General features: G+C 36.8%; 4 protein-coding genes across 7 annotated transcripts in view; 2 read left to right on the top strand and 2 right to left on the bottom strand.

Moving 5' to 3' along the window:
• Nucleotides 1–733: 733 nt before the first annotated feature.
• LOC125240987 lies at nucleotides 734–11,990 on the bottom strand. Its single transcript, XM_048149231.1, has 5 exons — nucleotides 8,774–11,990; nucleotides 4,213–4,348; nucleotides 3,532–3,678; nucleotides 2,857–3,003; nucleotides 734–2,583 (listed from the first exon to the last, which is right to left on the bottom strand). The coding sequence occupies exons 2-5, from the start codon at nucleotides 4,304–4,306 to the stop codon at nucleotides 2,522–2,524; spliced, it is 450 nt and encodes a 149-aa protein (XP_048005188.1). The 5' UTR covers nucleotides 4,307–4,348; nucleotides 8,774–11,990; the 3' UTR covers nucleotides 734–2,521.
• Nucleotides 11,991–16,601: 4,611 nt separating this feature from the next.
• On the top strand, nucleotides 16,602–47,790 carry LOC125240492 (sodium channel protein Nach-like). The gene is made up of 12 exons (XM_048148386.1): nucleotides 16,602–16,783; nucleotides 19,740–19,836; nucleotides 22,013–22,122; nucleotides 22,518–22,683; nucleotides 25,417–25,577; nucleotides 26,101–26,233; nucleotides 36,848–37,012; nucleotides 38,295–38,406; nucleotides 42,053–42,103; nucleotides 44,410–44,545; nucleotides 45,755–45,861; nucleotides 47,470–47,790. The coding sequence occupies exons 1-12, from the start codon at nucleotides 16,602–16,604 to the stop codon at nucleotides 47,709–47,711; spliced, it is 1,662 nt and encodes a 553-aa protein (XP_048004343.1). The 3' UTR covers nucleotides 47,712–47,790.
• Nucleotides 47,791–62,080: 14,290 nt separating this feature from the next.
• Nucleotides 62,081–83,619, top strand: LOC125240974 (sodium/potassium/calcium exchanger 3-like). 4 transcript variants are annotated; one of them, XM_048149203.1, is made up of 10 exons: nucleotides 62,081–62,187; nucleotides 66,786–66,898; nucleotides 68,523–68,741; nucleotides 69,065–69,201; nucleotides 70,564–70,734; nucleotides 71,553–71,778; nucleotides 72,806–72,925; nucleotides 78,071–78,292; nucleotides 81,397–81,498; nucleotides 82,678–83,619. In XM_048149203.1, the coding sequence occupies exons 2-10, from the start codon at nucleotides 66,826–66,828 to the stop codon at nucleotides 83,007–83,009; spliced, it is 1,602 nt and encodes a 533-aa protein (XP_048005160.1). In that variant the 5' UTR covers nucleotides 62,081–62,187; nucleotides 66,786–66,825; the 3' UTR covers nucleotides 83,010–83,619. The 4 variants fall into 4 exon arrangements, with proteins under 4 accessions (XP_048005160.1, XP_048005162.1, XP_048005161.1 ...); XM_048149205.1 differs by having other exon boundaries at nucleotides 62,084–62,187; nucleotides 66,792–66,898; XM_048149204.1 differs by having other exon boundaries at nucleotides 62,090–62,187; nucleotides 66,774–66,898.
• Nucleotides 83,620–94,215: 10,596 nt separating this feature from the next.
• LOC125240491 (calcitonin gene-related peptide type 1 receptor) overlaps nucleotides 94,216–117,603 on the bottom strand; it is a 152,560-nt gene continuing 129,172 nt past the window's right edge. The window contains exon 12 of the mRNA XM_048148385.1: nucleotides 94,216–94,265. Within this exon, the coding sequence (XP_048004342.1) occupies nucleotides 94,216–94,265 (50 nt within the window). The remainder of the gene's footprint in view (nucleotides 94,266–117,603) is intronic.

Raw genomic sequence — 117,603 nt, 5'->3', positions numbered from 1 at the left:
TCATAAAGTGTATTACCTCATCGCCGTCCACTTTGCATATTTGACTTTCATTTTGGGCATTTTCTTTGGGTCGACATGCAGTTCCGTTAACTTGGGCATTAATCTTATGACTTTGTACGCTGGATTTTCCTCGTACAATTTTGTTATATGTTCCCACTTTGCAGCTTTATTTTCGTTATCAATTATACATGTAAAATTTTTAGGGTTCCGTAGTCAACTAGGAACCCTTATAGTTTCGCCATGTCTGTCTGTCCGTCCGTCCGTCCGTCCGTCCGTCCGTCCGTCCGTCCGTCCGTCCGCGGATAATCTCAGTAACCGTTAGCACTAGAAAGTTGAAATTTGGTACCAATATGTATATCAATCACGCCGACAAAGTGCAAAAATAAAAAATGGAAAAAAATGTTTTATTAGGGTACCCCCCCTACATGTAAAGTGAGGCCTGATTTTTTTTTTCATTCCAACCCTAACGTGTGATATATTGTTGGATAGGTATTTAAAAATGAATAAGGGTTTGCTAAGATCGTTTTTTGATAATATTTATATTTTCGGAAATAATCGCTCATAAAGGAAAAAAAAGTGCGTCCCCCCCCCTCTAACTTTTGAACCATATGTTTAAAAAATATGAAAAAAATCACAAAAGTAGAATTTTATAAAGACTTTCTAGGAAAATTGTTTTGAACTTGATAGGTTCAGTAGTTTTTGAGAAAAATACGGAAAACTACGGAACCCTACACTGAGCGTGGCCCGACACGCTCTTGGCCGGTTTTTTTGTTATTAAATTGTTTCGAATATTTTTTATAACATGTGGAGTCCGTCCACTTCAAACACGTATCCTTTCGAATGTATATTTTGTTGTTTCGTTTCCGCAATAAGAGAATTAATTGCACTCATATTGGACGCTCCTTGGTCACACACAGTTGCGATCACCTGAAATCCGCTGGTTTTTAATTTGCGTATATGATCTTGTATTGCTTGCGCTAACTCGTGCTTATCGGTGGCTCCACAACAAAATGTATAGCTGATGGGTTGTTTATAGTTTTTGGTAATACCTTTTATCATAAACACGAGCGCGTGGTCAGCAATTTTTTTAACTCTATTTTTGCCATTATCAACAAAACCAACGATCATATCTTTTTTTGAGTTATATTCAAAATGAGGTTTTAATGCCATCTCATCAAAGAGTAAAATGCAGAGTCTATCTGATTTTGACATTGTTCTTGCTTTTTTTTTGAGGTTTTCAAAATTTTTTTCATTAATACCAGTTTTGAAGGCGGCAGCGGATATCATTCTAGACAATGTCAATGGCGATGGTAGAACAAAGATATGTCGTAACCATCTGTAGGCCTTTGGCCCTTGCTTATAAAGCGACAATGCCATCACTTTTTCGTTCTTTGTAAATCTTCTTCCCATTTTCTTTTTACTTCCCTCCCTAAACTGCATCATTACAAAAAGTAATGCCATCGTTGTGAAACTCCAAATAGCTTTTTGAAAAGATGGGTTTGTGGAGAGACACATAGCTTTTTTTAATCTTACAACATATTTTTCTTTGGTCTCTGTAAGTTTTTTTTATTTGTTTGGCCAAACTAAAGGGTGTTTTTTTTAGAGGTATAGAACTTTGAAATGGAATAAAACAAAGATGATATTTTTCAACTGACATGAAATTAACTTTATTCGATAGACAATTTTCTGGCATTATAATTTGAATATAACTTCTGGCATATGACCGCCACGGCTGGCTCGGACGTAGTCTAATCTGGAGGTCCAGTTTTCGATTACTTTTTCCGACATTTGTGGCCGTATATCGGCAAGAACGCGGCAAATGTTGTCCTTCAAGTGGTCAACGCGGTTTCGGGTTTATCGTCGTAGACTAGAGACTTCAACTATCCCCACAGAATATAGTCGAGTGGCGTTAAATCGCACGATCTTGGAGGCTAATTCACGGGGCCGAAACGCCCGAAACGTGAAATTATGCGATCACCAAATGTTTCCTTCAATAAGTTAACTGTGGCACGAGCTGTGTGGCATGTTGCCCCGTCTTGTTGGAACCACAGTTCCTGCACATCATGATCGTTCAATGGTTGAACGAAAAAATCAGTAATCATGGCCCTATAGCGGTCACCATTGACTGTAACGTTCTGGCCAGCATCGTTTTTAAAGAAGTACGGACCAATTATTCCACCAGGCCATAAAGCACACCAAACGGTTAGTTTTTCTGGAAGTAACGGTGTCTCAACATAGGCTTGAGGATTATCATCACACGAAATGTGGCAGTTTTGTTTTTTGACGAATCCATTGAAGCAAAAGTGAGCTTCATCGCTAAACAAAATTCGCTTATGAAAATCGACGAAGTCTTTGGAACAGATCCATGATTTTCAAAATAAATTTTCACAATCTGGAAGCGTTGTCGAAGCGCCTATTTATTCAATCTTGAAATGCCAAACAAAACTAAACACAAATCACTTTACAGTTTACAAAATTACCGCCAATTAAAAAAGTGTTGCCAAATTAAAGTTCTATACCTCTAAAAAAAACACCCTTTACTAGCTTCTGTGCAAAATCGGGGTGTGTGTCGTGGCGCGCGTCCTGAAATTATATCTGAGCGGTTAGGTATCACTAGACAGTTGTGTGGAGTAATACATTGTATTTTTTACTTAAAAATATAAAAAACTTAAATACGGTACTAGATAATTAATAGATATTCCCTTATTCTGATGTAGGAATTATTTTTCCTAATCCATAACTCTCTTGGGAATAAAATGGTATGTAGTAGTCGTTCAGTACACGTAGATGCAAGAAGACCTTTTAGCAGCAAATATTATTGATATTACTATATAGAATCAACTAGTATCAACTGACCTGAAGTTGACGGCTGAGAACTGACATTAGTAGCCGCTCTGTACTGATTGGTGATGTTCCTCAAAGGGCCTCTGGGTACTTGATCTTCTTGCACCGGTTCTCGAATATTGCTTGCAAATTGCAGCGATGTGGTTCGCTTGTCAATTCCTGAAATACATATATTTAACTAATTTAATTCTGAAATATTTGTACTTAAATAGTAATGTTATAAGAATTGAATATAACAGGTAAGTAATGTAAGAGGCAATGGTTATAGTACATTACGATACAAGGGCGTAAAAAAGGAAGTTCGAAACGAGTGGCGATAAATTAAAACACGACCGAAGGGAGTGTTTTAAATCGACACGAGTTACGAATTTCCTTTTCGCACGTGTATCGTACGACGTTTTTCAGTACAGATGAGCCTCGGAAGTTTCGACCTGGCATATAATGAACCACTTCTCGAACTAGTGCGTAAAAAAAACACCATCTGTACTGAAAAATATTATAATGTACCCTAATAAAAACATTTTTTCCACTTTTTATTTTCCCACTTTGTCAGCGTGATGGCTGGAATTGCAATAGCACTGACCAAGTCGAGTCTAGTCTTCCAGTTGAAGTATTCTATTTTTTGACAAAGTGAATACATAATATATTATTGATACTACTATACAGAATCAACTAGTATCAACTGACCTGAAGTTGACGGCTGAGAACTGACATTAGTAGCCGCTCTGTACTGATTGGTGATGTTCCTCAAAGGGCCTCTGGGTACTTGATCTTCTTGCACCGGTTCTCGAATATTGCTTGCAAATTGCAGCGATGTGGTTCGCTTGTCAATTCCTAAAATACATATATTTAACTAATTTAATTCTGAAATATTTGTACTTAAATAGTAATGTTATAAGAATTGAATATAACAGGTAAGTAATGTAAGAGGCAATGGTTATAGTACATTACGATACAAGGGCGTAAAAAAGGAAGTTCGAAACGAGTGGCGATAAATTAAAACACGACCGAAGGGAGTGTTTTAAATCGACACGAGTTACGAATTTCCTTTTTGCACGTGTATCGTACGACGTTTTTCAGTACAGATGAGCCTCGGAAGTTTCGACCTGGCATATAATGAACCACTTCTCGAACTAGTGCGTAAAAAAAACACCATCTGTACTGAAAAATATTATAATGTACCCTAATAAAAACATTTTTTCCACTTTTTATTTTCCCACTTTGTCAGCGTGATGGCTGGAATTGCAATAGCACTGACCAAGTCGAGTCTAGTCTTCCAGTTGAAGTATTCTATTTTTTGACAAAGTGAATACATAATATATTATTGATACTACTATACAGATACAGAATCAACTAGTATCAACTGACCTGAAGTTGACGGCTGAGAACTGACATTAGTAGCCGCTCTGTACTGATTGGTGATGTTCCTCAAAGGGGCTCTGGGTACTTGATTATCTTGCATCGGTTCTTGAACATTGCTTGGAAATTGCAGCGATGTGGTTTGCTGATCAATGCATGAAAAACATATACTATACATATTTATCCAATTTAATTCTGAAATATTATACAATGCCATATATATGATATAATAAAGTATAATTATTCAACTAAAGCTACAAATTAAAAAATAAATGAATGTTCCACAACTCTTCTCTTTCCCGACAGACTAGACATAAGAACGAAAATCTGTGCTCACACAAAAAAATCCCCATACCGGGATTTGAACCCAGGACCGCGGCTTTGCAGGCAAGGTTAACACGTGATAGGCCAGACCAGTCATCAAATTTTAAATTATTATAGATTGGTAACATCTTAAAAATGTAAAAGCTAAAAATTACCATACCCCAAGAACAGTGAAATAGGCAAAACTAAATATCTAATAAGATGTCATATCTTTGACTAGTAACTTGGGTGTACACCAACTGATATACCTAATTATGTAGACCAAACATAGCAAAAATTGTATAGATATCAGGAATCATTTTTATTTCAAGATTTTTTGTTTAATGGTAACACTATATGTCTAATGTAATATGAACCCTAAATGGCAGTTAAATCATACAAAATGTGTAGTTAAAACAATGTGTACATCATACCATTTAAATGAAGTGTTGGAATTGCAAGAGCACTGAGTCTTCCGCTTGAAGTATTATATTTTTCCTCAAAGTGAATATGACACACTTTTCGATATTTATGAATAAATTCGTTATCCATTTTATTTATTTTTTATTTATTTATTTATTTCCCATATAGGTATGCAAGATACACTTATGTCCGTCAGGTTTTTCCATACAACTAAAACAACTGTTATTACTTACTAATAACTAATAACTACCACACTTATTACTAGTACACTAATGCCTATTTATTCTAAAGTTACAATTTTGCAATTCACCCAAACAAGTTTGTCCTTCAAATAGTCTGACACACATCACCGCCAATAGAGTAAATCCAGGTACGAAACCGGTCAGGCTCAATAATTGGATTGGGAAATTGGGTGAGCGTGTGGATTGAGTGAGCACCTTCTGAAAATAAAAAAAAATATGCTGATCATTTAGTAAAAGTTCTAAAACAATTGTAAAACGAATCTCTGAATTTTTAAAAAGATAAATCAAAAGATACAGTCATTAACATGTGCTCACTCAGTTCTCACAAACTACCAACGAAAACAGTGAATGTATTCATTTAACATATAATATTTATATACTAACATTTAGTAAAAAATATGCCAACTTACCTCTATAAATTTTAGATCACCTAGTGACGTATTTAATTTTTTACAAATAGTTTCTTATGCTCACTCAATCCTCACACTTTTGAAAAGCCGAATTTTGATGAAAAACATGAGATTTAGACCGCTATTATATGTGTATAGTTTAGTAAAAGTGAAATGGGAATTTGTAAAATACAAAACGAACCACTAACGTGTCAGGTTTTTTTTATAATAAATTTTTGTAAGTGCTCACTCAGTCCACACGTTTTGAGAAAGTTAAAAATGTAAATATCTTAAGATTTGTAGCACCACAGACACTCGAAAGTACTTCAACATTTAGTAAAATTTTTTACTAAATATCCACCATCTAATATTTTATATTCGTTGTCTGGTTTTAAAGATATTCAGACATAACTTTTCTCATACAAATGTATCATGTAGGGTGACCACACTACGAGTATGTCGGCTCCTGATTTTCCCCGCCTTCCCATTGTCATATTGAGATTGGGGAGTTTCGTTCAATTTTGATAATAGTTTATATTAAACTAATACCATATTAATTCTCCATCTGCAAACTGTTTTTAGGTTATGTTCTTGGCCTAGTGATGATGTGTATTGTGTAATTTTTATCGACGTTAGGATAATAACCATATCAACATTCATGCATTAAAAAGGACATGAATGATAATTGGTAAGAAACAAAGAATATAATACTTCACTAGTAAGAAACCAGAAATCAGGAGCCGACATAGTGTGGTCACCCTACATGATACATTTGTATGAGAAAAGTTATGTCTGAATATCTTTAAAACCAGATAACGAATATAAAATATTAGATGGTGGATATTTAGTAAACATTTTTACTAAATGTTGAAGTACTTTCGAGTGTCTGTGGTGCTACAAATCTTAAGATATTTACATTTTTAACTTTCTCAAAACGTGTGGACTGAGTGAGCACTTACAAAAATTTATTATAAAAAAACTTGACACGTTAGTGGTTCGTTTTGTATTTTACAAATTCCCATTTCACTTTTACTAAACTATACACATATAATAGCGGTCTAAATCTTATGTTTTTCATCAAAATTCGGCTTTTCAAAAGTGTGAGGATTGAGTGAGCATAAGAAACTATTTGTAAAAAATTAAATACGTCACTAGGTGATCTAAAATTTATAGAGGTAAGTTGGCATATTTTTTACTAAATGTTAGTATATAAGTATTATATGTTAAATGAATATGTTCACTGTTTTCGTTGGTAGTTTGTGAGAACTGAGTGAGCACATGTTAATGACCGTATCTTTTGATTTATCTTTTTACAAATTCAGAGATTCGTTTTACAATTGTTTTAGAACTTTTACTAAATGATCAGAATATTTATTTTTATTTTCGGAAGGTGCTCACTCAATCCACACGCACACGAAATTGGTGAAGAATCATATTATCTAATCCTGAAAAAAAAAGAATATACAGATTGTATTTTGATAGTAGGTCAGTGACGGCAGCTGCGAGATGCCGTGCTGCTACAAGAGAACTGTCTTATTAGAATATTAAGAACTTCATAAATTTGCGAAAATACATACTGAATGCGAGCAAATGGTAATTTTTATAAACTTTTGTTTATATGGCAATCGATCTCATTGCTATTCAGGATAAAAAGCTTTTATGATACATAGAAATCTAATTCCGGCCTCAAATCAAAAAACTTTCCCATACTATTTTATATCAGTTTCATCAACGGTGTGCATCAGAATGTCTGACCAAAGTGGCAGATCGATGTTGGAGTACCATCAGCATTTACTACCTATTTGCTACTATTTACTACCTATATTGATATATTTGCTACCTAAGTTAAAAAAAAGATTTTCCAAAAATAATGTGGGCAGTCATTCTGACGTCAGGATGACTGCCCAAACTGAGTATGTCGGGGTTGGACCCCCTAATTTGCAACAATGTATATACTATGATTTACTACCTATTTGCTACCTACACATATATTTTTTTCAGATTTTTTAGGTAAAAAATAACGATTTTATGAGCAAAGTATTATTTTTAGAGATTTCTTCCATAAAGTGGGCAGTCATTCTGACGTCAGGATGACTGCCCAAACTGAGTATGTCGAGGTTGGACCCCCTAATTTGCAACAATGTATGTACTATGATTTACTACCTATTTGCTACCTGCACATATATTTTTTTCGGATTTTTTAGGCAAAGAATAACGATTTTATAAGCAAAATTGTTTTTTTGTAGAAATATGTTTCATAGAGTGGGCAGTCGTTCATACTTCAAGTTGGGCCCCCTAATTTGCAACATTCTATGTCCTATGATTTACTACCTTTGCTACCTACATATAATATCTATATATTCTCATTTTATTTTTTTATAAATAAAATCTGAAAACATACATAATATTATGTAGGTAGGCAAATGGGGCCTTGGGGCCTATATTTATTTCATTTTATTCAATTTTTCATATTTAAAAAAATCTGAAAACATACATTATATTATGTAAGTAGGCAAATGGGTAATAGTAAATCATAGGACATAGAATGTTGCAAATTAGGGGGTCCAACTTGAAGTATGAATTACTGCCCACTTTATGAAACACATTTCTACAAAAAAACTATTTTGCTTATAAAATCGTTAATCTTGGCCTAAAAAATCCGAAAAAAACATATGTGAAGGTAGCAAATAGGTAGTAAATCATAGTACATACATTGTTGCAAATTAGGGGTCCAACCTCGACATACTCAGTTTGGGCAGTCATCCTGACGTCAGAATGACTGCCCACTTTATGGAAGAAATCTCTAAAAATAATACTTTGCTCATAAAATCGTTATTTTTTACCTAAAAAATCTGAAAAAAATATATGTGTAGGTAGCAAATAGGTAGTAAATCATAGTATATACATTGTTGCAAATTAGGGGGTCCAACCCCGACATACTCAATTTGGGCAGTCATCCTGACGTCAGAATGACTGCCCACATTATTTTTGGAAAATCTTTTTTTTAACTTAGGTAGCAAATATATCAATATAGGTAGTAAATAGTAGCAAATAGGTAGTAAATGCTGATGGTACTCCAACATCGATCTGCCACTTTGGTCAGTCATTCTGATGCACACCATCAACGTCATATTCACAGAACATATACCTATAAGTGAAGTGAAATTTAGATTTAGATTTAAGTATTATAGCTTGAAAAGGCGAAATACTTACGCGTTTTACCGCAATTAGGTACACAACACACAGCACTGCTTCTAACCATTATAACGACAAACCAATCTAAAGAGCAAATCAAAATCCGTTGAGCAGAGCCGGCATATTCACAAAAAAGAAGATTTATCGGAGTCCAGGGCAAGCACAGTCGTTGTAAAAAAGCACAAAATAATAGTTTTTAAAGTTCTAGCAGCGAACTTACAAGAAATTGAAGAATGGAAATAATGACGTTATGGCGGCTTTGTAAAAAACATTCCGTTCCATGCCTATTTTTTAGTTTATCTTATAATTTTCGCACCTTCAGATTTTATAACGGACCAATCTAGGAACAAATACTTTAGATAATATTTGTCTTTTTGTTAATAATTATAATTAGTAACATTTTAAAAGGCCAGTTAAAAATAATACAACGTTATTTTTGACATATCTTTTATTTTGTTAATTGCGCGTAACGGAAACATGGAATTGGTATCACAGATTAGACAGGATTTTATAGAATCATTCAATTGTTTTTCACGCCCTCTATTGTCGTGTTTCCCAGGTATATCCAAAGTACATCGGATTTACTATTTCCTTTGACTGAAAACACCATGAACCGATAGATAATTTTACGATTTTAACAACCGCCTAACTTTATCCTCGACTTGAGGATTTGCCGGACCGCTTCTACTCCTAGATTTCGGTAAATCTTCAAGCTTATAACCGCTGATTTAGAAAAATTGCACATATTTGCGATTTTTCGCAGAGAACACTTCCCAGTACACCATTTGTGCAAGCTTGCTTTGCGATCGTTCAAAGCACTACGCTCCATCGTAAAATATAATTAACTATGGAAGAATAACTATGTAGCAATCGACGTTGATAGCTTTTCTAATGTCGTCACCGTCAATTGTTTATCAATTGTTTTTAAATTACAAATTGTAAAGATGTTTTAGTGTGTCCGCTTAGTAAATTGAACACAGTCCTTATTTACATCCACTAAAAACTAGACACCGGCCCATTACACCTAACTCACCATACAGTCCGACACAACCCTTACTGTCGCTGCTATCTAAGCTATTGCGAGTGGACATGATCGCTCGAAATTAACAGTCTGTTACAATCATTTAAAAAGTTATGTTAAAGTTAATAAAATAAGGAAATGTTTAATAAAAAGCGCAGAATTGTTAGGGTAACCCTTTAGAGTCTGTTCGGAAAGAGAAGAGTCGTGGAATGTATTGGACATCATACAATTCACGACTTTTATCTTTCCGAACATACTCTAGAAGGCTAGCTTTATTGTTTGGTAAGTTTTCTGATCAGGGATAGTTAAATGAATGGGCTAAGAGTTTGAACTTTTTTCTGGGTTAGCCGTATTACCTCACCTTTCAATGAATATCATCGAGAAAAGGGTTGTTCCGATAAATATGTCCGATCCCTGCTGAAAACATGTAACCGTGATCAATCTGGTACGATGTACTGAAAGTAAAAAAACTTCGATTGTATATTATTCATTTTCTAGGAATCAGTAATTTTCTTATATAATTATTTATAAAACAATACCAGGGCTGTTCCGAAAGTTTTTTGATCAAGCCGGTTTTTAAAAAGCCGGTTGTATTCATGCGATTTGTTTTTTTTTATACTGTTTTGAGGGATTTTTCATTATTGTCTGAGGTGTTTTTTTAAATTTTATTATGGACTGATCGGCGATTGACCCCAGTCGCACCTGGTGGAAAGTGACAACAGAGACTGATGTAGATTTGGGTTTAGAAAGAGTTTAGTTTATTTTTTATATTTATTTAATTAAGACGTGTCGACGCCTAACCAACGCGAACATTTATGATTAATTCTTCAGACTCTTTTGTACTGTGATTTAACATTCTTTTTTCATTGTAAGTGTTATTGTATTTATGGGTGGTACTAATTGAGAATCTTTACTGTTTATTTACGTATAATTACGCTTGATTACGTAAGTATTAAAGTGACTTAGTGGAGGGTGACAAGTGACCCATGTCCTAAAACCATGAATATCAGGTGTTTACAAGTAAGTACATCGAATAAACCCTACGTGCAGTAATTCATGTAAGTATGGAAAATTGCAGAAAGGCACAATTGATCAATCCCATGGGGATCCAAGCAGTTATACAACTATTTGGATACCAAATTCGAAAAAAAAAAAAGCGATTTTTTTCTAAGACGTTAGAAATTCCACACAAAACAACTTTTGGTAAAAAAAAATATATATATTCGCATTAGTCTCATAATTTCTGTGGAATATGATCTGTATTGAAATTTCCCACAGAATAGTTTAACATAAGTAGAGCCTGAGCAGCTAACAACTTTCGGAACAACCCTCGTAAAGACTGTACACGATGAAATCTGGCCATGCATGGAATATTTTTTTCCCGAATCCACATTTTGTAGTAATTTTTGTGATTTTATTAACCAGTATATCTTAAACTATATAATAATAGCTATTCGTTGTAATGCATGAGTATGTGTGAGTTTTCGCCTAATATAGTCCATAGTACATTTCATTTTTTGTCCAGCGTTTTTTGACAATCTTCACAGGCTTCCTATCCCACTTTTCACAATTGTAGTTATATTTTTAAAAGCCGTTTTACACGCATTAGAATGTCATCTTACTAAAAAATAGTTATTGTAACTCATTTCGACATTTGGGGGTCAGGAAGACTTTCTACTATAAGCACTGAAAGTTGTTTTTGTATGGGAGAACCAAAAAGTGTCAAAAAGTCGAACTCAGCAAAGTTAGAAGGAGTGTGATTGAAATAAAACGTAATAAAATATTTTTGCTTTCATTTTTATTGCTAAATTTAATTACGTTTATATAAAAGTACCTACTCATTTAAGTTTACTCTCTAAATACTTATTACCTAATACGAGTATGTAGTATCTACATAAATTGTGACATTCCACGCATTAATATTTAATAAGTATCTTAATGATCTTATTCGTATTTCATCTCTCATTTTTTGTCTTGTACTTATCAACATTAACTGTAATTTCAACACTGCATTTTTAAATCATAATTAAGTAAGTCGCCTGGATGTATAAGATTCTACTTACATTAATGTGTGCATCCATACGAATATTACTATATTTAATATTATAAATGGGAAAGTGTGTGTGTTTGTTTTGTTTGTCCGTTTTTCACGGCAAAACGGAGCGGCCAATTAACGTGATTTTTTAAGTGGAGATAGTTGAAGGGATGGAGAGTGACATAGGCTACTTTTTGTTTCTTTCTAACCCCCCACTTCCCTAAAATAGGGGGTAAACGTTTGTATGGAGGATTCCGCAATTTTCGAATTTAACGCGAGCGAAGCCGCGGGCAATAGCTAGTATTGCATTAAACAAGTAGTGTTAGTGGATGGGATTTATTTCTTAAAATTTTGTAGCAAAGTGTACTAAACTAACTAAACTAAAACTGATTGTATTTGTGGTTTACTATATTTAAGCTTTAAGCATATTGAAGGTAACGAACCACCCAAATCATTACACGTAACGTAACGTTCGTTACGTTACGTGTAATGATTTGGGTGAATCCACGTAACAGTAACGTGAGTCACGACTTCATGGAGTGTTTATTTGAACTACAGCTGCAAATGAAAGGATCTATACATATATCTGGAAAGTAACACTTTAATTTGCATCGTGAATAAATGGAACTTCCCAAAAATTGTGACTCATGTTACTCTTGCCGCGGATTGACCCATTTTTATTTTTATGATCTTGATTAATTTCCCTAAGGCGACTTTATTCACGATGTTGAATAAGAAATAATATACTGTATAAGAATATGTCTATGGTGACCAACTGAACATTCGTACTAATGCTCCTTTATAAATATGTAATGATTGTTATTTACCTACACACGTTAAATACACACGTTGTGCCTAAATACTGGCGTCTAACAATATCGGCTACAAAATATTAATGTAAAACTTATGTAGCCGAAATTTGAGACGGGTCTCATTTAAAATATAGGTGCGTACCAAATATGTGATACAATACTTTGTGCTCAAGTTTTTTGGCTGTCCGTAGGATTGCAAAGGTATAATTATATTTTATTGTTACTGATTTTGAAAATCATGAATTTTAATATAAATATTGTACAAATCATGGAATTTTCAATTTTCATAATGAATTGTCCCTTGTGCCTGTGCGATGTGTCATAAGGAGAAGTGTGCCCGGCCTTCACATTTGGCCTGTTTAAACAATTCAAATTCAAAAAAAAAATCAAAATTGTTTATTTCAAAAAATACACATAGAATATGATACAGAGGATGGTGCTACCCTGTAAGCAACAAATGCCCGTGTTGGGTAACGCCGCTCTTCCCTATTTAACTATTAACATATTACATATTGTTGAAAATTCTATTCTATTCTATTTAATTTTAACTAACTTAAACTTAAACTAAGTTATATACAATTTTACAATACCAAAAATAATAACAATATAATTTACATATACCAATAAAAAGGAAAACAGAAATAAAAGAACAACTCTGTGTGTGTGTGTGTGTGTGTGTGTGTGTGTGTGTGTGCGTGTGCGTGTGCGTGTGCGTGTGCGTGTGCGAGTGCGAGTGCGAGTGCGAGTGCGAGTGCGTGTGCGTGTGCGTGTGCGTGTGCGTGTGCGTGTGCGTGTGCGTGTGCGTGTGCGTGTGCGTGTGCGTGTGCGTGTGCGTGTGCGTGTGCGTGTGCGTGTGCGTGTGCGTGTGCGTGTGCGTGTGCGTGTGCGTGTGCGTGTGCGTGTGCGTGCGCGTGCGCGTGCGCGTGCGCGTGCGCGTGCGCGTGCGCGTGTGTGTGTGTGTGTGTGTGTGCGTGTGTGTGTGTGTGTGTGTGTGCGTAGAATTACAGTACAATGGTCAGTGTTTATTTAAAATTTATTAAATTTACCACTAATCGTAAGTAGCAATGCAAGTAGCAAAAGTATGGTCTCGCAAAAACACATGTGATAATGAGTAAAAAGGCCAAATGTACGAAGGCCAGACACACTTTTCCTTATGACACACTTACGCGTATTGACCTTACCTATAATTCAATTATATTGTCTACAAGACTGTTCTATCATTATCATTAATTCATTACCTACTATAAAAAGAAAATAATTATTAGTCATTAATCTCTACAGACTATATATTCGATAAAATTTCCCAAATCGTTGGCCAAGATCGGAACTTAGCAAGTTGACTGATAACTATCTCCGCGTAGAACAGGGCAACAAAGTAACCAGCAAAACAAGTGTTTTATTATCCCAGAAAGTTAGTTTATAAGTATCTTTCATTTCTTAGATATCTCAAACAGACTTGCTAAATGTAGATAGGTACTTATGTTCAATACAAATGGGAAGGTTTGAGTCAATAGGAACTGAACTCCCAAGTCCAATCTAAGTTCAATCCAAATAAAGTGCAATCTTGCAGCGTATTTATCGATCGATTTGCAAGTTTCAATCTTGCGATATCTCGGCGGCGATAAATTAAAACGAAATGCGAAGAATTTGAATCCAAAGGGGATTAAATAAATTTTGGAAAAGGAGTGTAGTTTGACACGAGTTGCGAATTACCTATACGCAAGTGTAGGTACGTATACGTATCTATGATTCAGTTACTTATAATTAAGTAGGTAAATAAAGTTTCTACAAAGGTAAATAAAGTAGTGTGCTTACAGGTAAATAGAACAGTAAAAGCGTCATATTCATATACACTAAGGTCAATACGGATAAGTGTGTCATAAGGGGAAGTATGTCTGGCCTTGACATTTGACCTGTTTACTCATTGTCACATGTGTTTTTGCTAATTCATACTTTTGGTACTTGCTACTCACAATTAGTGCGAAACGTATGATCTCTCCATAAACACTGATAATTGGTTTAAGCAGGACAAACGTGAAAGCCAGACACACTGCCCCTTATGACACACTTAGTCGTATTGACCTTACTATAAAATATATGTATACCGCGTGTCGATTCCATACGGGCGAATAATGTATTCAGTTATAGTATCTGATCATACAAATCGTATAGGATAATCATTTTGTTAAAAAATGTTATTAATTAAGAGTAATTATTTTTTTAATCTGACCAAGCAGCAGTGTACGCCGTCCAACTTAATTTGATATGACATACACGTCATGTCGTAATGACAATAAGGTAGGTACGCTAATTAATGTGAACGTAATACATTGCGTGCTGAATTATTATGTATGAAAAAAAAATTCGTCTATTAAAAAAAACGACCAACCACTTAGGCACCTTAGGTCCGATACTAATCGTTATTAAGATATTCACGCGTATGGAATACACACGCTGTATATTAAATAGTGTAATCTCTAAATCACTCGCTTAATACATATTTTATATTTGTGATCCCCAGATTAGAATTTAGTTAAAGCATACGATAGCGTGTCCATGAATGTTTAATTGATTCACCCTTGATCGTTCCAAGTACGTGACCCAATTGTGTTGTCCCAGCTTACGTACTTCTGTGACGAATTTTATATTAGACTTAGAGCGGTTTCGCACTGCGTCCAATCCGAATCCGTAAAAAACAAGATTAGTCGTAGCCGTAGAACTATTTGTAAGTATATTGTGTATGGTACTATGGTACGCACTACATTAACTACGTTTACCTAAGATACCTATGCTGGTTAAGTGGGTACATACGTGGATAAGTAATAAATAAGGTGTAATTATTCCGGTGTGAATTACAGCTAATTTGGAAAATTATATGTATATTTTCGTCTGAATTATTAATGAAGGACCATCAGTACAAAAACATGGAAAAATCGTAATCGCAGTTTAGAACCTCACGTCCACAATGTAATTTCTCTATAAAAGAAACAAAAGAGAAACTACCGGACCACCTGCGATATTAAAACCGAAAACATAAGCCGTAAAAAACCTCTACACGTGCAATATCGAACTCAATTTTTAATAACGATGTTATGTCCATTCCGCTGCCGTCGATTGATGGTTCGTATTTGTTTATCGATATATTCTTTATCGAATTGTTTATTTTGTATTATATCGTCCTGCAGGGCTCTCAGTTCCCATGAACTGCACGCCGACTGCATGCCAACTATAGCGCTGATGTGCAATTCGCCTGCCTGTATGGTTGCAGTCCGTACATGTCGGCCCTGAGGCTTATATACAATTTATACATAACTTACATAGCTAATGTACCTAGTTCTGAATTGCTTACTGGGGCCCATTCCTCGAACGGTATTGTAATAGTCTGTGGCCTGCCAAGTCGATTGGGTTACTAAGTTACTTACCATGCATGTGACAACACCTTTAATAATAGACTAATACTACTGTTCGAGAAATGGGCACCTGATGATTGCCTTCATGATTTTCACGTAAACTAACAAATGTAAAAATATTATAAATATTTTGTCATTTAACCTACAACACCAAATAAACAATCTAATTGATAATATAATTCTGCATAAAGGGGACGCGATTCAGGCTTCGGCGTTTAGCGGGTAATATCCTGCTGCCTAATTCATTGCCGGACGTTTTAGTGTGCCCAGAGCCTAAACAACATTAGTTTGAAACCTGCATATCTAAGTTGGAGATCTACGCTTATAATTACTAGCTCGTGTGTTCAATAGTTGACGTTTCACCACCATTCGTCACTTTAAGCCTGCAATAGACGTGCACGCGACCTGCAATATTTCCGTCTGTATTAGTTACTAAATTTATGGATAATATAACTTATACATGGACTCTGCATAATCTGAATAATCTTTTATCCGGCTTGCCCACTTGGTCACGTGTTGTGTACTAGTAACTGTAGAATAAAAATAAGCACAGCGTTTCGACCTTACCATGGTGAGGTACGGCGTCGGCGACACGGCAGCGAAAGCAAAAGGATCAGTAAACGAAAACCATTGGTTTGAAAAACCACCGAAAAGGGGATTCATAGCCGGAAAATTCGTCGAGTTTTGCAACAGAACAGATTTGCACGGCTACAAGTATATTGTTATGGAGGACATCAATGTGATGGAAAGGTTTGTAAACTTACATTTTTGCAATTGATGAAAACCTAAAATGTTAACGTAGAACCTAAAATGTTACGTAACGTAGAATTATTGCATACGTTGTAATAAAACTCCTCAACTCGTTCAAATAATTTTAGGTATATTTCAAATCTCGTCAGACTCTGCAAGTTTCAAAATATTAGCCATTAATTAACTATTTTCTCTTGCCAACTTGTCCAGATGTCTAATTGTCAGCAGTTCAACACAAATTACCGTTTACGGTCTCACGGCCTATCATCTTCCCGTCAATCGGACTAAGTACCTAACTTTTTTTTAAGTATTCGCTTCACAGACACTCAATAATACAGTTGCGATGGCAGCAAGTATCTGAATAATCTTAACTAGCGACCCGCCCCGGCTTCGCACGGGTACTATACCTACATGTAAACCTTCCTCTACAATCACTCTATCTATTAAAAAAAACCGCATCAAAATCCGTTGCGTAGTTTTAAAGATTTAAGCATACATAGGGACATAGGGACAGAGAAAGCGACTTTGTTTTATACTATGTAGTGATTAAGGAATAGTTATTTGTTATACAAGGGGGCAAAGTTGTATTTTAACGCCGAGTGTGGAATTGGAAAACGAGCAAGTGAAAGGATTCTATAGTTGAACCACGAGCGAAGCGAGTGGTTCGAGAATAGAATCCTGAACTTGCGAGATTTTTAACACACGAGAAGTAAAATACATTTGCACCCGAGTGTAACACAAAACTTTTCCCCTCACTATAGCGAGGAAACTACAACGCAAAAATTGCGTTTATCACTGCTTCCAGTAGTTCCACAGGTGGTAAATCATCTTTATTACTAGATTCACCTACATTTATCAATTTTGAAGCAGTTAATTTGACTTTATTCAAGGTCAAATTACTTTACCCACTAGTGGATAAAATGCGTTTTTACCCGCTGGTATTAAAGGACAAAACACGTGTTTCCGAGCTAGTGAGGGGAAAAATAATATAATTATTTATTAAAAAATTACAACACTACGTTAGTCGCAATATTATTATTTTTCCTTTAATTTTTTTTAAGCTGACAATAGTTATTTGTTATACAAGGGGGCAAAGTTGTATTTTAACGCCGAACGTGTGGAATTGAAAAACGAGCAAGCGAAAGGATTCTATAGTTGAACCACGAGCGAAGCGAGTGGTTCGAGAATAGAATCCTGAACTTGCGAGTTTTTTAACACACGAGAAGTAAAATACATTTGCACCCGAGTGTAACACAAAACTTTTCCCCTCACTGTAGCGAGGAAACTACAACGCAAAAAATGCGTTTATCACTGCTTCCAGTAGTTCCACAGGTGGTAAATCATCTTTATTACTAGATTCACCTACTTTTTATATCAATTTTAAAGCAGTTAATTTGACTTTATTCAAGGTCAAATTACTTTACCCACTAGTGGATAAAATGCGTTTTTGCCCGCTGGTATTAAAGAACAGAACACATGTTTCCGAGCTAGTGAGGGGAAAAATAATATTCATGCTGCAAGATGTCTTCCGCTCTTCTAAACGAGCTCTGAACCTGTAGTCACCTTGTGACTAAATTTAATCGGATGTCCTGCCTCGATAGAGTTATCGGGGCAGAATCTGTAGCCCTAGGATTGTCGGAACTTGTTAGACGAAAATAAAAATCCTAATGGAAACTACGTACCGATTCTAAATATTTTTAACCGCCGCCTCAAATCTCTCAAAAGAAGGTGGTTCTCTATTCGTCTGTATTTTTTTTTTAATGTTTGTTCCTCGATATCTCCGTCGTCACTGGACCGATTTTGAAAAATTTTTTTTTATTGAATGTATATGCATACAGATTGGTCCTATTTTTCTCAGAACCCAGTTCTGATGATGGGATCCTGGAGAAATCGAGGGAACTCCTCAAATCTGAAAGGCATACATATGGCGATTTTTGTGTGTTTAAAAGAACAGCATGCATTTACGTACGGAACAGTGACATTTGGTGCAGTGGAACTGCTGATGATGGTCAGAACGGAACTCCTCAAATCTGAACGGCACGCTTATAGTGACTTTGGTATTTTTATAAGAACAGCATGCACTTACGTCCAGAACAGTGACATTTGGTGTAGTGGAACTCCTGATGATGGTCAGAACGGAACTCCTCAAATCTGAACGGCACGCTTATAGTGACTTTGGTATTTTTATAAGAACAGCATGCACTTACGTCCATAATAGTGACATTTGGTGCAGTGGAACTGCAGATGATGGTCAGAACCGAACTCCTCAAATCTGAACGGCACACTTATAGTGACTTTGGTATTTTTATAAGAACAGCATGCATTTAAGTTCAGAACAGTAACATTTATTTAGTTATATTTGTCAAGCATATTGACTTTTCAAGTCAAATTTTGTCAAGCTTCGATTTCTTATAGTCGGATTCATGAGAAATTGAGGAAACTCCTCAAACCTTAACGGTATACGTATATTGATTTTTGTTGCCATCAAATAATTAAAAAGCATTAAAAGCAGTTTAAAAAAATACCTACACATTTCTACATAATCCAACATTCGCAAGTAGCTTTCACCAGAACCCCAAAGGCGGCGGTTTTTTTTTCTTAAAAATTATTTCCCTCAGTTTGATATTATCTATTGGCTCCAACTGAGTGCTAATTTTTCTCATAATAAATTAGTATATATTTGAAATTCCGAATATCGTTAGTGGTTGAGTCAACCGGGGCAAAAGCTCAAAAAAAGATGTACAGTGTACATACACTATAGGTAGTCAGATTTCTCCGAGACCACGGGGCCTCGCCTAAGCATAGATTATGCGATGGTTAAATAAGGAGTGTCTCTTCAAAAATTTGTCGTTGTCAACGGGGGCTATATTTTCCATGTTTTCATACAGAAATAACACTGTTGCCACAGGGAAATAAGCGCTTTTGAAAAACCATTTCTTAAATAATTGTTTCGCAGAAGTCTGTGGGCGCTGGCGGTGGTTTTGAGCGTCGGCGTTGCGGCGTACTTTGTCGTCACGGCCTACCGCTGGTACGCTCGGAACCCGATAGTCACGGTAATACATTTATCATAAACCATTTATTGCGAACTGGGGTCCGGAAAGTAAAACAGGATTTTATCGTAGCCATTTTAATTTTCACCACCCCAACTGGTATATATAAACTCGAATTCTTTTTATTACTATTTATAAATTACTAGCTTTTGCCCACGGCTTCGCTCGCGTTAGAAAGAGACAAAAAGTAGCTATGGCACTCTCCATCCCTTCAAATATCTCCACTTAAACAATCACGTCAATTCGTCTTTCCGTTTTGACGTGAAAGACGGACAAACAACACACACACTTTCCCATTTATAATATTAGTACGGATAATGAGATAGCTGCATTTTATCCACAAGAGTGCAAAGTAACTTCATGCAAATTTTTAACTTGATGTGTATGTCTTTAGCTAGCTGGTAGAATTTACCTTTAAATGATATTTTAAAATCATAAATGGTTAATAGATTGATATGTTTAATTTAGTTTGGTATTTCAAGGTATACATATAGATCATTGAACTACTATGTACTACGTACTAGAAATGACAACTCGAACATATTCTGTGCGCCGACCGGCAGCGGCGGCAGCGCGAGGCGCATGCGCGTGAAGCGAACCGTGTCATAGAGTAAGACTTGACCACCTAGACGCGACACTTTTAGTGTAGACCTTTGTTTTATACTTTGTGTGTGAAATACTAAGTAGTTTATTTTTAGCACTATTGTACATTGTGTTATATTTAATTTCTACTCAGTGAAATAAAAATAAGTAATTGTTTTTTTCATAAATTTTAATTTCCTTTGAATAAAATTAGTTTTGTAAGTTTCTGTCGCTCAGAATAATAATCGCGCCATTCACCTTGTTTTACCTCCCTTAAACACCGGTTGCATTAAATACTTTAATACTATTTCAGTTTTGGTGTCACTATTTTTCGTCAATGATGAGAATTATAATTCAGAAATAATTCAAAATCATGCTTATTGTATAATATTATCGACTAAAATTCGTATTAGAACCGTGTAATATTCAAAACTATAAATTGAAATAAATATTTTTATATTATATATTGAAAACAGAATATGATCACAATTATTATACCTTATTACCTACATGTCATGTCTGCGCGATTCATCTATGATTCCAGTTGTCAAAATGGCGGCCATAGCATCGCGTGCCCGTCCCTTCATTATAATAATTACTTAAATTAAGTTAGATCAAAATAGCTTGTCTACTAACCGATGAAATGTGACACCGTCACTTTTATTAGATTTTCTCGTATGACTTTAACAGTATCTTATAGCACAGGAAGGCATTTTTCATTTTATTTGTGTGCAGTCAGAGACAACCTCCTCCCACCACGCGCAGAGACTGACTGAGGCAACATAAGTCCACTGGACTTATGTTTGTGGCGCAAACTTTTTGTTCGCCGTGTCCTCTCTAGTACATTATACCTCAATGATATAGATTCGTCGTGTTGGTGTGGTGAAAAATGTTCTGTTTCGCTTGGAGGCAAAATTAGTTTAACCTTCGTGCCTTGAAACCCTCGCAACGCAACGCTCGCGGTTCAATACTGGAATCATTGGCTTGCTCGGGTGTCAATATTGGCACGTGTGGGTTAACAACAACTTTGCCTCCTGGCAAAACAATAACTATTGTTTTAAAGATTATTCTAGAGTTAATAAAAAAAAGCTAATTAGGTATTGACTTGGTACTGACCATCGGTTGGTTTCATAAATGGCATAGGGCAATTAGGACAATTGCAGGTGTGTAGGTAATCCGTTAAAGGATTCCGCGAATATTTGCCCAGAGGGATTAAAACAGCTGCGTTCAAGGCTATTTTGTTAGTCCGCAAATTTGTGAAAAGAAATTGTGTCACATTGTAAAATAAACAGTAAAATAATTTCTACATTGGGTGCATTTAGTGGGTGCCAGTTGAAAGTTGATTCCCCAATTAACTGAGAGACTCAACTATAAAATCCATTGCTTCGCTATCGAGTAACGATTTCTGAGATCATGGTACATGGCTACACAGATACACACACACACATACACACAAGAGAGCGTGGTAAGTGTTTGTAAAAATCGATAATTCGAAATCAATCAATCCGTCATAGAATGTGAGGAATACATCAGATGGATGTTTACTTTGGCATATATGAATGTGCTTCACGCTATATTTGGTATATTGCTTGTGCAGGTGATCGAGAGCACTCACGGCCCCGTCTGGGACGTGCCATTTCCAGCTGTCACTATTTGTGATTTGAATACCATTTCTCGGCGAGCGGCGAAGGAGTTCGCCGCAAATGTGTCGGTATCTGTTATAATGTATTTAGTCTTGGCAATGAAGTGGTATTGTATTATTATACTATAATAATTTGCGTGCATCGCTCGCTAGCTTAACACATTTTATTATAATTATTATGCTGCTTCAGGATTTTTATGTAGTAGGTACCTGTTGCATAGATATGTCGTATTATAGGTACCTTTTCTTTTAACCTAACAACTTACACCTCTGGTTGATTTTTGAAGGATAACAACGCTATTTTTACTACATGACAAATACCTACTTAGTATTAAAAATCTCAAATAATGCATTGATTAGGTGAGATACTTTAGGTGATTAATATTGGCAAAGGGTAAGTAACGAGTTCACGACCCATGACCCTTTCATAGACGATATTAGTTTCTTGGCTTTATTTCAGGACCCTTCCTCCTAACATCACCGCGAATGATATCTTCGAGTACGTCCGCTGGGCTCCCCTACTCCATTCCTCGTTTCAAGCAAATGAAACACAAAAATGGATGCTGAGCAAGCTGCAAGACGTACTAGATCTCAATAAAATTTCAGTGGAGACTTTTTTCACCTACGTAAGTTGTGTTACCAAGGACCTGTCTCTGATTTAATAAAGTAGGTATTAAATAAATACCAATTGAAACAAGGAAGCCTTATTCGGACCGCTTATAAACGTTAATGTCGCATCATTTCAAAATCAACTAGATATTATCGCATTTTTTTAAATCCTGACTGTACTTTTTTGATAGTATTTTTTCACCCATGGAGTCATATAAGACTAAGTATTTGTACAGTCACCTCGGTACAATGATAATTATGTGACACAACAAAGGCTGCAAAAATAGTTCCAGATTACGAGTAAATTGTTATTCGTAAAATTATTTTTCACCACACCAACTGTTAAAGGCTTACTTTGCTATTCGAAAACAGATAGCAAAATTGCATTTTATCCACAAGAGTGCAAAGTAATTTCATACAAATTTTAACTTGATGTCTTAAGCTGGCTGGTAGAATTTACCGATGAATGATGATTTTGAATCTTAAATATTGAATAAATTGACAGATTTGATTTAATTTGATGTTTTATTGTTAGTATTTTGTTCATGTTAGTGTGGTGAAAAATTTTGTGTTTCACTCGGTGGCAAAGTTTGTTTAACCTTCGTGCCTTGAAACCCTCGCAATGCTCAAGTTTCCACTTTTTGAACCACTCGCTACGCTCGCGGTTCAATATTGGAAACTTTCGCTTGCTCGGGTATTAATATTGGCACGTGCGGTTAAACAACTACTTTGCCCCCTTGTAAAACAAATAACTATTTTCCCTCACTACCTCGGAAACACGTGTTTTGTCCTTCAATACCAGCGGGTAAAAACGCATTTTATCCACTAGTGGGTAAAGTAATTTGACCTTGAATAAAGTCAAATTAACTGCTTTAAAATTTATAAAAGTAGGTGAATCTACTAATAAAGATGATTTACCACCTGTGGAACTACTGGAACTACTGGAAGCAATGATAAACGCATTTTTTGCGTTGTAGTTTCCTCGCTATAGTGAGGGGAAAAGTTTTGTGTTACACTCGGGTGCAAATGTATTTTACTTCTCGTGTGTTAAAAAACTCGCAAGTTCAGGATTCAATTCTCGAACCACTCGCTTCGCTCGTGGTTCAACTACTATAGGATTCTTTCACTTGCTCTTTTTTCAATTCCACACTCGGCGTTAAAATACAACTTTGCCCCCTTGTATAACAAATAACTATTCTGTCCTTATATTTTATTCGTTAAATCAAGGTTAAATATAAAATAATAATACAGAAGAGTTATGAATAAAAGTAACACACGATGGCTTTATATACGTTCTAAATGTTCTAATGTAGGTAATCTTATTGAATATACGTTTGCAAACGTCTGTTTGTCAAATTCTGGGTAATTTAAGCGTCTCGCGCTTGAAGAGTTTTGTACACAGACATTATTTATACCTAGTACTTTGTGGTTTGTGGTATTAGAGAAATAAATTGTTTGCTGTTAAAATCTCTCCTAGCAATCAATCATATGTTCTACTTGTACTATTCACAAAGAATGTTCATAAATTATCGTCGGTCCTGGTTGTATAGGAACGAAGACAGTTTGACAAGAAATTATACGGATTGCGTTGAATTATTATGAGTGGTATAATCAGATACACACACGCCACTAAAAATAGTGAGGTACTATATAATAGTTATTTGTTATACAAGGGGGCAAAGTTGTATTTTAACGCCGAGTGTGGAATTGAAAAACGAGGAAGTGAAAGGATTCTATAGTTGAACCACGAGCGAAGCGAGTGAACTTGCGAGTTTTTTAAAACACGAGAAGTAAAATACATTTGCACCCGAGTGTAACACAAAACTTTTCCCCTCACTATAGCGAGGAAACTACAATGCAAAAAATGCGTTTATCACTGCTTCCAGTAGTTCCACAGGTGGTAAATCATCTTTTCCCCTCACTAGCTCAGAAACACGTGTTTTGTCCTTTAATACCAGCGGGTAAAAACGCATTTTATCCACTAGTGGATAAAGTAATTTGACCTTGAATAGAGGCAAATTTTCGGCTTTAAAATTGATAAAAGTTTAATCTAGTGATGAAGATGTTTTACCACCTGTGGAACTACTGGAAGCAGTGATAAACGCGTTTTTTTTGCGTTGTACTTTCCTCGCTATAGTGAGGGGAAAAGTTTTGTGTTACACACGAGTGCAAATGTATTTTACTTCTCGTGTGTTGAAAAACTCGCAAGCTCAGGATTCTATTCTCGAACCACTCGCTTCGCTCGTGGTTCAACTATAGAATCCTTTCACTTGCTCGTTTTTCAATTCCACACTCGGCGTTAAAATACAACTTTGCACCCTTGTATAACAAATAACTATTATTTCTAGATTCACCTACTTTTATCAACTTTAAAGCAGTTAATTTGGCTTTATTCAAGGTCAAATTACTAGTGGATAAAATGCGTTTTTACCCGCTGGTATTAAAGGACAAAACACGTGTTTCCGAGCTAGTGAGGGGAAAAGTATTTTGTTACATATATGTTCATTTATTTTGTACGACAAGTTTTCTTTTAAGTTACATTAGCGTTAGTTCAGCTTGGAAACGCGGCCAGGAACTATGCGGGGTGGGTTATTTGATTAATGTATGATGTTGTTACTTAGTTAAGGTTTTTCGTTTTGTTTTTGTATAAATATAATATATATTTTAATTATTAAAAAAAGTTACCTTATGTTTAAATAATGAAATACGTAAACGTATACAGATCACATCATTTTGTTGCACGCTAACAGATGTCGCCAGTGTCGTCGTGTGGGCAGCTGGTGCAGCGCTGCATGTGGAAGAACACCGTGTACCGCTGCGAGATGCTGTTTCAGCAGGTGTTCACGCAGCTCAACCTGTGCTGCGCGTTCAACTACTTCGCCGTCAACATCTCGCGCAACACGTTTCCCGGGTGGGCGTAAATGATATCGAAATTACTTGAAATTATTTTTTAGGCTAGCGTGGGGCAGAGCCCTCTCATTTGTAAGAGGCTTATGCCTTGCAGTGGGAAGTAAAAAGGCTCAATAATTATCGTAATTTTTGTTTGCCTGAATGGAGCTAATATTGTCGAGCGAAAATTCCACCATTCGTTACCAACTTACCATTGAATTTAATTTATTTAAGGTCACGACAAACTAATTCAATGTTTGGTTCTAAATTTCTAAAGCGTGACCAGAAATATATGACTACGCGCCATTGCGGAATTTAATTAGAACTATTTTCTTCATACTAAACTGAACTGTCACCGCATACAGCAGAATAACAGCGCCCTCTTGACAATCGCCATATATTTCTGGTCAGGATTTAATTAAGTGTTAAGTCCGTTTGGGGGCGCAGTTCACTTTCTCCATATAGTCACTTTCCATTGATATCTATATTTCTGCTTTCGAATAAAACACAGGCTGCCTTCAGTTACTTATATTAATATGTAACAGGAGCAACGAGTTGGGGAAGCAGGTGGCGCCGCGTCGCGTGGCCTCCTGCGGCTACCAGACCGCCCTCACCGTGCTTATCAACACCGCTCCTGACGACTACTACAGCTCTGCGGTGGCCTCGCAGGGCGCATTGGTGCGTGATGGATTCTAACACCACATCTTAGGACATATTATATTAAATAATATAAATAAATATTTTGGGGACACCTTACACAGAACAACCTAGCCCCAAACCACACCTCGGACAATGGCGATGGCGATCAAATATATGAAAGAGCGAGTTCCTATGCACATAGTCTAAGTTCGTGTATGTGCGTACCATGCTTGTATGAGTGAGATATGACAGGTCGACCGGTCTGGTTTCTGACAGGCGGTAACTGTGAGGTAACCGAGAGCGAGTGAGCGGCACTTTAAGCGGGAAGCGGGAGTGGCCATACTCTTTATTATGCTGTGACCAAACTAAGCAAAGATAAATAAATACACATACCTACTTATGTACATAGAAAACAACCAAGACTCAGCAACAAATGTCTGTCCATCACACAAATAGGTAAATGCCCTTGGGTCATTCTCTGAGAGCAAGATTTTTCATGTCCGAGGCAAAATCCATGGGAAAATGAAATAATATTGAGGCGCTGATTTTTCTACAGGCAGTTTGCACCTATACCAATCTGTTGCATATACAGTCATGCCCCTAAGGGTTTTAGTTTGTTTTATATATATTTTTTAAAACCCTGTTCTTATAATTGCCACGACGCGTCCAAACGCTCTCCCAGTTTAGAATTTTGTCCGTGACTTCAAAATTTAGTGATTTTTGCTATTTCGAATCAGGCCGAAAAGTATAATTGCCGCGATTGTTAACAATCGAGCTCGTACAACCCTAACTTGGGTTATCGTGCACATCACTATGGCACGGGCTGTGAGCTGTTAGTCTTGCGCATGTGCTCGGCCGTACGCACGTCCGTAGTGTCAATGAACATAGGGGAAGTCTACGGAAGTATCTAATTGCCTTGACTTTGGTTTTTGATTTTTCTAATTCATATTACCTCGATTATTAATTTGCCTGTTCTAATTAGCTTTATACTCTATATTGTGACGAAAGCATAATGCTAGGCTTTATGGGTTGAGATATATACATATAAGAAATGTATTTATGAAATCGCATTTTTTCTCAAAAAATACCTTCTCTCTAAGAGCCACGACTCTAATTGCAGGGACTGTTCTAATTGCCATTGTATGATACGCTTGTTATGATTCCGTGCTTATCATTTACTTTTTGTCAGTTTGTCTATCTTTAAAAAAGCATAGGTACTGCGAGTGAACATACCTACTAAGTATTATTTAGTAGATTAGAGTCTATTTGATATATATAACATATAAAAAAAACCGGCCAAGTGCGAGTCGGACTCGCCCACCGAGGGTTCCGTACCTACAAAACTTTTACGTTACTCACATAATTCTAAAGACTGGGCTAGGCTAGAAGTATAGGTTCTCTGATGAGCATAATTGTGTTTAGCGCCACCTCTCGACGAATTCGCGAACTAATTAGCACAGCTTGCGTGAGGTCTTTTATAATGTTAACCAAATTCAACATTTTTTATTTTATTTTAAAGTAGGTGTTTTATGTAAAATTTCGTAGCTATAAATTTCAACACCCTTATTCATAAACGTACACTAAAGTATCCAGCCGATAAAGTTCGTTTGTCCCTTTCTATCACACCAATACGTCGGAAAGGGACAAACGAAATTTATCGGCTTGATAACTTTAGTGTACGTTTATGAATAACGGGGTAAGTAAGTATGGTAAACATCAGAAAGGGTGAGTAAAACAATCTGCAAGGTTCTAAGTTTTACTTAAAGGTTTTTTTAATCTAATCCAAATTTGGTTATGGTAGCTGAAAAAGTATACCTACAGAATAACAGAATAGTATAACGCAAGTTTCTAGCGGGAAATTACTAAATAAATATTATTTAGTAAATACATTATCTATTGTTGTATTTAGGATTTACCGAACCAACGTCGGTGTAAGTCCAAAGAGAACAATATTTATTAACATTTCGCTATTACCAATTGGCAGCTGGGATTTTTCAAGAGATTTTGGCGAACTTCGGTCTTTTACAGTAACATAATAAACTTACCCAAAAAAATAATAGTTGATAACTGATGCAACTAGCTACAGTAAAATTATTTTTTATCATGATTAACGGATTATCGATTATAAAGTTTACTATTTGATTAACGGTGCCCAGCTATGAGTATAATTAATACACTTAATTGTAAAAATGTAATGTATACGGATTAATGAATTTAATATAGATAAGTAATTATTGATATATGGCAAAACGAAGGAAATTGTTTACACCTCCGCAAATAAGTATCTAATGATAATTTTTAATTTACCATGTTACTTCACGTACCCTAAAAATGTCTATTGAGTTTCTGCCACAGACCACCATGTGGTTTCTGCATATATTGCAGAGACATTGCAGAGAGCGCACGCGGACACCGGCGCGGCGCCAGTGGACGCGTCTGTGTGCGTGAGCTAGGTATGCATACAACTACAACTGCTGTAGGCACCGCCCCCCTCAGTAGATCGATGCGATAACATCGATTTAAACTTCCCTAGCATCGTGGCGCCCACCATACAAAATTTTTGCTAGGGAATTTTGATTCTTATTGTACTTGAGATTGAATTCAATTTCAGTTATTCGAAAAATTTTAGAAACAAAAGAAATTATAAGGTTGACTGGAAGAGATCCCATTAAGGGATAAGTCCGCCTACATTGTATATTACTGACTCTGTAACTGTGTCTCTTTTGTTTCCTTTATGTAGGTACAATAAAGCTTATACATACATACATACATAAATTATATTTTATTTGTTTACATGAGAGTTAAAATTCCATTGAAACCATTATGTACTTTAGAAAGTACATTCGGCGCCACGAGGTACACTGTCACCTACAGTCCGATCGCTTAGTTGCAAATGTGTGCGTCTAGTTGACAAACGAAAACTTCGCAATGTAGTAAAAACTACTTTCATTTTTTTACAAAAACAACGTTATTTCTTAGTAATTAAAGTTCAATTTCAAATGCAAGCAATTGGCGTGCACACTTACGCCGTGTCTTGCGTGGGCGACGGTCGCGCGACCGTCGCCGTCACGTCTCATCGCATCGTCTACTTCCATATCGATAAGGTTTGATTTCGTATGCGTCGCATCGCCGTCGCGCGACCGTCGCCCACGCAAGCCATCGGCTTATCAGTCGCGGTCGTCAAACGCGTCCCATAATTTGTTTCAAGCTTTATACACAAGTTTTCCTTTCAATAGCGATAGCTAACGTAACGCTTGGCTTGAGTAATAAAAACTGTATAGTTAAATTAATAAAATATGTATAAGTAGGATATTGAAATCTTCTTTCTTCGTTGAGCCATCACAGCTAACTTTAACTTACAAACGGTCTTAAGCACCTGCACTTCTGAAGGCGCTTAAGTCATTTTTGCTAATAAAAAAAAACCACAACGTTCTATGAACATTGGTCAAGTGCGAGTCGGTTTTCGACTTTTCCATACAAAGAACTCATGAGCGCCTGAACGACTATAATGGCAAAGTCAACGTTTCGCACTTTCAAGACTTTACGTATATATCTCGGAAACGATAAGAGATAGAGCAAAATGGACTTCAGATTTGGGCTTTCGGTGGCACAAATTCTATGTTTTCGTCAACAGACACCTTTTTTTGGACCGATTTGAATAAAATTTTGCTCAGTCAATTTATAAACGGTCTTAAGCGCCTCCTTTTTAGTAGGAACTTAAGTCATTTTGTACAAATGAAAAAAAAAATTGAACAAGTTCTAAAAAGAAAAAGACAGAAATGAATTTCTTTATACCTGTCCAACTCGCTTACCGATTTTAAGACGTTTAGTAACTACTTGCAGCGGCAGTGAGTGAAATTCGTAATCTGAGTTTTTTTCTCTTAAGTCCGACTTACGATTGACTGTAGATTTCTAATAGGTTTTCCTGTAATCTACAGGAAGAGGGCTATCTCGTGTATTTTTTTGAAAATTTTACGCTAAGTAGTTTCGGAGATAAGGGGGGGGAATGGTAATTTTTTGCTTATTTTCTTAAATTACTTCTAAATTACCAAAACAAAAAATATAAAAAAAATATATTTCAGATGCTGATAAAATGCTCTTTCATTTGATATGTAACACAATATAGTTTTAATAACTTTGATTTTTAATTTTCAATTTTACCCCCCAAAAGTGACCCCTGTGATTAAATTTCATTTAATTAAATTACATGTCCGTCTTTGGGCCACAGGTTTACGTACGTGTGCCAAATTTCAAGTAAATCGGTGCAGTAGTTTCGGAGAAATCGGCTGTGACAGAGGGACAGACAGACACGCGAGTGATCCTATAAGGGTTCCGTTTTTCCTCTTTGAGGTACGGAACCCTAAAAATACATAAAAAGGATTTATCTTATCGCCGAAACAATGTTCTAATTACGACGACTATAAAGTATGTTTAGTTTAAAAAAGTAGATTTGTGGATGTTCTATCACACTGTCATAACGAATTGTGAATAATAAAAAAAAAAAAAAAAAAAAAACTTGAAAAAAAAAAAAAAAAAAAAAAAAATTAAAAGGGTTGCGGCATTTTTTTCTGATTGCCACAACGAAGAAATAATCTTAGTACAAAAAACCATACTTCCGCTTGTCCTATCATTATGCCAAAGCAATTAAATTATTCAGTGGATTGCACTAAATTCTTTTTCGATATATTTAGACAGAAAATACCAATATTTGAAACAGGTTGTGGCAATTAGTCTGAGAATGCTTAATCTGAGAATGACCCCCTTACCAGGATTCTAATCCAAGACCATCGGCTTAGCAGGGTACGTAGCCGAATGGCACAAACGCTCACAAAACGCTCACGAAACTAAACGCTCGTAGATATCTATCTCTATCGCTCTTGCGTATTAGCGCGACAGACCAGTGTCTACCGACTGGGCCAGACGGTCGTCATTATCTACTTTGGAAAATTACGCGTTCGCTACGCTCGCGTTTTCATTTTCATGAAATAATATACATGTCCTAATCCCGCCTTAGACTTATTATATGTTCGACAAAGTTCACAATAAATACATACACCGTGTTTTTATTGTTTTCCGTTGAATTCGACACGTAGCTAGGTTCATTATCAGGAACCAACCCTGTATATCACTTTTAGTTAAATTCGAAAAAAAAAATCATTATTTTCATACATTATAAATGAATTTATTAGTGTGAGAGACCCTTAAGAATAACATTCAAGTTAGTGTCAAGTGATTGACGGCACATGTCAAAACAAATAACATTAGGAATTGGTAAAGGCTGTCACACACGTGTTCAGCAATTATCACTTTAGATGAGGAAGTTGGACACTTAACAATAATATCAACGTTACAATCCGATTATTAGATCTAATCTCATTATCACCTTCGAATCAGTGTCAATTAGGTGGCGTAAATATTTTACCTACAACAATAAAATTAATATACACTGTGGGCGCCAATATCCCGAGAGATTTGAACCACGTAGGTACATATTTATGACTATACTAGTGAATAATTTGCTGATTCACGCGATAAAGTGTTACTAGCTTGTAAATAAAGATTGACATAATTATTCGACTAAGAAAATTACTTAATTTACTTAAATATTTGCGGTAGAGAAACATTTTGTTGGTCAATACACAATTTAGTTAAGAGAAACCATGTAAGTAGGTTTTTAGATGCATAAAAATAGTACTTAGGTGGTTCCGTACCCCATTAGGGTGTGTTAAACTTACGGATTTATTAACCTGTGATTTGCTTTAAATACTTAATATCGCTTAAATTACGAGTTTTTTACTACATGTTATAAAACATGTATAACGTGTATGTAACCTGCATTAAAATATATTGTAATCGATTCTACTCTTGATTCTGAACAAAGTTCTGTTTTCAGGTTTTCAGTGGATGGTGTAACACGTTGTATAATTTTATTTACTTATTTACTCTAATTAGGCCTCAGAACCTTTCGGGTAATAGGGGCCCCAGGGTGTATATTCACGGTGTATACTATTGCTCGCAAAAATGTAGATTAGTTTCTACATTGATAACTAATTCCACCTCGATGTACCTATTTAATTGGAATATAATGGTGACTAATATAATTAACATTTACTGAGTAAACAAATTTATAAAATTATTACGAGGGTCATGCCAAAAGAAATTAGATACTCAAAATTTACATACTTTATTCTTTATTACAGCTATCTATTTGTTCGAAGTATTCACCGTGAACACGTATACACGTTTTCATCCGTCTAAACCACTTAGAAAATACCGATGACCACTCTTCTTTAGACACCTCAGAAATTTCGTAATTATACGCAGCCAACGCATCTTCTTTGTTCTCAAATCGCCTTCCTTTTAATTTTTCTTTAATTTTAGGAAAAAGATAAAAATCACAGGGGGCTAGGTCAGGGGAATATGGGGGGTGGGGCAGAATAGTCACGTTTTTAGGGTTCCGTAGTCAACTAGGAACCCTTATAGTTTCGCCATGTCTGTCTGTCCGTCCGTCCGTCCGTCCGTCCGCGGATAATCTCAGTAACCGTTAGCACTAGAAAGCTGAAATTTGGTACCAATATGTATATCAATCACGCCGACAAAGTGCAAAAATATAAAATGGAAAAAAATGTTTTATTAGGGTACCCCCCCTACATGTAATGTGGGGGCTGATATTTTTTTTCATTTCAACCCCAACGTGTGATATGTTGTTGGATAGGTATTTAAAAATGAATAAGGGTTTCCTAAGATCGTTTTTTGATAATATTAATATTTTCGGAAATAATCGCTCCTAAAGGAAAAAAAAGTGCGTCCCCCCCCTCTAACTTTTGAACCATGTGTTTAAAAAATATGAAAAAAATCACAAAAGTAGAACTTTATAAATACTTTCTAGGAAAATTGTTTTGAACTTGATAGGTTCAGTAGTTTTTGAGAAAAATACTGAAAACTACGGAACCCTACACTGAGCGTGGCCCGACACGCTCTTGGCCGGTTTTTTGAGCTGAAATAGTCAAGTGTTCTAGCGGAAGTGTGCGGGGCAGCGTTGTCGTGGTGCCAGAGCAGGTGCCGGGTTCCTGACTTCGGCCGCTTGTCACACCAAGCTGACAGTACTCTTGGGGCACAAACTGTCACATACCATTCTGAATTAACTGTCTTTTGATCTTCTAGCACTATTGTAGCAATATGTCCCGTTTTGCAGAAAAATGAGGCAACCATTTGTTTTTGTGTGCTTCGGGTTCGCCGACATTTTGTTGCCGTCGGCTCATCTTCAAAACACCATACTGTGGACTGTCGCTTTGTTTCGGGATCGTAGTTATATAGCCATGTTTCGTCACCTGTAAGTATATCATATACGTTTTTGTTCTCGCCTGCGTCGAATTTATCTATCATAAATTTGCACCAATCCACGCGACGGTCTTTCTGTAAATCGGTGAGCTTGTGCGGCACCCATCTTGAACAACGCTTATGAAGAGACAGTTTACTATGAATTATAGTTTGCAATGCTGCTGATCCAATGCCCAGTTCACGCTCGAGCTCTACATATGTAATTCGTCGGTTCGCACGAATATTTTTTTCCACAGTATTTACATTTTCTTCAGTGACTGCGGTTGGCGGCCGTCCGGTCTTCGCCTCATCTTCAAAGCTCTCCCGTCCTCTTTTAAATTCAGCAAACCAATTGAAAACAGTTGCACGTGAACACGCAGACTCTCCAAAAGTCGAGACTAAAAGTTCAAAACACTATTGAGGTGTTAAACCTTTTTTAAAGTCATAATATATCATAACACGAAAATCACGTCGAGTAAGCTCCATTGTTGCGGAAAATTCCCGCCAAAATTATTTAGAAAAAAAATAATTAAAAAAGGAATCCTAAGAATTTCCAAGTGTTCCATTTTTAAATTTATAAGCAGATAACCTACCTTTACATTGGTGTATAACTGGCCAGTATCAATCAAATGACCATGGAGTATCTAACTTCTTTTGGCATGACCCTCGTAGATGTAGATGTAGATGTAGTGTAGGGACGCCTGGCCGGATACAGGCGGGCTGTCGATCGCTGGTGCGTTCATTCAGCCCAATTCCCTGGAGTTGGAGCTGCAGGTTACTGTCCCGGCTGCCCTCCCACACTTCTCTCCTCAAATCTTCTTGTTTTTCTGCAGAACAGAAGGACATCTTTAAGTTTGACATCCTTGAGTTCATCTTCTCCCAAATTGTCTCTACCGAATGTTTCATGTCGCGGTGCCGCATACATGATACATTCTGCTAGTAGGTGCAAACTAGTCTCCTCCTTACCACAGTGTGGACAGGATTCGTCACTACTGATACCTATTATCTTCATATGTCTGTTAAGAGTGTTGTGTCCCGTTATGATACCGGTCAGCATTCTTAGACTGTTCTTACCTAGTTTCAGAAGATACCTAGTTCTCCTTTGGTCTCTACCTTCTATCATCATCTTCGTTTGTCTACAACTGGTCTCTCTTTCCCAGGCTCTTTGTGCTTCCATCTCTTTTATCCTCTCAATGACTCCTTTCGTGACGTCAGCTGACATAGGCAGAGCCGGTTCCGGACCCAAGAATTCCGTCTCCGCCCCCGCCCTTGCCAGCTCGTCCGCTTTCTCATTACCTGTGACTCCCTGGTGTCCCGGTACCCACGCAACCGTTACACTTCTATGCTTGCCTATCGAGTTGAGCTCTTCCCTGCATTCTCTCACCAGGGACGAGGTCACCGATATTCTCTTCAGAGCCTTTAGTGCCGCTTGACTGTCGGTGTATATTACCACGGCTCCATATTGTTTATCGCTTTCTTTTAATATACGTGCACAGCGCGCTATGGCACATACCTCTGCTTGGAACACGCTAGTGTATCTCCCTAGTGGTATCGACACCTTTTCTCCTAGTTTCGGGATTACTATTCCCGCTCCTGATAGCTTTGTAGAGCTTCTCCTAGAGCCATCTGTGAAGCATATAGTCGTTGGGTGCACGACCTCTACCTTCCAGTTGTCTCTTTCTCCTATATGTACCCTATACTTCTTATCGAAAATCTCCTCCCTCTTTATGAGGTCATTATTGACCATCAGCATTTCTAGCTTCGATAGTGCCTCTCTTTGTATCAGTGCGTGTCTCTTGTCCACGCAACTTCCTCTCCATTCCTTGCATGCTTTTATTCTGTACCACTGTTCCATGGCTCTCTTCTCTGCCTCAATCCAGAGGGGCTTTAAGCCTAACAGCACCTCCATAGCATGTGTCGGGGTGGTTCTCATAGCCCCCGTCATCATGAGGCAGGCTAGTCTTTGTACTTTTGTCAGATTCTTCCGATATTCTCCAATATGGGTCCTGTGCCACCAGATCACCGCCCCATATAGCACCCTGGGTGTGATAATGGCTTTGTAAATCCAGTGGATCATACTCGGCTTCAGTCCCCAGTTCTTCCCTACTGCCCTTTTACATTGGTACAGCGTTCTTATGGCCTTAGCCGTCTGCTCTCTGATATGAGTCTTGTATCTGAGTGAACTGTCAAGAGTAATGCCCAGATATTTGAACTCGTCTACCATTTCTAGTTCTACGCCCTCTATTTTTATGGGTTCCAGCTCTTTTTTCCTCTTATTAGTGAATAACACCAGCTTAGTTTTCGACGGATTGAGATCCAGTCCTCTCCCTCTGCACCATCCCAGTACCTGTCTGAGACCTCTTACCATTATGTTCCTCATGACACTGAGGACCATACCTCTCACCAGTAGTACTCCGTCATCAGAGTAGGCCTGCATGTACAAGCCTCCCCTGTTGAGTTCTCTTACCATAGAGTCCAGAAGTAGACACCACATCAAGGGTGACAAGCAGCCTCCCTGCATATGCATGCTGATTCCCGTGAAGCGGGTCTCCACTGCAGTTGACCTTCTCTCTTATATGCTTGTCTATCACCTTCTCTAGGGTCTTTAGGACAAAAGACGATAGACTTATGCTTCTAAATGATTTTACCTCTTGGTATGATTTCTTGCCTGGTTTAGGTAGGAAAACCGCCCTTACCTCTCTCCACACCTTTGGAATGTGTCTTTGAGCGATACTTGCCCTGTACAGTTCCAGTAGGTCATCTTTTATGTGCTCATACCCTTTCTGCAGTAGTACCGGTAGGACCCCGTCCGGGCCCGCAGACTTGAAGGGTGCAAAGGAGAAGAGCGCCCACTCCATCCTGCTCTCCTCCACCACTTCCGCCGCACCTCCCCAGTCGGCCTCCCCCCGGCTCACCTGCTCATCTATCTCTGTCACCTCCTCACAGCCCGGAAAATGTGTGCTCAGCATAGTACTCAGTACCCTCTCCGGCTCTGTGATTAAGTCACCGTCTACTCTTAGGCTCCCCAGTTGGCACGCCCGGTCACCAGCTAATAGCTTTACCACCCTCGCACCTTCTGAGTAGTTAAGGTCTACTACTGTGAGTCCGGCAAAGAACGCACGCACTCTAGCGATGCGCGGAAGCTAGCACACTAAGTGCGTTTTCACATTATCCGATCCGATATCGGATGTCGGAAGGATTTCAAAGGCAAAAATCAAAAATGGCGGCTTGAATGTATGGGATATCGGTGCTACATCCGATAACGGATCGGATAATGTGAAAACGCACTCACGGTACCTACAAGGACATTCAAAAGTGTCACGTCACTGGCAGGTGCTGATAGACGACTCGTACAACCTGCCGGACCTGGACTCGCAGGCGCGCATGGTGAACCCCTCCACGGAGGTGCTGATCTCGCTGTCGCCGGAACGCACGTACGCCACGCCCGGCATCAAGTCCTTCGAGCCGGAGCGGCGGCAGTGCTACTACAACGATGAGGTAACAAGCAGATGAGCAGATGAGGGGTTAAAGTTAAACAAATATTGTATGTTCCCAAATTCAATAAATACGGTCAAAATTGCAATTGTGGCTTAAAACTAGGTACCACACATACAAGGGCTATATTAAAGGGTGCATTCCTAAGCCATTATGGGCCATTTGTCTGTGATAATAAATAAATTAAATTAAGCATCAATCGGGTATCTTTCTTTTCTGCTAAGTATGAAATTACTTACCTAATATGATTTGCCGTCAAATTAAATGTACTTCTCAGTCATACACCGAAGTTCGCTAACTAAACAGCTAAAAAAACAGTGTACCTATGTGTTGTGAGCCTTTTTTATTCTTCGACGCAGCAAACTCAAACTTTCTTGGTTATTTAAGCTTCTCTTCTAAAGGGAGAGTGAAAGCTTGTGGATGTAAAAAAAACTAATAATAGTAAGTGCGAGTACCTTGCAAATAGACTCTATAAATTATCATGCATACCTACATTATCTTCTTCTTCAGTACATAATGCGGGGGCTTTCAACTTTTTTACTTTAGTAATATCAGATTTGATATCAATAGACGATTATAAACACTATGACGCACTTTACTGACGCAAAACTGAATAAAGATATTGATCTATTTTTAAATCCATTCCACGATCTGAATAAATTATTCGATACTAATTGAATATAATGAAAACATTTTTAATGGAACTTGTAATTGCCTTTTAAAATCTCAAAGTTATAAATGTAGATTGTTGATATTATATTTTATTTGAGTAATTGTTGATATTTATTTTATAAAATATCTATCTTTAATAATTGAAAAAGCATATTGATAATATACTCGTAATATAATAAAACTGGACGATTATATACGAAGTATTTACTTTCCTTACTTACTGAATCTTACTATAAATGCATTCTTTAAATCTCTTAACTACCGCATATTTTAGTAGAAATTCGTTAATTCTACAGCTGGTTTGAACAGGGTTCTACAATGGCCAACTCCGAAATCACGAATATAAATAGACCTCCAATAGCTATACTTACCAGGGTTACCATCATATTGGAAATTCACCGTTCCGATTATGGCTACACATAAAATAAACCCTGTTAAAATGCCACGATACTCAAATTACTCTAAGCGATGGCTTTTATGGAAGCAACGATTGCTAAAAGCTTTCAGTGCTTTTATTCAATTTATTTCGATATGATATCAACATCAATAACTTCGTCTTTGACAATAACATCATAGGAAAATAGGTTATCAATCATTTGACTTTTTGTTGCAGCTCCATATTAGCCAATTCCGCCACTACTCTTACCATAACTGTATGGCTTTCAAGAAGGTGGAATACATAAAGAAAATGTGCGATTGTTTGCCATTCTACTTTCCGACTTCAGGTCAGCTGTTTTTTTTTTATATTTAACTTTAAGAGGGTATATTGCGTAAAATTCTTCGTAGGGGGTGCACGCTAGCACATTTATACCTAGGGCCTACTGCGAAGTACGACAAACCATTATTAAACGTGTTGCACTCTGTTGCATCGAAGCAACGTCGAAGTCGTTGAATGTGGTTCGCGGTAGGTACTTTGAAAACAAATCGCTTACTGAAAACTTCTCATAAATCTGTTTATGGCATATTATATCGTCCTTGAAATTACTTGTACGTAGGTATAAGTTACTGTATGGTTTTTAGATGTGAAATAATGCTTAATCTAGAGGCAAAACCGAAATACTCCCTATTGACCTTTTAAATTTTCCACTGCCTGCTTTAGGCAATTTGTACCTATTTGTTCGTTATGGGAATGTTGAATTGACAACATTTCATATATTTTTGAGTACTACTTTTTATTGTTCGGTTTGAACGTATATTTTTATTTTTCAAAATAACTGCTATTTTAATACGAAAATCCCTTTTTATTACTACATCGAGCAGAAAGAGCGTAAGTTACAAAAGTCAAGACTCAACTTAATGACGTCACACCTAAGAAAACGACAAAATCATTAATAAAAAAAAAGTTTTAACAGTCAGCTTAAGCAGTCCGAGATGTCTGACTGTCAAGTGTCACTGTCAACAAATATTGAATAACCTGGCTCGTAGCAAGGCTCGTAGTTATTCCAGGGAGAATAGAGGTAAGTAGTGAAAGTATCAGAAGTGCACATATAAAAGAAAAGATAGGTGGCGCTGCAATCGCAGGCACATAAGGGTTTGACAATCTTTTAAGCCCCATTTAGATGGTACGAGTTTCTCGCCCGTCTTGGTCGAGAAACTCGTATGACATTATCGTATATCGCATATATCGCATATTTTCTGGCGAGTATCGTACGAAAACGTTTACATTCGTGCGAGAAATAAAAAGTCGCATACGAGTATCGTATGCGATACTCGCCAAGCGATTATCGCCAGGCGAAATAGTTTAGACGAAGAGTAGAATTTTCGGGAGATATTTCCATAACATTTCTCGACTCGTCTATACTGGTTCTCGTATGACATTTTTTCTCGAACGTGCGATTATTGCATGAATCGGAGCGAACCGATTTTTATACGAGTTTTGCCTGTCAATTTTCGTGCTTAGTTGATAATTGTTTAATTATAAACACATAATATTATATGCCGTTTTTATAATATTGTGTATAATTAATTTAGTGAATAAAGAATTAATGTAAAATATAAAGTATATCACTATTACAAAGTAAATTGTATATATATATTTTTTGGACATAATATTTATTTACAAAAAGATAGTTACAAATATTACAAATACGTATCAAAGCATCAACAAAACAAGGAAATTTATGAAGTGGAGGAAGGATTGGGTAGGGCTGCGCCATCATTTAAGCCAAAGAAGTTTTTGAACGTGTTAAATTTGTATCGCGTACCCCGGATACACATGCTTGTAGCACGGATTATTGAAATTTTAATTTTTGATCTTAGCCAACCCATAACCACGCTGAGGGATCTATCCCATCGTTCGGCGATTGCTTCACCCAGATGTTTTACAAAAGCAGACATTTGAGGTGCGAAGGTACCATCAACGGATGTTACGAGGGGGGTAAATGTTGCATGTCGTTTTTCACAAGCGAGCAGATATTTTCGTTTTTTTTCTTTTCGGCGGATTGAAGTATTGTTGCTACCGGACGTGAGATGTAAGAGGGAGCGTCAGTGTCTACGACACGGATATCAAATAACGCCTCCCTCTGTGCATCCCAAACGCCGCGGCAGCAAAGGTCTCCAGGGTCTCCTCGAAGTCCGCAGTCGCCTTCCGTGATGACATAAATTGTATATATTGCAAAAAATTGATAGCTGTTAAGAAAAATTAGTGTAAGATTAAGTAGATTTATATGAAAACTAAATCTGGGAGAGGACACTGACTTCTGTAACACAGATTTTACCTAGCTCAGAAGTCAGGGACCTACACACCTGGCTGTACGGTACATTTGCTCAATAAAAATATTTTATTTTATTTATTTTAATTTACTTTGGATTTATTTGAATTTAGGTTGAAAGTACCCAATAATATTAAAAACTATAAATAGTACAAATTATTTATGACGGTCTAAATGATATACATACATACAAAAGGAAAATCTTGGTTGCAATTAGGTTTAGGATATTATTGAACATAGAATATAGTATTTTTTTTAATGATAGCATTATATTATACCCCATAAGTATATGGCCAAATATGGGGTAAAAAATAGTAAACATTAAAAATGCAATGATTATATGATTTACATGATTTCTGTTTCTAGGTAAAGAGAATTAATTTCGACTGAGTAGCGTATAAACTCGTATACGATTCTCGCATATGTGTTTAGTTTACACGGAGACATATAAACATCAAAGACGAGGCGATTATCGCCTCCTCCCGTGCGATATCGTACGCATAGTTCACATGATACGATATTTTTTCTCGAACTTCGATAATCGTACGTTCGAGGCGAGAAACTCGTACCATCTAAATCGGCCTTTAGCCTTCTCGGTAGTGACCTCGCCTACGGAGCAAGAGATCCCGGGTTCAAATCCTGATGAGAGCTTTTTTATTTTGTTTACTACTTAATATATTTTCCTGAATTATTTTATTTTTTAATATCCAAAAATATTTTGTTTTGTTACAACTTTTCGAAATTTCATTCACAAGACTTACAACATTACCTAAGATTCCTAAGAATTCTAAGATGGGGCAAACAATGTAAAAGGGCTTAAGTTGAAATTTGTATAAATAAAACAATAACTAAACACAATTAAAATACACAAAAAGAAAATTAAAATATAAAAAAAATCAAAAAACAAAAAGATCACTGTCAGGCTCGAACCTGACAATATCTGCATACGAAGCCAGCGCACTACCACGGGACTACGTCTTTACTTACGAAATTAGCCTAGAGAAAATAACGTCTAATGTCATGTCACGTCGCTGATCATTGAGCAAGACATGCCCTTCAAGCGGAGAGATTTGTAACTGCAATTGATAGGCCTTAGCCGGTCATTTTTCGACTGTTCGACAGATTTTCCTCCTTACCTTTATTCTCCCTGAGTGTAAGGAAAGAAATTTGTCAAAGACCTTTGTTTGTTGAAGTCGAAAAATGACGCGTCAAACCCTTATGTACCTGCAATTTCAGCGCCACCTGTCTATGGTTTTATATGTGCACTTACTGATGCTTAAAGCTTTCGCTCCTTACCTCTAATCTCCATATTATGGGCGGTGATAAGTTTCACAATCAAACTGAAGTGACAACCCAACCGGAAGATTTTTTGGTTATAGTGGCAGTGGCAGCTCTTAATAGTCTGAATCAACTACGTAACGTCACTTCCCCTTTAAACTATTTTTAAGAATTTGTTGCTAAAAATTTGGAAAAAAAATATCAAGAAATATATTTTTGTGATCTACAGGCGTATATCTCGAAATGGTTTTCGATTTAGGGACATTGAAAATTTTGAAACGTTCTCAATCCTCCTTTTTTACGGCTTCCTGTACAGTAATATAGATCTCGTACAAGATTAGTTTTACAGACATTGAAGAAGATTGATCTACTTTGTTTTCAGACGATCACCGCAAATGCAACTTTAAAGACATGGACTGTTTAGAGAAAATAGGTAAGAAACAACTTTTGTGCCAAAACTATTTAAGTGTGTAAATCTCAACCTCTGAAAATATTTTTCACCACTCCCGGGGGCCGATTTTTGAGAAATTTTTCGAGAAATTCGTTCAATAATATCTCCATTAGGTACTAGCGATTTAAATTCTACTAACAGAATCGAAAACGAGTAGTCATTACTACTAGTTTTAAAATTACTAGCCTTCAGCAGTTCTCAAAAAGTTTGTACATAGCCACGTCAGCAAATTTTAATTGATCCTATTTTGTTACTAACATTTAGTGATATAAGTCAACTTTCGTAAGATATATACAGGATAATTGTTATAATTAAGAAAATATAGATACTAGAGAACCTTAATGACCAAATAAAACTTACTAAAATAAAATCTCAATTCATGAAATAAATCTTGGTAACAAAAAAGGAATATTAAATTTAAACAAATTTAACTTTTTCCTTAATTTTTCTACAAACTTTTGCCGTTGAACTGCTGCCGTACTTTTTCAAAAATAGCATTACGTCGTTTTCCACAGACTTTCGAACGGCGAATTCGTGCGCTCGAAATTCAAAAATCGATCCCCTGCTGATTGCACTATATCGATGTTTCAAAAATGGAAAGAAAGTTGCATCTTATCCACAAGAGCAATTTTAAACCAATTTTAACTTGTTGCCCGAACCTGCCGGCGTATCATGCTGCCAATTTTATCACTTATCCACGTGGATAAGACATCTGTCACTCTCACACTGACATACTTGCTAAAGCGTGACGGATGCTTTATCCACGTGGATAAGTGATAAAATTGGAAGCATGATACGCCGGCTGGATGGTAATAATTGTTAAATAAATGGATGGATTTGATTTTATTGCTTGTCAATCAATATTGTCAAGGTGTGGTAATTACGGTACAACAACAACTTTAATTACCTCCTTGTAAAACAAATAATCATTTAAAAAAAGAGTAAAATCTACAGTGGCTGTAGGTAATTAGGTATATAACTATAAAACACGATACGCTACGGGTTGTGAATTGTCATACTTTTGGTTACGAACCCGGCTCCGTAGCCGAATGGCATTTCTGCAAAACGAAACGCCACTGAAACGCCGCATCAGAAAGGTAGAGCGCTAGAGCAAGAGCGATAAAAATAGATAGCTACGAAAGAGATATTATCGTGAGCGTTTGTACATTCGGCTACGCACACCGGTGTACAAATAGAATAGTATAGTTCAATCAATCAATCTTTATTGCTTTTACATAAAAGTATAACGTATGACATGAAAATTGGTATATTACATCGCTATTCCTATAGATATAACTACTTATTTCTATGAATGGACGTAGAAAGTATAGCGAAAGCAAGCTACCTTCCGTACTAGTATAATACTGTATTACGGCAAGGTACCTCCTCCCTTTCTGCCCGCGGTCCATTATGTCAGTTTTAGTGACTTCGTGTAAGAAATTGATTTTATACAGTACAGTAGTTAAATTCCCCATGGCTTCAATGGATGGAACGTAAGTAATGTCACATGTCACTATGGAGTAATAGGTATTCTTAAGCTTAGAGAAGCCTCTTAGATACCTACACGTATTTTATAAACTATATATTATTTCGTTCCGAAAAAAAATAGTGTAGGTATGCATTTTTTTAGGATTTATCAGAAAAACTATTATTCGTAAAATTTTATTATTTGCATTGATGTTATATTTATAGTGCTTCAAATATGCTGTTATACTGTAAGTAGTACTTAGTACTGTAGGTACTACCTACTTACTTTAGTACATAAGTCATAGATCGTAATTTATGAAAAGAAAAGAAATCTCGCAATATTAGGTACGTTGTTTATTCCTACTCAAACATTTTATTGTACCCTCAAGGCATGCTATATATTTAGCGTTATTAAACCCCCAGTATCTATATAGGAAATTCAATAATGTAGGTGAGCTTGTTATTGAGTTTCAAGAGTAGGCAATAGCTACTACCCTCATTCGTGTACGACAATAAGTTAATAACGTAATATTATCTCTCTCTATGATCGAAATGTGATTTATCTTAGGTAAAAAGTTGTCTGAGAAACGTACGTTTATATACTAGAAATATTCTTTATACTTATTCCTTAAATTAACATTAACAGTTTAGCTAAACATGCCAATCGTACAAGATAAATATGTGTAATATACGTGGAAATGTTGGTTTACAACAGAATTCGGATTTCCGAGTAAAATACGAGTATATAAACAGTGAGGCAAAAGAGCTGCCTGCGGCAAACAATAGTTCAAAGGAGATTACAATTTTTTGTATTGTTGTAGGATCAACAAATGAAAGCGAACCTGAGCCCGACAACGCTATGAAGTGCCTGCCGGAGTGCGAGCATTACGACTACCCTTTGGAAGTGGCTCTGGGCATGCTGGCAAAGCAAGCCAAACTGAATGGGATCGCATTTTTGTTAGCACCTCTTTCACAAACGCCGCTTGTCTCTCTATTGTTTTCCCTCGTTAAAGGCTTCGATGAACAAAGGACAACTTTGTTGATTGAACGAATAAACTTATTCCATTATTGTCCAGATTTCAACTAAATGTATTTTCTATTGTGTTACAAATGTTACAATTTATCCAGTCTATAAACACGCGAATTTTCTCGTCTCTGTCAATTGTAGTAAAAACAAGACAAACTCTAATTCGTAAATATTAAAACGTGATTAATAGTTATTTTTTATACAAGGGGGCAAAGTTGTATTTTAACGCCGAGTGTGGAATTGAAAAACGAGCAAGTGAAACTGCGAGTTTTTTAACCCACAAGAAGTAAAATACATTTGCACCCGAGTGTAACACAAAACTTTTCCCCTCACTATAGCGAGGAAACTACAACGCAAAAAATGCGTTTATCACTGCTTCCAGTAGTTCCACAGGTGGTAAATCATCTTTATTACTAGATTCACCTAATTTTATCAATTTTAAAGCAGTTAATTTGACTTTATTCAAGGTCAAATTACTTTACCCACTAGTGGATAAAATGCGGTTTTACCCGCTGGTATTATAGGACAAAACACGTGTTTCCGAGCTAGTGAGGGGAAAAATATTTTTACACATCCTTTGAAATTATTTTGTTACGTACTTAAGTAGATAACATCAGTTCGTTTTAGGGATCTGTTGGTAACTAGAAACTTTTACTTTCAGCTTGTGGAGGCTGTTGCACAGGTCATTGTCACTGTATGCACGAATTTCATTCATATTTAATGTGACTATACAATGTGCACAGTGTTCGTCTGGAAAACATAAAAATTGCAATATTTTGTTATTTCTGTCTTTCTTTATTGTCACCTGTAGTTTTCTATGCAATCGATAGACTGGTTAACCTTTAGTATCCTTGGCAAAAGAGAAATCGAGCTATAATTTAATTTCGGTAATTTTATATTGTAATAGACACGATTCTGTAATGAATTTATAAGCACATAAAATAATAGTACAAGTGTATAAGCCTGTTCGTTTTCTAAGATTAAGTTCGCCATAAATTTACAATGGCGTTTGATCTTAAAAAAGCGAACAGGCGATATGTTATAGGCAAGACGCATCAGCATTAATTAGGTGGTCATTTTAGTTGATCGGGTAGAGCGTATCCTCTATTGTTTGGTTCACAGAGTCTGTTATGTTTCAGTAACGACGCCAATTTGGACAACCGCTCGCTCCTGAATGTGTTCTTCAACGACTTGGTCTCGACCAGATACCGACGCGATGTTTATTTGAACTGGCAAAACATTCTCGGTTCGTATGCGTCTGACGATAGATTTATTGTATGCTTCTTAATAAATATCGTACTCGCAATTTCAACACTTTAAAGGTGCTTTTTCACAACAGTTGTACAATATTACTTTGTAAAATGTTGTATAACAACCAAATAACACATATATTAAACCAACCAAGGAATTTTTATAGCTAGATATGGTAAATAATGGTGACACGTTTTTATTATACGCATGTTGACATGCTTTTTATGTAGATAGCTACATAATATGGTGCTACCTTCACTACACTAGGTCAGGAATGAGTGAGTATTTCAGTGTTGAAAGTTTAGAAAGTCATTATTACATAATATGTAATAAGTTATATTATAAGTATTACCTATTATTAATTGGTTGCTACTCGTTTCGAATTTCCTCTTTTCTGGACTTGTATCGTAAATAACTATGGCCCGTCAGGCCCTACACGGTGCAAGAACTCGCATGTGAGTTTCATTAGATTGCGGATTGCGATTGCTACATAGAGTTCGTGTGTCGTGTAAATAAATCTTTATATTTACTCTGAAGGATATAATACCCGGGAAATCAGAAAGTAGGTACACTCAGTAGCAATGCTATCAACGATTTATCACAAAACATACTTTCTTTTCCTCATTGCCCGCGCGCACAGAGAGCATGCCTCGCTCGCCTAATTACTTACAAGTTTTACAACCTTGGTTCTAACTAAAGCTGAGGTAGTCGCAAATGATCCAATAAAGTGCGTTCTTTATTTAGAAGGAACGTATAAATTTAAGTCGAGCCAATTCTGTGAGTAGGTATTTTATGACTAGTTATCTAATTTCTTTAGATACATTATAAAATCATAAGAACAAACCACGCGGAGCAGTACGTAAGCCATATGTTCACGATTTTAGAGAGATCATACAAAAGAATACCCTCTTAGTTATTGATTAAGGATTGTTATTAAATAGGCAAAATAAAAACATATTGACGATAAGCTACGCGGCATAGTATCGCTGTTGAAGCTCTTGAATAATTAATCGTTCAGAACAAAATAAACACCTGCCAGAATTGCCTACATCGATTTACCTAACTACCTACCGTGTTAAACCTATCGTTATTTTCATTAGTCTTTTATACCAAAACATTTTTGAAAAATCATACCTATTTGTAGTTCAAACTTTTGACTGCATTTGTAGTATTCTAATACAGCATTTTATTATTGTTAAATTAAACACTGTCTTTAACATAGAAACGTTGTGTACTAGCATCTTATTAAGATTTTATATCAGGAAAAAATACAACCACTTTACAAGTTAAGGCACTAAACTAAAGAAGCATGCCATAAATTCTAGTTTATTGTTATTTTATTCAGTTTTACATTGTTTATAAGTAGGTATTTCGTCTTACCTCGTTTGTCTGTAAAACGGCGGCTAAATTAAAAAGGATCGAAAAGGTCGATGCTCATAAGAACTTGTATAAACAAGTTAGAATTTCGTGTTTTTCTACTGACGAACTAGGTGTGCCAGAGTATACCAATGTTGTGCTGCGCTGACCGTTCGAGTAGGAGCAACTTGGTATTAAAATGGCTACTGACTAGTAACAACTTTATTAATACCTGACATTTTTTTAGCTTCGTTCGGTGGGCTCCTCTCTTTGATGCTCGGCTTCACACTAACATCTGGATTTGACCTTGTCATATTCTTCACCTTTAGAATAGCTTATGACGCATTGAAAACAATTTCGTCTAATGAAAACCTGAAACAAGACTACACCAGCAAACGCAGAGAGCCCTCTTTCGCTACTAAAGAGTTGTATGTTGGAAAACCATCGGAATGGGAAACAGAAAGGCGCTACGGAAATGTAAAATACTGAATGTACAATACGTAAGCGTTGTGTAAAATGCGTGCTGTATTAAAAGATCACTGTTGTATTGATTGACTAATAAACATATTAAAATAGAACATTTTGTATAATTTTATTAAATGTTTTATTTATTTTAATTAAATAAGACATCAAAAATTATAAACTAATAAGTTATAAACCATGTAAATTAACCTAAATCTAAATATGATGTATAGCCTAAATTAAAACTAAAATAAAAATTCCCCTTCGGCAATGTTCCGTAGATGCTGGCAACATTACCACGCTGCATCAATAATTTTTTTAGACAGCGCCCCATGAAATTATGATTTTGAATTATAATGATTTATTAAATTGATGTAAGTAGGTACCTATTTGATTTAGTTTCATAATTTAATAAGTATTGTCCTTGGCTTGTGCTGAAAAAACTTTGTATATTTTCGTGCTTTGAAACCCTCACAACGTTCAAGATTCCGCTTTTCGAATTATCCAATATTAAAATCTTTCGTTCGCTCGGGTATCAATATTAGCACTTGCGGTTAAACAAAAACTTTGCCTAGGTACTTGGTTATTTCATTGATATCGTTAGTTTAATCTATTTAATAATTCGTGTAATAACAAAGGAAAAAATACATTGCATATTTCTATTGAGAAATCTGAGATCAGAAGACAATTAGAAATAAACCTAAATAATACTTATGTGCCTTAGTCCGTTTTCACATTATCCGATCCGATATCGGATGTCGGAAGGATTTCATACACTAAATCCAAGATGGCGCCTGTAATAAATAAATATTGGGGACACCTTACACAGATCAACTTAGCCCCAAACTAAGCAAAGCTTGTACTATGGGTGCTAAGCGACGATATACATACTTAAATAGATAAATACATACTTATGTACATAGAAAACATCCATGACTCAGGAACAAATATCTGTGCTCATCCATCACACAAATAAATGCCCTTACCGGGATTCGAACCTGGGACCGCGGCTCAGCAGGCAGGGTCACTACCGACTGAGCCAGACCGGTCGTCAAAATAGTAAGAATAGAGGGTACATTTAATGTATGGGATATTGGGCTGACATCCGATATCGGATCGGATAATGTGAAAACGCACTTATGGGTTACCAAATTTTGAATGTCGATGCACCGGACGTTGCTTGCTATATTATACGAACGATAATGGTATAAAATTACGGTACAGATAGTCTCACGTACTTAGGGACACGTTCACTCCTGATACTGCGTCACTGTTCTACATACTTAAGTAATGGGGCTACAAAAAAACAGGGTTTTGAAAAGGAACTAATGAGAGTACATTTAAAGAGATTATCGATGAAATACGTAATAATGGCTTTGTGATTATTAAAATAAAGCTTAATAACTCCATCCAAGAATTTATGGACGACAATTTGAAGTACCTGATAGGTAATCATAAATAGACATTAACTATTTTTAAGAATATTTGCCATACACGGTGCTATGTGTGGTATGCAATAAATGATATAAGGGCTTCATACAAAAATTATAAGAAGAGTAAGCGAAAGATTTCCGCCGTATCTGGCCGTAGTGGCCGTTCTCGAGCGAGGCGAGACTAGCCTATAATGGGTTAAGAATTAAGAATCCCAGGAAACCCTCGAATGTCACCATACCTACGTATGGTGACATTCGAGGGTCTTCCTCGGGAAAACCGCAGAAAAACCTCGGTGGAGCTCAGTCCCCAGGAAGAGAGCGTTTGCGTAATCCCTCTTAAAATGCACATCGACCAATTTACACTCCAGGGTGTGAGGATGAACGCCGACGGCGAGCGATGCGGTGATAGTAAATGGCCTTTTCAGTGACGTTTTCGTAATAAAAAATACCGTCTAAAATCATTAATGACATCATTGGGTACCAGGTCATTGTTGAAACATGTCGAATAAGCTATAAGAATCAAGTTACATGTCGCGGAAAATATTTCTTCATGTCAATAAGGACAAACAGTTTCAAAGCAAATGATAACGAAAACAAACAGGAGTTAATCCCAGTTTCTGTTTCTTTGCCGTAGCATTACCACGGCCGTAAATTAAATTACCTATTTCGTTTACTCTTCAAAAGCGGTAATAGTTTATTACGTCTGGCCAGCTCATTGTACTCTTTCGGCAAAGGTCGTAGTAAACAAAAATGTGGAAAAATCTGCGCTTGCGTTTTTGCTTAGTTTATTTGTTATAAACATGGGCCACATGTGCCTATAACCGGTGAACAAACCTTTTCGTGCGAGAGATTTAACATCAGAATGTATTCGTTAGTTAACTTTCTGGATATGGTAGTTTAGCCGGTTACCCGGCCACCTCTGGTTGTCGGCCACTACGTATTAAAATTGAAATAACTTGTCAAATTTATTATATTTATTGAAAAATGTTAGATAATCAGATAAATTGAGCTGACTTTGATTATACCCTAAATTGATTTGCTTGATGACGATTTTATTGCCTAGCCAGTGGCCCAAAGCAATTTAGACAGTGTGAATATTGCTCAAATTGTAAAAAAAAAGTTGGTTGAACATTTTTTCAATGTGGGTAAAATGTTATTTCCGTGAGTGTGAGGACATTACTAAGCGATAATATGACTTGTAGATAAGTTGAAATAATGTTATTTTAATTTGAATGCACACAATATTTGATATAAGATAATAAAATTGGGTGGCCGGGTAACTAAATACAATGTCACATCGATATTTAGTTGTCGGCCACCCGGCCGAGAACGGACTGGAGACACGTCATTTTTAATAGATTATTTTGCCCATTAAATGAAAGCTAAAAGAAAAAATATTGCAAAACATGACCTATGTCTATCAAAGTCTTTTTTATATTTAGCTGTCGGCCGCATGCATTAACAAATGCTTGATTAAAATGCGCCTTAATCTTTTTTGTATTTGGCGGCCGAGAACGGGACTATAAAATGTTAGTTTTCGGCCTGTGCAACTTCATATGTAAGCCATGTAAAATTTATTAAGATCCTCATTGAAAGAAAATACTTTCTGCCTGGATCCAGATTCAAAATATTGCTTGCGATTAGGGCTTGCATTCCGGAATTCCGGAATCTCGAAATTCCGGAATTTCGGACAATTTTTCCGATATTACAGTTCCGGAATTGAAACACATAATCTCGAAAATTCCGGAATTGAAAAAATATATATTTTTAGATAAAAACGTGTAATATCAGCCTGGTTATTTTACAAAATTACCACAGAATGTATAAGAAATATGTAAATTCATAAGTTAGACACTGCTCGGACTCAGGTAGTACCCTATTTTATGGCTAAAGGGGCTAGTTAGAGCGAGATAGTGTAATTTTAAATTTTAACCCGCTAATGGCGCTAATATTAACCATTGTCACTTTCTGATTTTGCGAACTTAAATTCAGATGCGAAACGTAGTATTTGGTATTACATTCATTCACAAGCATAACGTCGTAGTTACTTATACACTTTTCACAAAGACGTGTGCATATTTTACTAAACTGGTGGACTTTACTGCAATGTATGGAAAATGGTGGATATGAAAACTATGCTTTATTTTTTACAAGAATTCAAGGTCTATATGTACATGTACCTAGGTATAAATCAGGAAATCTGACTTTTTGGGCCTCGAGTCTGATACAGGTAATTCAATATTTATTTTATTACATTTATGTGAATAAGACGTTGTGCTATTGTTGTAAATTATTACTTTTACATTATTTCGGTGGACAATCGACCATTTAATCGATCATTTATGCATTTAAAAGTTTTAAAACCTTTGTTTTTATTAGATTAAATTGATAAAACAATAATGTTGTCCTCGTCCATATTGCTGTAAATCCTCAAATATGAAATAAGTTCAGAAGGAAAACACTGTATTTGGGGTAGTTTTATTTAGTTTTTGTCTAAAATATGTAGTTTTTATTACTGATTGATTTATTTATTTATTTATTTAAACTTTATTGCACAAATAAAACAAAAATGTACAAATGGCGAATTGATGTGTCAAATACTATTAAATAATAATGCTAAATATATTTACTTTAATGTTAACTACTATCACAAAACTGGCACTTTACTAAAATGAAAATTGCAAAACGATAGTTCATTAATTACATTGTTTTTGCTATCCTTCCTGGTTAATATGAAGTTGTGAATTATTTTTCGACCTCCTCCCTCCTCCCGCCTCCCAACCTATGTATACGATGTTACAATTTTTTTTTGTTTATAGTAACCTACATAAGAGTATCCTTTAACTTTCCTTATCATATTGCTTGCAATGCATTATAACATTGAATTTGTATTATTTTATTCAAAAATAAATCTTATGGCTTCTGATATAAGACTCATTTTAAAACATTAATTACAGTGGCCGACAACTAGATTACCAAATGGCCGAGAACCAAAATAAAGTGGCCGACAACCGGCTAAATCGCTACTTTTTCATATTTTTAATTATATAAATAAAACGTTGTTAGTTATATCTAATTTTAATATAAACATAGCAAGTTGTCACACAGAAAATTTGACTATATTCAAGGTCAAATTACTTTATCCACTCGTGGATAAAATGCGTTTTAACCCGCTGGTATTAAAGGACAAAACACGTGTTTCCGAGCTAGTGAGGGGAAAAGGAATATTTCACGTTATAAACTTTTGTTCTACCTACGTAACGAAAATAAATGTGCTTTAATTTATAAATACATTTACTCACCATGGAGTTTAGCGTTTAGTTAAGTTATAATCTAAGAAGACATTTGAATACACGCTCTGTTGCTCTTATTTCGCCTTTATTATTCCATCATAATATTTACTTGGACTTCTCCACAGGGAATGTGTAAGATTTTCATGAAGTGGTCGAAATCAGTTGAAAAGGAGTAGGTATGTCCTCTATAACTAATTTTGCCAGCATCGAGGCCGTACAGATGAAACAGATCGGCCACGTGAGATTTCAGATATCACCCGGCAGCGGCCACTAATCGAGGATTAGCGATTAATATTACAACTAGGGATTTCAATCGGTCCGGGTCATGTTTTGTATAGGGATATCAAATATAATTAAATGTAAAAATCGACTTATTTGCTTGTTACGAGATATTTTTGACCTTAATTTAATATAATAAAAAATCCTAAATGTAAAACTTTTTCATTAGAACAGAACTAAGGTGTTTATCTTTACCTCTCAGCATTCATGGCCTTTACATCAATTTAGATAAAACGCAAGTATTTAGGTGTATTATTTTAGCAGATCCATTTGTTCCTAAAAAGTGCCGGGTCCGGCCGGATTACCGATGTACCGGACCGGATTGCAGTCTCTATCAGCGACCCACATTGCTGAAATAGGTTAATTTAAATTAACTTCGTGAGATCAATCCTCACAACATTTCGGATCACATAATTAAACGGTCCAGTGATCAATTTCGTTGTGGGTGTCCGAATAACTAGAAATGCGATGTTAATTAGATTTTAGGTAATAGATAATACCTGAGAGACTGTTCCGTCGTGGACCGTCTCTGCCTTCCGGAAGCTACGTTATAGTTACGAGTCAAGACTGACAAGTACGTTAAGCGGGCTGAGCGAGCAGCACCAACGCCTGGAGGGTTAGCACATGATTGCCGCGAGAGTATGTCGCCGCGAGATAGACTACCCGTCCTTATGTCATTAGTGCAGTTAGAAGAAGACATCTGATCTATCTCGCGGCAATCACGTGCTAGGCCTACTGATCGTCGAGCTGCCGGACGACAAGCAGAGAGTGCTGTACTAGCGACACCAGGCCCCGTAGCCGAATGGCATTTCTCCGACGCCAAACGAAAGCGATACGCCGCTGGCTCTGTCGCGCCAATACGCAAGCGCGATAGAGATAGATATCTACTAGCGCTTCGTTTCGTGAGCGTTTCGTGAGCGATTGTGCCATTCGGCTAGCCACCCTGATGTATAAGTAGCTACGACACTGCGGACCCCAGGCTCCTTTGAGCCGTGGCAAATGCCGGAATAACGCAAGGAGGATGATGATATCGTAGAAGTTGAATGACAATGATTATTGATTGAGGGATAAAGTTCTCCTTGCTTCAATCCAGAGTTTTATTATTGAATCTTGATGCAATTGTCCAAACTTGAATAATCTTGGCTACAATCTGTGATTTTTCCAGATCAAGCCGCTACAAATAGTCAACGGCAATAACATAACACAAAATTAAGGCCGCAAAAATATCTGACCAATCTTAGTTCTAGAGAGCCATAAGAGCGTGCTAGATATTTATGCAGGCTATGCAGCCTTCTGTTTGTGCGGAGTTATTATTATTTATTTATTGTATGTCTTTCCCATCACGAAACAAAGGTGTTCCGGACCTTTGGGAGGCGTGCGCGGGGCCGAAACCAACGCGTAGAGGCCCTTTTGACACAAATGAAATGTAAGGGGTACACCGAGCGGATGTTGCCCGTGCCGCCCGTATCATGACACACGCAGGGGCAGTACCCGCCAAGGTGTAAGGACTATTTGACAGTTAATGGTATCTAAAATGAACTGGGCTATTGGATGTAAAGTGATGGACTAATACTGGGCAATGGGATAAGAAACCGGCTAATAAAACGGTATCCAATTTTATTTCCGACAGACGGTGATTCGTCCCCACAAGATGAGCCCCCACAAAAAGCGACATCCAAGATGCACCGGTGTGAGAACTCAAGGCTGTCAAGCCACTGTACCAACTCGCGTCTTAAGCAAATTTTCACTTCCACCCCTGGAGTATGTAGCCCTAACGACTCCACTCCGGACGGCCAGTCAAGGCAGTAGAGAGAGTCTTGTTCAATCCACCCGGCTTAGTCCGTTTTTACATTATCCGATGCGATATCGGATGTCGGAAGGATTTCAATGGAAAAAACAGGGATGTAACGGATGTGGTTTTAACGGAACCGGAAGCGGAAGTTTTGAATTTAGTTTAACGGAAGCAGAAGCGGAACCGGAACCAGAAGCGGAAGTTATAGATGTTAAAAACGAAATGAAAAAATACCACATAGGTATAACATAAACCAAAACTAATTAAATTACCTAGAACTTTTAGGTGTTTACTGTTCAGCCTGTAATCAGCAGTTTGTAATCAGCCTTTAGGCCCACTTAGGTTTTAAAAACGAAAAGAAAAGTTACCTGATATTTTATCTTAAGTATATCATTCATTACAATCCAAAAATTTAAATCACCTTGAACTTTAAGATTGTTTGTTGTTTAGGTAATCACTAAAAATCACATAAGAATCCTTTTAAACCTTTATTATGCCGTAAAAGGTTTTAGAAACGAAAAGAAAACTTACTCGTAGGTAGTATAATACAATCCAAAACTAACCAGTAAAAATTATATGTGTAATTGTTAGCACACAATTAAATTTTTAAATTAAATGGAGTGAGTGTAAAAGAAGTAAACTGTATTTAATAAACAAATCTAAGGGGAGCTTCTAAGGGGATCGTAGATAAGCCCTGCACCACTGAATAGTTGTTCACTCGCTACTAACTAGGTGGACAGGACAAATATTGGCGCGCAATGGAATGAAGCGATTAATGTTTAGTATCGCAGCACGTGGCAAGCGGAGAGATGAGCGAATGATAGGTATAGACCTGTTGGTCTTTGATGTACGCCGCTCATGTCCCACCGTCGCGCTAGGTTCCGACATCCGTTATAACTTCTGTTTGAAAAATAACAGAACCGGAACAGAAGCGGATGTGTAAAACAAAACGGAAGTTCCGCAGTAACGGAAGCAGAAGCAGAACTCCGTTACATCCCTGGGAAAAAATCCAAGATGACGCCTGTGATGTATGGGATATCGGTCCGACATCCGATATCGGATCGGATAATGTGAAAACGCACTTACGGGTAACAGAATTCACCAGGAGCACTCGGGTACGTGGGGTCGCTGTTCCCCAAGAGCTCGCCACAAGCCGCCCTACGTTGACTGATTGCACTTGGTAAGACCAGTGGGCGATGGGGTCTTCACATCCCTACGCCTGTTAATACTGTTAATAGTTATTATTAATGCAGTGTGACAGCTAGAGATGCAACGAATAGTCCCAATCATCGGCCGAATATTCGGTATCCGGCCGCCGAATATTCGGACAGCAGAATTTTACGGGTTAGGATCATGGGGTCTAAAACGCAACTCGTCTAAAGAGCGGCTCGTCTAAGTCGCAGGTGGTCTATTTCGCATCTCGTCTAAATAGCAGTTGGTCTAAAACGCAACTCGTCTAAAGAGCTGCTCGTCTAAGTCGTAGGTGGTCTAAATCGCATCTCGTCTAAACAGCGGTTGGTCTAAAACGCAACTCGTCTAAGTTGCTAGAGGTCTATCGCAACTACTGACGACGCGCGCATTGACAATATTTCATAGTAATAACACCTAATTATTTATAGATGACTTGAAAGTGCTAAATTAATTTCGCTAAAACTTACCGAGATTTGGGGTGAGTAGGGTTCGCGGTGGTCTCAAACCCAGAATTTATTTATTCACCTTTTACTTTTATTTTCGGGTTCAATAAGCTCTTTTTTTAAAGGGGCTGTTCCCACGTGGTGGTGGAGGTAAATGCAACTGTTCCATTTTTTTTCATGTTGTACAATGTTTGAATTGTTAATTAGAGTGTATACCGGTTATATATGGCACACGTGTTCTGTGGATACATGTGAAACTCAATTTGATAGTGTAATAATGGAAAAAACGTAGATATGTGCCTAATTCTTGTGGCAATACAAAGTAGAAAAATAACAAACGTACACGCATAAAATTCTCTAAAAAAGTTGACGTTCATAATCAGCGATTATTTACTCAATTTAACTTTGTATTTGTGTGAAATCTAACTATGTAATTGTTTATTATCCTTTTGAATATAATGTGTACACTTCCGGAGTATAAGTATAACAGAAAATCATAAGATATAATTATGTAATTTCATTCTCATAACGGTTTTAACGAAAGGAACAATATAACAGTACTTTCGGGTTTTATGGTGTTTGTAGCCGTGATCTGAGGAATGAATTGACATTTTCTTTAATTATGTCAAGCTGGACGAATGTACCACCATATTTGATTGAACCCGGTTTCGAACATAGTAATTATTTAGGGTTTCAGGATAGTGGCCATAGGATTTGCCAGAAAGACGTCATAAAATGTCGTTGTGTACCTACGTATTTAGGGGTATGATTTTAAAATTGATGCACAATTTTATTTGGAATCCAAAATCATGAATGTCGTTTTATAGGTTTCAGATTTCATATTGATTGGCTATCAATTTTGAAATAAGCACATTTGGAAACCCATAAAACGACACCAATGATGATTTGGTGGCCTATTCTAATTAACACAAGTCAAATTATATTCTATTGAAAATATTTCAACTTGTGCTATCTTAAAGTAGTCACACCGCTATATATATAAATTAAAACCTTGGTGGCCTATACCACACCTCGGACACTGGCGATCAAAAATATGAAAGAGGCGCGTTCCTAGCACACAATCTAAGCTCGTGTAGGTGAACGTTTACTATGCTTGTATGAGTGAAATATGACAGGTGGACTGTTGGCATTTTTGACAGGCGGTAACTGTGAGGTAACCGAGAGGGTGTGGGCGGCACTTGCAGCGGGGAGCGGGAGTGGCCATATTATACGACTAGCTTTTACCCGCGGCTTCGCCCGCGTAATAAAAGTATTCTTATTGAAACGTTTACAAAAAATAAGATTTTCATTTGGATCCGTAGGTTTCTTTGTAGGTACATCTGTCCGCGATTATTTCGATTAAGGTAAAGCGGGGCAATTCTCGACTGGGGGACCACTGTAACTGATCTATTTGCTTTACGGTCAGCCAAGAACCTTACACTGCTTTTTGGCTGACTGTACCTTACACATATTACTATTGTTTTAAAATAAATTCTTGCAATGATTGTAGAATTGTTACACAGCGACCACAGCGTAGGTATAGTCGGTACGAATATGTATGTATTTTACCTATACATAGCCAGTATCTCGGCGCTATGGTCGGTAGGATAAAAAGTACTTCCTTGCATTATCGCTTACAATATCGATTAGTCGGTCGGCAATCGATATCGCCTAGATATCGATTGCCGACCGATTATTCCGACCCCAATCCCTATTCTTATCCCCGTCCCTATCTCTATCCTTGTCCTCGTCCCCGTCCCCGTCCCGTCCCTGTCCCCGTCCCTCCCCTATCCCTATCCCCGTCCCCGTTCCCGTCCCCTATTCCTATCCCTATCCCTATCCCTGTCCCTGTCCCTGTCCCTGTCCCTGTCCCTGTCCCTGTTCCTGTCCCTGTCCCTGTCCCTGTCCCTGTCCCTGTCCCCTATCCCTGTCCCTATCCCTGTCCCTATCCCTGTCCCTATCCCTGTCCCTATCCCTGTCCCTATCCCTGTCCCTATCCCTGTCCCTATCCCTGTCCCTATCCCTGTCCCTGTCCCTGTCCCTATCCCTGTCCCTATCCCTGTCCCTATCCCTATCCCTATCCCTATCCCTATCCCTATCCCTATCCCTATCCCTATCCCTATCCCTATCCCTATCCCTATCCCTATCCCTATCCCTATCCCTATCCCTATCCCTATCCCTATCCCTATCCCTATCCCTATCCCTATCCCTATCCCTATCCCTATCCCTATCCCTATCCCTATCCCTTTCCCTTTCCCTTTCCCTTTCCCTATTCCTATCCCTATCCCTATCCCTATCCCTATCCCTAGCCCTAGCCCTATCCCTATCCCTATCCCTAGCCCTATCCCTATCCCTATCCCTAACCCTATCCCGTCCCTGTCCCTGTCCCTGTCCCTGTCCTAGCCCCTGTCAAATTATCATGCTAGGAGGTGAAAATCCTTTCTTAGTGCTCCTCTTATGGCTATTTTGGATATTTTCACCCTATTGCACTACGACAGGGGAGAAAATTTCTTTTCTACCTCATTAGATTTTAAAATCGTTGTATTTATCGTAATCAGCGACCCGATAAACTATAAAAACGATACCCATATTGTGTTTTTGACTTTACCCCCTTTAGGGGTCAAATTTTCAAAAAACATGAAACATGTATTTAGTCATATTTCTTTAGGAATCCTCCTGTGAAGTTTCGTATAAAATAGTCAAACTAATCTTGTTTCCCCATACAAACTTTGAACCCCCATTTGAGTCCCTTAGGAGGCGAATTTTGAAAAATCCTTTCTTAGTGCTCCTCTACACTATATAAGGAACCAACGTGCCAAATTTGACATCTCTAGGACCAGCGGTTTCGGCTGTGCGTTGATATGTCAGTCAGTCAGTCAATATCTTCTTTTATATATATTTTTGATATTTAAACCCCATTGCACCACAACAGGGTAGAAGGTATTTCACTTCCGCCTCGTTAGATTTTAAAAGCGTTGTTTTTATCGTGATCAGCGACCCGATAAACCATAAAAACGATACCCATATTGATTTTTTGACTTTATCACCCCCTTTTCACCCTTTTAGGGGTTAAATTTTCAAAAAACCTGAAATACGTATTCAGTCATATGTTTTAAGGAATCTTCCTGTGAAGTTTCGAATAAAATAGTCAAACTAATCTTGTTTCCCCATACAAACTTTGAACCCCCATTTGACCCCCTTAGGAGGTGAATTTTGGAAAATCCTCTCTTAGTGCTCCTCTACACTACATAAGGAACCTACGTGCCAAATTTGAAATCTCTAGGACCAGCGGTTTCGGCTGTGCGTTGATATGTCAGTCAGTCAGTCAGTCAGTCAGTCAGTCAGTCAGTCAGTCAGCTTCTTCTTTTATATATTTAGATAATATTCTCTATTATACTGTGCCCATACAACATTGCCAATGATGACTTTTGTGACAAAGTGTTCCAAATTGGTCATTTTGTTTGAAATCAGCACCCCCGACAACATTATAAAACAAAATATATCGAGACTGCCAACATCTTATTAGGTTGGTTTAGGATTTCTGTCAGTTGTGTAAATTTCGATATTATTACTTATATGACTTAGAATTGTTACGCTTTAAAGCCGTTTTTTGTAGGTAAATAAATAAAATATGCTTTTTAAATAAATAAAATATTTTTTCCCATCTCATCCTCTTCCCGGCCCTACTTACCCCAACTTCGGGGTAAGCTGGGATTTTGTAGTATTTTGTGATTATCTTGAAAATTACGCAATGAAACGACAAATATTCAGGAACAAATTAAAAATCATACCGCCGGTAGACTTTATTTGTAAAAAAAAACTTAACGTGCCACATGTAAAAAAAACTTTTATCAACGTTTGGAAATCAGTTTTGACCCATTTCACCCCAAATTACGGTATAAGGGACCACGTGGAAAGAACCCCTTTAAAAAATAATAATAGAGAATAAAGAAATTTTGTGTTTGAGACCCAACTCCCACCGCGAACCCTACTCACCCCAAATCTCGGTAAGTTTTAGCGAAATTAATTTAGCACTTTCAAGTCATATATAAATAATTAGGTGTTATTACTATGAAATATTGTCAATGCGCGCGTCGTCAGTCCACCTGCGACTTAGACGAGCCGCTCTTTAGACGAGTTGCGTTTTAGACCCCATGATCCTAACCCAATTTTACCTACAATACCTACAATTTAAGCAGGGAGCGGGCGCGTCGTGCAGGTCTTGAATTGTTTTGTAGTGAACTTCGCGCGGAGTCCGTTTTTGTTTAAGTAAATGTTTATTTTTTTAATAATAAAGAACTATGATTATAAGTATTATAACCGTCATTGTTTTTTTTTACATTTAATTTGTTTACCCCAAAATCATTCAATTAAAAATTGCACATCCGGATACCCGGCCCGATAGTACGTCACTATCCGGTATCCGGCCGAATATTAAAATAAGGGCCGAATAGGCCGGATACCGAATAGTAACCGAATATTCGGTGCATCTCTAGTGACAGCATATAGTTACAGTTCACAAAACTCTATATCGAGTTTGACTGTGGGATCATTATTAGTCTCTTATTTGTATACATATGTTATACGTATTCTAAGCTATTTATTATATTGCCTTTGATATACCGAGCAAGACATCTATACTTTTCTAACGCCCTCTAATACGTCTATGATTGATGACATGATGACACATTGAACTGATTTTCGTCCCTACTGTAACCCATAAGGCGCATTGTCGCTTATTGATTTCGGTTAAATTCATGTACAATTTGGTATCCCTGGTACAATGCCTCAAGGGTCTAAGACTGAAATTTGTAAAATGTCACCTTCGAAAAGTATCTGAATTCTGAATTTGTCGTCCGAAGAGATTATTCTTCGCTTCAGAATTGCTTAAATCCACTCACTTCCTATCGAAATGCTTTTGGATGACCGTGAAATGCTAAGGATGGGCGGTCGCCTTCAAATATATCTACTATGTATCTACATACTAATAATAACTAGTACAAATATAATTAAATCGACACCCTTGAGAGCTCACACCGGGCGGTGTTGGCTTTGGGCCATCTTAGATGTCGCTTTTTGTGGGGGCTCATCTTGTGGGAGCGAGTCACCGTCTGAGGGAAAAAATTGAACACCGTTTTATTAGGCAGGCGTCCGGTTTTTTATCCCATAGCCCGGCCTTTATTTAGTCCATCACTTTCATCCAACGGGCCAGTTCATTTTAGATTCCATTAACTCTCAAATAGTCCTTACAGCCTGGCGGGTGCTGCCTCTGCGTGCGTCCCATGACAAGGGCAAGGGCAGCATCCGCTCGGTGTACCCCTTACATTTCATTAAAGTGTCAAAAGGGCCTCTACGCGTTGGCCCGTTGGCTCCGCGCACGCCTCCTAAAGATGGGAAAGACTAGTACCTACAATAAGTAATAATTTAAGTAATATGGTCTAAGTATAATTAGGACGAATTTACCATTAAACCATATACATAAAACTCAGCCAATGAGCAGTGGTCAATGACAGAGGAGAATTATCAATACCTATTCTAATTTCTAAAGATATAGATAATTACTAGGTAATTAGTTATTTAACAAGAGAAAATAACACAATAAAGCAACACCGTCATTGAAGGTAATGGTGGTATTCATAACTACAAAAGTTCTCGCTCTAAGTAGATGACGTTTCTGCATCCTCCACGAGGATTCCACATCGATTCTTAGTTCTGAAATGATCACTTCTTAACTTAACCTTACATAATTCGTACCTGTGGCGTACTGCTGAGTAGTGTAGGTAAGCGGGCTGGGGTAGCTGTGAACTATACTCAAACGGGTTGACATTCATTCATTGTTAGCTCGCCCGATCACAAATATCACAATAGTAGAATTATGTGTAATTGGATCTACTAATCATTACGATGGCGTCTTATCAAATCAGATTATCTGTTTAAAAACCCCTCGCGTTCATATCTGTCTTTCAGTGTCGTGCATGTTTTCTAAGAACGGTATAGTGTAAGATCGACAAACAAATAATTTATTGGCTGTTCAGATACAGCTAGCGAGACATATGCACCAGTTCAAATAAGGTAAGTGTATCAAAGTCATTGTTTCACTATCAGATAAGTACACTGTGGTAATATTTAAGAGTGCAAATACCTCATAAAAATTGGGTTAATGACTTGTGAGAGTTGTGAGCTTGTGAGTTTCGGGACATCGAGCATGGCGATTTTAATGTACTGTTTGATTGATTTGAATTTTAGCCGGATTCTTGCTTTCTTAATTATATAGTAGTGGTTTGAAATGCAGTCAAATTATTCATAATCTATGTAAGTATAGTCATATTTATGTTTAGTGGCTCAGCATAGTTATAATAAAATATTGCTAGTATCGTGTACCAAATATATAACATAGCAGATATAATACACGCAGACAACTAAAATAAATATAATATTTTTTGCCCAGCGACTGATAGATCTAAGCTTGGATAAATAAGTAAAGTATTTAATAAATTTGAGACTCAAAACCATGAAATTCAGTAAACTCATAAGATTGTTGAAAATCTAACCACATGGTCCGGTAATATTTTGAAAAACACCTAAACTCTTAGTCGTGAAAATTATATTTACTTCACTTCACAGACTTTTTTAAAAAGTTTGAACACCAACAAAATACTAACGGTAAGTATCGCAGTTGAAACTAGTACTAAGTTCTAAAATTTAAGACTGGTCAGGTGGGTATGGTAAATCCTAAAATTAGGTCTTAAAAGATTTTACGAGTAATATAATTATTTCCCAGCAATTTGGATATATATGAATAAATTAATTTAGACCTACATACATATCCCCATTTCGGGAAAGAGTAAATAATTATGGGATCCTAAAAAAATACATTCACGGTCCTAGCAAGGATTGTTGAATCAGACATTTTTTTTAATTGTTAAATAATTATCATCATTATCATACCAAAAAATAGATATTTCGAAGTAGCGGCCATTAAAAAAAAAACAAATTTCTTCGTGGTTTCGGTAAATTTTCAGTCGGTCGTACCGTTTTAGGAGTAGGTAATGCCGTGTCTTGCGTGGGCGACGGTCGCGCGACCGTCGCCGTCGCGTCTCATACTTCCATATCGATAAGGTTTGATTCCGTATGCGTCGCATCGCCGTCGCGCGACCATCGCGCGACCGTCGCCCACGCAAGCCACGGCGTAAGCACTATCACTAAAACTGAAAAAAAAAAGCAAAACATTTTTAACCGCGGATTAAACATTTCATTATACAAAGGGTTAAAGGTATTAAGGTAGGTATTAAGACGATTTGCAGCTTACTGGGAATGAATTATTCAAAAAAGTCTAATTTCCCTATTAGGATACTTCTTGTCTTGGGCTGTAAGTTATTCGATATTTTAAGTACTGGAGTTGGATGTTTAAGCGAGTTAGTGTAATTAACAATTATATCACTAATTTTGTAAACATATGTAATACAATACAAGTTTTGGTGTCGTGGTTTCACGCGGCTTCGATTCATTTAGTGTATATAGTTTTTACCTAGGCCAAAGTATTTCAATGATTGGGATTTGTATGCTATCGTTGATTTGGGTTGAAAATTTTAGTTTTTTTTCCTCCCGCCCATCTGGGGGAGCATACACCTGCCGTGTGTGCGGACGAGGGATCCTCTCTCGAATTAGGCTTTACAGCCACGAACATAAGTGTCGCAAGGCTGCTTCTTAAATCATCTGTTATAGAGCAAAGGCCTGTTATTATTATTACTTACGAAGAGAAAGCGATTGTGACGTTGGCTAGGTACCCTGTAGCAGTTTAGCCTGCTCGCAATTATGGGTCCGCAGTATGGGCCATGCGGCCGTGACGATCTTTGACAGTGTGTGATGCGGACTTAGATAAAAATAATTATATAGATTTGGATTAACGACATCTAATTATTTATTTTCCCCAATTATAAATAAACGAATGACACGTTACGTAGTTATGTCGGGTAAGATAAGACAGATATGTTGCATTCCAGTGGCATCGACACTCAAGGGTCGTTGCAATACCAATTTATCTATTTACTTACCTAATCGTGTAAGGATTACTACGCAAAATTAATCACTAAAGATAGGTACTTATCTAAATTATTTACATATATTTACTATGTATCTGCGTTATCGCGACGTGGACATAAAAGGTTAACGTTGCTAGATATATTCAAAGTCCTGACACCTCTACCTCGCACTCGTATGAGTATTACTTAGGGTTTCTGATTTCTCGACCTATTAGAAGTCTCGAGTTTCGAGAAATCTCGAGCCCAAAGTCTCGAGTCGTCTCGAGTCTCGAGTATTTTTTTATAAATGGTAAAATTTTGATAAAACAATAAACAACAATATGATTAGTAGTTTTTATTGCACCACACTATCATAAAAAATGCGTAAGAGTAATAAAAATCTTATTTGAAATAAACATAAATCAAATTTTTACAAGAAAACTACAATTATAGTCTTGAAAATAATACCTAATCCTTTAACTTCCCCGCCTGTGCACGGGTTAAGTAAATTAAAATGTCATGTATTAAATCATAATGTCATTGAAATTAAACGTTTAAAATAACTTCTTCTTCTTCCTCGTTTCCTCATTGCCGAGGTTCGCGACCACAAGTAGCGTGTCTCCATTGAACGCGGTCATAAGCCATGTGGACTGCACAGTATACGCTGTCGCCACACGATTTCTTCACACAGTCAGACCATCTCTTACGAGCCCCACCCCAAGAATGTTTACCATTAATTCGCCATATTATGCATTGGTGCTCTCATAATGTGTCCGAAAAATCTGAGGGTCGCTCTTGGCATATTTTAGAGAGCCGTGTGGTGATATTCAGTTCTTGCAAAATAGAGATGTTTGTTAGTTCTTCTAGCTTTTCAAGTTATACTCGTAGCAGTCTTCGCCAGCACCACATCTCAATAGAGTCAATCTTAGCCACATCAAAACTTTTCGGGGTCCAAGTCCATAAGTACATAAATATCGAGATTATTGAAATAATCGCACTTTATTTTGACGTCGGATTCCTCTGTTCTTCCAAATCTTGTCGAAGTTAGCCATAGCACTCTTCGCAGGTTATCAATGACCCAAGATACATAAACGCGCTGACTTTTTTGTGATGACGAATTGCTTTTAAATAACATGAGGCTGTCAAAACTAGCCAAAGTCGCTGCCAGCTTACGTTGGAATGAGAGGTTAGATCGCTTTATCTCGTTATAATTTATGACCGCCGTTCGACACCGTCCCCACCGCCTCGCGATGAGACCGGGCAGAAGGTAAAAAGTTGCATTTCACTTCAGGTCGTACTTTACATTCGGGCCTCGAGACGTCTCGAGTACCTGTCATTTTTTTCTCGTCTCGAATGAAGCCGAAAGTCTCGAGAAGTCTCGAGTTCGAGACTCTCGAGCAGAAACCCTAGTATTGCTCTTGACTCTTGATGAATCATCTTAACTAGATGTGGTTTTTATGGGCGCCCTTGTGCAAGTTACCTTCTAACGAAAAATATTCCATAACATCATTCAGGGTGATAACTAGATTAAGTATTCAGTTTAAGTACAGTCAGAATTTAATAACACAATTTTGTTAGCATAAGTGCGTTTTCACATTATACGATCCGATATCGCATGTAGGAAGGATTACAAAGGCAAAAACGTATGGGATATCGGTCCTACATCCGATATCGGATCGGATAATGTGAAAACGCACTAACAATAAATATGTGTTTCGGTATACATATTTGGCATTTTAGCTATCACATTATATTCGATGCTGACTGTGCTCAAAGTGTTCATATTTCTTCCATCTAAATTTAATAAGTAAGGGAAGGTCCACTTACCTTCGCTGCTCTATAATTTATAGATTTTATGTCAAAAAATAAAACTAGTTTGATAAGTTTTCATTCTTGACATGTATTTTTGAACTACCTTATTCACAATAAAAAAAGTGTAATAAATTTAGAGAGAAAATCATGAATAGATTTTCATAGGCCGTTGCCTTCTTTGGAGAGTACCCTTCATTGGACCACAAAGTCGACCAATGGTCAACCAAGGAAACTAATGGAAATCCACAAAAAAAACATTTTTAATGAAATATTTTTTATTCTTAAATATTATTTTCATGTGTATTACTGGGTTTTTTCTTACATATTGTATATTTGCGCACGGGTGATGTGTTACAAATCCTAAAAAATTGAGTTGCCATGATTGGACTGGTCCGATGATAGAACCCACAGGTATAGCAACTAGGTATCATATCACAAATAAAAAAATAGAGAAAACAAATGGCTGGAAACTGTTGTTTTAAATTTGCTCATTAATAAATGTTTAAGCATTATACGTCAACACACAAATTCAATTGCAAATGTAATTATACTTATGTGATTTTATTCCTTCGCGTAATATAACTTCAACAGCGCTCGAAACACACTTGGACGCGTCACGCTTTTCTGGGAAGCGAGGCGCGACTTAGGTTACGGGGTGGCCCAAGATGAGGCCTAAGGTCACCTTGTACCTTACTGGATTCCGTCTAGCACGATTAGATTTTGAAATATTTAAGTGGTCCAATCAAAGCGCTGGTCCAATGATCGCAACCTTCCCTATAATTATTTCAATAGTTAATAGTAAATATTTTAAATAATCTGTCAAAGCACCTACGACAGACGCAGTGGCGACGCGGCGGGGCCGTGTTCGAGCACCGCGATGCCGGCTCTCAAGCTTTTTGCGACGGTTCTTTGCGTCTTCACCTCGCACGTCGTGGCAACAGAGGATTTCAGTAAGTTGTGACTATCCATCTGAATGCTACCTTTACCTTACGTCCCATCGCAGTATCCCAAATATCCATGAGGCGGGCGTTGCAATATGTGTATAATTTTCATATTTTAGTACCTACCTACAGAGTAAAAACATTTTGTACAACAAAAAAAATTACGTTTCTGTTACCCGCGGATGTTTAGTAAAAGCGGTGTGGCGGTGGGGGTGCGGCAAAAATGGCTCCTTTAAATATGTAAGGTATCGGGCCTTCATCCGATATAATCGGATCGAATACCTACTCGTATATGTGAAATCGCTCTTATTCTGATTTAGCACGATCACGCTGTTCTTATTGGGTCAATAAATCTGTTGAAGTTCTGAAACATTGCATCGCGGTATTCGCGGTGGTGACTTGGCTTTAGGCTTCGTAGACAAAGAGGCCAAGCGTTTATGCTCCGTAGCTTATCGTTCGTTCTCTCTTTGTCGCACTAATAAGGAAGAATGATATTATCTGTCATACTAAGATACGCTACGGAACTTAAATGGTTGGCCTCTTGTCTACGCGCTTTGGAAAGACTCGAACGAGAAACGCATAATTTAAATTGTTGGTGACCCGAAAACCAAGTGAATCATTCAATTAGAGGTATATGTAGTACATGTGATAAGAAGATCTGGATGACAAATGAGTCAGTTTGTCATAAATGATTAGAGTAATAGTGCCTAAATGTAGTGACGTTTAATCTACCACTTACCTAAGCCACTGAGCATGAGTGATTTTCTGATAGTCTCATCGATCTGTTTATATTGAGTGATAATCGGCTCGATTCACTACGACCGAAAACATTTTGGTAAAAAGGTAAATTCCTAGTACAATTTTAACAAGTCCGAACATAAGCCGCCCGTACCCTTAACATTTTGAAATTTTCTTCGGAGGTATCGCTAAAGTTATCAAATTCTTATGTATCGTATACATATGAATACATATGTCTCCACAGGCACAAACGGGGTCGACCGTATCAATTGCGAAGTCGGTTAAAAATTAGACACAGTATTATAAAAGTTTTAGACGTACCGGGGTGACTTTAAAATTAGGTATCTAATTAAACAATCAAGGTCATGCGCCATACGTAAGAAAAACATTTGTATTCAATGAAACCGATCATAATTATTTATTAACCCTTATGTCTACTGTTTCTCTTCCTCACCCTGTCGTTATAGATTTACTATTTATAAACCTTAACCCGTACTGGTACAGGTTAATTAGTTTAGGTCGGGTTAAGCGGTTAACCCATTGACATTTTCGAAAGTCCAAGCTAGACGCTTATGTGCTGTGAGATAAATTAGTGATATTTTCAGAGGTCCTCGTGCTTCAAGGGTTTCTTTCCATCTGAAATTTCCAAAATCTTTATAATACACATTAGGTTGGTGATAAACATCTAGCTTTGTCGTTCCGTACATAATCCTACGCGGAATATGGTAAAATCTGAAAACATAAAACCGGTCACATTCTTATCTAGAGTGAGATTGCGTTGTCGGTGTCAAAATTTAGCTATCGATTCATGTGAAAATATTCTTTCATTCGTATGGTGCCCATTCATGTAAAATCACGCTAGACAAGTAATTTTACAGAAGCGTGATCTTTTCAGATATCACTGACGATTCGGTGTATTTAGCTGTAGCCAGTAAAAATGGGGAGATAATTTATATGAAGGAAGAGTTATCGAGAAAGTTGGGGGAGGAGCGAGAAGTGTGGCACTGGACGCCATGGATGCGCACCAGGACAGAACTCTACGACAATGTCCTTACTGAGTCATCGTGCGTCGATGGAAATTCGATCGAGAGTTTTCCGTACGGATTATTTAATGGCAAGTATTGATTATTTATTTAAGAATAAGTTACATCTTTCAATTTATTCGTCACAACTTAGTAAAATAATTGGGATTATTCAATAAAACTAAACTTGAGACTATTTATCTCAAAGATCTTCCAAAACCCAACCCAATAGAGTGTTCACTATTACAAGGATAATTTTAGATGTGTTCTCTGCTTTATAAGTAGCAAATGTTATGACGTTGAATCGTTGATTTCACCCTTGCACAGGCGGGGCTAACAAAATCACTGCCAACTTAGCTTGATGCACGCATGCTTAGCAGGATGATACCTATCTAACTACTAAATTTTGTTGTAGATGACCAATTGCGAGCAGGAGCGTTCGTCTTATACGCTATTTTCGGCATATATTCGTTCACTCTGCTCGCTATAGTATGCAACGACTTCTTTATACCGTGCGTAGAAAACATATGCGAGGATTTAAAAATTCCACAGGTGAGACAAATACAAACTGTCGCAATTCGTAATACCTATGACGTTAGCTATAAGTTATACGATGGGTTATTTTTCATTTATTTACCTATATTATGGATAATATGGATCACTTAATTAATACTTCTTAAGTAAACATTATAGTACATTCTGCAACAAGGGAGGTAAGCGGGTCATTAAAAACGAGTGTCCTGATATATTCACGACAGCTGCAGGCAGGCAATTTCCTTACCTCCTGAGTTACACACAATGTTTTTCATCACATTTGAGAGAAAAATACAAAAAAAAGTCATAAGGCGAAACCTTCAACGCAACGGCGGCGCAAATACCATCAGTATCTTCACCTATATCAGATTATTCACATTAAATTCCATTGTTTTTGATAACAAACACTTTTTGAACGAAAACAAACACGAAAATCCTGCATATTAATTAAATGCAATGTTCAAAAAAGCATATAAATCATATAATTGAACAAAATTTTTACTTATTTTTCGTTCCATCATTAATTTTGATCTGTTGTACTCTCCGTTGCTAGGCAACGGTGGGCGCCTCGCGCTGGCACGCGGTCAAGCGCGAGTCGAGAACATATTGTCAGATTGTAAATTATAACGATTTATCTGAGTTAAATTTACGAAATAAATGCAAAACACACTGAAATAATTCTAAAACATAAATAAATTGCATTTTTCATACCGTATAATATCTTTTGTAGCTTAATAGTCGAATTTTGGTTGTGCAACAAAAATCCTTGGCTGATTGAAACATCCTTTGCCTGAAGTATTGTACGGATTGTATTAATTTTTAAAACTAAACCCATTATTCCATTGGGAATAAAATAGTACATTATGCTTCAGTACAATCAGTACACGTAGACGCAATGAGACCTTTAAACAGCAAATGTGATGAAAAATTAGTACCTTAACACATTATTCTTAAACTATCAATGCGTTTTAGTTGTTGTAAATCGACACATTTTATCTAAAGGACAGTTAGGCTTCGTACCCTTGCTGTGCTTTATAAAATAATAACTAACACTACTGTGGTCCACTTCTCTATCTATACTAATAACGTATAATAATATTTAATCTGATACATCGTACAATCGTACATTGGCCAAATTAAGTAGGTACGAATGGACCACATTGTATTTATGGTGGCCCCGTACCTGATTTATTTCTTTCCATAGCTGCTTCATCTGTTTCAATTACCTTTAAGACATAATGTTACTGGCCTGATTTTATAATATTGACATAAATTTCATTTTTTTTTCTACACCACCAATTAGTGTATTTCTTTTTTCTACACCATAAACAATGTAGCCCATTCGTACATTACATGAATGAAATGTTCTGTATTTTCCAGAATGTGGCAGCAGCTACGTTCATGTCAGTGGCGACGTCGGCTCCGGAGTTCTTCGTGAACGTCATCTCCACGTTCATGACGGAGTCGGACATGGGCATCGGGACCATCATCGGCTCCGCCATCTTCAACGCCCTCGGCGTGGCCGCGATTGGCGGCATTGCTGCTATCCGAGTGGGTTCGGATATTATTTAAATTTGCCATTTGATTTTCACGACGATAGATCACGAGTAGCCACGAATGTGATAAATTTTAAGGATACGATAGACAATCAATCATTGGTGGTATAAAATAACAAGATAAAGGATGATAAGTCATGCTACCACTGCTGACCTGTTACTGTGGAATTTATTTCAGTTTATTAATTTATAGCATAATACTTATGTAAAAAGTATTGAAGTTTTCCTTGCTTATTTTTCCGACACAACTCGGACAGCTCGGACTTGAAGGGACTTTTGATATGTTTACTAGTTTAGCAAGTAGTCTAAACAAAGTCATGCAGCCAAAATTTTTTTCCAAGCATCTCTCCCTACACCTCTTAACGACCTATTCATTTCCTGATCTTTACTGAAATCATAACTGAAGAAAAAGGTACAGTGGCAGAACGGCACATATGACATACTTAGTATAAAGGACGCCCTCTATCTTGCGTGCTAAAAGTAAAACACAAGTAAAATATTTACCCCATTATTCATAAAGTTATCAAGCCGACAAAGTTCGCTTGTCCCTTTCCGACGTATTGGTGTGATAGAAAGGGACAAACGAACTTTAAAGGGGTTAGAATGTTTAATGTTTTCTGGTTGAGCTCATTTAATGTACCTTTCCACTAAGTATACTATTACTTATCTTATCAGGAATGTTGGTTGGCAAAATTATTGTCTGAAATGTTTGTATAAAATTAGATAAATAAACTAGTGCCTAATTATTGTATTATTAGACAACATCTATAGTGAAGTTAAAGTATGTAAATTAGTAAATTAATTTATTTTCAGGTAATTAAAATTGAGCCTGTGCCCGTCACTAGAGACGTTCTCATTTACATGGTGAACGTTAGCGTCCTCGTAGTCATCGTGTGGGACGGCCAAGTGGACTGGTACGAGGCCCTGGTACTGGCCATACTTTACATTCTGTACTTCATCCTTATGTTCAACAGCATTCGGTTGTTTACGTTTGTGAGCAAGCTATTCAATAAGTGCTTCAAGCGCCAGAGTGAAGACAGTAAGTTTTTAAAAACACAAAAATGATTTTCAAAATCTTTATACGCTGACAACACCCAATGACCTTGACGCTAGCGTACACTGTCTATTCGCATGGGAGTAAGTGAGAGCGCAATGTCACTAAAACAGCGGCTAGGTACGAAAAGTACGGAAAATATCTTATACTTTTAAACGAGCAATTCTTGTATATTTATTTATTTATTTATTTATTTATTTATTTATTTATATATTTATTTACACTGACGATCTCGGAAACCGCTCTAACGATTTCGCTGAAATTTGTTATGTGGGGGTTTTTGGGGGTGAAAAATCGGTCTAACTTATCCTTAGGTCCCGGAAAACGCGAATTTTCGAGTTTTCGTGCGTTTTTCTTCGCGCGCCATCTCGTGTGCAGTAGTTGTACTGTTAAGACAGAATTCTTTCGGTCGATGTAAGTACTATTTATTGCAAACACTAGATGGCGACACAGGTCAAGGCTAAAACGAATAGAAAAATACACTATTTGAGTTTTTGTGGCGAAATGCGCGCCATCTCGTGTGGAGTAGTTGTGTTGTTAAGGCTGAGAATTCTTTCGCTCGATGTAGGTACTATTCATTTTTGAACTAGATGGCGACACATGTCAAGGATACGAAACAGAACCGAGCGAAGCTCGGTCGCCCAGATATTTAAAATAAAATAGAAAGACGCATTACTTGTGGAATATGTTTCGTTAGTGTTTTAGATATGTTTACTTTTGTTATTGTAATTTGAATTAAAGACAACTAACTGAGTGAATAATTGAACGACATAAAACCGTTCAATGACGAACCCGAAACCAATCTTTGCAAATTTTTTCTATCGAGCCGATTTCGTAAATCGTGTATCGAGTACGGTTATGTTCGTTGAAATATAATGAACATATAATTTACTTGTCTTACTAAAACTAATAGTTTGTCTTAAAAAACTGAGCAAGTAACATCAATTTTGCGCAGTTGGGTGTTGTCAGCCCCTTAATTGTTGCAATATTTACATACATTATGTACCTTTAGCAAACGAGCGGGCTAGCATACCGAACACAGAAGTGCTTGAGAAACCTGTGGAAGAAGGGGTGGCAGACAAAGATGTCAAAGGCCAGACTAGCAACGGTGACAGCAAGAATGTAGAGGATGGTAAGTACCTAGTTTCTAGAATCTAGAGCACATCTAGAGACTTTAGACTCTGGAGTCTAGCTGATCATCCTAACAAGTTTCTCCTATGGGCTAATTTTCAAAATCTCTGCTGACAACTGGATTCAGGCTTTATCAGTTACTACAATTGCTTGCCTGCTTTACATATAATAATAATAATAATACCGGGACCCCATGGTCCCGAGATTAGGGCATGCTCCCAGTATTTTCCGGTTCTTGATTTCCCGGGAAATCCCGGTAATTTTATGGTGACGAAAGAACCGGGACAAAAATTTAAGAACCTTTGCCACTTCTTTTCAAAATATCCGATTTATTCATTTTTTTAATTGTATCCGCATATGGATTTGTGCGATGGCTTTTTTAGTATTTGTAAATAATTAGTATAGTTGAATCTGACAAGATAAACATGATATTTATCGCAAATAGTGCAATTTGCAACATTGCTTAAAACCATGGTACTATTGTACATGTACATCCTTATATAACGTAAACAAACCACAGTAAATAATCGTTTAGGGCAAGAATTTATTAATTATTTCCAATCCAGTGTGCTTATTCTCTCAAAACACACAGACGGACGGACAAAGTCGCGACATAAGGGTTCCTTTTGATTTTTTTTGGCATGGAACTCTAAAAATACTAAGAACCGGGAAAGAACTGGGACTCCCGGTTCCAGTCCCACTTAGAACCGGGAAATAAAATTCTTGGAACCGCTCCGATTCTGCATGCCCTACCCGAGATAAACGATGGACATACAAATAATAATCATTTTGTATAGAACTTAACTCGTCATCCTCCTTGCGTTATCCCGGCATTTGCCACGGCTCATGGGAGCCTGGGGTCCGCTTTGACAACTAATCCCAAGATTTGGCGTAGGCACTAGTTTTTACTAAAGCGACTGCCGACCTTCCAACCCGACGGGTAAACTAGACCTCATTGGAATTAGTCCGGTTTCCTCACGATGTTTTCCTTCACCGAAAAGCGACTGGCGAATATCAAATGACATTTCGCACATAAATTCCGAAAAACTCATTGGTGCGAGCCGGGGTTCGAACCCGTGACCTTCGGAACGAAAGTACTTACCGCTAGGCTACCAGCGCTTGTATAGAAATTGACTAAGTAAGTACTTTAATTTATTTTAGAATCTACTAATGTGGTACTGTACGGTTAGCTTGGTCAACGAACGATTCTAGATGGAATGGCCGAAAGCAGAAAGTTTCACTACGGGATGTTGTTAGGGATAGTCAGGAGACATACATACTAAAAGTCCTCGGACTTTGGACCTGAGCTTGAAGAGGGGGGGATGAAAAAGGTCCCATTTTTTGTTTTTTTTGCTCATATTTCAAAAACTATGCGTCATACGAAATTTTGGTTTACTACACTTTGAAAGCTTATAAAATTCTCTATAACTTTGATCTAGAAACATTTTTTCTTTTCTTAACCGTTGTCTAGGTATGAGCTCCTAAAATCTGTCAATTTTTAAAAAATCGTCACCCCCCCACTTTTTACTTCATACATTGTTCCATATCTCGAAATATATTTATCTTAGACAAAAGTTTTCTTCAGAAATCTTGTAGACCATTCGATCACCTTTCATAATATGTGTACATATGCTTATGAGTCACGTACCGTTGAATAATTATACGACTTAAAAAAAAATGTCACTGAGCAATTCAGTGAACAACAAAAAATAAAACCGCCTTCAAAAATAAGCGCGTTACAAAACACGGAGAAACTAAAAAGCCAAAAATAATAAACCTTTCAATTCAGATTTCTTATCGTATTGCAATAAGCTAAACATCCAAGTTTATATCAATTATTTTTGTAGTCGGTACCAGACCTGTTCGTCGCCTTGCTATTGCCTGTTTGCCCCACCCAACCATACACAGGCTGGTACCGACTCCAAAAATAATTGATTTGTTTATAATTTGGATGTTTAGCTTATTGCAATACGATAAGAAATCTGAATTGAAAGGTTTATTATTTTTGGCTTTTTAGTTTCTCCGTGTTTTGTAACGTGCTTATTTTTGAAGGCGGATTTATTTTTTGTTAAAAATGTCATTTATTTGTTGATTTTTAGTGGTTCCTAGTGATATTATATGTATCAGTCCGAATACATGTACAGTAGAGAAAGAATTGTCCTTTAACTCCTAACCATTGAGGAGTTGACCTTCCATCATCAGCTCAGCCACATAACATTATTACCATCAGACGTAAATACTGGTGTACCTTTGAAAAATAGACTAAAAACATTACATGTGCCTATAACATTTGAAGAGTTCCCTCGATTTCTCCAGGATCCCATCATCAGACCCTGACTTGGTGCCAATGGGACCATCTCGGGGTTATACCGGTTCGATCAAAAAAAAATTTTTGAAAATCGGTCCACGATTCTCAGAGATATCGAGTAACATACATACAAAAAAAAACATTCAGTCGAATTGAGAACCTCCTCCTTTTTTGAACTCGGTTAAAAAGAAGAACCAAATATTATGTACAATATGTGATAAACGTGTAAAATATGTAGGCCTAGCACATGATGGCCGCGGGAGTATGTCGCCGCGAGATAGACTACCCGTCCTTATTAATGTCATTAATACAGTTAGAAGAAGACGTGGCATCTATCTCGCGATTCTTATCTCGCGGCGACATACTCCTGCGGCCATCATGTGCTAGGCCTAATGTATTTAATGAACTGGATTGTATTATGATGCTGTATAAAAGCATTTACATAACAGGTAACAATAATTATAAATAGCTAAAACGCATAAAAAAAATTGGCCCAGAAGACAGTTAGTAGTATATCGATCGATACCTCCTAAGTACTTATACTTACTGAGACTGAGACAAGTGACAATTTTCAATTTTACTAGGTACATTTACCTTCCACGGAAAATTCATGCTGAAATTCGCATTAGTTTTGAAAATAAAGTGACGTATACTGATGAAACTAACATATTCTTGAATAAGTCACATGCACGACTGTACCCCGTGCAGTCATAGTGGAGGGAGGTAAAAAAAGTCTGGAATACTGATACTGATACAACTAATAATATGTAATGAACTTGATTGTATTACGATGCTGTATAAATGCATTCACACAACAGGTAACAATAAACTTAGCTATACATAAAGGCCTTCTCACACCCACATCTACCACTACTACAATCTGTGGTGCACCGGCAAAATATTAACTTCAGTATTTCTTCAGAAGCAGCTGCTAAGTACTTTGATTTGCACATGAATCAGTAAGTTGCTTTCGTTCCGTGCCCATCCCCATTGCTCAGCATAAATATCGCATCCAAGCCAAGTCTGCACCTGGTGGTATGTGCGGAATGAGTGCTCCATCGCTGCTCCCTCAGTGTTGGTCCGCATGGGCTCTACCAGACCAAGACATTATGTTAGTTAAATCTATAACAGAGGCAAATTCTCTACCGCCCATTATTCGAGTCAGGAGATGCAACAGATAGGCCTAAAGGACGTACTCTTTCTACATGCCTTCACGGGATGTGACACCAGCTCAGCAGCATTTCGGAGAAGTAAGTTGGTTTCTGCAAACTTTATTTGAAAACCCCTGTATTTTCGAATCCCTCTGCATCATCTGCTGACATCAAAGACAGTGAAACTTTTTTAGGTGGTATATGGAGCAAAGCACGAGACCTCTCTGTATGAGTTTAGATACCAGCGCTTCCTCCAGTCCGTATCTAAAGTAAAACAAGACATTTCATCCCTCCCACCCACCAACTGAAGGAGAAGCGATGGAGCACTCATTCCGCACATACCACCAGGTGCAGACTTGGCTTGGATGCGATATTTATGCTGAGCAATGGGGATGGGCACGGAACGAAAGCAACTTACTGATTCATGTGCAAACTAACGTACTCACCAGCTGCTCCGGAAGAAATACTGAAGTTAATATTGTAGTTTGCCGGTGCACCACAGATTGTAGTAGTGGTAGATGTGGGTGTGAGAAGGCCTTTATGTATAGCTAAGTGTATTGTTACCTGTTGTATAAATGCATTTTTACAGCATCGTAATACAATTAAGTTCATTACATACATATTTTACACGTTTATCACATACATTTGTTGTTTCATTTCGTTCACTGAAAAAATTGCTCAAATTGATTTTTTTTTTAAAGTCGTATAATTATTCAACGGTACATGTCACATAAGCATATGTGCACATATTATGAAAGGTGATTGAATGGTCTACAAGATTTCTGAAGAAAACTTTTGTCTAAGATAAATATTTTTCAAGATATAGAGCAATGTATGAAGTAAAAAGTGGGGGATGACGATTTTTTAAAAATTGACAGTTTTTAGGAGCTCATACCTAGACAACGGTTAAGAATAGAAAAAATGTTTCTAAATCAAAGTTATAGAGAATTTTATAAGCTTTCAAAGTGTAGTAAACCAAAATTTCATGTGACGCATAGTTTTTGAAATATGAGTAAAAAACCAAAAAATGGGACCTTTTTCATCCCCCCCTATTCGAGCTCAGGTCCAAAGTCCGAGGACTTTTAGTATGTATGTCTCCTGACTATCCCTAATAACATCCCGTAGTGAAACTTTCTGCTTTCGGCCATTCCACCTAGACCCCCCTTTTGAGCATTCATTGACTGATCTAGGTAGGTTCTGTCTGTCGACTCTACGACGCTCACGGGAGGAAAGGGTGAGGTGAAATTCTTAACCTGTCACTACACGGGAGAACTAAATCCAGATTAAATGACAACGTCAATTCATAAACGTAGATTGGTATTTATACCTAATCAAAACATAAGCGGATATCAGTATCAATGCAATTATAAGTTAATCGATAAATATTGATAAATGGATTAATAAATTATAAAAAACAAAGTTAAGATGCATGACCCGTGCGTGCGTGTAATTATCTTTTAATACTAAACTTTGTCATCGTTTCCCTTCCCACTCTAAATATTAAAATTAACACAACTTATTTACTTTATTTGCTTATTTATTCAATAAAACTTTTGGTTTTCGCAAAAAAAAAATATTACACAACTTATTGAATATTTACCACATTCTTTACGACATTATATGCATTTCTTATACAATTTTTGATATACAATATAGCATACATACATATGGACGTTTATCTTTCCAGAGGAACCAAATAAACCTAAGAAGAGTTTGTTCAGGTTCCCGAAAGAGAAAGGCTGGCCGTACAAGTGCTGGTGGCTGTACACCTGGCCGCTAAAGCTGCTGCTGGGCATCACGGTGCCCTCGCCCGTCACGAGGCGCAAGTGGTACCCCTTAGCCTTCTTCATGTGCATCATCTGGATCGGAGTCAACTCCTACTGCATCACGTGGAGCATGACAGTTTTAGGTTTGAATCTCTGCTTTTTGCATTTACCGGACACAAACACGGAATCTCCACGCTTGGATAACGCTCCTATTTGTCGAACATCCCTTTGATATAAAAAAAGATATAGGTATTGGGACCGTGCGCGACGACACGCCACGTGACAGGTGACCATTATGGACAATATTGTCGCCGCTGTTAAGCGAGAAGTAAGTAAAAATTGTGAAAAAATTAATGAAATCTTGTGTTATTTTACTATATTAGACAATTTTGGACGACGGTGGTTACAACATTATCGCCAATAACATTAAAATTGTTGTTTTCAGTGAGAAATTAACAAACTGGTGACTAAAACGGAGTTTCGTGCCATCGCTCACGAAATCATTTTCCAACCTAAGACGATGAATAAAGACAAGAAATTGGTGCTAACTGGGCATTTTCTAGAGATTGATGACTTTTTTACACCATTTGTACCTATGTGCAATAAAGTATAAATAAATCATTGGCTTTTGAAATAGTTGATCAGTTCACTGCTATCCTGTCATTTTCATAGGCTAACTATAGGTATTATAAGTATCATTGCAGGGTACAGGGTTTATTGTAAAATAAAAACAAACTAGCTATAATAACGTTTAATTATAATATACATTACATAAACTTGTTTCATTTACTTGAAAATATTGGAGGTTTACCAAATATCACATCAAATACAATCATGAATGCGATGAAATAAGTTCTCAGGAATTTTATTTAAAATGTGATAAGCCTTCAGTGGATGGACTGCTTCTGCTTCTATTGTTCTCGTGCTCCTTCTTCCCATTGAAACCTCGATATTTACGCATTTTCGTCAATCCGTTTCGATTTGTAAACAGGAGCACAGATGAGGAAACAAATAAAATTATTTCCGAACATAACTGGGATTTGCTTCCACTTCGGCTTTTCTACCTCCAATAAAATTTGCACTATAAATTCACCGTAAATTCAATTCAATACTTGTATCAAATGATTACGCACTTTAAGTAAAACTTCAGAGATTGGACGACACTTTTCTTCTTACGGCAACTATTCACTTAAACGGTGGTTTCGTTTCCACCACGGTCTTGGAAATAGCTAGAATTTAGTCGCTACTTTTCTTGGAGTTATTACAATTCGCCATAATAAATTTTACTGGGCCCGTATTAAATTTATCTCAAAAACGACATGAAAATGTTTACTGCAATATGGATTTGACAGCGCAAGTCAGCGACTAAGATGTCAATTTTGGCCGTAGTGAGCGCTGTGATCGTTTTACCTACCCCCTCCACCCGCTTTGCACCCTGCCAATATGCCGATCGTTGACAAACACCAAATAAAACAAGAAAAATCTCTTCCCCGCGTTCGTGTTTGTGTTCGCTGTTTGCCGTTTGTTTGCCAATTAACAGGAGGTAGGGCATAGCGAATGATATTCCGCTTTGTGTGGTAGGGCACAGCACAGCGGATATCGTCTCGCTCGAATCTAGAGCAGAGCCCAACTGGGGAAGTACCTCCGCCTTACAGAAGACCGCAGCCAAATAGCACTAGACCCTACTCATAGTGTTGTGTTCCTGCCGGTGAGTAAGGCTGCCAGAGCTCAACGAGGGTGCGGTGTGCTGATGACGGGAGGACTTACGGAACTAACTTGTTCCGTCTATTGTCCTTTGAGTCGTCGGCAACCCGAACCCTCCTTGGAACTTGTACACTCCTTTTTGCTGTGTACTTAACACAGCAAAAGGGAGTGTACAAGTTTCTAATGGGGTGGCAACGCGCATGTGACACTGTTTGAGTTGCAGGCGTCCATAGGTTACGGTGACCGCTTTACATCAGGCGGACCGTATACTTGTTTGCCACCGACATAGTATAAAAAAAAATAAAATTAATCGTCTAAATGAACCTACAATGAAATGCAAACTTAAAACGGACGGACCTCGTTTTTTTGAACTGGTGTGAGTAATCATTTTGTATGACAATTTATGCATTTAATGAAACAATTTAAATTGATATTATTATTTATTTTAAAATACTTATGCACCCGTAATTTACAAATCTCTCTCTCTCTCTTAGATAACCAAATTAACAATCTTTAGTCGTTCAACAAATCAACAAATAAATAGCTTTAGTGGGTAATAATTTAATAGGGCATGAAGTGTTAACAATATATTTCTTATCATATTTACTTACCTCTAGACTAAAACATAATTACAGAAATCACAGGATTATCCTTCTTTAAGTGATAAATGTGATAATTTTCGATAACGTTTTTATCGTGACATTAACAATAAAACGCATTTTAGATTGCGAATTTCATACGACGTAATCGGGTCTGGACTACGAGGACAATGTCGACTTCGAAACATCGGAATTACTTACCTAGAAATAGAGGAGATGGGATCAAGGTTAAAAAGGCTAATTTACATGATTGAATTTTAAGCACGTGTTGAATAAGAAATAATAACAGTATTAATTCTAAAAGTAACTAATAAAAATTTATGTTTTTGGCCAAACGGATTTTGTATTATTGTTTAGTCTCTTGTATAATACATAAATACGTGGTTTCTTGCACCATCATTAGAATGATAAATAAAACGAAGTTATTCAAATATTTCAGCCAAATATGATAGACACTGATAGCTTTTTTAATGCGGTCATCGATAATTTCAATTTGAATGTATAATGCCTAACCGACCGACCGATATCAGCAACGTATTAATAGTTAATTGAATATTGATCTAAATATTCGAATACAGATTGTAAGCCATAATGTTCAATTAATTACAATATGGTTAATGAACTTGTTTACACGAAATTGACTCAAATTGCTCTAGTATTGAGAATAGTGCATCTATAATTTTGCGTCATTACTTTTTTTTTAAATTATAAATGGGCTTACTCTTGGCCACAGACTTTATAGTACCAACCCGAATTAAGGGACCACTTCGTTCTCGTACTAAGTATGAAACTCCATGAAAACACCTGTTCATTGTGAGTCGGTTACGCACATAAGATAACAGACGGACAAGGAGTTCTTTCTGTGTTTACACTAATTACACTAAATTTGATTCACGATCCCCTGAAAATAGGATTAAGTTATAAATTCATATGGTTTTTTGCAGGTCACACATTCTTTATCCCCGACTCGGTGATGGGGATGACGTTCCTGGCCTTCGGAGGGTGCCTCCCCGAAGCATGCTCTATATTCATCATGTCAAGAAGAGGTAGGTTAACATTCAGTGGGCAACCTTTTCGCCGCCTCAGCTTTGAAGTAATAAAGTGTCATATTCCTATGCATTTGCAAAAAAAAAATACAAATACTTACCCGATACCGAGTCGTCGCGTCGCTGGTTCGAACCTAACTCTTGACACTGGAACTGAAACATTTTTTTAATATTTTAAAATTATCTAAATTTTCTATTCATATGACTCAGATTCCGTTTAAGTTCGGCTGTTGATTCGAGTGTTCGCAAGTTATGATTATTTATATTAATTACAATATAATTGGTCGCCTCCTTGTATTCGATTATACACGTAATTATGTTTGACTATAGTGCTTATAGGGTGCGACGAACCAGCCGAATTTAATCAATATTTGGACAAATGAACAGAAAATTACTCAAGCTGAATAACAGATTCAATAATAGATAGTCAAGTATGAATAATTAAATACCTGTGTTTCCCGTAACGACTGTCTGTAACATGAGCAAATAATTAAAACACATATTGTTGGTACCTAATAATCGTGAAACGACTTTAAAATAGAAAAGTGTAGGCTTCTTTTCTTTTTATGATATTTTTTTCTCTTCTCTTTTTTAGTATAGGTATATTTAACTTTTAGTATATATTTTATATTTTTATTCATTATAAGTTTTTTTTAAGTTAGTTAGTTCAATTAGTTATATTTTAGTTTTGTATAGTTATTTTTAAGTTTTAGTCGAAAATTGTGTAATGTATGTATGTGTAAATTTACTGAAATAAATACTTAGTCAAGTGTAGGCTTCATTTTTATATGTTTTTGCTCAACTTCTACAAACTATGAAGTTTTGAGACTTTTTCGTACAAATAGTTAAAATGTACGCTGTCATAGTTGTCTGTCTGTATAGGTACCCATACTTATATTGTTATTATTATATATACTCTTTAACTTACTCTCGTTGTAGTCGCTAAGTAGTGGCTCAGATTAAATAATTTCCTATCAGAATGTTCTCCTTCTGTGTCCCTCAGGTCCCTCTATATAAAATGTTTGGTGCTAGGACTTGAATAATGAATTGTTTTTTTTTTCGAACGATTGGTCGCGACTAGGCGCCTTCAATTAATGAAAGTTTTATTTCAGAATGCCTTGTATAATTGTAACAAAAAAGATAAATACCAACCTAATTACACTTTAATTTTGATTCCAGGCGAAGGCGGCATGGGAGTCTCGAACGCGCTAGGGGCCAACTCGCTGGCCATCTTGTTCGCCCTGGGTGTGCCCTGGCTGATCCGCACGCTGACTTTGCTCGCGCGCGGCGACGACCCTGTCGTCTACATAAACTCCAGTGGCATCGACTTTGTCGTAGGCTCCTTACTAGTCGCGGTCTTGTGTCTTTGGTTAACTCTATGCATAGGAAAGTTTACTCTTAGGAAATCGGTCGGGTTTGTTCTAGTTGTATTTTATGCAATTTTCATAACGTTTGCCATTCTTGTCGAAATGGGTATAATCTTGGATCGGACAGTTGCATTTTGTGGTTAAGGACCTAGTAAGTTATAATAATAACGCTTATATGAGTTGTAAATAGTAAATATAATTTTGTCTTAGTCATTTAAATAACATTATCCGACTCGAACCCGACATCCTAAATTCCTTCCAGATCATTTATTATAAAATACGTAGCGCGTGGGCCAAAAATGTGCAGTCGTATGTCAACTAGGTCACGCACTACGAAATAACGAATTTTATAAACATTCGTACTTGTGCAGATGTCGGCTTCGAAACTGATGTTGTGTAGGATAATGTTGGGCGAAGTAAAACACGCCGCACCTAGGAGGAAACCGAAGGATTTCAATGTTATGTTTCCGGTCAAATAAAGATACTAAAATAAAATCTCGAAGATGCTTAAATATGCTTATGTTCTTATTTGTAAACATTTTCTGGTTTCGACCTGATGTCAGTAAATAAAATATATTAAAATGACACATATCTACTGCTGAATGTATTTTTGGTTGCTTTGATGTTGCCGCTATGTGATACCTAACTTATTTATTGACAGATCTCAAAGCACTAACATTCTTTATATCCAATAAAAATACATATAGGACAAGTAGCTATTAAAATTGTTGGATGAGTACATTTTTTTAACATACATGATTTTTATTTTTTGTTTAAATACCCAGCTCGCTCACTGTTACGATGAGAAAAGAACCTACTATACTTACAGGGCTTAAGTAATAAGAGTAGATTCTGTCATATCATAAGGGAGCTAATAAAATTTTCACGGCCACTACATTGAATCTTAAATGAAGCCAATTTTGAAAAAGAAGCAGTTATAGTGTGTGTGTGATCCAAGCTGGAGCGTAGTTAAATAAGTACTGCGCTCCATCCAATGTAAAGCCAAGGATACACTAGGGGACAAATGTCCCACGACATGTGTCGGCGACATGTCAAGCGAAGCCGGCCGATTTCGCCTGACATATCTGGCGACATTGCGCGACACCCGATGTCACTGCCCACACGTGTCGCGCGATGTTGCCAGACATATCGAGCGAAGTCCGGCAACGTCGCGTTACATCACCCGATGTCACTGGCGACACGTGTCGCGCGATGTCGCCAGACATGTCGAGCGAAGTCTGACAACGTCGCGTTACTTCACCCGACGTCGCTGGCGACACGTGTCGTGGGACATTTGTCCCCTAGTGTATCCTTGGCTTTAGGTTCTTCCATTCGAAATATTCTTTGCCAAGTAATGGGCAATAATGATATCCTTGATATTTACCTGTAACTTGGTGAACTATAATGCTACCGAAAAACCTGTATATAAATTTGCTTCATTACCGAGCACGAGCGATCAGCCGACGTATGCGTTTGACGTTGACGGCAATGACGGCGTGGCTCAAACCGCAGGCTGGCAGCGTGGCGGCAAAGGGTAAAATATTTACAGATACCTACATGTACATAAATCGAATCATGTGACAATTATTAACTTTTTTGTTTAATCCGGGAAACGATTTATCTACAATGGAGCAGAACGAGTGTAGATTTAGTTTAGTAGGCTTTATGCTCGAATACTGTACCTATATTGTGCTTTCTTTATCTTCGTATTGCATAAGCGAGTGCTGGCACCTATACTGATGGGGTTCGCAACTAAACGTAAAGAAAAACAAAGCTGTTAGCGCAAAACGTAGGAAACGTGGGACAGCATTCAGGTAATTTTGTTGCACAATTTCCGTGAAAATTAGTAAAGTAGGCAGGTCCTGTGCAACTAACCCAATCCTATTTAAGAAATTTAAAAATAGCTTAATTATCTATTGAACTTTTATTTTCTGCGTACCGAATACGAAATAATACGAATTATACAATAAATACCGCTAACTGCTAATTGCCCTTTATGGAGATGGCGGATACTCAGTAAATGGCTTTCACCTGTCGCTGTTAAAATACCGTAGTTTAAACTGAGAAATATTCACTCAAATGCGCATTCACGCAAAAAAGGTAAATAAAAAAAAAACATTGCCTATAATATTATTAAGAAAACAAATATAATGTACTTTATCCTGACGAAAAGGGAATCTGACCAATGCCTTGGATCGTAGAAATATTTACTAGTTAGTGATAATGAATAGGAGACATTACTATCGTTCAATTTCAATGCGCCATTTTACTAATAGGATTTAAATATTAACTTTCAATAGGCGGCAACTGGAGGCACTTAGTTCGAACCCAATAAATCAATTTAGTCAGGCGCAGTTGGCAATTCCTGTTAAGAAGGCTAATTAATTGCATTAGATTGGTAGTTTCATATTTGTGAAAACAAGCAATTTCCCTACTTATTTAGAACAATGTGTTGCAAATTGGAAAGTTTGTTGCGAGTTGTTTTAGGATTCCGTGGTCACTTAGTGTATTGAACCTGCCTGTTCGCTTGGATAAAATTTTTTCTCCGAAAAAATGGCAAGTTTCTTTTAAATTCGAGGAATAATAATAATTAAACATTCGCCTTTTGAAGTAGTTTCGGAGAATTCTAATAATAGGGAATATTTTTTGTTGTATGTACATTCTTACCTACCTTATGGTGTGAAAATGTTATTAAGTTTTGACCCTTTGTGAGTTTGGCACATTTATAGGTAACTAAGCTTTTGCCCACGGCTTACGAAGTAGCCTATGACACTCCATCCGTTCAACTATGTATCTCCACCTAAAAAATCACGTCAATTCGTCGCTTCGTTTTGCCGTGAAAGACGGACAAACAAACGAACACACACTTTCCCATTTATAATATTAAGTATTATAGATTTTACACTAGATTAATATAGTATACGTTTTGGGAACCAATCGCCAGAAAGCTGCATCCCAACCGGTAAAAGTTGTGTCAGTAATTTTCTCTCGGGCTATAGACTGGTATAACACCTTCGCTGCGGTAATTAACGTAACTCGTAATTAACCATAGTTATTCATAGTCTTTAGACTCCTTACTGCAGTGAAGTGTTCAGGAAGAGTATCATGTCTCTAACAATAACTTTTATGTTTTAGAATAACTAGGATACTCGATATCGTAACCGTCACGCCACCTACTCTCTTCATACAATGAATGTAATGCTAATGTACCTATTTAGAGCTCATAGCGGCCACACAGAACAGTCTCGAGCGTCAATTGCTTCGTCAATATCATTGATGGATCGAGGAACAGTAGCTAATTAAATACGACGAAGATATGAATATACCTATCTATATTCAATACAGAATTACAGACACATGAGTTGTAACAAAACGAAATTATGTAGGTACGTGAGAATTTAGAATAATCAATAATCATTACTTCATACCTGAAAGGGGTGACTTTATTGATAAATTAAAATGAACACGATAACTCAATATACACTAGTTTATTCTCATATATATTCTTCAAAATACTTTTTTTTTGCTTTTAGGCAAAATCTTATACTTATAACTAAATTTATTTTCCTTTTTATCTGTTTGAGTACGGATACAAGAAAAATATACCTTCCATTTTCATATGTTACATTGAATTACTTTTATATGTTACATATCATGTCAATATTACATTTATCTTTTACCTAACTAGTAAAAAGAACATCCTTTAGGTACTTATATAATTGGACAATCCCAAAGCACATGCTGCTGTGCCCTTGCAGTTATTATTTACATTCGAGTACTTAGCTTTATTTTATTACTTAGATAGTTAATATTAACTTAGACATAGATATCTTAGGCGAAATCCGTTAGTTTTCGTTAATGTAACTTAACGTGGTTGTACCTACTTACGCGAACATAAATTATTTGAACAGTACTAATTATTATGAGCATATAAACGCCTGTTTATATATTTTTGTTCGCTTGTGTACATGTAACTGAAAAAAATTGAAATCATGATCACAGTAACGATTTTGTCATTGCGAGTAGCGAATGCCTTCAGAAATACAGTTATTTACCTATTCTGGATACGGCAAGTTAGCAACTGACTCTTCAGTTTTCTATAGGAAGCATCGAAAAATATGATCTTCAATTATGAACTTCTTGATCAAAACGACTCCACAGTCAAACTAACTAAGTTTTGTGGAGCATAGCATTGTCATTATGATGTACTTCTTGTTTTTAATAAATAAATAAAATAATAATAAAACACCTTATACGGTAAATCTCAACGTGCTACATACAATAAAATAGTACATTTCGTTATAAGTGCGAGAAGTATGTCATTACTTCACGAGTCCCGAGACACTTTGCCACGAGCGGCACGCGAGTGGCAAATCTCGGGACGAGTGAAGAATGACATTCTCGCACGTGTGACGAACGACGTTTTTTAATACAGTTGCGAAAAAACACTACTACTTACTTACAACGAAATAAAACAATCCGAACTATCAATTTTCCCATGGACATTGACGGATTATTTGACAATTCAAAGGCGTATTTTTGAAGCTTAAACTTGCGTGCATATTTTCGAGTTTGCTATTCATCTAACATAATTTATTTCATTGGGTGCCATAAAAACATAAACATTTACGATTTGGGACGATTGTTTAATGTACAACTACATTTTAATTTAATCGATCCATTTATGCCCCGACGTATTGCAAATAACGTAAAATAATTATGACAAATCGCGTAACATATTGAGGTTTTTTGAACGTGCATTAAGTTAAAACATGGTAGACGCCTCTACTTTGACAGTAGTAGACGCGTTTCGTTCCAATCATGTTCTGCTTACACGACTCATTATGACCGATTTTTCAATGTATAAACCATTTTATAAATTATGTTTAGTATGACTAAAAGTAAACAATTACATATGAAATATTAACGTTTTAAATATTAATCACTTAATAGTATGTTTATAGTTTTATTCTGTCTTAGTAAACTAGACTAATATGAAAACAGCTCGGTAAGTAGTCGTAAAATGGAACGTATATACTTTTTACGCACTAGTTCGTAAAATACAACTTCTCGCACGCTAAACAGCCAAAAAACGGGCACTTTTTGAGCAACTGTATTAAAAAATAATTTATAACCAGTTTTAGCCCAACTCACTCCAAATTACGATACCTATCTTCGAAAATCAATGTCGGATGCCTTAGTGCCTACTGCAAGCCGTGTTCGAGGCATTGACTTCCAATCAAACTTAAAATTGAGAGGCAACACGTCGAACGTGTACGCTCGGCCCTCAGGCACCACTGAACTGACCCAGAGAGTGTAAGCACGTCATCTTATTTTGATTAATAGAATTACCACCTTATTCATATCGTTCACTAAAGTTATCAAGCCGATAAAGTTCATTTGTTCCTTTTTTAACCGCCTTCCAAATCTCAAGGGAAGAGGTTCTCAATTCGTCTGTATTTTTTTTAATGTTTGTTCCTCGATATCTCCGTCGTTACTGGACCGATTTTGAAAAATTTTTTTTCAGTACAGATGGTCGTTTTTTTACGCACTAGTTCGAGAAGTGGTTCATTATATGCCAGATCGAAACTTCGGAGGCTCATCTGTACTGGAAAAAGTCGTACGATACATGTGCGAAAAGGAAATTCATAACTCGTGTCGATTTAAAACACTCCCTTCGGTCGTGTTTTAATTTATCGCCACTCGCTTCGAACTTCCTTTTTTACGCACGTGTATCGTAATGTACTATTTTGATTGAATATATATGTATACAGATTGGTCCCATTTTTCTCAGAACCCAGTTCTGATGATGGGATCCTGGAGAAATCGAGGGAACTCCTCAAATCTGAAAGGCATACATATGGTGATTTTTGTGTTTTTAAAAGAGCAGCATGCATTTACGTACGGAACTGTGACATTTGGTGCAGTGGAACTCCTGATGATGGTCAGAATGGAACTCCTCAAATCTGAACGGCACACTTATAGTGACTTTGGTATTTTTATAAGAACAGCATGCACTTCCGTCCAGAACAGTGACATTTGGTGCAGTGGAACTGCTGATGATGGTCAGAACGGAACTGCTCAAATCTGAACAGCACACTTATAGTGACTTTGGTATTTTTATAAGAACAGCATGCACTTACGTCCAGAACAGTGACATTTGGTGCAGTGGAACTGCTGATGAAGAGTGAGCCGACCCTGGTTAGAGTTCCGTTCTGATAATCATTCTCATCTGTAAGTACTTCAGAATCATCCAAATTTCAAAATTTGTTCAGAAATGACGGAGATATCGAATAACAAACATTAAAAAATATACAGACGAATTGATAACATAATCCAACATTTGAAAGTATTTATCACTAAAACCCCAAAGGAAGGCGGTTTTTTTTTCTTAAAAATTATATCACATCAATACATCAGAAAAGGACTAACGAACTTTATCGGCTTGATAACTTTAGTGAACTTTTATGAATAAGGGGATTAATATTTAGAATATTAATATTCATAGCGCAACGGAATTATAATTTGTAAGTAACTGTGATAAAATAAGGTAAACTATACGAGTACTTGTTGTTTCTTTGCTAAACAGAGTTAAGACTTGCAGTTTCTGCATGTTTTACAAATTTCGACATATAGATGCTTACAAATTGTCCTTTTACTAGGTGGACTCACCTTACGAGTAAGTATAGTTGATTACTTATAGTTAGCTGACCTATTAAGACAATGGGTAAAAAGGTCATCTTAGAAAATGTCAGCTAAACATTCATTTTAATTAACTACTTATACAAAAGATGAACATAAAATGTCTCAAAAAATACAGGGACTGATTAGGTATATGCAAAGGTAAAGCCTGACCAGAAATATATATGACTACGCGCCTTGCGGAATTTCATTCGAACTACTTATTTTCTTCATAATTTATGTACTATACTGAACTGTCACCACACCAGAATAACAGCGCTCTCATGACAATAGTCATATATTTGAGGAGTGTCTTTTCAAAAGGGCTTATTTCCATTTTTTCTTTTTTTTAAACTATGAATGCAGTTTTTCTTAGCATAGAAAATTACGCGTTGTTTTGAGATAAAAGTTCAAAAAGTCTCGCCTTGATCTTTAAAAAAAAGATTAACATCAAAGTTTAGAACACATTTTGAAAAATGTGTAATGATTATTTAACGTATGCGGAATGAAATTTGCACAAAGTTTATATACTAAGTTTAAAGAGTAAATGATTCCATATTTAAAATTAGATATTATCTTTTGTTTACTGTATTATCTGTCAAAGTATTGTACAGTTCATTCGCTTGTAGGATTTGTATAAAAAAAATATGGCAAATCTCGAAGAAATACGTCGAAAAAACGTGTGTAATTTTCGCGACACACATCCAGACTGGCCGAAGTCGAGGATTGTTAAACACTTTACAGAAATGGGGGAGAGCCGAAGGACGGTTTATAATATATTATCAACCTATTCTCTTCGAAATACGACTCTTAGTAAACCAGGTTCAGGCAAACTGTGTTCTTTAAGCCAATCTTTGAAAAGAAGCCAACTGAAGAAAATTACGGTAGGTCGGGTAGCTAAATCCTACAGAGAACTCGGAAAAAATTTTAATTGTGATGGCAAAACAGTGAAAAAGTATCTACATGAAATGGGCATTGTGAAACGAGCACGAAAAGTAAAACCCACCGTGTCCGAAAACCAAAAACTTACCCAAAAGAGGAGACTGACAACTTTGGTCCAAAACATATTTCATGCAAAAAACGACGTAGAGTGCATTATGGACGACGAATCCTATTTCACCTTAGACGGCAATGAATGGCAGGGAAACTTTTTTTTTCCAAAAGGGCAATGAGCCAGCTGAAGAATCAGTGAAATACGTGGAGCATACTAAGTTCCCAAAAAAAGTTTTGTTATGGCTTGCAATTAGTCCTCGCGGCATGTCGAAGCCGGTATTTTTTGAGTCTGGTTTAGCAGTCAATGCTGAACGATACATGCAGGGTTGCTTGCCAATTGTACGTGATTTTATGAAAACACATCACAGACGAGTTAATGTTATATTTTGGCCCGATCTAGCATCCAGCCATTATTCAAAAAAGACCCTGGCTAAAATGGACGAACTAGGAATCCCATATGTGCCAAAGGATTCAAATCCGCCTAACGTTCCACAACTTCGTCCGATTGAAGATTTTTGGGCCAATTTAAAAAGGCGTGTTTATGCAAATAATTTCCGACCGAAAACTATACAGGCTTTAATTCGAAAAATTAAATTAGAAATAAAGAAAATGCCAACATCGACTTACACAACCGCCATGAGTAAAGTACCAGCAAACTGTCGAAAAGCAGCACGCATGGGGCCGAATTACTTTTTACACTAAAATTTGTAGTATATCATTTATAGAAATACATATTTTTTATTACTATATTAAAGATTTTTGTATTTTATAAGGTTACCAACTTTGTGCAAATTTCATTCCGCATACGTTATGTCGATAAACCAATGTATGTATTACAACAACATTCATATCAACTAACGTTAATACAAAATCCAAAAATAAAATAAAACTATTTTAAAATAATAACATTTACGCTACAAGGCCACAACAAAAGGGCTTAATTCCCAAAAGTTCGCATCAAAAAAGTGCTTAATTTTCAAAAACATATGGTAATTAAATATTTATTTAGGTACACATGTTACGTTTGATGTAATCATAGCATTAACGTCAACTTACAATATTACAATTTTGAAAATTAAATATTAATTTCAAAATCAATACCGTGGAATTATGTTTTTCTCGATTTCCGAAAAAAAGTTCAAAGTGGAAATAAGCCCTTTTGAAAAGACACTCCTCATTTCTGGTCAGGCTTTAGTCACAATGACACGTTTTATAGGTCCTAGAAATAACGTGTGTTTGCACACCTACTTTAATAGATTATTCAATACTACGAGAATTATTCCACTACCCTTAGCAACCATAAGTAACAAGACAAACGTAAGTTTAAATCACGGATTAAGATTTTAGAGATGTTATAAATATGTAGTGTATTTTACAAATTATTAACACATCAAAAAACTAATATTAACGAGTGTTGCGCAACATTTGGTTTTATTACTATTGTAATAATTACTTATAGTAAATGATGATTTCATGCTTAAACTGGAGCCTTCTTAGGATTCCAAAAAAACGGTTTTATTTCTGGCTTGAAAAAAAAAACCGTGAAAAGAAACAGTTTTTTTCTGGATTTTTTTTTCTAAACTACGAAATCTGAAAATATGCAAAGCAGTTAAAACGACACAGAAGGGGTCAATTCTCCATACAAATGCTCTCGACTATTTCCTCCCTGGTTTTTGAAGATAGAGCAATGATTTTTTCAACACAGATTATTATCATTTTTATCTGTGTCGGACCGTTTTAATTTTTTTGATATTTTTATTTTTAAAGACGCTAGAGCCAATCATAAATTTCCAAACACGGCCTTTTTCATTATGGTGCCAAAAAAGGTGTGATACTTAAGATTGGTAACAATTAGCCAAAAAAACTAAACGGTCCGACACAGATTATTTTATTGTTACGCCGTGGCTTGCGTGGGCAACGGTCGCGCGACGGCGATGCGAGTGCGACGCATACGAAATCAAACCTTACCGATATGGAAGTATGAGACGCGACGGCGACGGTCGCTCGACCCTCGCTCATGCAAGACACGGCGTTATTCAGATTAGGCTTGTGTAGGACATGTACTAATAGTACAAAAGACACGATTCCCTGCACTGTACTAGACCGAACTACTCCCAAATGATTCTGCTCTCTAGTACATTTAGTACACTCACACACGCGCAACAGAATGGGAGCGAAAGGAGCGAAGAGCCGAGGAGTGACAATGACAGCAAAGCGATCCGTGTGATCCTACCGAAACCGACCGAGAGCGCGCGAAAACGGCCGATCAGCTCTCGGCTAGTACGAGCGAACGTTACTGTACGCCATATGCACAATTTATCTCTCGCTCTCTCGGTGTACTACTGTCCTAAATGTCCTAAAAGAACGAACTAGTACACTTCGGAGATCGTACTAGTTGGGAGCGATCTTTTCAGTGAACGAGCAGGCACAACTCTAATTCAGATTCTCAAATTTCGTTCCGACACAGAATATGTAAAAGTACAAGTACAGAAGGCTCACTCTCAACAACCTATCAACGGACTGCATACGACATTGAGTTCTATTACGCAGCGTGAAGGTTGTCAAACTTTAAGGGCCGCGAATTCGCGGCCGTCGGAAGTACGGAAGAAACGCGGAGTGAGCCGCCCCTGGTTCCGATTGATTAAGTTTTGAAGGAGGAAATAGTCGAGAGCAGAACCTCGACTTTAAAGATTTTTTCGCAATATTTTAACTGAGTTGCTCTTAATGGACAGTTTTTTTTCGATAAATCTAGTTAATTACACTAGTATATTTAACTAAAATTCCCAAATTAAAAGGGGGGCTCCTTTCCATTTTAGCATTTTCCCTCCTGTAGCGTCTTAATACTTTTATACGGTTTTTAGGACTTTATGTTAACTATTAAACGAATTTAATCAAATAACTCGAATTTCTGGTTTTATAAAACTAACATTTGCGAAATCTGCAGTTGGTAGTTATACTAGTTATCCCTATTTACTGTTGGCAATATCACCGCCTCTCCACCACGCTCCACGCCGCATCAGGGATTCCCCAATAAACGTTTGTATACTGAATGTTTATCGAATTAAAATGTACGTTATTGTTATTGAAACGTTACAAATCTCGAAAAACCGTCATTGTCGAATTATTTCTTCATGTGAAAAAAACCATATTTAGGAAAAAAAATGATGCTAGGTTTTTTTCATAATTCTGAAAAAAAAAATGTTTTTTTTTCTAGTTGCAACCCTAAGCATTCTCATCATTTACAGCTATGTGGGACATAACCAATTCTTTACAATCACTTATTATTGAAAAAGACGTTAAAGTCCCAACAAGTGTATTTACTACAGTTTTATTAGGCGACCAATTGACTTTTAAAGACACATTTCTGGGGACCGTGACCATTACGGTGAGCAAATCTTTGTTTGTCAAATGTGATGTCAACACTTTACAAGTTAAATTGTTTAGTTATAATTAATCACTGATTCAAGTGTCGTAAGAATATACCTATGTTTAATCTTATATTCCCCAATTCTTCTCTTTCCGTATCGTAGAGAACGATATTGTAGGTTGTATTCTTGCATCAACAGCCGAGTCCTATTACATTTAGTGTCCAAATTGGGCCTTATTTAGATCTCTACTTTGGTAAATCGTTAAATCTAAATATAGGTGTTTGTTTAAATAATTTACCACCAATGTTTTACACAACGTTTTCTCTCGTATTGGCCAAGCTTTCTCCCGCCGTCAAACCTGCAATAAATATTCATTATATACCAGTTAAGATTTATTTTGCAATATGTTCTCTTTTATAATTAAAACAATACCATCTAAAACACATTGATAAGCTTTGACAATACAGGGTGGGGCCTGTAACAAAAGCAAAAGTTTAAACTGTAAGCTAATAAGGAATAATATAGCCTACCGTCAATTTTTTTGCTTTTGTTACAGGACCCACCCGGTATATTGAAGGATCGAAAGATCAAGTGCCTAAGAAAGACGCCACATATTTTATTTATGCGAGAATACTAAGTAGGGTCATAGGGTGCATTGGGATAATTTCGAAGCACAGATATGTTCGGGTAATTTCTTGACGTGTCAGACGGAATGTGAGTTTGGAACTGCATTAATTTTAACTATAAAAAAAACAATTTGGTATCAATCTTTTGTTTCGGGTCGTCCTCTTGTGTTGTATACAGAGTGGGGCCTGTAACAAAGGCGAAGAATTGAACTCTAGGCTATTCTCCTTATACTGATCAACATTTGTTCGGCGACTTTTAGAAATAACTTGTATTTTGATTTTTATCACCCTTGAAAGTTTTTTCTAAGAGGTAATGTATTGCGAATTCTGTTAAGTCTAAAGTGTGACAGACAACGTCAATGACAACAATAATGGCGTACTGTAATGTCACTCTATTACACTATATACATTGGGTTGGCTCGCCAATACACACCGCACGTCCGTCCTCTATCGCACTCGGACACCGACTGCCATATGTACTCGAGACACCTATACACTACATCCCTTTCTTGTTTTAATTTATTTTTTATTTTTTTTTATTTATAAATATTTGAATGATAGGTCAATTTAGTTTTAATTCAAATACTTGCCATGCTGTGCCGTGTATCTTTTTTTTTTTTTTTTTTTTTTTTTTTTTTTTTTGTACTACATTTCTTCTAATTGTCTGCCCACTTTCGTCATTCCTAACTTGATCATCTCTGTCTTTACCACTTAGTACTGTATGTGAAGTAGTGTTATAATTAGGGATTAATTTTCTATCTTTAGTCATGTGTTTAGGACATTCCGGTGTGAGGGTTGACTCAGAGCGGACGCTGCACCACCACCTGCAGTGTATACTCAAACATACTTGTGTGTTTTATTAACTACAATTCCTAGATGTCAGTCTCATTCTTCCTTCTTTAAATCTGTTACCTTTTCCAATTCAGACTATTTTGAAAACTAGATTAGTACAATTTTTTTTTTTTTTTTAATATTTATATACATATATGAGTGTTGAGTTTGATGTCACAGTTTCGTTTTCTTTCAACCCCTTATTTGCCAAGAGTGGCACTGAAACCTGAATAGTTTCATGTGCTCTGCCTACCTCTTCATGGGACACAGGCGTGATTGTATGTATGTATGTATATATGAGTGTTTTTTTTTCTTCAATAGCATACAATATAATTGTACAATGCAAGCATCGCACATTTCTCGCGTCAGCATTAAAATTAATATAATTATGACTTGATTAGAATTGCTTTGCATTGCTTGATGGCATTTGCATGCGTTTAGTTATGTTTTATTGCAAATAAATAATGATTGATTGATTGCTGTATTTGCGATTACGCTATACATCGATTTATGCATTAGTTTACGTTTATACGTGCTCCTAGGTAGTACTCAGTATTCCTTGGTTATCAATAAATTTATAAGTGTATCAAAAATCAGTGTTTCTATCAAGACTACAATTAACCATCAAGAATCATATTATCATCTAAGGTGTACGGCTCGTACAATAATATTTCACTAAATTCATACCTTTTCATGATTTACATTTTTTTAATAGGTCGCTTGTCAGGCGTCTAATGTATATTAGGTAATTATTGATGATAACTGATTGTATCGGCCCTATACTTCATTATATGCACCTATTATTGCTAGTAACTAGTAAATAGTACATATAAGTATTTAGTTATAAAACCTAATGTATCTGGAGCCTCGTCTGCCGACAAACCATACTCTGGTTTGGCAGAAGATAAATTTAGTTGTAAGTTTAGTTTTTGAATAAACATTTATTTCATTTTTCATTTCATCTAATGCAATTCATAATACTTACGGATATTATAATGTTTAGTTAGATCTACTCATAAATTTAATTATAAATTGCAGTGCATAGTTATTAAAACTTTTACTGTCTCCTGTTTTTAGGGTTCCGTACCTCAAAGAGGAAAAACGGAACCCTTATAGGATCACTCGCGTGTCTGTCTGTCCCTCTGTCACAGCCGATTTCTCCGAAACTACTGGACCGATTTACTTGAAATTTGGCACACGTATGTAAACCTAAGCAACGTAAGTGTAAGCAACAGTAAAAGAAGTAACTACAATAATAAACAATCTCGATGTAAACACCAGTTCAGGTCTAGATGGCATAACGATAAAATCAATGAAGTGCTTAAAGAACGCTGTAATCGAAAAACTAACAGAGTGCTTTAACAGATGCTTAGTAACCGGTTGTTTTCCCGATAGCCTCAAAGTAGCAAAAGTAAGCCCCATATACAAATCTTCAAGCAAGTCTGATCCTGGAAACTACCGACCGATTTCAGTTCTTCCTGCTCTTTCAAAGGTACTCGAAAGCTTAATACGAAATCGACTTGAAAGCCACCTAAATTCGATTAACTTCCTCTATGAAAAACAATACGGATTTAGACCCTTGTCAAATACTCTAACCGCAACCATAGATCTTGTAACCAAAGTAAAAGTCAGCATAGATCAAAAGCAAGTGGTTCTTGGTGTGTTCATCGACTTGCGTAAAGCTTTCGACACTATTAGTCATCACATACTTTTGAGAAAGCTGGAGACAATAGTCGGCATAGGTGGAACTGCACTCAAAATGTTCGAATCCTATTTAGTGAACCGCAGGCAAATAGTGAAAATAGGCCAATTTACAAGCAGTCAACAAGAAGTGTCATGTGGAGTGCCTCAAGGATCTATCCTTGGGCCACTTCTCTTCCTAATTTACATTAACGACATAAGTCAAATTGGCTTAAAAGCTAACGTAACACTTTACGCGGACGATACTAGCCTTTTCTATTACGGCCGTTCCCTACAAGATATTATAGTCGTTGCTCAACGCGATCTGGACCTCCTCAATAACTGGTTTCAGAAAAATTTGTTAACCATAAACATAACTAAATCCAACTATATCATATTCGCTCCCAAAAACAAAAAATTGCCCTTCGTCGAATCTCTCACGCTTAATAATCAACCCATGAAAAGAGTTGATCAGGAAAAGTACCTCGGGCTCATTCTTGACAAAAAATTAACTTGGCGTCCTCATATAGAAAAAATCAAAAATAAAATAACTTCTCTTACCGGTTCCTTGCGAAATATTGTGCGATGTCTTCCTAAAAATGTGCGTTACACAATTTATAATAGTCTTGTCAAGCCCCACATCGAATACCTTATTGAAATTTGGGGGACCACCACTGCAAATAATTTGAAATTATTACAGATTGCCCAAAATAAGCTCATTAAAGTTTTGTTTAACTATGATTTCCGTACACCAACCATTACATTATACAAGGACACGAATATCCTTAATATCAATCAAACTTACCATTACCAAACTTGCGTACTTATACGAAAAATACTACAAAAAGACCTGCATACTCAATTATCCTTCAAAAAAAAGGACACAATACAAAAAATGAAACTAAGAAATTCTGAAAATCTCATACTCCGCGCTCCTCGAACTAGTTATGGCAAAAAGTGTATATTTTATGAAGGTGCGAATCTGTACAACAAACTCCCTGATAATATTAAAAATGTAAAGTCAGATTCAACATTTAAAATATTACTTAAAAAACACATAAGTAGTCTAACGTAAATACTTAAATATCAATCGAAAAAACTTTTTAATAAAAAATAAAAAATAAAAAAAACTCATAAGGTATAAAATACTTAAAATAAAATTAACTCTATTTAAAACAATATACCTATTAGATTTATCCCTCTTTAAAATAATATTAAAAAAAAAAAAAACCAAACAAAGTAAAGTTTCTATCAACAATCTATGTAACAGTCTAACTACGCATCTGTTTCTGCAAGTCGCTTCCGAACGATTTATATCTGTGTTATCTTGTTTACGTACTGTGCAAAGTACGCTCGCCCGGGCCTGCATGGTGCGCCCGCGCTCGCGTCGCGACAACATTGTAAACGAGTTGCTACGCTACGTTTTCATATCTACCTCCTAAGCTCATAATTAAGAAATTCTATTAATGCACCCGCTAGTTAAGTTTAAATAAAATTGCTACTACCAACGCTCTCACTAGTTAAGACTATATATAAGCTTATATTATATAAATGCATGTTTCTCATGTAAGTGAATTATTGTTATTCTTATTGAGAAATAAAAATATCTTTAAACCGAAACCTGTGGCCCAAAGACGGACATGTAATTTAATTAAATGAAATTTAATCACAGGGGTCACTTTTGGGGGGTAAAATTGAAAATTAAAAATCAAAGTTATTAAAACTATATTGTGTTACAGTATATCAAATGAAAGAGCATTTTATCAGCATCTGAAATATATTTTTTTTATATTTTTTGTTTTGGTAATTTAGAAGTAATTTAAGAAAATAAGCAAAAAATGACCATTCCCCACCCTTATCTCCGAAACTACTTAGCGTAAAATTTTCAAAAAAATACACGAGATAGCCCTCTCCCTGTAGATTACAGGAAAACCTATTAGAAATCTACAGTCAAGCGTAAGTCGGACTTAAGAGAAAAAAACTCAGATTACGAATTTCACTCACTGCCGCTGCAAGTAGTTACTAAACGTCTTAAAATTGTGTAAGCGAGTTGGACAGGTATAAAGAAATTCATTTCTGTCTTTTTCTTTTTAGAACTTGTTAAATTTTTTTTTCATTTGTACAAAATGACTTAAGTTCCTACTAAAAAGGAGGCGCGTAAGACCGTTTATAAATTGACTGAGCAAAATTTTATTCAAATCGGTCCAAAAAAAGGTGTCTGTTGACGAAAACATAGAATTTGTACCACCGAAAGCCCAAATCTGAAGTCCATTTTGCTCTATCTCTTATCGTTTCCGAGATATATACGTAAAGTCTTGAAAGTGCGAAACGTTAACTTTGCCATCATAGTCGTTCAGGCGCTCATGAGTTCTTTGTATGGAAAAGTCGAAAACCGACTCGCACTTGACCAATGTTCATAAAACGTTGTGGTTTTTTTTTATTAGCAAAAATGACTTAAGCGCCTTCAGAAGTGCAGGTGCTTAAGACCGTTTGTAAGTTAAAGTTAGCTGTGATGGCTCAACGAAGAAAGAAGATTTCAATATCCTACTTATACATATTTCATTAATTTAACTATACAGTTTTTATTACTCAAGCCAGGCGTTAGGTTAGCTATTGCTATTGAAAGGAAAACTTGTGTATAAAGCTTGAAACAAATTATGGGACGCGTCTGACGGACGCGGCTGACGACCGCGACTGATAAGCCGATGGCTTGCGTGGGCGACGGTCGCGCTATGGTCGCGCGACGGCGATGCGACACATACGAAATCAAACCTTATCGATATGGAAGCAGACGATGCACACATTTGCAACTAAGCGATCGGACACTTTTGAGTGTCGAATTTGTAGGTGACAGTGTATCTAGCCTCGTGGCGCCGAATGTACTTTCTAAAGTACATAAGAATGACTTATATTGACCGGGATATAGACCGTGACCGTAATATAAGTCTAATGAAAATAACCGTGAATCATTCAAAACTCTTAAAGTACATAATGGTTTCAATGGAATTTTAACTCTCATGTAAACAAATAAAATATAATTTCTTATGTTTCTAAAATTTTTCGAATAACTGAAATTGAATTCAATCTCAAGTAGAATAAGAATCAAAATTCCCTAGCAAAAATTTTGTATGGTGGGCGCCACGAGGCTAGGGAAGTTTAAATCGATGTTACGCATCGATCTACTGAGGGGGGCGGTGCCTACAGCAGTTGTAGTTGTATGCATACCTAGCTCACGCACACAGACGCGTCCACTGGCGCCGCGCCGGTGTCCGCGTGCGCTCTCTGCAATATCTCTGCAAATTCTATGCACAGCGCAGAATATGCAGAAACCACATGGTGGTCTGTGGCAGAAACTCAATAGACATTTTTAGGGTTTTTAAAATAAGTACGTGAAGTAACATGGTAAATTAAAAATTATCATTAGATACTTATTTGCGGAGGTGTAAACAATTTCCTTCGTTTTGCCATATATCAATAATTACCTATCTATATTAAATTCATTAATCCGTATACATTACATTTTTACAATTAAGTGTATGAATTAATTATACTTTTTATCGTACGGTCAGCTACATAAATATCTATACACCTGTATTCATTCAATTTTGAACCTTCTTCTTCAGTAATAAGTTTCGATATGTAAAGAAATTGAAGGACGATACACAGGCGGGCGGAGACACCGCGCGCCGCTGCGGGCGGGGAGGGAGGGAGGAGGAGTGTCGATGGACGATGTCACGCGGGATTCGCCGCGCGAACTCATCATTCGCGCGGTCGGCTCCCTTCGCTGCCTGCACACGTTCGCTGCTCTCGTACGATTTGATATTATCAGGGGCGGCTCACTCCGCGATCCTTTCGCCGCGCTACAAGTACATGCCGGCGGCCGCGAGTTCGCGGCCCATTCAGTGGCGACGACCTTCGCGCGGCGAAATAGAATTCAATGTCGTCTGCACGCGTGCGGTCCGTTTGTTAATGTAGGTAAGAATTTAGAATGGCGGCGTTTTGTGAACATCAAAGGAGTGAGCCTTCTGTACTTGTACTATTATATATTCTGTAATATTATACAGGGTGCCCGGTAATTAATGGACAACCTTTTAACCACCAAGAGGGCACCTTATACTGGTCCAGAAAATCTATGGGATATGGGTTAAATTGTGGTGTAGGCGAGAGGCTGGCAACCTGTCACTGCAATGCCATAGTTTCGTTTTCTTTTAACCCCTTATTTGCCAAGAGTGGCACCTTATACTGGTCCATAAAATCGACTTTAAGGTTTAGTAAAAGTCGCCTGGTTTTCGAGATTTTCATAATTTTTAAAATTTTAATACCTATACTACCTAAAATTTTAAAAAGTGTGAAAATCTCGAAAACCAGGCGACTTTTACTAAACCTTAACGTCGATTTTCTGTAAGGTGCCCTCTTGGTGGTTAAAAGGTTAGGTTGTTCATTAAATACCGGGCAGGTGCACCCGGTATACTTGTCAAGCAATTTCTGTCGTAAGAAAGCGCGACTCATTCGCGCAGTCGGCTCAGAGACGTGAGACGTTGTCGTACAATCTGACATTATTCAGCTACCTTTTATCGCTTGGCTTTAGTTTGCATATTCAAGAGTACCTATAGGTACTACAAGGTCCAAGGCAAAATACAACAATAGATAATGTATTTACTAAATAATATTTATTTAGTAATTTCCCGCTAGAAATTTGCGTTATACTATTCTGTATCCTTTTTCAGTAGGCCTAGCACATGATGGCCGCGGAAGTATGTCGCCGCGAGATAGATGACACGTCTTTGTCTAATTGTATTAATGACATAAGGACAGGTAGTCTATCTCGCGGCGACATACTCTCGCGGCCATCATGTGCTAGGCCTGCTGATGTTTACCATACTTACTTACCCCGTTATTCATAAACGTACACTAAAGTTATCAAGCCGATAAATTTCGTTTGTCCCTTTCCGACGTATTGGTGTGACAGAAAGGGACAAACGAACTTTATCGGCTGGATACTTTAGTGTACGTTTATGAATAAGGGTGTTAAAATTTATAGCTACGAAATTTTACATAAAACACCTACTTTAAAATAAAATAAAAAAATGTTGAATTTGGTTAACATTATAAAAGACCTCACGCAAGCTGTGCTAATTAGTTCGCGAATTCGTCGAGAGGTGGCGCTAAACACAATTATGCTCATCTATATAATATAAAGCTACAACCCGACTGACATTTTTCAAAAAATAGGCAGAAGGGGGATTTGAAGGTGGCAGTGTTTGGTGTGGTCGTATAGAGTTTGGTCCTGCGACCCCGGATAGATCAGACCGTCGGTCTACCGGTTCCGGGTAAAAAAATGTCGGACGGCCTGGCCAAACGGCTGGAGTTAGCCGGGGAGTGTTCGACCAAATGTCATAGAGGACCCTGGGCAGTTTTTGACGCCGCCATTTTTTTTTCAAAATGGCCGACTTTTTTTTTTGACAATTTTTCAAATTTATCGTGGAGTGCTCAAATTTTGGTCGTAGAATCTCCAAGCGGCCTTGATTCGAATGAAATAAAAAAAAATTGAAAAGTGCTACAAATGTGGGAAAACTGGCCACTTTTATTTTGTATGGCAACTTTTAAACCGTAAGAGATAGCCGGGGGGTGCTCGACCAAATGTCATACAGGTATCCGAGTAGAAAAAAGTTGCATTAAAAAAAAATCAAAATGGCCGACTTTTTTTTTTGAAAATTTTCAAAATGGTCTTAGCGCGCTGAGATTTGGCACACGGGTGGACGGTCACGCCAAGATTAGTATTCAAAAAGAAAATTTTGAAAAATTCAAAATGGCGGCCTTTGAGGGCCAATTGAAATTTGAATGGAGGTTTTTCTTTTAATCGCCATAGCTCCGTAACGGTACAAAGAAGTGAAAAGTGCTCAAACAAATGTTATACAGTCACCCGAGGTCCATCGAATGGCATTAAAAAAAAATCAAAATGGCCGACTTTTTTTTTTGAAAAATTTCAAAATGGTCCGAGCGCGCTGAAATTTTGCACACGGGTAGACAGCCACCCCAAGATTAGTATACAAAAAGAAAATTTTGAAAAATTCAAAATGGCGCCCTTTGAAGGCCAATTGAAATTTGTATGGAGGTCCTTTTTTTAAATCCCCATAGCTCCGTAACGGTAGGGAAAAGGTTAATAGTGCTTGAACTAATGTTGTACAGTTATCTGAGGTCCATCGAATGGCATTTACAAAATTTCAAAATGGCCGACTTTGAAATTTTTTTTTTTTATTTTCGGTCCGAGCGCGTTCAAATTTGGCACGTGGTAAGAACGGGGGCCAAAAATAGAAATGAGAAAAAAAAATTTGGAAAAGTCAAAAACGGTGGCGAGAGGGGACAAAGTCAAATTTCCCTACCAGTTTGTATGGAGGTTTTTTTTTTTAAATCCCCGTAGCTCCGTAACGGTAAGAAAAAGGTTAATAGTGCTTAAACTAATGTTGTACAGTTATCTGAGGTCCATCGAATGGCATTTGCAAAATTTCAAAATGGCCGACTTTGAAATTTTTTTTTTTTATTTTCGGTCCGAGCGCGTTCAAATTTGGCACGTGGTAAGAGCGGGGGCCAAAAATAGAAATGAGAAAAAAATTTTTTGGAAAAGTCAAAAACGGCGGCGAGAGGGGACAAAGTCAAATTTCCCTACCAGCCTGAGGGAGCGTTCTACAGCCCGACGGTCATTGCTCCGGTCCAAGTTCCGAGCTGCGTACAGACAGTGCTCCCAAGCAAGAAAATATAAGTAAAAGTGTCTAAAAAGCGACGCGGCGGGCCAGAGGCCGCAGGCCGGAGGTCCAACTTCCCTACAAATCCTACAATCCCCACAGTAACTACGCGGAGGGCCGAAGGCCCGGAGCGTGTCTGACAGGCTCCCAAGTACGCGAAGGCCGCAGGCCGAGCTGCGGGCAGAGTGCTCCCAAGCACGCGAAGGCCACAGGCCGAGCTGCGCGCAGACTGTGCTCCCAAGAAAACAATAACAAAAAGTATCTAAATAAGCGAAGCGGCGGGCCAAAGGCCCGACGCGGAGCTTCGAAACCCAGCGAAGGCCGAAGGCCGAGCTCCGCGTAGGGCCAAAGGCCCGGAGCGTCCCTGATCGGCTCGCCGGCGGACCGGGAAGTTGGAGTTTACGGGCCGGAGGCCGCAGGCCGCAGGCCCGTCGTGAGCTTCTCAAGACACTTTTAATATTGGGTCGTGTTTAAGCGCCAACTTACCTACAAATCTCACAGTAACTACGCGGAGCGTGCCTGAGAGGCTTCCAAGCACGCGAAGGCCGCAGGCCGAGCTGCGGGCAGAGTGCTCCCAAGCACGCGAAGGCCGCAGGCCGAGCTGCGGGCAGAGTGCTCCCAAGCACGCGAAGGCCGCAGGCCGAGCTGCGTACAGACTGTGCTCCCAAGCAGAACGATAATCAAAGTGTCTAAAAAGCGACGCGGCGGGCCAAAGGCCCGACGCGGAGCTTCGAAACGAAACCCAGCGAAGGCCGAAGGCCGAGCTCCGCGTAGGGCCGAAGGCCCGGAGCGTCCCTGATCGGCTCGCCGGCGGACCGGGAAGTTGGAGTTTAAACACGACCCAATAGTAAAAGTGTCTTAGAGAAGCGAAACGACAGGCCGGAGGCCGCAGGCTGCAGGCCCGTCGTGAGCTTCTCAAGACACTTTAACTATTGGATCGTGTTTAAGCTCCAACTTCCCTACAACCCCCACAGTAACTACGCGGAGGGCCGAAGGCCCGGAGCGTGTCTGACAGGCTCCCAAGCACGCGAAGGCCGCAGGCCGAGCTGCGGGCAGAGAGTGCTTCCAAGCACACAAAGGCTAAAGCAAAAAAGCAAACAAGTAAAGCAAAAAAACAAACAAGCTAAGCAAAGAAACAAAAAAGCAAAAAAGCAAAGCAAAAAAACAAACAAGCAAAGCAAAAAAAAACAAAAAAGCAACAAGAAAGACCGCGGGGCCCTCGGGCCCCGCGCACCTTTAAAAAACTAGTTAGAGAACCTATACTTCTAGCCTAGCCCAGTCTTTAGAATTATGTGAGTAACGTAAAGGTTTTGTAGGTACGGAACCCTAGGTGGGCGAGTCCGACTCGCACTTGGCCGGTTTTTTTTTTCTGGATCGAAAGGGCTCGTGATTCATTGCATTGTAATACATAGAGATACTATATAGAATATGCATTGAAATCCGATTCAGGGTCACGTATCCACTTTATTGTTTTTAACCGTCGCCTCATATCTCAAGAAGGACGGTTATCAAGTCGTCTGTATGTTTTTTTTTTTTTTTTTTTTTTGTTTGTTCCTCGATATCTCCGTCGTTACTGGACCGATTTTGAAATTTTTTTTTTTAATTGAATGTATATGCATACAGATTGGTCCCATTTTTCTCAGAACCCAGTTCTGATGATGGGATCCTGGAGAAATCGAGGGAACTCCTCGAATCTGAAAGGCATACATATAGTGATTTTTGTGTTTTTAAAGGAACAGCATGCATTTAGGTACGGAACAGTGACATTTGGTGCAGTGGAACTGCTGATGATGGCCAGAATAGAACTCTTCAAATCTGAACGGCACGCTTATAGTGACTTTGGTATTTTTATAAGAACAGCATGCACTTTCATCCAGAACAGTGACATTTGGTGCAGCGGAATTGCTGATGATGGTCAGAACCGAACTCCTCAAATCTGAACGGCACGCTTATAGTGACTTTGCCATTTTTATAAGAACAGCATGCGCTTACGTCTAGAACAGTGACATTTGGTACAGTGGAACTGCTGATGGTCAGAACCGAACTCCTCAAATCTGAACGGCACGCTTATAGTGACTTTGGTATTTTTATAAGAACAGCATGCACTTGCGTCCAGAACAGTGACATTTGGTGCAGTGGAACTGCTGATGATAGTCAGAACCGTACTCCTCAAATCTGAACGGCACACTCATAAGTGACTTTGGTATTTTTGCAAGAAAAGCATGCATTTAAGTTCAGAACAGTGACATTTATTTATTTAGTTATGTTTGTTAAGCATATTGAGTTTTCAAGTCAAAGTTTGTCAAGCTTCGATTTCTTATAATATAATATCGGATTCATGAGGAATTGAGGAAACTCCTCAAACCTTAACGTTATACGTATATTCATTTATGTTGCCATCTAATAATTAAAGCATTAAAAGCAGTTTTAAAAAATACCTACACATTTCTACATAATCCAACATTCGCAAGTAACTTTCACCAGAACCCGAAAGGCGACGGTTTTTTTTTTCTTAAAAATTATATTGATTTTGTTTCATCATGGTCAGCTTTCTTTCTCGTAGATACTTTGTACCACACAAAGTAATCAACGATTAATTTTCTAAAATAGATAGCTGTCCATATACTATTTAAGAAGTGCTTACCCAATTGACCCAATTATACTAACATCCGATTTATATCTACACAGTATGTATATATTTTAGATAACACTTTTCTTTTAAAGTATTTTATCAACATCTTTTTTTTTTTATTAGTATCTCTTTATCTATCTTAAGATCTTAACTCTTAAGATCTTAACTTTATAATATGATTATTAAAGAAATTACAAAACCACTTTTTTTTTTTGGCTGATTGGCGATTGACCATAGTCACACCTGATGGAAGGTGAAGACATAGTCGAAGATGGAGCTCACCGATTCAGTAACACTTAGCATATTCACTTTTATCTTAAAGAGACCGAGGTCGTATTTTTCTGGGAACATCTATGGTGGGAGTGCATTCCATTCCTTTGATAGAATATTATCTAAATTATTACCCAAATATTATCTCCTTGATTTACTTTCTTTGCGCTGTTAACCGAACAAATCAGCATGCCCATTTACAAGGCATCAAGTCATACTGAAATTGACCGGAGTAACAGGAGTAACAGTATACTTATACAGCTCACCGAACTACGAGGTAGTTTAGTAGGTAAGCACAGTGTTTCTCCCAAGGTACCATGATTTGATTTTGTTTTTGCAGCTGTGTCTTTAAATTCCTGCAGGAGATGTTATATCTTGACAGACTCAGCGTTTATTTATGTGTCACACGGAGAGAAAAACAACTAGATTTCATGTTCGTTCAACATTTCTATTTTTTTTTGTTAAAATTGCGCCTACGTGTTCTTTCATTCCAACTACAAGTTTGATGTTGTTAAGTGTAACTAACTACCTTCTATATATTTTTTTTAAATATACCACGTCGGTGGCAAACAGTTATAGGGCCTCCTAATTGAAAGCGGTTACCGTAACCTATGGACGCCTGCAACTCAAGGGGTGTCACATGCGCGTCGCCGACCCATTAAAAACTTGTATACTCTTTTTTTTTTTAGAACCCCATACTGTAGTTCATCGGGAATACCTTGAGATAGCTCATTCCACAGCCGGAGCGTTCGTGGGAGGAATTATTATTGATTTTTTTTTTTGAACCAATGTTTTATTTAAACCAACAAGTCGATTTTGTAAAAGCACATGTCACATATTGTTTTAAACATATGGTTAGCTGATTCAATAAAATATATTTTAACAAGTTTGACCTTGTTGTTTGGTTCGTACAAATTCGACTTGTATCATCAATATTGTGATTTATTCCCTTTACTAAAATACTATTGTTTCAAACAGATAAACACGCAACAAGACGAGTTTGTTAGATTCACAAGGCAAATTTCTCTCAGTTGTACCCTTAACTTCACATCCGTCTATCAATCCATTTATATATATAATCATGTTCCCTAACCTCTAAATAATGTGCATTGTAGGTAGTTAGGTACCTAGATAATTGACGTGAAGCATTGAAATCTGTGATTATTTAACATTTTACAATCACTACAGACAAAGCTGATTCAGCCGCTGATTGTTGTCCTTTTGTTCATTTTCTTGACCAGACGAAATAAGGTCACTAGTGAGATTTATTTTATAAATTTACAAACTTAGGTTACTAGTTCGCTTGGAAAATCTTTAATATGTATTCACGAAAGAGAGACCACATTTCAATATCCTCCCGTGAAATTACGCAATTTCTCGATCTAATATTAGTTCAATAGAGGCTCACAGATCCATTAGTTTATTTGTTTTAACTGGACACCTGACTTATATGAGATTCACCTACATCAATCTCTGCAGTATGTACCTATTACCCTAACTGATAACGAGTACCTTCAGTACCAATATATTTTTGTAATGATTTTCAAAATTTCAACTGACGTAGATTGTCTTTGAAAATCTATCATAGATCAACTTAAATAGGCATGTCTTTCTCTTGAGGTCACCCATACCTGACAAAGCCTTGTTGACGGTAAGCAGAGTTAGCAACTTGTTTTTTTTTTTCGCGTTGTTGAAATGTATCAAGCGTTCGCTTAATTTTATTCAATTCAGCTGCACCACTAGTTACGTGTTTTTTTTAATATACAATGCAATGTCAAACCAATGCACTGTCTTTATTTTTTTTTTTCACTCTTTTCACTCTGATTGACGCTAGCGGCATCTAGGTATATAAAGAGTGCTCTTTTCCAGCGCTCCCACCGAACTCCTACTGATGTAGGATCACCTTCGCTGTCAAATGCCTCCAACGACAATTAAGAAGCCATACTGGACTTTCTTGGGGCAACCTGTACCCAATCAATTTAATGATTCTAACTAACACAAGTCAAAATATATTCTATTGACAATATTTCAACTTATGCTATCTCAAAGTACTCAGTCATTGTACTTGAGTGTTTTACTGGGGTAGTTGTCTCAGACTCTCAGGCACTGGAGGCCTTGGTATTTTTTCTTTCATATGTGTAATTTATTTCGGTTTCAATTTAATAATATTTATTGACCGACGTCAATCTACTATTATGACAATTGAAGGCTCAGATAGTATTTATCATCTGATCTAAGCGTCATTTAAGCGCACGTTCAACCAGTATAACCGTAATTTACTTCGTGTTTAGGTTATTATCATTAAGCTGATATTTGCAAAAATTCAATGTTCAATTTTTTTCTTATTGCTATTTAACTACTGTTTATAACAATTTAATGATCAGTATTATCTGCTGTATCCAACTTCGCAATTTAATGCCTTATTTTCAGCCACAAATGGCATAAAATTTCTTAGTATTTAAGTGCCAATTAAATGGTCGAAACTAAACAATACAATTGTTTTTTTTTTTTTTTTTATTATAAATGGGCTTACTCTTGACCACAGACTAGCCAAAGGCAAAGACGTGGCCTACGATGGAGTGAGCTCGCCCAGAAGATGCCTGTTCACTCTTGATTTGAAGGTTGCCGGGTTATATGAGCTCGGAAATATAGCCGCCGGCAAGGAATTCCACTCCTTGGCAGTGCGCATAAGAAAAGAAGAAGCAAAGCGCTTCGTGCGGATTCGTGGAATATCCACCAAGTAAGGATGGAGACCGGCCGTGCGTCTAAGAGTCCGATGGTAGAATGGGGACGGTGGAATAAGTTCGTGTAGCTCTTGAGCACACTCCCCGAAGTGCAACCTGTAAAACACCGACAGACTAGCGACTTTCCGCCGATGGGCCAAAGACTGTAGCTTGGCCGTTAGCTTCTCTTCTTCGTATGTACAGAGTGGACCTCCATGTGCTGTTTCCAAATTCGCAATTTAATGCCTTAAGTATTTTCAGCCACAAATGGCATAAAATTTCATAGTATTTAGATGCCAATTAAATGGTCGATACCAAACAATACAATTGAATGTACAGAGTGCACCTCTATGTGCTGTTTCCAAATTCGCAATTTAATGCCTTATTTTCAGCCACAAATGGCATAAAATTTCATAGTACTTAGGTGCCAATTAAATGGTCGTTACAATTGATTGTACAGAGTTGCACCTCCGTTTAATGCCTCTTTTTTTTCTGCCGACTTTACTGACAAAGTAATTTAATACTCAGATGGAAACTGCTTATCATAAGTGCTTCAAAAATGTGTTTTTTTTTCTATACCGTGTTTTTTTTTCCCGTTAAATTTGACACGTCATTAGGTTCATTATCAAGAACCATCCTGTATATCACTTTTAGGTAAATATGCAATAAAAAATGTTCATCATTTTCATACATAATAAATTAATTTATTATTGTGAGAGACCCTTAAGAATAACATTCAAGTTAGAGTCAAGTGATTGACGGCATATGTCAAAACAAATAACATTAGGAATTGTCGTGTTCAGCACTTTTTTTCTTCTTTTTTTTAACTCGATAACCGCAAGAATTACGACGCTAGTTTCTTAGATAAATTAATTGTATTTGATGTAATGAATCTTTTTTTTTAAAAGTTAACGTAATCCAATAACAACAGGGTGTATATTTCTTTATTTATTATAAGTAGGTATATTTAGACTTAAAGTGAACCCATCTGGTTTTCTGGTTTTTAAGTAATTAAATACTCAGATAAAACTGCTCGAAATCGCCGTTAGGAATGTTTACGTAAGTCAATCCGCGACAAGAGTATTAGTTACGATTTTATGGCATGTTCAATCAATTCAAGATTCACGTTCAAGTGATAATCTATCTCTAAATAAGTGTTACTTTCCCGACATATGCATAGATCCTTTCATTTGCAGCAGTAGTTCAAATAACCACTTAATGAAGTCGTGACTTACGTTACTTTTACGTAAATTCACCCATGTAAGTAAGTATACTTAGGTAAGTATTTATCTAGTTTGTTTTGGTTTTCACCTTACTCTCAAACATCGACTAATGCTACCATAGGATATTTAAGTGTGATGGTTGTACAACATTTTATCATTCAAGTAAATGCCTTATTTAGGTAAATAGCTTAACCATTCATAAATTTAGCAACATCACATAATTTTGTGTATTAAACCAACCAACAGGTAGATGGTAACTTTCTTTTGGTTGGACGGAAATTATTGTAATGATTCCGGGCTGTGATTTATGTAATAAATCAATTTTATAAACCCACTACACATAAACTCAAATAACATTTTGGTACCTAAAAACATTTTGCAATCTAGGTAACCAAACCGTTTACTAGGTAGGTAGGAGCCACACACCAACACCTGTATAGGCATGACAATCTAGGAAGGCTGGCCGTATGTTGTCAATTACCTCAAACGTTTTATTAATTGCATCGTTCGGTTACCTGCTTAAGGTTTATATTCGCACGGTTGAAAGAAATAACATTTCATTTATTTTTATTTGGTTTTGACTTAATTCTTGAAAAACTGCCGTTATAATCATTTCACACCGCACGTCCGTCCTCTATCGCACTCGGACACCGACTGCCATATGTACTCGAGACACCTATACACTACACGTACATTGAAGCTAATATTTCTTTTGTATGAAAAATTAAAAATTTAAAGACTTCATAATTTTTAAAAGTCACTGAAGAAATGTTGATCAGTATAAGGAGAATAGCCTACAGTTCAATTTTTCGCCTTTGTTACAGGCCCCACCCTATATAAGGTGGCTCGCTTTCCATACAAAAAACATCTACCATTTATTTAGTCACCGCACACTACAACTAAATAAAATAAAATAAAATATGCGCATACATCTACTATACATTATCCGTCGTCGCGGTAGTGAATGAAATACATTGTTTCATACAGAAATCATGGACAAATCCATGTGAATTTTTTTATTAATTTTACGTAAATGTGCGTGCCAAATTTTGTGTACAGACACAGAGCCGTCATATTTCGCGCATTTTTAGTTGACATTGTCATCAGTGACATTTGGCTCTTGACAAGTAATTATTTAAAGATATTGGTTTAGTTAACTCAAGCAGACTCAGAAATAATGACGCATTTTGTCAACAAAGATACATATCGTGTATTTCGACACTGCTAATGTAAATCGAAATGGCGTCTCGGTCAAACGACCGACTATGATGCAGAAGATCGTGGGTTCGAGTCCGAAGTTTCTTTTAATCATTTGAACTTTTATGGATTTATTAAGTATTTTTTATTTTTTTAATGGAATATTTGACTATTACTATATTGCTTTCCTATTTTTTATTTTCATACAAAAATACAATACAATTCTTTATTATGCCATTGTTGATAAAATAAAATATTACACGTCTGGTATAATTATAATACATTATACATAGGTCATAGTGTGGGCATAGTATTAGTAATGTGCTGTACTCCTTGCATTTATTGAGCTGGTTGTCCTATGTTGTTGTTGTGTGAATGTTTTTCTTCAACAACTAAATGGTTATATACAAGAATATAATAGCAAGAATATGGGTAGCTTTTGCACATTGTAATTTTTCCTCAGTCACCCGTTGACCACGAACGCTGTAAAGTGTTCGAAACGTCGGGATGAATTTTAAACTCATTATACGCGATTTAATCCGTTTTCATAGTTTTTATTTCATGAGTAACTATCGCGGTAACTGAAGACAATATTAACTAAATGGTTACAAATAATAATTATCATCAAATTATCATCAACATAATCTGGACCAGGCAGGTAATTAATATAGTCGCGCGATAAATGATAAAACATCTGGCCGTCCCTATAATCGCACTTACTAATAGTGCGACAGGGACGGCCTGATATTTTATCGTCTATCGCGCGACCATGCTACCCGATCTGTATCGAATCTCAGGATTCTATAAACTTTTTGTATTTTTTTGGATATAAGTTTCGTATTTTTTATTGACCGAGCAAGAATAGAGAGCCGAAGGTATAAATTTTATCTTAGAGAACATATTGATTTTTTTATTGTCATTTTCATTTTCTATTTATTAAGTTGAGATATAAAACACAACTTTTAATACATTCGTTAAATATAATATTTTCTCGAAATTACTCCTTAGATAAAAAAGTCCACTTGAGTTTTTAAAGCATTACGTTACTCAGTTAACTATTGCATTTTCATTTACTAATTTAAGATTTCAAAAGCGATTCGAATACCCTTGCTCCATCGAAAATAAACAATTAGAAAAAAAATCATTCGAATCGTAGTTTAGAAACTAAAAGGGCCTGGCCGGACTGCCATGGTAAAATTGCCCCTGGCTAAATATGAAATAGATATGCAGGATTATTCGTATTGTTACTACATGTACTACTACTGGATATTATGCCTCAAACTTAGGGTTTGAGATCATTTTATTTTTATTAGATTATCCGGATATCCGAATTATCCGGATATCCGTTGAATTTGAGATCCGGATCCGAGGTCTCATAGGATCCGGATAAAACGGATAATACGGATCCGTTAATTATGGGTATCTATCCACGCCAGAAAGAATTTTCGAATGAAATTTATGAATTATTTCCTGTATTTTGTCGCCTAAAATGTTTATTCACATTTATTTAATTAAAATACTCCAGAATATCAAGCTAGGTTAGGTTTGGTACATTACGCCACGCGATGAACTCATAAAACTATATGTTAACAAGCTAAATAAAATGAACAGTAAACCATTGTTTTTAAAACTACTTTCGTTTCTAACTGGATGCATCCCGCAGGAATAACGATAAATTATTAATTTTCTATAAAGCAGAAACGTATGCCATGGATGTTTTTAAGCTTAATGATGAATTATAGATCATGGAAGTAATTAATATGATATACGTAATTATTTTATAAGCTGAATCCAGATCCGATTTTTTTTGTATTTAATAAAATGGGAGGCAAACTAGCAGACAGGTCGCCTTACCAAGCGATCACTCCCGCCTATGGACACCCAAAACACCAGAAGGATTGGAGGTGCACTGCTAGCCTTAGAGCTTCACTGAAAAGCGACTGGCAAATATCAAATGACTTTTCCACATAATTTTAGAAAAACAATTTGAAAATGGTACACGATAACTAAATATGTGTAACATATTTTACACGTCTAATACGTGTAACGCAATAAAATTATATTATTTTATCTTTTTTCCTACATCTACAATTTTGCATGGATGTATTTATTGGCTGTGGTTACAGATAGACGCCCCAGTAAAACGGAGGTATTAGTGAACAACACTAAATTACCCTGAATTAGCTTATGTATGTTAACCAAAAATATTGGCTACTGTTTAATGTTATATGCTGTACCTGTACAATGGGAGTGACATTAATTGTGTCGCTTAACTTCAAACTCGGGTAAATCCATTCTGCTTTTTTTTGTATAATCATCCTTAAAACTGAAACGATTTACGCGAGTTTGAAGTTAAACGACACAATTGTATGTTAAAAGTTCGTCTAAAAATTAATGAAGCAATAATAGACTATATTTATGTCGTTTTGTGAGTTTAAATTATTTTATTTCGGTAACAGCAGCTGTGATTTGACGAAACTCCTATAAAAAGTGACCTTTTCAACATGGATCCGTTTTATCCGAAATATCCGGATATCCGGATCCGGCAAATCTTAAGATCCGAAATATCCGGATCCGAAAAATCGGCGGATCTTGCAAACCCTACGTCAAACTATTTCCGTTTACGAAAAAAATAAAAAAAAAAGAAATTTTGTTTTTTATTTTTTTCTTTAAAACCGCGTATCCGATTGACTTGTTCTTTGGATATTTTATAGATATATTAGGGATACATCAATTAAAAAAAAAATAACTTCCTGACTTTTTGTTAAGTACATTTTTTTTTAATTTATGTTTTAAATATTTTTTTTACTACATACGAGTTAGCGACACCTACTATATTTTCATATAATAATCGCCATTTTATACTCTATTACATATATTTTTATCAAAAATATTAGTTTGGATCAACAATGTCAAAATAAGTTATTTATATATTACTAGTATTACCCTTTAGTACATTGCTTCTGGAAAGTGATGTATGAAATTTTCTTTAACGAATGATAAGTTTTCTCCTTAAATGCTTACGAAATCGTCGGTTTGATAGTACTAAAATATTATAAACTCAGAATGAATTTCAGGGGAAAAAAATCACTACCATGGGCGGGACTTGAACTCACGGCCTCTAGATTGATAGATATGATAGATAAATGACGCTAGGGGTACCATTGATTCATATAGTAGAAAGCTGAAAGATTCACTAGAAACTAGGGATGAGCTTTTGGTGGCTCAGTTGGTAGAGCCCTCGAGTTTCTATCCGGAAGCCGTGAGTTCAAGTCCCATCCATGGTAGTGATTTATCCCCTTAATTTTATTATAGTCATGAGTTTACAATATTTTAGTCGTATCAAACAAATTTCGTAAGCATTTTGGGAGAACACTTTAATATTCTTTAAAGAAAATTGCAGAAAGGAGCAACTTTCGTGACGGATTGCGCGAAAACTATGAGTGCTAGCACTAAAGTGTTTACTTATGAGAGATTTGTAGTAAATTCATTAAGGATTACTTCGTTCCTACACGCTTTTTCTGTATCTTCATCGGTTTTGTCAGAAATCGAGAAAAATCGCGTTTTCGGCTCTTTACGAAGGGTAGAAGGGTGACGCAGAGGGGGGGGGGAGGTTTGATGAAAAATAACTTCGGTCTATAATCTACATATCCCAATTTAAAAAAATCTTCCATTAATTATGCCAAAATTTTCATACATCACTTTCCAGGGGCAACATACTAAAGGGTAATACTAGTAATATATAAATAACTTATTTTGACATTTTTGATCCAAACTAATATTTTTGATAAAAATATATGTAATAGAGTATAAAATGGCGATTATTATATGAAAATATAGTAGGTGTCGCTAACTCGTATGTGGTAAAACAAAATATTTAAAACATAAATTAAAAAAAAATGTACTTAACAAAGAGTCAGGAAGAAAATTTTTTTTAATTGATGTATCCCTAATATATCTATAAAATATCCAAAGAACAAGTCAATCGGATACGCGGTTTTAAAGAAAAAAATAAAAAACAAAATTTCTTTTTTTAAATTTTTTTCGTAAGCGGAAACAGTTTGAGGCATAATATCCAGTAGTAGTACATGTAGTAACAATACGAATAATCCTGCATATCAATATTTCATATTGGCAGTCCGGCCAGGCCCTTTATCTATACTTTTTGAAATTTTTTAAAATATCAGATTAGGATAATTATGTTAGAAATTCTGAGTTCGACGAACCCAAAAATTATTACCATGTAAGAGAATAGGTTTTTAATCTTTTTTGTGGAAAACGCTCAGTACATATACATTTATGTATAAATAATAAAACAAAAAATAGTGCCTCATAGTGTTGTGTTCCTGCCGGTGAGTAAGGCTGCCAGAGCTCAACGAGGGTGCGAGGTGCTGACGACGGGAGGACTTACGGAACTAATTTATTCCGTCTATTGTCCTTTGAGTCGTCGGCAACCCAAACCCTCCTTTGAACTTGTACACTCCTTTTTGCTGTGCACACACAGCAAAGGGGAGTGTACAAGTTTCTAATGGGGCGGCAACGCGCATGCGACACTCTTTGAGTTGCAGGCATCCATAGGTTACGGTGACCGCTTTCCATCAGGCGGACCGTATGCTTGTTTGCCACCGACGTAGTATTAAATAATTTTTAAGAAAAAAAAACCGCCTTTCTTTGGTGATAAATACTTTCAAATGTTGGATTATGTTATCAATTCGTCTGTATATTTTTTAATGTTTGTTATTCGATATCTCCGTCATTTCTGAACCAATTTTGAAACCTGGTTGATTCTGAAGTACTTACAGATGAGAATGATTATCAGAACAGAACTCTAACCAGAGGCGGCTCACTCTTCATCAGCAGTTCCACTGCACCAAATGTCACTGTTCTGGACGTAAGTGCATGCTGTTCTTATAAAAATACCAAAGTCAAATAAGTGTGCCGTTCAGATTTGAGGAGTTCCATTCTGACCATCATCAGGAGTTCCACTGCACCAAATGTCACTGTTCCGTACGTAAATGCATGCTGTTCCTTTAAAAACACAAAAATCACCATATTTAAGCCTTTCAGATTTGAGGAGTTCCCTCGATTTCTCCAGGATCCCATCATCAAAACTGGATTCTGAGAAAAATGGGACCAATCTGTATGCATATTGCATATACATTCAATCAAAAAAAAATTTTTCTAAATCGGTCCAGTAACGACGGAGATATCGAGGAACAAACATAAAAAAAAAAAAATACAGACGAATTGAAAACCCCTTCCTTTGAGATTTGGAAGGCGGTTAAAAAAAAAACCGGCCAAGAGCGTGTCGGGCCACGCTCAGTGTAGGGTTCCGTAGTTTTCCGTATTTTTCAAAACAATTATCTTAGAAAGTATCAAGTTCAAAACAATTTTCCTAGAAAGTTTTTATAAAGTTCTACTTTTGTGATTTTTTTCATATTTTTTAAACATATGGTTCAAAAGTTAGAGGGGGGGGGGCGGACTTTTTTTTCATTTAGGAGCGATTATTTCCGAAAATATTAATATTAAAAAAACTATCTTAGTAAACCCTTATTCATTTTTAAATACCTATCCAACAATATATCACACGTTGGGGTTGGAATGAAAAAAAATATCAGCCCCCACTTTACATGTAGGGGGGGTACCCTAATAAAACATTTTTTTCCATTTTTTATTTTTGCACTTTGTTGGCGTGATTTATATACATATTGGTACCAAATTTCAGCTTTCTAGTGCTTGACGTGTACCTGTATGTTACCAATAAAGATTAT

Source organism: Leguminivora glycinivorella, chromosome Z (assembly GCF_023078275.1).
Source record: "Leguminivora glycinivorella isolate SPB_JAAS2020 chromosome Z, LegGlyc_1.1, whole genome shotgun sequence".
Taxonomy (NCBI): domain Eukaryota; kingdom Metazoa; phylum Arthropoda; class Insecta; order Lepidoptera; family Tortricidae; genus Leguminivora; species Leguminivora glycinivorella.
The sequence above is the reverse complement of the archived record's forward strand: the minus strand, read 5'-3'. Positions and strand labels throughout refer to the sequence as shown.

Excerpts from the sequence above, each read along its gene's own strand:
- LOC125240987 (XM_048149231.1), bottom strand. The coding sequence starts at position 4,306 with ATGCAAGATAATCAAGTACCCAGAGCCCCTTTGAGGAACATCACCAAT. Across the intron at positions 3,679-4,212 it reads TTCTCAGCCGTCAACTTCAG|GAATTGACAAGCGAACCACA; the intron begins GTCAGTTGATAC and ends TATGTATTTTAG. Across the intron at positions 2,584-2,856 it reads TTCTCAGCCGTCAACTTCAG|GACGCGCGCCACGACACACA; the intron begins GTCAGTTGATAC and ends ATATAATTTCAG.
- LOC125240492 (XM_048148386.1), top strand. The coding sequence starts at position 16,602 with ATGGTGAGGTACGGCGTCGGCGACACGGCAGCGAAAGCAAAAGGATCA. Across the intron at positions 37,013-38,294 it reads AGTGCTACTACAACGATGAG|CTCCATATTAGCCAATTCCG; the intron begins GTAACAAGCAGA and ends TTTTTGTTGCAG. Across the intron at positions 38,407-42,052 it reads ATTCTACTTTCCGACTTCAG|ACGATCACCGCAAATGCAAC; the intron begins GTCAGCTGTTTT and ends CTTTGTTTTCAG.
- LOC125240974 (XM_048149203.1), top strand. The coding sequence starts at position 66,826 with ATGCCGGCTCTCAAGCTTTTTGCGACGGTTCTTTGCGTCTTCACCTCG. Across the intron at positions 68,742-69,064 it reads TCCGTACGGATTATTTAATG|ATGACCAATTGCGAGCAGGA; the intron begins GCAAGTATTGAT and ends ATTTTGTTGTAG. Across the intron at positions 69,202-70,563 it reads AGGATTTAAAAATTCCACAG|AATGTGGCAGCAGCTACGTT; the intron begins GTGAGACAAATA and ends TGTATTTTCCAG.